A 112577-nucleotide genomic window follows, 5' to 3' on the forward strand; every position below is an offset into this window, starting at 1 on the left:
TATCACGACTCTCCAAGATTAGTGTGTGATACCCTGATTTTGTTTTGTTTTCTCTATTTTGGCAAACCAAAGTCTATCATGGACACACCTAGATTACTGATCACTACCTTGATCTTTTCTTTTTTTTAAAATATTTTTTTTGACTTTGTGAGATTTAAGCACTATTTGAGATTGATTTTTGGAATGATGCTGAAGGTGGTCCCCTGAGGATTTTATAGTTCTTCTGTTCATTGCATGTTGAGCTCTAGATACATAAATACTATGCTACTGTTGGTATAATACATGTTATGTACAGTACCACATACATGTCTACCAGGTGGATGTCATATGAATAATGATGATACATTGATACCAGGTGGAACTGACTGATGAAACACAGTGTGACATATCTTATGATGAGTTGTGATAAGAAAGTGACTGGGCTTACAGATGTAGTGACAGATGATAAGCTGTCAGTTTAACTTACAATACCTATGGTGTATGTGTCAGTCTACATGAGATGTATAGAGACAGATGAATCTGTCTGCAAACTTACAATACCTTTATACATCAAACTCAGACTAATCAAAAATGGTGTTGCCACGCAGATAGTGGTGGGATGTAGACACATAGAGTACACTGCAAAGAAAATGTCTCAAGACACAACACATTGTATATAAAATGTCTCAAGACACATGCTGATAAAACATTTGGTGAATACATTATCCATGAAGTCTGTGTGAATGCTAATCAAAATATAGTAGTTTGACATTTCAAATGAAATCAATCTTTGACACCATCATAGACTTTGATACAATGCCCATGTGACATACATTTTGTGATACTTAGAGTTGCAATTGTACTCCCAGTAACACCTTTCACCCATATGCAAATTGAAGACTTTGGAAAGCAGATTGATTGACAGCTGGCAGTGAATAAATGGCTACTTGGAGTTACAATTCTATCGATCTCTAGTTAATAACACTGCATTATGGTTCCCCAAAGACTTTGGTTCACTCTTTGGCAATCTGTGCAAGCTAACATGTTATGGAACTGACTTTAAAATATTGTAAATATGAGAATTAAGCCTACTTCTGTATCAGATATTCATCAAACTGGGACCCCTATATCTGACTTGCCATGTAACATTTATCTTCATGCAAACTTTGATTGGCAACTAAACTATAGTGAATTATTACTAATTGTCAACTTCCCTGTCAATCATCTTACTAGAATGTTACAATTTCAAATCAACCTTTCACATTTATGTAAATTGGCAGACACTCATTAGCATTTTGATTGGCCTTGGAACCGGGAAGATTGTTACAACTCCCTAGTCTATCACCTGGCGACCTTTAACCTTTCTTTGGTTAGTATATTGATTGCCTCTAGAAATGTAAAGAATCTTGTTATTTCTTGCAAACTCATCGAAGACCCTGAAATTTTATTGAGTTTTATTGTGTCATTAAGGTTACCCTGTATTATATATATATATTTGGAGGGCATTCACAGATTAGGTTTATTTCCCGATTTTTCTTTTGTTGACCTTTGACCTTTACTAGATACTCCAGGAAATTAAACAATTAAATTGTAATTGGTTTATTTATAATTTAAATACATATTCCAAATTCCATCTGTTTTGAACAGGACGAAATACATATCTGGAAAAGAATCATTTGAATCAGAATTTAATATCTACTCTGTAGTCAGGAAAAATATGTATCGTACACAAGATAAGATAAAACAACTATTTTGAATGACAAATGTATTTTGACTGTAATCCAAGCAGATTATACCATGCACAAGCCAAGTTATTGCCTTTGGACAGAAAATATGGATTATATACCTTGGTCATTCTACATCATGACAACTCGTGTCTACGTCACTGGTTTTGTGGTGCTTTTAAAATATGCATTCCAAATTGCTATATTTTTTTCTGGAATTTCATAAATGATGTTATTCCCCAATCTTTCTCTTCATTCAGCCAGAAAATACTTGTGACCTAAGGATTTGTCACTACTCGTCTAGCAACTCGTAGTGACAAGGCATCCTTAGGTCTGCACCAATATTTTCCTTAGCTGAACGAAGAAAAATATCGGGGAACAATGTCTAATAATTTGTAATGCTAAAGTTGAAAATGTCAAAAAACATCACTTCATACATTTAACACACGATATAGTCATATTTAAAGCAAATAACAAAAATAGATTTTACACAAGACAGAGGGTAGGTATGAGGTATGTGTGTTTTTATGTATTATGTACATTCTATAACAGCCTGCTATTTACTTATTTAGTGAGATGAAATCTGATAAATGGAAACCAAATTAATTACTATGGCAACACTAATTAATTACTATGGCAACACTGGTAATAGAAAATGGTATTTGAGTATCAGTGTTTACATTAGATATTACTATTGGTATCATTTCATGTCAAACAATACTGTCTTCCGTGCGGTTCTTTTAACATCAAGGATATTTTCAAGAGCAAAGTAAATTCCACTGCTTGCTTTGCCTCAGGCTGTCTATGTCCCTATAGACTGCAAATATTTCCAGACAAGTGGATTCCTGGATGAGACTGTACCAATGCATTACCATAATAATACTATATCTATCAATGATTTACCAGATTGTATCAAATTATTGATGAATAAAGAAATTATTCTGATAAAACGATTCCTGTGTTTACCATAAGGTTGCCATCTACTGCATGGTGTCCACATTCTCGCAAACCAGAGTTATCATTTCTACCACTACACTTCGAAATAAAAGTAGGGACCGGCTTGTTAAGAACAGTGCCATAAAACGGTCGTGGTTTGCGACGATGAGTGTCCAGGGTTAATTTTTTAATACAGAAATCATTTTAATAAACCATCCGTTGTAAAGCTTTCTAGATATGGTATATATCACAACCTAGACATAATTCCAATATTTATTTTCATTTTAAATTTTAATTCAGTGTTATTACTCAGGTCATGACAGTTAAATGTTTTTAATTATTGTAATATTAATTTATTTGTATATCATAGTCTCATTTTACTATCATATCCTAATTATGCTGTGATGTAATTTTTTGTCACAAATTATGTAAGGCCTAACAAAATAAAATTGTGTGGTTCTGATCACGCTCGATTTTTGAAAGGTGGGGTAGGTAGATTTTTTATTTTATTTTTAATATATAATTTTTTTTTCATGTGTGAGTGTCTAGTTCAGGTAGTTATGTTTTTCGTTGTTTTCCATATGGTCTCTGTGTTATTGGTTTCTTCCTATCAGATGTACAGCCATTACAGATTGGAAGAACAGTTTTATATTGTCTTTTCAAATGATATCAGTTTCCACATCAACTATTTCTTGCAAGACTTCACGATTTTATTATTTTTTGAAAAAGAATAATACTTTTGGCCTGAACGGCTTGCCATAAACTGGAACCAAACAATTTTTTTTAAGGCCTTATTTTCATATTTTTATTCTCATAACAGTTAAATATCTATAATCATTGTAATATTAATATATTTGTATACATGTATTATAGTCTCATTATTATCCTATTATGCCTTTTGTAATATTTTGTAATAAATTATGCTAATATTTTCATATTTTTATTCTCTATTGTTGTCTTTTATTACACCATGATGTAAAATATTATTAATTGTCTGGTGTTAAAGATGACCTGTCTATTTGTATGGTCAATAAAATACATTTATAACTATTATCATATGAAATATTACTATTGCTAGATCTTAGTCAATACAAGGCACTAAGGTATATATTGTGAAATTTATCAAATTTCAAACGTAAGTAGATGATATATATGACATGAAATTGGCCAAATTCATGATATTGCTCCCAGCAATTGCCTTTCTATGGAGCTGAATACACACACATAACCACAACCACACTTTCTACAGATTGGAGCTATTTGATGCAGGGCTGTAGCATGACGGTTGAAGGAGTGACACATGGTTGAGTGATACAGCCTTAGTACCTGTCCAGTTTCTTATTTTCTTTTATGTAGATGAATACACATACTTTCTACAGAATTCTATCAGGTTTGTGACTACATGATAAGGCTATGTTGCATGCTTCATATCGCATCACTGTTGAACTGTCAAGGCTTTCCCAGTCAGTCCACAGGCTATACTGGCGTCACCCACACCTGGCAACATATAGCACCTGCAGGCTCTGTTGGAAATCATCTCCAACTGTTTGAGTCATTATACTCCAATAGTGCCCCTCACAATTTGCACTCATCTTGTGCATGAGACATGATTGAGTGATAATCCTACCCATTAAGTCTGTAGAACACTCACTTTAGGTTTGGGTGGTTACAGAAAAATCCCTTCATCAGTGTCACTGTCAGATTTGAAACCATAACCTCCAGACTGCTGGTTCTGAGCTCTAACCACTACCAGTAAGCTACGAGGAGCAAATTGCTGATTAATTCAAACCTAACATAGATTTGTTTCAATGCAAGGGATGGTTGATTCTAGATTAAAATATTGTCTAATTAAATGTAGTGAGTATACAGCACATATTGTCTATCTGTCCCTCATCCAAGTATACACTGGTCTGCAGTCCACCCCAGTACACACTGCAATTTAGTGACCCCTGGATCTCCTAGTAGAACCGTTTAGAGTGACCACTAGAACAACTTTCTCCCCCCCCCCCCAATTCTATACTAGCTGGAAGGGGGGGGGGGGCACTTTTTCCTGCCAGACTAGTTTTGGTATCATTATAACTACATTTTGTACATACCATAATAAAACCATGGTAATGTTGCATCTACCAGGTATGGGTAGAATCAATACCAACCAACCATTCATCTAACAAATAAACTGGATACTATTCCACAACACAGCTATTGGACAAGATCCAAAACATAATTCTATGACAGTATAAGAAATATGAAAACTATTCATATCACTGTTTTGAAGACATAGATCTTTATGTGTTTTTCAATATTAAAATGCCATGCATTGTTGAAAAAGAACATCCCATAGAGAAAAATTGCAGTAAGTATAGATTAGAATACTTGGAACTATTGACCCAAATATGGACAAGTTATAAAGTTGTCAAACAATATTGTGGGTTCATACTATGTTGAAACTGTAACAAGTTTGACATTTCAGAGTTAAGGTACAGACTTGAATGATATTTTGGATCATGGTGATTTCACAGTCTGAATACACAGAACTCTGACTTTCTGTGTAGTACATGCCCAGGTTTAGTAAAAGTTCTTTGGCCTAAGGGCTGTATTGTATAGATCTAGGAATCATGCTGTGGTGAAACTGAGTACCATACCACATCAAGTGTGTATGAATGAATGATTCAGAGTTATGTAGAAATCATCAAATTTCATGAAATATGAGATGTATCTGTCATATCAATCATATCAAACTATGAAGTATTAAGTATGACAGTCTCAGAAGACATACCATTACTAGACTTGTACCGGTATGTGTATTGTGCATCAATTGCTTATATACAAGATGTAGACTTTTATATGTCACCTGTCACCAATCTCGCATTCTGATTGGTCAAGAGCACTGTAGGGTTATTTTTCACCAACTGCCATATTGTTGTATCACATTTTTACTGCAATAATATCACTTGTAAGCAAACCTCAAAAAGAAACAGAAATCCAGCATTTTTAATGCAGTATATAGGGTACACCATTCAAAACATCATTGTTGTATATATTGTAACAACTTTTTGAACTTTATGTTTGTGTTACAAGGAAACTGTCAAAATTCAACCACAGAATGGCAAAAAAGTGCTCACAGTGGTCATGTGATATTATAAACACGAATTCCTAAATCTGGTAAAGTTATCAAAATTATCACCACAGAGGATGAAATTTTTGCTTAACTAGAACAAATCATATTATGTACATTTCTATCCTTTTAATGAAATGCTATACTTAACAAGGACACAGTGAAAATGAGTGCTACGCAAATATCAAACATTATGTCATTACTACAGAATAAATATGCACCCTGATTGGATGATAAATTCTCTGCTGAAATGTAGATAACCGCATTGCAGTCGTCTAAGAGATGTATGATATTAGGCTCAACAGTATAACACAAAAGTTGATTTCATTTTGAAATGAAACTATTTTGGGGCATTCACTAATATTATTTTGTAGTCACAGGTGGTGTATAGGTATATTATTTACCAAATTCTGTTCCACATCTTGCTACTTGATTTAGATTTTTCTGGTATAACGGTTCGCCATTATTATCACAGAAATTACTGTTTGCAGTTAGATATGGAACGTATGTGGCAAATAACATATAAGTATTCTATACAGAACTATGTATGTGAATCAATTATTTGTATACAAGATATACTGTATATTATATAGACAATGAATAGACTTGAAGCTAGACCAAACTATGAGAGACTATAGATTTTCAAGTCCATTATATGACTCTGAGTAATCTTTCCACAATAAATGAAGGGATTTAATATCATAGACATATAGTATTTCTACTTGTGTTTCAAAGTGATTATAAAGTACAAGAGACAGTTTTATAGTCAACCATGGAGATGTCAGCTAAGTGAAAGTTACTGATCTATTAAACTGTCTGATGACTTGTACCTACAAATTGATGGATAATTGGTGAGTCTTAGTTGTATGAGGTAGTACATAATCAATGTCATTTATCAACTCTGTAACTAGTAATGATTTATGGTCCAATGATATCAATTTATGTCATTCAAGGATAACAAAAAAAAAACAGTGCAAATAATATTACAGTACAAATATAGTGGGATATGATCATTTTCTCTTGAGCACTTTTCCATCAAAACATCAATTTTTTACCCAAAATTCATATTTTTAGACACCATTGCATACCACAATGGTATTGTATTTAAACATCATCTTGACTTGAATAACTAGACAGAGAGAATAGATTGTTCATGGTTCAAAATAACACATACACACATATATGTACAAGCATGCACCAATGCACGCATGTGCACACACACACACACACACACACACACACACACATACACACACACACGCACACGCACACGCACATACATGTATGCCACACACACACATCATATCACACACATTGTATAGACTGTAAAATACAAGCACACACACATGCACAAATGCACACACACACACACATCACATCACACATACACACACACACACACATACACACACACACACACACACACACACACACACACACACACACACACACACACATCACATCACACACAATACATAGACTGCAAGATACATTTGTGTTGTTCAGCCCTATCAAGCTTCTGTGAGTGCTGGCTGATAGCATGGCATGAATGTCTTAACTTACAGGCTAATGTTGCTATGACTGCCAAGCACTACAATACAGAACCTCAATTTCAGTTGTGCCAAAATATAGATACATTGAAAAGGCGGTTTAGATGTCAAGATATGACTCATACCAAGTAATTAAAACACAAAATATGTTCTTGTCATTAACAAATAAAATAAATCATAACTGATACATGTAGCTTAATGTCACTATACAAAGAAAGACATGCATGAGTCACTGGGGTAGTCTATCTATTTATGCTGTACACAGTTCAAGTACAGGTAAGTACCAATTCATTAAAACTATAAATGTTGTAGACATCTAATAGGGAACTTGCAAACCAGACTGAGCATGCTCAGATGCAAAGGATTATGGGATTATCTGTGGTTATCGTAATACCTAATCTGGAGCTACCAATAAAATAAACCTCCCACAATGGTCAGGGTGACTATGAATTGATTATTTATGGTTAAAAACAATGTAACATTATTGTTTATAATACTATTTGATTAGTATTTATTATCACATTTCCCATGATGCAACATTCAACATGGCGAGTTTGCAAGTTTCCTATTATCACTATAAGGAATAAATTATCAGCAACCAAATTGCAATGGATTTGTGATAACACAGGTATTGGTCAGGTACAATTATAGCAACTGTAATATGAAAATCATAAAGTACAAAAATGAAAATAGAAATTCAAATAGTAAACATTTTACAGTGTATCTAAAAATGTCACTTACGTATCATTTACACATCAAATATTCTGTTTTTCATACACAAAAGATACTGCCAATGGTAATGAGCACAACTGAAATCCAATGTCTAACATAACCATATGATAACACCCCCTACATGATAATGGAACATCTCATGGACTTTAGCCAAGTGATTATGTAACATTATAAAACCATACCATACCCATAGACGTCCACTATAAAGGACTGACTATTTTGATGGAAAATCATTCTTCTGGGCATAACTTGAAAACCACTGATCGGATCACTTTCATTTGAACAATTTTTCATCCTAGCAGATACGTACACCCAGAGTAATGTCTCCATCAAATCTCAAGGAAATCGGTCAGGCGTTTTTTTTGACTTTAAGTATTTTACACAAACATACACATACAACCACGCACACACACAAATACATACATACACATACACACACACACACATACAAACAACAACAGCCCTCCCCCCCCCACACACACACACACATTTTGTAAGGGCTATAGCCTGAATGAATTAAGTATTCAGTTTTGCTAACAAGTTTTTTTACAAAACTAACAAAGAAACTTTAAAACGAAAAAACTAATAAATTATCATCTCATTCATATAAATCTCTAGAAACCCATTGCAATTGAGTAATGTTCACATGATAAATATCTAGGGAGATGGCTGTCAGGAATATTAACGCAGGAATGATTTCAATACCCCAATTTGTCTTAATAAATAATTGTGATTTATGGAATCTATTACAAGTATAATACATCTAATATCCTAACATTTATCATTGTATTCTGAGCACAACATATATGTAAATATCTGTATGCAAAGCATCTTTGCTAGATAACTATACTTGTTCTGATTGGTTGTCATCAGTCATGTGATTTTCAACTAAGCAAAAAAAATGGAAATGTCTGTTTTGATTGGTTATATTCAGTCACCTGGTAAAGTAGGATATCTTTATTTCTGTCAAGGTTCATGAAAAGTTCAAAATATGTATGGTTCTAGAACTATTATTCTAGGTTACATCAGGACATATGTACAGGAGTGTCCCTCTATTGTAGGTGATGCAAATCAGATCTAGACTAGGGAGTCTAACCCCCATTTCTATTCCTAACCAAACCCTAAACTTAACTCCCTAGTTTGAATATATTGTGCATTGTATAGTCAGTCTACTTTTGTAATTCTTGTCATAGCAAGTCATTTAAGGATTAACATGCCAAGACAAATTAACAACATTGCTGTCCACAAAAGATAAAGATGACACATCAGTTTGATACATTGCTGCCCATAAAAAGTATCAGATGATACATCAGTTTGATAGCAATAGTGAGGGTATGAAAAATTCAAATATACCATATAGACATTCTCACAGGCTACAAGATTTGTGATCATTTCAATGTGATGAGGTAATTTCAGCAAGGCAGGATACTAAATAGTTAAAGATAAAAACTGCAGGCTGACATGAGAGATTGCATACAATGAATGATGGAGCAACAGAGGAGTCATAAACAGACTTCAGCTATGCTATTACTTGTTGCAATATCTGAGTCTTCATCTACCTTGCCTTCAAGAACATGTTGTTGATGACTGCATAGGCAATACATTACAATAAATAATGAAGGCATGTATCTCATAAACTAGTCTTACTAGAGTCAAGTCACATCTCATCATGATCTAGCTGAGATACACAACACTACTTTTATTTGGTGAAATGTTGACAACTTAGATCACATACGGCTGATGATGTATCAATGTCATATTTCATTTGACAAGTCATGTCCAATACGGCTATTTTATTTGACAAGTCGTGTCCTACAGGGTTAAGGATGTATCATTGACATCATATTTCACTTGTCATTATATGGCACATGAAGTATTGATGCATACATACATTTACAAGTACATGTAGAAGGTTGGGGTCTTGATACATCAGTCTGCCTTCACAAACTCCCATGTGTGAAAGGGTGATATACTAGCCTATCATAAAGAATTCCTAGGTGTAATTGTACTAATGGGAGGGCTGGTGATTGATACATCAGCCTTTCACGAAAAAAACAACAACTATTGGATGTACCTGCACTAAAGGGATGATGGGTACTTGATACATCAGCCATTCATAAATCTTTAAGAACTCAGGTGTGCTTATACTAGGGGGGATGGGTGCTTAATAAAACAGCTTAAGAATACCCAGGTGTGCCTGTACCATTGGGTGGATGGGTGCTTTGATACACCAACCTCCCATTTACAATTCCCAGGTGTGCCTATACTAGTAGGTGGATGGGTGCAATACATCTGCCTACCATCAAGCACTCCCAGTGTATTAGTGGGAGGGTGGGGGCTTGATGCATTAGCCTCTTTAACATAACACCTGGTGAACTGAAAGTGATTGGTTGGTAAAATATAATAATTATCTAGTGATGCAGTGTTCCAACGCAGCCAAGTTTTACACTTTATATTGTGCATCGACCATGTATGTACCACGAATGCATGTAATTATGTAATCAGTAACAACGCCATAACCATTATTACCTTCTGCTGTCTTCTCCATTCATTCATAGGCTTGGAGTTTGACCGATGTCATCAGTCATGGGTGACTCTCTTCAGATGGTCTCTAGAGGGCACTACATACATCCCATGTTGATTTTTCCTTGGCACTGAACATACATAGCTCATCAGTGTATCTGATAATCTAATGCCTGCAATAATCTAACAATAGCAGGAATTATCAACAGCAGTACTAGTTTATCTGATAATCTAATGCCTGCAATCTATTCTAACAATAGTATGAATTATCAACAGTAGTACTAGGGCCTATAGTAAATTCTAACATAAAAATACCACAATTTTAATAGCAGTAATAAGTAGTCATGATAAACAATGTTCCAGGTCAATCTGTCATTATAGAACCTGTCTGACCTGTTTTTCAACTCTTGCTGTTGATCACGTGCATACACACCCACCCACATACATACATACATACATACATACATACATACATACATACATACATACATACATACACACACACACACACACACACACACACACATACATACATACATACATACATACATACATACATACATACACACACACATAACTGCACACACTATACTGACAGACAGACAGACAGACAGACAGACTGACAGACACATACACACACACATCATGCAATAAACAATAATCAATACTGATGGGCTAGTGTAGTTTGGTGAATATTTATTTGGCAGAGGCATATCAATAGTATGATTGGAGCTTGTATTTGACATTTTATTCCATGAAGACAAAAATCACAAAAACAGTTCAAATTCCCCAAAGAGTCCATGGTCATTGTGTTCATCAACTGACTTATTTTTACTACCTATTAAGACCTACTTAATTAATGTAATAATTCTAGACTTGAGAGTATGTGTTATATTAATGTCTGCCACTAACAAAATAGTTGTGATATTAACATCTCCTTTATATTTTACAGATACAATGAATGACGTAAATACAATGTCATTGTCTTGCTACTGAGTATAAACTCACAAATACCCCAAAACATTATGCTTACCTTGTACCTATACTTGAGGATTGCTAACTAAGCAGTCATCTGACAATCTTGTATTCATGTAACTGCTGTCAAACACTATTTGATACATAACCAGCATTGTTGAGACTGTATGTCTTATCTGGTAGAATTCACTAACAGCATTGTTGGGACTGTATGTCTTATCTGGTAGAATTCACTAACAGTGTGGCTAAAGTGGCTAAATAGGTGAGAAATGGATATTTATTTTTGATTTTATTTCATAAAACAACCTTACTATGTGTTTCTACTTGAAATTAAACAATGTGAAACAACATATACCAAGTCTGTGTTTGTGACTCACTGTATGTACTTGCCAAAAAAACTAGGAAGAAGGTGAAACAAGTTTGTTATTCTACATAATTTCTAAACAAACTGGGGAAACAAAAGTGATCACTTCTATTCACATTTAATAAATACAAGTATTCCGACTATTTATGTACGATGAATGTTGCAATATATGTGGAAGCTACAGACACATGCACAGATTGGATGTCACATAGTGATTTGATCTATGTTGTTTCACATTGGGGGTTTTTCAAGTAGAAAAATACAGTACAGTTGATTTATTAATCAAAATTCCACAATAGATACCAATCTCTCATCCATATGGCTACTATAACACTAAGATTAAGACATCAATGGTATGATGTTGTTATTTACTCAAACTCCAACACAGTCAACAAATTCATGAAAATAAAGCTCTACTATAATACATGAATAATAAATCTACAAGAACAAGGCAAAAAATGTACAATCGTATCATCATATTTCTATTCACATAATATAGAAATTAAATTCTGAATAAAGATGACATAAAGCTATCCATTATATTACATTAAACTTATAACTGACCCTATTTGACCTTTGACTTATGACCTGATCTTTGACACAGACTTGGAAATTTCCTACTGATCATTTCAATACACCATATTCTGGTTATCACAAAGACAAACAATTGTCTAGTTTCACCACATGCTTTGAATCACAAGTGAGGGCAAATGTTAGCTGAATACTATTAGTACATTGAATAGATTATATTTTCCTGTTTTTCATGGCAAAGGTTGACTGCATGCTTAATCAGTGAAAACATTCCACCACTTCTGTGGCAAATCATAATTTTTAGGAGCTCAAAAGAATTGTTTAAGCTGCAGCTTGTTGACTGCTTCATTTACTACCATGTGATTTAGCCTTCATTTGAAATCATGTGGGGCACCCTCTAGTGATATATCTTTCAAGAATGGTGGGTAACAGAAATATGGTGTATTATAATAATACAGTAACTTACACTTCAATGCTATAGTCATGGTGTAGTATGTGGCTGTCTTAGTATGAGTGTGTGTGGTCGGTATGGGTGTGTATGTGGGTATGGGTGTGTATGTATGTGTGTGTGTCTCGATCTATGTGTGTGTCTGTGTCCATCAGTCTATCTATCTGTCTGTGATGTCTAAAATCCCTTCTGATATCAGTAAATCCAATGCTTGGCACTAATAACCTATATATACCCATGTTTTATCTAAATTCTTGGCAACTTTGGTAAATGACAACAATTTGACAGAAAATTACTTTTCTACATAGGTGACAGTGTTTTACTGATGTTACACAGAAACCTGGTGGTTTTACTACATAGACATATTTTGGCATTCTTTTGGTGTACATCCTTAGTCATTCTTTGGTTGGCTTAAAACAAATAAACTATGCACTTTGGACATACATATAAGCAAATTTGACTTTAAATTCAGGTTTGCACCATTCACATGATAGTGTAGAACACTGTAAACTCAATTCTTTTGACAGGACAGAAATTGTCTTCCATACCTTAACTTATATAAATTGTGGAACACTGTGAAACTTAAAATTATTTTTTCTGCTACGGAAACAACAGAAGGATATCTGATAAAATTTATATCATTACCAACTTGATCATCTTGAATAATCAAGACATTACGACTACCGGGTATAATATACATCTCTCTGTCATCTATCTGCCTTGAAGGAAACTCATTGAAATTTGTATATGTTAGATCGCCCTCAAACAGTCAACATGAGCCATTCTCCAGCAGCAAACAGATCACTCACAGAGTTCCTGTTGTACTCTCAATGATGACGGGCTTGTCCAACAACACGCTGTCTCTGTCACTGATTTTAAATTCACAGTTGTTGAAAAGTGCTTTGACATAAGACATTTGCACATCTTCAAAAGCAAAGCATTCATAACATTCTCAGTGGAGAGGACTTGTTCGTGATAAGCCCTATACTACAAAGATACGTCCAACTGGGCTTTGAGTTGTTGATGGCAGACATTCAGGGTAACTGTTTGAGGGCGATCTAACATATACTGCCTCATACTGGAGGGTCAAAATAGAACAAGATTGACTATTTTCAGTACCTGTAATAGTATTTCACTTCATGCTGAAGGGTGAAAAGAGAATAAGAAGGTTGACTTATTCTTACATGCACCTATAGTAATGCATTGTATCAAGACTTGAAGTCTGGATGTCAACTAAGAATAAAAGATCAAATTATTTTTATTTTATGATAAATCATTACAATAGCAAAATTCTATTTCAGGTAAGGATAGTTTTAATGACAGTGTGTATATCAGCTGTTCCAAAACACAATCAATCCCCTTGCATTTACAAAGTCTGACAAACAAACTGTAAATATACTACTAACAAGGCAAAACTGTAAGAACTTAAAATATACACATATCTTCACAAAATTGACAACCAAATAAAGAATTGGGATTTATTTTTAATTCACAAAAAAAACAACACTGGAGATGCCCAAAATTTATGTCACAAAAAACTACCAGTACTCATACAGATGGCCAAATTAAAATATTGGATGTGTTACAAGAAGTGATCTACAAGAAGTGACAACTAATCTGGTTGTTTTGACTGTTTACACTATAACATTTTCTGAATTACAAAGTTGACATTCTGTGTAGTCTTATAGAACTGAAAGTGTGCATATATTGAACAATGTGATTTATACATATTAACTGCATTGTAATTTTATAAGTCCTTGTATGTGTTGTATATAGTAATGACTCCACATCTTCAAAAACAATTCCTGTTTGCTTCAATCTGAACACTGAACTAGTGGTGGACACATGGTGCCAACATTTCTACAACTTACTAGTCAAACTCAGTTGTACCTATAGAAGCATACAAAAATGAAGGTGCGTAATGGTTGAAATGACCATGTCATAGGAATGGATATTGACATATGAATTCTTTCCTGGGCTATGAAGCCATAAAATAATGTTTACATGTAATTGGCAGGTACTAGTATAGCTTCAATTTTGAAGCTCTATTCATTAAACCCAAAAACTTGATATTGTGTCACAGCTGGTTGTCACATATTGTTTGGTGGAATGTTTGTATCAAAAACAAATCAATTCACTGTATATTTACTGCAAAGCCATTCCAAGCAGCCACGACATATTTCAAATCAGGAACAGTATATTCTATGGTCATATATATATGCTAGACTTAACAATATCTTGTACAATGTGCAATGCAATTTATAAAGTTAGATTAGTGATTTTGCTATTAATGGGTGGTATGTAGGTAATATGGTTCCCGTGTCATTTTACCTGGGTTCCCAAACAAAATTACCACAGACTTTATGGGAAACACTGCCATTTTTTACCCCTTTCTCCCTTTCTGTTACCAGGTTCCCAAACCTTAGCAAAAACACGGGTGATAAATAGTCTTAACTTTCAAATGTTCAAAAAAATAAATGGAAATTGTTAACATGTCATGCAATGGATGTATTCAATTGCTTTTTAAATGTTTTGCCTTAAAATGAAAGAAACATTGAATCTGCTTCCCCCTTACAACATAAAATATTTGACATCAAGTAATTTGCATTGATGTAACTATATCATGTACTGACATGACATTAGAATCAATTGAGATGTTGAATAGTCTGTAAGGTACGGCATGACAGGGCACCCTCATACATCAGTCAACCCCTCTCAGAGAGAGAGGAGGCCAGTGAGGGCGGAGACACGATGTATCTTACAGTCTACACTAGGCTTAGTATGTAAGGTATGCTATGACAGGGTGCCCTCACACATCAGTCAACCCGCTGTGAGAGGAGGCCAGTGAGGGCGGCGTGACACGATGTATCTTACGGTCTAGAAGTTGGTGGGAAGGTAATAGTTACTGCATAGCTGACTCAGAACTAAAAGTTTACAATTGATTGACATCTAAAACAGTATATATACTCAGTAAATACATATTTATACATAGTGTATATAGTCATGGATAGTAGAGTAGTGGTTTTTGATTTGAAAGACTCAATCTACCGTTAGCACCATATTAACAGATTCAAAAAATTCATGCCAGAATACAGCTTTAGTCTTGCTGTATTTCTAACAGTTTGATACTATGAACATTCCCATTATCAACTTTATTCAATTTGATACATTGAACATTCACTCTATTAATGTGGTTTAATTTGATACTATGAACATTCCCTTTTATCAAGGTAACTGAATTTTATACTGTGAATTTTCTCTTATCATTATATTATTATAAGGTGTAAACATAGTACATGACCACTGTATTTGTAGGGGTCTTTGAAAAGTGTAGTGATGAATTCATAGCAATATATTGGAACCAGTTAATACTGGGTTCTTATATCCAGAAGATGCATTCAGACGTGAATCAGTGGTAAGTTTCATACATTCAGAAATTGAATCGTTTTTGGAATACTTGAGTTGGTAAGTTGTATATTAAGTCTAGAGGTTCGATGTACATGAACCAATAAAAAGGGTATTATATATGTTATTGAGGAGGATCTGATGTAGGCTCCACAACTTCATAACATGGATCCATCAAAGGTCCAAATATTTACAAGATGGATGAGTTAGAGGGCCCATGTTTTCAGAAGATTGCTCACTTAGAGGGTTCACATGTTCAGAACTTGGATCAGTTAAAGCTGCACTAGCTGCAACAGGAACATTTCACTGAAAATATTTTGTTAGGTACAATAACTTACTCACAATATCGTACACTGTGAACAGTATTGCATCAAATGTGTTAGGTACAATAACTTACTCACAATATCGTACACTGTGAACAGTATTGCATCACCTGTGTTAGGTACAATAACTTACTCACAATATCGTACACTGTGAACAGTATTGCATCACCTGTGTTAGGTACAATAACTTACTCACAATATCGTACACTGTGAACAGTATTGCATCACCTGTGTTAGGTACAATAACTTACTCACAATATCGTACATTGTGAACAATAATGCATCTCTGTAGCTGTAGACACAATAAAACAAATCAAATTGATTTTTGGGTCCACACCCCAAAATCAGCACCCTCAACGATGATCACATTTTCAACCTGTTTCTGTACTGCTTATGGATAATATCAACCACTGATTAACATGTACAATGTCTAATTATTGGTATTTTGACAATTTTCATTGACTATACACATGGTTGTCTAATCAAAAAATGACACTTCAGTTACAGGTAGTACAATTTTAACAGATTCAAAACCGAGCTTTTGCTCAAGATTTAAACTTGCCACTACACTATCTACAGATAATGTTGACCACTAATTATCAGATTCAATGTCTCTCTATAAGCAATTGACCAATTATGAGTCAATATATCTTTGGTTATTTGATGAAAGAAAATGTCCAAGTTGCAGCTAGTGCAGGTTGAATGAGTACGCATGTTCAGAAGTTGGGTTGGGTTGGTTAGACAGTTGACAAGTTCAGAAGTTGGATCTCATAGTCATAGACCAACTATGTAAAAGTTCAGAAGTTGGATCTCATAGACCATTTATGTCAAGACGCAAATGAAGCTGTTTGATGGCCCAAGGAGTTCAGAAGATGAACCTGTTTGACGGTACGTTGAAACCACCAGTTCCTGAACCACCACAACTACCCGGTGGTCCCTGGTTGTCATCATCATCATCAAACTGCCTGGGTTTGTAACTGGCACTACTGCTAACTCTAGCAGTACGTAAATGTAGAGTACGAGCTTCTAGCTCCTGTTCCTGTTGAGTCAAGAAAATAGTACTCCAGTCATCAAGTTTACAGTATTGCACAATGCAAAGCTAAAAAGGATTTTGTTGCAACTCTCCTGTCAAAAATTGTAACTTTTCATCGTGTTTGGTAATAAAATGAGGTAAATGTGACAACTGTTTGGCTAAACAAATATTGTAGTGAACACATGACACTATTACAAGATACTATCACTAGAGGGCAGTCTTTATACTGATGACAACACACGAAAGTCTAGCTAATTGGTCAATATGTAATAAAATAACTTTCCATCACACATTACATCATGTTTGGGGTTGTTTCACATTGATACGTTGCCTCAAAGGGTTTTACAGCTAATTCAAATTCAGTGATTTCATTTTCAGACTTAATTTTTCTTTTTTTGGAAAATATTTCATCAAAATAAAAATATGCATATATACAATCGAATCAACAATATGTGTTTCCTGTAGTGAAATTTATACCATGACCTGTTAAAAGTCAATTAAGATAAAACACAATGCAATGTGTAATAGAGAGAGCATTGTATTGTAGTTTTCAGTTTATAGACTGTGATGTCAATTTTCCAATGTAATGGCCATTCTACATGTATACACCCACTTTATACCATGCACAAGCCATTTAGAACAAAAATATGGAATATATACTCTGGTCGTTCTACATCATGAAAATGTGCGTCTATGTCATGATAACGCATGTCTATGTCACTGGTTCTGCTCTGTTCGTAATATCAGTCAAAACATTCAAAACTACCATTACTTTCCCCAATTTTTCTATGATATTACTGGCACTGGTATAATTATGTTATTCTCCTCATTCAGCCAGAAAGTACTTGTGACCTAAGGGTTGTCACTACTCATCTAGCAAGACGTACTGACAAGGCCCCATAGGTCACTCATTTTTCCTTGGCTGAACAAAGAAAATAATTGAGGAATAACATCTAACTACTAGTATATCACACTTCCATTGAGTAAATAGGAAATGACATTCATTTCAAAGACAGAAAATAAAACATTTTCCTTTTGGGTGAATGCAAAATCATAGTCTCTTTTCAACTATGAAATTCCACAGGATGAAGTCAGACAACCTAAGTTACTGGAGATTGATAATATTTGGTCTGTTGCTAGGAAGTGTTTCCAGAGTAATAGCAAAAGTCTTACCTGTAAATACAATTGGTTGTCCCGAGTGACGGCACTCAGTAGTTCTCGTCCCAGTGGAGGGTCCACTGGTTCTCCTTCCATTCCATAGTAGTCACTTGTACGATCTGCTATTCTCTTGTAAAATAACACATATGCTGTGTCCTTGGAGAACAGCTTGGTGACATTGCTGAATGAGTTATAGGATGAATAGGACACTCTGCTGTCATTGAAGAGGTACCATTGATGTGGAAGATAGTCAGGGTCATCCCTGTCAACGTCAAGGTTGACTGGTGTGGTGTGTCTAGCATAGCAGTAGTAATGCCCACTTTCTGAGGACGTGCCAGAATGCACTATGACTGATGTCAATGCATAACGTTTAAAGTTTCTGTCATCGTACTCCGAGAAATCTTCACTGCTCTCACTAGAATGACATCGTCTCTTTACAGACGGGGATTGAGTTGTCATGTTACTGTCTTCACGATCAGACACAGTCAGTTGACTCAGTGAGTGCTCTTTCCTGCGATGTTTTCCTTTGAGAGGCAGGTGCAGTACTTTGGGATATTTGACATCTGTAAGGAGTTTGGATCGAGTGTGATGTTTGACATCATAAGAGAAACGTAATAATGTTAGTATGAGGAACTGAGGTGCATAGTTGATTTCAAGGAATCGTTCTGCATCTTGCAGACTTTCACATTTCTCACAGTAATATTGGTTTTCACCCTCCAATACTTCAGGTGCCAAGAAATGATCAATTAAATCATCAAGTTTAGCTGTTTCTTTCTGTCCACTTGTACCAGCAGTGTCCATATTCACTGTTTCTTCCTGAGACTTAGTACTATCCCCACTTCCTTCAGATGTAATGCCCTCCATGGCAGTATCCTCCTCTTTCTGTGTCTCCTTGCTCCCATCCTTAACAGTGGCATCATCATGCCCACCTTTCATACAGTTGTTCTCATTGGCATTGGGTTTGGGTTTTTCAGGAAAGGCTAGTGGCAGATCAGTGAATGTTTCTTTTCTGGTAGACACTGAATCACATTTGAAACAACGAGTAACAGCCACAGAGTTGCCACCAAAGTAGTGTTCTACTAAGCTTGTAATCTTGTTTTCCGGCTGATTACTGGACCCCACAACTTGGTGTGTAGTGTTTTCGACCTGATCACCTGATCCCATCATACCTTGGTGTGTTGTGGTAGTATCACTGTCACCAATACAGGGTACAACAGCATCCATGTCTTTGTTATCTGTATTACCAGACAATTGTGGCACCACCTGGTCATCACATACTTCTAACCTACCTTGCTTTACTCTCTGAAGTCTTTCTTTGGCTCGAGTTAGTTTCTCTTCAAACTTAGTATTTTCTGTATCTTCATCACCTACCCTATCTAATAAATACTTCAGGAACTCTGAGCAGTCTTGCTGGGCTCCAGGAGCAAACCAAGGTGGTCTTGATACTTGTAAGAAATCTGATGGGGCATACGCTGGTCTCTGTATATATATATAATAAATAGCATACATTTTACCAAGATACACGTCATTTCCTTACATTTGTCAGTGTTAAAGGCCAGGGTTTCAATTGGCCTTTCCAAAATTTGCCATGGTGTCGCTCTACTTCCTGTCTGCGTGTACCTTGGGGGTATACATGTTATAGGTTACTCAGTTAATCATAGAGCACTGCTGCTTTCCTTGATATCTGATCAATACAATAAACATTCCTGATTTACACTTCTACAGAATACCAAGGGACAAAGCTCTTAACAAATGGTACTATGAGGTGATGATACCCCCAATTTGAGTGAGGGCACTGTATTCTCAATTTCCTGTTTGGAGTCTGGAATGGCCTATACAGGGTCATCGTATTAGTTTTATCTTATCAGTGGAGCCATAAACATTACATAGGATTATTCTTTTGTTCTGGACCAACTTTTTCCCTGGCTGTGCCAGAAAATTGATTTTGACACCTACATTTTAATCATTATCCAAACTGGGCCTTTAAGAACATAGAGGGACTTGTCAGTGTAAGTCTGAGACTGCATGACAAAACATGATTATCTTATGACAACCAGAGACCATCAAACATGCGTTAGTGTTTGTAGAGAGAGATGTTTATATAACTATCAACTGTTATTCATTACTTCACACTTGATAAAATAAAATTTTATATTTTAAATTTAATTCCAATTTATAAATAGTTTACACTAACCTGTGTGTGAGCCAGAAAAGCAAAGAGGGACTGAAGTCTGGGTATGACACTCTGCTGAACTTTCCCACAGTGATTCAATAACTCGCGTCGAAATCTAGAAATAAAGACAAAGAACACACTATCAGATTGGTAGTTATGGTCAGGACATATTACATCTATCTACAGTGCAGATATGACAAGCATGGCTACATCGGTGAAAAACTTTTTCTGTGTATACTTTCAGACTTGCAGAAATAAAGATACTTTCATGTTCCAAGTTCTGTGACTTTCTTACTATATGCAACCACTGTGATAGGTGGAAGAAAGTAAGCTGTGCAGGAACAAAAGTCAGAACAGGTACAATTATCATGTGTCTGACTCTTGCAAGGGAGATTTATACACATTGTAATTCAATTGCTGAATGTGACTGCATGTTATAATCAGTATGTAGTATAGACTCATGATATGATTTTTTTGTCTGTCAAATTTATGACAGAGATGTGAACAGTCGTTTGTATACTTTTTGTTTAGTAAATCACCCTCTGTATAAGACAGACACAAAGAACAATTGTATTAAAATGTACATGAATCACCCTCTGCATAAGACAGACACAATTAACAATTGTACCTCTTCTGACTTTTGTTCCTGCACAGCTAAAATTCTTCTGCTGTATATATAACCAAAGATACTTACCCATCTGCCATAAACAATGCCTGTATAACACTATTGACATAGCATGTGTTACCAAGATTAGTAAGGCCTGTCTTGCCAGTCTCAGATTTAGGACTAAACTTTGGATTATAACTAAACAAGGCACTTCCATGTGATGTCCATGCATTTAATTTCAGTTTTTGTTTGATTACTTCTTCACTAGGTCTAGGATAGTCCTGGAACCAAATTATAGCAAATAAGTGGAATCAGTCTATGAATGGATGACACACATACAAGCTCTTATACTGGAGACTATAATGAATAACACTTTCAAAACCATACTTCATTGTACGGAAAAGAGAAAATGTCTCATCAGTTTTGAAATAACAGTTAAACTAGACAAAGTGTTCAAAGTAAACATATAATACCTTTATATCAACTTAAGGATATCTAGAATGGGTTTAAAGAGATCTGGGTATCAAAATAACTCACTTTCATGATATCTAGAATGGGAGAATGGGTTCATGAAGATCTGGGTACCAAAATAACTCACCTTCATGATATCTAGAATGGGTTCATAAAGATCTGGGTACCAAAATAACTCACCTTCATGATATCTAGAATGGGTTCATAAAGATCTGGGTACCAAAATAACTCACCTTCATATCTAGAATGGGTTCATAAAGATCTGGGTACCAAAATAACCCACCTTCATGATATCTAGAATGGGTTCGTAAAGATCTGGGTACCAAAATAACTCGCCTTCATATCTAGAATGGGTTCATAAAGATCTGGGTACCAAAATAACTCACCTTCATGATATCTAGAATGGGTTCATAAAGATCTGGATAGCCTGCATGCTGATGTATCTGGACATAGATCAGTTCAGAGAGTTTACTCAGACAGTCTTGACTTGACATGGAATCTTCTTTCATTAGTAACCTGACCAGATCTGGAGTATGGTTTACAACCTAGTGTATAAGAAGTAAATAATGTGATGATTAGGGGGCATGGTTTCAACCTAGCATTGTCCTGATCAACAACAATGTACATACCAATACTTACTACTGCACACTACCACAATACTGCAATGCCTCATGACATTTCTATTACTGTACACTGCAACCACACCTAGTATAACATTTCTATTACTACAACACATGCAATAGTGTATTGCTGACTTACCTTATGGAAGGCTTCTGGTGAATGTTGGAAACTGAGTAACATATGTGTTAACACGGCTAAAGCACTATTCCTGGCAATAGGATAACACAGCCTAGAAAACACCTGAAAATACAAAGAGGTACACAATGGCAACAATCAGATACACCTAGAATAAGTGAGCATTGCTATAAAAAAAAAAAAAATCAAAAGAACACATTGTAGACAAATTTTTGTAACCATATTATGCAACAAAATCTAACCATTACCACTTACTAAGATTTTCAATCTATATTTCCACATGCTGTTTTATTGTCTGCCCTCTGAGTTCAGAATACTAATTATACAACGGGGAAACTCTACATTGCACATTTTTACTAAATATAAATGTATAAGAGATCTCTTGGGACACAGTACACGAACCTGAATGTGCTGACAATATGAACAATGATGAACAGTTTTGTAAAGAGTATTTCTGTATGGAATGTATAATAACACTCTATTCCATTTAGTTTGAATTGACGCATCCTTGTGATCTAGTTTTGCCATATAATTAAACTATATATTTCTAGTATTATGCACTCCATCTAGTTCACCAGTTAATCCTGTTATGCTCAACTTGTGGTTATTTGTGTACAAACATAATTATATGTATGTATGTATGTATGTATATATGTATGTATGCATGTATGTATGTATGTATGTATGTATGTATGTATGTATGTATGTATGTATGTATGTATGTATGTATGTATGTATGTATGTATGTATGTATGTATGTATGTATGTATGCATGCATGCATGCATGTATGTATGTATGTATGTTACATGCTTTTAACTATGTACTGTAAATAAGTCTCTTTTTTGTCTTTTTTCTATGTTTTTGTGAAATTTTTTAGTGTATGAGCTAGTTCTCGAAATAAATTATTATATTTATATAAACAAATACCCCCCAACCCCAACCCCTTGCCTTCCCTCCCCTCCCCTCCCCACCATAATCACATGTAGTTGAAGTGTTCTGGTGATGTACAGGTTTACCATACACATTTCTAGTGTATCCTTACACATGTTTAGCAGGTTGGTAAAGAACCCTTGGTCATGGTACAAGAATGTATAATTACTGTGTCTACTATGTTTGTATGATCTATTTGATAGTACTACTGCATCCCATGAATTAGAAGAACTTAATTACATTTTGTACTTCCACTATCTCTAATATATCATTCTTACAGTGCTGGTACTTACAGGTAATCACATGGTTAAAGTATACCATGTTAAATGACTAAAATTATGAATACACTGTCAAATTAATAGCCCTCATCAGTGTGCCCTCTAAGCCAATTTGATGTACCACTGACGCACACAATTTCTAGTGACGAACCAAAATTTAGTGTTCCCTATCTCTTACTATGTGGTGACTCACAAGGAATGCCAATTTTTCCCATTTTGACTCACAACAATAAAATTTGGCTATCATTAAAGGGCACACTGACCCTCATCATTCCAGAGTTGTAAACTATAATGGGAAATCTTATGAAAGATTTGCCAAGTTTGAAATAAAGGACTTTGAGTGTATTTTCAGCCTTTCTCATTGCATGATCTATTTTCAAAAAAATTGTTAGTCAAACATAAAGATATACAAAGTACACATATCTTTTTTAATTGTATTAAAGGGTAAAATTAAATGATGTGATGGAAGGTCTGTTGTTGTATAAAACCTACCTTTTCTACTGTAGCTACAGTTACGTTGATGAGTATTGTAAATTTCTGGACAGATGCAAGACTTCTGAGGAAGGCAATAATCCATCGGTCAATGTTCTTGACTGCCGGCCATGATAACCAGTCTATCATTCTCGTCAAAGCTACTGTCATATTGATATCTACGACAGATGGATCAGACGCAGCATTCGTAGTCACCAGTGCTATCATTTCTACTGGAACGTGTTGTGCCAGACATCCTAGCGCCACTGATGGTTCAGCTGACTTTTCCCTTGGTAGGGTCACTGTCGTCAATACTGTGAAGATTTCCTGAAGACTAGGAAGGATGGTGTTGACATGGGAATGCCATACTTTATGCAGCAATGCACCAACAGCATTAACATCTATAAATCGTGTCTTCAAAGCCTCTTCACTGTTTGGGAACTCTACACCACTGACTGCTTGAATGAGCGTCACAGCAAAGACAACGGCAAAGTCTCCCACTGGAATACAGTCTGGAAATTCTACCATAAGTCTGCACAAAGCAGCACACACATCAAGGTGTGGGCATTCTCGTGTCAGACTTATTGCTCTTGTCTGGATCACTTTGCAAACTGCTGTTTTATCATGAAGTAACTTGACACAGTCATGAATAAATTCAACAGTTGGTTTGGGATTCAAGATGGCACCAGAGATGACGTTGACAAGGTAGCTGTGATGAAAGAATTCTTCAAAGGTGGTTAGATTCTGTTTTGCCCATGCCTGGAACACAACTTTTCCCATTTCTTGGATGAACTGAGATTCTCCTTCACGAATGAGATCAGCAGATATGGTCAGGATTGAATGACAGACGGCTGGATTGACAGGCTTGCTGGCTGCTGCAGCAAACTTGTAGAAAAGTGCATGCTTCACATTTTCAGGATGTTTGGAAGCAGCAATGCCCTCTAATATCTTATCCATTCTCTGTAAGTAAAGTTGACATAGTAAATAAATAAAGATTACTGGTAATTATAGACGAGTATCTGATATATCAGATATAATAATGATGATAAATTCTTATCAGCACTTTACACAACAGCCTCAATTCGCTTCACAAACTCAGAGAATATAAAGCATCTATGGTTGGGGTAAAAACAGTATAAATATCCAAGATATATTATTCTAAAAAGAGCTTACTGATACAATACAGCTCAGGAATCTCTTTCCAATTGGATTATCATTAAATTACACTGGTCGAATGCTAACAATGAATGGGTCAGTACGATGTCAATTCTGGGTTGGCACTAACACCCCACCAGCATATGTTAGCAACTAGAGAAGGGTTAATGCCAACACCAGCTCAATGTTAACACCAGACTAGCTGAGTGCTAACACCATGCTGGCACTAACACCTCACCAGCATGTTCACAATTGGTAGGGTAACGCCTACACCAGCCCTGTGTTAACATCAGTTCAGAGCTAACACCAGGCTGGCACTAACACCTCACCAGCATGTGGTAGCAACTGGAAGGTTGACACTGAAAACACCTGTCTAGCCTGATGTTATTGAACTGGTGCAGGTTAGCCAAGTGACAACATCACATGATCAGACTAGCCAATCACAAAGGGATTCTTTAGCTGTACTATACCAGTGACAGGTTTTCTTTCATGCACTACTCACCACCACAGTGTCATACATATTGATTTTATACTGCAAATACTCTCTGTAGCTCTTACTAAGTGAACTCTCTACGATTAGACTACCAGTAGTAACAGTTTTTAGGTGTAACCAAAAACCATGACAGCAGCATTCATTATAAGTAAATCAAGTCAGTGATTCTACACAATCACTTCAATTAGATAATATCATTACCTTCAGGAATCAGAGTACAATAATGGATATAATATTTCGCTGGTTTGCATCATATGATACTACTATAGTTATATCACTATTGTTATATCACTATTGTTTTATTGTTTAAGCCATTTCCTAATGGCAATTTGTCTACTTTCTTTCCTCTATCTCACAATTGTTGCAGGAAACAGTGAGATATACAGTGACATCTAGTGTCTCCTTACTATAGAAAGCATTACTACACTTGTCTATTCTGACAGAGTACATCGGAAATATGTCAAATTATGACATCCATATCCTTGCATATTATGAATTGTAGAAATTAATGCTGAAATATGGATAATCTCAATCTAGAATTTCGGTTATCAATTGTGTAGCTTTTCCACCAAATCACGTGTTTCACTATTTGCAAAACATCTTGACACAACAAGGTAACTGTTATTTAGTGTTTTGTAAGTACAATCTATCTGCGTTCCCAAAATCTTAAGGCAGAATCCCCTGCCAAATATGGAACATTTGTACGGAACACCCTATAAGAGTTTATAAATTGTTCTTTCTTTGTTACAAAGGGTCAGAAACTTCAATAAAGACTCCTTTTGTGTACTACTTGACTGATCTTGGGTTTCTTTCTTCTGTTCTCCCTGCCTTCCCTCCCTCCCTTAAAGGATGGGATAATCTTTTTGTTTAGGACTAAGTTTTTCTAAAGCTGTTTCCAACCTTTTTTCACTCAAAGTTTAATCTTAGTTTGTACGTACAATATCAATGATTTTACACATTTAATAATCTTTTGCAATGTATTGAGTTACAAACAAGGACTTGGCATATTCTGTTTCACATTGATTTTTTAAAGTATAACGTCAAGATAAAATTGTTTTATAAATTAAAAATCCAAAATAGACACCAAATCCTCATCAATATGGTCACCTTAATTAGTGGTCAATATTATATGTAGGTAGTGTAGTGACAAGTTCAAATCTTGAGTGAAAGCTTGGTTTTGAATCAACTACCATGTTAGTAAGATACAATTACACTAGTTGTTAATGTAGTATCATTTTTCGATAAGACAACCACAATCTATTCACTGAAAATTGTTAAAATACCAATAAGTAGACATTGTACATGTTATTGTTAATCAGTTGTCTATCTTATCCATAAGTAGTACAGTAACAGGTTCAAATCATAATCAACACTGTGGTGTTGATTTTTGGGTGCGGACCCAAAATAAATTTGACTGTTGTAGAATATGATGTATATCCCTACAAAAAATATCACTCACAGATTATTCAATGCTGTTAAGGATGTACGAGATTACGCATAAGTTTTTGTATCTAATGAAATCTTCCAGTTGCAGCTTTAGTTACCTGCAATATAGTTGTAAGTTTATTTTGTTTGATTTGTTTTGTTTTAAATATATTTTTTTATATGACGTTTGGGTCGTAAGACAAGATAATGATTAGACTCAACGAACACTAAGGTTAATGCTACGTACAAGAGTGTTCGTAAATACATGTAATCACTAAAACCGATGTCCACAAATCGTAGAGTGCACACCACGGGGTCAGTCTCTGCTAAAACGCAATGCCTGGAACTTCAAGTGTTCGCGAGGAAACAAAACGGTCATTTCTGCGTCATTTCATTAAAATTCATTACTAAACGCCCATGAGTCACAAAACCACAATGCACTTTGATTACATTGTTTTGATTTTATAGTATGGTATGGTTCTTTTTTTCCAAACTGTCTAAAATTACAACATAACATGTCACGCCTGTCACAAGGGGGAAATACACGAACGACACACTGCATGCAGTGTGCGGCATGTTCAGACTACACAGCTGTACACAGCACACACCATAAACAATTGTTCAAAAGGTGCTCGTTTCGTTGGTGGCAACATTAAAAGATGCATTTTTACATATTACTGAATATTTATAAATTATATTTACATACTTATTTCTGCGCGTTAACCAAACAAATGGCGAATAAATGTTGAAATTGGACTGAACACATCTTCGCAATTATCCTCACTCCAGTGTCGCCATTTTTGAAGTTTGTATGTTCGTATCGCTTTCCTCGTGAATCGCGTTCGTCTCGCCAGCTAGCTGTACTTCATAACTAATAGATATCGGCGCGGAGATAGGGAATAGAAATGCGCATAGTACAAAATTTGTATGTACGAAATTTTGATTGTAATAAGTAAGATAATAATAAAATAACCAGTATGTTATGATTGACAAAGAAATACGAAAAAAATATATCTTTTGAAGGTAGACAGGGGATTATTTTTGAGTGCAAACCCTGAAAAAGTAGAAAGCTATAAAGAAACAAAGACCATCTCTAGATCTCGAGGTATTTTTTTTCCAGAATTAAGCTTACATTTTTTCATTCAGTATATGTCCCATACGCAGCATACGGGCCATCATATATGTATCACTTTCTCAAATACGATAATTACACAGTTATAACTAAAAACGAACTGTAGAGAATCCAAATTGCTAAGAATAATGTCCTGTCCACTTTCTAAGGTTTATCTACACATGGAATTTACAAATTAAGTTAACGAAGAAATTGGAACTTTTGTTGCCATGACACTAGACGCATTTTACGCAGACATGATTTCTAGTATTGAAGAGTTAGAATGAGACTACGTATATATGCCTATGCATTCAGATATTATCCCAGTGTTTACCTACCCTTTGGCTGGCACTCTCGACTCTTCCAAAATTTGATGATTCGGGTTGGACATCGTCATAATTATGTGATCGTATTCAGTTGAGAATCCGTCGCATTTAATGGCTAAGTTATTTTCTAATATATTAAAACTTCAATAAAGGGATTAGAAATAAGGGTAATTGTCGAATTTGAAATTAAAATATTTAATTCATTGAAGGATGGAAATCAAATTTGGAGCTTATCCTTATTTCTAATTCCTTTATTGAAGTTTATATTAGAAAATAACTTAGTCACTAAATGCGACGGATTGTTGAGGCTTAAAACTTCGAAATGTTGTTTTGCATTTTTTCGACTGAATCTGTGTCGACCTCAATCAGCACTCTATTGCATATCTGGCGCAATTTCTTTTTATTACTATTTTAATATGCATGTTGGGGATTTATCTGCATAAACTTTTTCATAACCGGGTCTAAGAAGTTTAGAAATGCAAGACATTTTGGTAGAAGCTTTGGAATGTGAAAATAATTTATTTTGTTCACTAGAGGGAGCTGTTTATTGAGTAAAAATTTATAACAAATAACGATACGTTTATGATCGTTTTTGCAAGCTTGGCCAAATCATGGAGGTAGGAAGGACTAATACGTGAAACAAGCGGAACATAACTGTATTGAGATAATTTTATTTGAGTGGTAGTACGTACTACACTTGATTTAGATGATATGCCAAACTTTATGATTTCAGATGTGGATAATCTATTATGGTGAGCCTCAGTGGACACTGATTAAAATCTTCATTTACCAAAGCCATTTCCATCTCTGAAAGTGTCGTTTGTTTCAACATTTGTTGTTCCGGGTGATCGCCGCCTTCCAACGTGGGAAGGCGGCGATCACTCCCAGAACAACAAAACGAAAAAACAAAAATAAACGAAGAAAATAGAGCCAGACCGGTAAATAAAGAAATTTAATCGTATTTACCGTTTCAGATTATAATCAGTTTGGGTGAGCATCTAGCTGCAATAATTTTAGGTTTTTGTTCGTTCCGATGTTTAACTGGTTCGTGTTCCTGTTAAACATCTGAACGAAAAAAGGCTAAAAACAGAGAAAACAACAACTCAAAAACCACAACGGATGTTTCAATTATTGCAGTTAGTGAGCATAATAGGTGTTTATATTAAAACGAAGATTAGATGTTTCTTTACAAACCTATGTTTTGAGGCGTCTTTTTACCATAATAATTAAAACAACTAGTAAATTCCAGTCCCTACTTTTACAAAACAGACAACTACTAAACTAAGGAATTGAGAGAGAGAGAGAGAGAGAGAGAGAGAGAGAGAGAGAGAGAGAGAGAGAGAGAGAGAGAGAGAGAGAGAGAGAGAGAGAGAGAGAGAGAGAGAGAGACAGACAGACAGACAGACAGACAGAGAGACAGACAGACAGACAGACAGACAGACAGACAGACAGACAGACAGACAGACAGACAGACAAAGACAGAATGAGAGACAGAGACGGCGACGAACAGACAGAGTGAGACAGAGAGAAACACAAAGAGACAGAATGTGATAGAGAGACAGAGAGACAGACAGAGAGAGACAGAGACAGATAGAGTAGCCATGATTACATTTAATTTATTGAACTTCACTCACAATGCTGGCAGAAGGCAAAGGGTTGTAGATTGGTGAAGTCATCACCTGATATAAATGACATACAAAATATAGGTTTATTACTGGTTTATATTGCTAATATAACTATATTGAATATTCTCTATATAAACAGAAAATGTAATTATAGTCAGAATATACAAGCAAGTTTCTTACACAGTTTCCTATGAATGTGACAACATATGTGATTGTTCCCAGCAGGTATTCAAAGCTAAAATTAAACATGTAATATTGATATTTGATGGATATCATACAATCCATATATTGACACATTATGTGAAGAGTTTCATGTCAAACTGATGTACATCAGCATGTTTATTGCTCTTTTGGATTCAAGTCTATACTGAATAGTGTCGCTTCAGTGATCGCCCTTTATAGCTTCTTTGAGATAGCCACAGTTTGTAACTGATCGAAGTCCCATTTTCAGCTAGTCAATCTACAAAATACAATACACAAATAACTGCAGCAACTGGGCCTCAATATAGTGTAATTTAGGTGGTTGAAAATGCACAGAGGGACTTCATAACCAGGACTGTGTTTTGCAGATTATTTCTTTGTTCAGCCAAGGAAAATATGAATGACCTAAGGGGGCTTTTGTCACTTCCGAGTCGCCATGGGTATTTTCCAGCTGAATGAAGAAAAATATTAGAGAATAACATAATTATACCAGCGCCAGTAATATCAAAGAAAATAGCGCCAATGGCATTGTAGTACAAGTGTATTTGGCTGTTGCTATGGGTATGGTCTTGTTGCTAGGCATATTGGCTTACATTTTTTGAATGTTTACTTGCTTTCCTATTAATCCCTGTTCCTGTTATCTTTGCAATATAAACCACAATTTTGCTGTTGCTATGGGCGTGGTCTGTTGCTAGGCATATTTGCATACATTTTTAGAATCTTTACTCACTTGCCTACCTTTCCCAGTTTTCATCTTTGCAATATAACCATCATTTGGCTGTTGCTATGGGCATGGTCTTGTTGCTAGGCATATTTGCATACATTAAAAAAATCGTTGGTCACTTACATCTCATCCTTGTTATTCTGCGTAATGTGCATCATCATTTCTCTGTTACTAAGGGCATTTTCATGGTTGCTAGGGCCTGTTTGGTCAAAATCTTTTGAACAACTGCAGAACAATATTAAATGTTAATATAAATGTTGGTTTTTTATATACTAGTAGCGCTTTCCCACCCAGTCTGGGTGCTCAAAGCACTTACAATTATTACCCTGGCTCAGATCTAAAGCAGCACAACGGCCCTTTATACTAACTCAACTCCCTGGGGAGCATACAATCCATTGCAGCCTTTACAAGTGCATAGGATTAAAGCATACACATTGCAACCTCTATCCTACCAGGTCCTCAAGTATACAGCTAGGTTGATTGTGTGATTTGGGTAAAAAATGCAATATACACCCAAATGACAGAATAACCCTCAGAAACACCCCCACCAAAATTCAGCCCCATTCACCATGCAGTTTTCAAGATAACATTATTTTACCAAATTGAGATTTTTAAACCTAATTTGCATATCACTGATGGGATCATCATGTCAGGAACCATTCTTAATCAACCGCCCCTAAGAATATTCCCACCATATTTCAGACTGATCTGCTCATTAGTTTTGGAATTTTTACACAAATCACACATTTGAACAATTTCCCAACTAGACACCCAAGGTAATATACCCACCAAATATTACGGCAATCGGTCTAGCGGTTTTTGACTTTAAGTTGTTTACACACATACATACACATACACACACACACACACACACACACACACACACACACACACACACACACACACACACACACACACACACACACACCAGACACAGACCCAGACACAGACAGACAGACAGACAGACACACAGACACACACACAGACACACCAGACACAGACAGACAGACAGACAGACAGACAGACAGACACACACACAGACACACACATACACACACACACACACACACACACACACACACACACACACACACACACACACACACACACACTTTGCCATGCCTATAGCACTACTGAACTGTAACAGTTCAGTTGTGCTAAAAATCAGGGAAAGTAATGGTAACTTTGAATATTTTGACCCATATTTCCAACACAGCAGAACTAGTGATATAGGCACACATTGTATAAATTCCATATTTGTGGTTGTGCATGGTATAATAATTTATATATTAAGACACAAGCATTGCTTTCATTTGTTGCTTAAAATATCCTGAAGTAAGTATACAGCCTTAATCAATCAATAAGGAGAATGCCACTTGTACAAGTCACTATAAGCCTTGAACCCATGACATCATTATACTGTACATACTCTACATGTTGGCAGTTATTCATTCCTCAGTTCAAATATCCATCTCTGCAGAGCAAGTATTTGAGTGCCCACAACAACAAATCTATTTGTCAAGCCACAATCATACATTCTTAGGCTAAAAGAGAAGTGTGTATGCCAGGTGTGTATGTGTGCATGTGGAGGTGTGGGTGGAGGGTGTGTGTATGTGTATGTGTATGTGTATGAAGAAAGCAAAAAGAGTATAACAACCTGCCACCACAATAAGTATTTTCATTGACACAACCAAACTTAAGTAACTTTAGAGTTTCAAATTGGCAGCTTGAATCTTCCTTGTCTCATTCCATGGTGATGTTGATTTAATTTTGCTCACACCTAGATGAAATGTATCGTTTTACATCCATGGGTACAATCAGACAACACAGTTTGTTATGAATTATACAAAAAAATTGAGACACTGCTCGAGTGCATGCACATAAAATGTAAAAGTTTTGTGTTTGAATCTTTCTTGTCCCATCAGACAGTGATACTGACTTTTGTTCAAATTTAGATAAAATGTATTATTAGTAGTAATAATGTATCTCACGCTATCAAACACTAAAAGACATGTCCACACCATGGTTTCCATTTTGGTACAAAATACATTGTAAAAGTTTATTTCCAAAGTACAAGAAAAAAGTTATCAAAACACTATAAAGAAATAACTGATGCTTATAAACATGATATCCCATTAAGTTGGGATGATGAGTGTCTAGTTCAGGATACCATGGCAACTACAAAGGCCATAGTAGGACCATGGCAACTATACAAAGGAAGTACCAATAGTACCTGGTTTAAGCTCAAACTGAGCTAAACAAGCATATCTTTGCCCAGTTCGTTTGATGCATACATGTGTTATGCAACACACATTAAATGTCGAGCACAGTGATGGTAAAAACTTTGCAAAAATTTGGTATGTTAACCTGCCACAGTAATATCACAACTACCAGACTAGCAGACAGCAGATGTTAGTAGACAGATCAGAAGAGTTGCACATATATCAATAGAAAACACAGCTTTGTTTTGAACTTGTCAATGGAATGATATGGGGAAAGAATGACTCCATATAGCAACTTACAATGTACAAACAATCATAGCTTCTATAAAGGATGTACAAAGAACATCATTTTACTTTCCACATCTACAGATACTTTGCCAGTGTTCTAGTCTAGTAAGACTGAGTTTGAGCTTCTTGGAAGAGTACATTCAACTAAAAATGTCAAAATGAAATGAGAATTTGAAGATGTCTTGACCCTGGTGACTATAGCTGTGTCATTTTTGACTCTGGTGAATAGTGCACATTTTCAAAGTAGAAAGTTCCCATAATGATATTGATATTCGGACACAACCTGTATGCTTTCCAAATGATGATGAAAGCATGGCTGACATGTTGCAATATGGTAGAGGAAAAGAAAAGAATTATTCTAAAAAGCAAGAGCTTCATTCGTTGTGTGATGGAGCTTTATGTGGTCTTTGTTTTATGGTGATCAAATCAACCAAAAACATTTCAATGTGGTCCTGGTCAGTAATTATCATATACTTTCATAAATTTGAATAATCATTTGAACAAGATACCACACATGTGATTTGTGTATATATATATATCTATATAAAACAAGAATTTCATTACAACCAGGAAATCAGCTAGTAGTTGCCTATCCTTTGCGATGCTTTCATTGAAATGCATAACATACTTTCATTGGAAGTATTATATTTGGACTTTCACTGGAAAATTGCAATTTTATAAAACGGAATAAGTTATCAGTGAAAACAAAGTACACTTGCATTTTAAATTTCAGTATCAAAGTTGTAGTGGTTAACTATATAATGCAATATTGTATGCAGTCAGTGACTAGATGATATAAGATTGGATGAAAAGGAAAACAACATACACAAATATGAAATGCCATGTATGTTCTATTCATAATGAGCAACCATGCTTAGATAGAGTGTTCTTTTGCCATCCTATCAGACACCACTTCACTTCAAAGAGAAGTCTGATTAGGGTTGAACAGTCTAAAGTCCATCATTTCTTACATTTTCATAAATTTAGATATTAATGGATTTTTTTAATAGAATATATCATCTTATTTCTGTTGTACTGACGAAACTGGCAGTTCAGGAATAGTGTCTACCACTCATTTTCTTAACAATGTGTTGTTGTAGTACTTAGCCATGTTATTTTTGGTCGGAATAATAAACAAGAACTTACTCAGTACAATTTCATCCAATCTTTCACACAACTATAGGAAAAAGCTATTGAGAATAAAGAACTGGTTAAAAATTAGCAAGAAAATGTACAATGCTAAAACAAAATTATACATGTCTTGTGATAAAGATAAAGACATATACAGAGCTTCATCTCAGTTGTGCTTTATCCTGTCAGTGTTGACGCTATCCTATAGTTCATTATCATAAAATATGCAAATTTATGTGCTGATTAAAATGTAAACCACGCCTCCTGAACTTGATGGACATTTGTGTTAGTATTGCCAAATACAGTATCTACAAGGACTAAAAAACATTATGCAGTCTTGCTGAGACTTTGTGTGATTTGCTAAAATCAATATTTCATTTATGGCAATGGTAAAATCTTAAAAACTTTCAGCTCTAAATTTCATGCTGAAAAATATCACTCTTAGCATCATAAAAATTGGTCAGACCATTGTGAGATATCAACATACAGACAGACAGACAGACACACATGTACATACATACATACATACATACATACAGACTGACTAACATCGCCACAAGATAATGCCTCATTTAGTGCCTTGAGCACACAGAGTAGATATAATTAAAACAGACGATTGTGGCATTGGGTAGGTAACTTATTGTAAATTCATAATACACAAAAAATAACATAATACTCTAGTCTGTACACTAAATAATTAATTATATATCAGAATTAAAGTAAATCACATGCCAAAAAAATAAAGACATAAAATATTGTATGATTATTTCACATGAAAATAGAGTAATTAATGGTCACATAATATAATGCTATCAAAAATAAAAAATATCATCTTTGTGGCATATTACTTATACCACTACTATTACTTTTCTTATTTAAAAATGCCAATAATAGCAAATGTCATCCACTAATATACTTCCAAAAAAATTTCATCTATTAATTATCATCAGTTTTTTTTTTCACTTGGATAAAAAAAGGTGTGGTTCATCATTGGTCAACACTATTCTGTTTGTATATTCATATTTGTACTGAAGCTGTGGTTCCATGTACTAATGCACACATTAATAAAAATACAGTGGTTGCTATGGTAACACAAATCTGACTCCATCTATTGACCCGTGTCTACATCATTTTACCAAACAAAAGAGAATGAATTCCTGTTTCAAGTCATTTCACAATTGCAATGTGTTTTTTTGTGTGTCAGTTAATTTCAAAGTACACATGCAGTGACAATGACTTATTGCAAGCTAGCAAAATTATGGCAGCATTTGGTAAAGGTCATTTCTAGAAAAGAAACAGTAGAAACTTGTCTGACTCTAGTTATATTACAAGAGAATTCCCTGTTTGACCATTCTCACATAAGATACGAGAACAAGCAATGTCACAGCATACAAATTCAGTCACAACTGAGAGATTTTGGTTGAGTGCATAAAACGGTCGTTTGACCTGAACAGTATGGAGAAGAAGACAACATATCACAGACACATACTGACTGTGAGAAGGCAGGCATTCATCATACAAAGTTACCATGGTAATTACAATGTCATATTCACCAGTGATTGATAACGAGAGTTACAACTCATTCAACCACTAGGGAAAATTCATTACACAGTATGCACACTATATACAGCAATCCACAAAGACACAGCATACGAACAGATACATACTCTATTTGTACATTCACACACAATAGATTTTAGAGTGAATTGAACAACAACTTTCAGAAAAACGCATGAACTGTGCTAGTATAGTACTGCCTGTATTATCACAGAATGTGGGAAACCTGGCCACATGGACAGTCAAAACTGGTCAATTCATTCACAGAGCAATCAATCAATTCTAGTACATAAAATATGTAATTATTTTTGGAATGTCAGAGTATGTTTGCCTTATAGTGATACTAACTAGCCGACTATCTACCTTGTTTTTCACATCAAATTTATTCACTTGAATAATCAAATACCCATCTAAAAATATCAACGATATTTGAATGGTATGTGATGTATTGCAAAATAGAGGTTGCTGATTTCATACAACAGTAACATTCACACTGACAAATTGCGTTTTTCCTAATTTGCATTATTCAAGCGTCTTTCACAGAATTTACTGCAGAGGTTAGTACAGATGACAAGCTGAAATAAAGCTGAATTGATCACGGCTACTAACAATTCACATTTAACTTGAAGATCCTACTTGGTATTAAAATGTAACTTGAATTCATTTCAGCTTTGTTTTGTTTGTTTGTTTAAAATTTATTTCCAATCTTGTGACTTGGGAAACGAAAGAAAAATCAAACAAACAAACAAACAAACACACCAACAATCCTATTTAGTACCTTTTTACCTAAATAATGGAATGCAAGCCAATAAAGTAATAGTTTTCAACATATCATGATAATTATCTTTCCTACCAGAATGACCTCTTTACTATAAATTTTCACAAATTTGTCGACAAACATCAAATATTTTCCCCAACTAATACTTTATATGGGCATGATTGGAATGCTGGATGTTGTCGTCCTTGTCTGATGACGACAAACAACTACAAATTTGCTGAAAATAACATTTACGACCTTTCTCACGAAGCAGAACGTATTACTCATAACATTTTTACACAATAACAGTGATGATGCACAAGGAAAACAAAAAGCCACTTTCCACATGACGTACAACAATTGCGTAAAAATATATATAACTGGCTCCCATGGGGTATAGTCTGAGATGTTGCCAAGTATACTCATGTACATATTTTGATATTCTGATGTTGCATGCTACTCTAGCCAATGAATTCATGAAAAAGAAAACAAATGATTTCTAGAAGGCGTGTGTTTAAAAGTTTAACCAATAGCCAGAGAGATTACATCTGCCAGTTATGAAATATTAGCCAATAACAATAGAGATTACATCTGCCAGTTATGAAATATTAGCCAATAACAATAGAGATTACATCTGCCAGTTATGAAATATTAGCCAATAGCCAAAGAGATTACATCTGCCAGTTATGAAATATTAGCCAATAGCCAAAGAGATTACATCTGCCAGTTATGAAATATTAGCCAATAGCCAAAGAGATTACATGTCAGTTATGAAATATTAGCCAATAGCGAAAGAGATTACATCTGCCAGTTATGAAATATTAGCCAATAGCCACAGAGATTACATCTGCCAGTGTTAATTATAAAATATTAGCCAACCATCATACAGATTACATTTGCATGTTATGAAATATTACCAATAGCCACGGAGATAACATCTGCCCGGGGTTAATGAACAAAATATTAGCCAATAAGTATAGAGATTACATCAGCAAATCTTGATTGTATTAAATCAGACTGACTTGAATTCTTTTATACCATGGCAGGTACTTTTGTACTAGCCATGCTAATAAATGTCATATATAGATTGATATAATATCAAAATCATTTAGGCGTGACTTGATTTCTGAAACTTCAGAAAAAATTGACAAGAACGTTATTTGTTTCTTAATTTGTAAAAAAAAATGATCAATGTCGCACACCAATCAAATTAATGTCAACAACATGGATAAATACAATTTTACAAATATTATCACTCTGATAAAAAATGCGTTATTAATTTCTGATGATTGTTCACTCACATTGTGTAAGTTTGTCTTTTCTGAAATATAACACCAAATATCACTCATTTATTTCTGAGCCATAGTAATTTTATGATTAAAATCTCACGAGACTCATAACCCCCTAGGTTGTCATCCAATATTCCGTATTCATTGTGTAAGGCTAATTACAATTTCCTTGTATAAGGTATAGAAATAATCTCCTCTCTTCCTACAAATGTATGGTCTGTCATTTTCTACTGGAATTTAGATGTACCTTATATTTTGATTTTTTACCTGGACAATGAAGTAAAAACCTACAAAAAATAGTAAAGAAAGAAACTGTGACCCATACCAGGTATTTAAATGAGATAGTGACATACATAGGATTCATTTCACTACATTCCAACATCAATAAAATCAATAAAATCATAATCTATTGACAAATTTCTCAATAAAATGATAGAGAGAGAGAGAGAGACAGAGAGAGAGAGAGAGAGAGAGAGAGAGAGAGAGAGAGAGAGAGAGAGAGACAGAGAGAGAGAGAGAGAGAGAGACAGAGAGAGAGAGAGAGAGAGAGAGAGAGAGTGTGTGTGTGTGTGTGTGTGTGTGTATGTGTGTGTGTGTGTGTGTGTGTGTGTGTGTGTGTGTGTGAACATGCTCTGAACATGGAGGTAGTTAAGGGCTCCTGCCATGGTCTGAATGAAAGACCTATATGTGTATTAGGTGAGGCCTCCTTTTACCACATACATAGCTATTTCCTGCATGTAGAAGGTAAATATAGAAAACAATAATAAGGCAGACAGCTCAGACTTTCTGTATGGATTACTCATCTGTACAAGGCTACACTGACTTCCTGCGGTAAAAAATACACAAGGTAGATACACAAAAACTACAGCCAGGAAGAGTGGTTGTATTTATATGTGACTTGCTAACTATCTTATACTAGACTGTTGCACATGTAAAACTTATAATTCGTGATAAGTTACAAATGCCTTTGTAGCTGCAGATGTCTGGATTTATATTTCTTGTAAGTGAGCACAGATGATGTTCCAACACCTGAAAGGTGTACTTTGAATTTACAGGTGTACATAGACTCAACACGCATATTGAACTTGATTGGAAGGTATAGGTGTACACAGCCTGACATGCAAATTGCAAATGATATTGGAAGGCATTCTATGAATGCACCTGTGGAGGTGTACAGAGCCAAACATGGATATTGATAGGAAAGTGTTGGACTGGAGAGTGGTTTTTGAATATATGACAACAAAATTGACTGGAAGTCGATTCTGAATGTACATAGACTGATATGGAAATTGACAGAAAAATGAACAAACACAGCCAGACACACACATAAATACACACACACACACACACACACACACACACACACACACACACACACACACACACACACACACACTGATAGATTTGTATACAGACATACGACAGATATTAGAAAGTCACCATACTCTATCTCTACACAAGTACAGTCATCTTTGATAACCCTTGACATTCAAAAAGATAACAAAAGAAGCCCTAAGTTAATGGTAGATAATAGTTATGGAACCACTAGCTTCAGTATAAAAAATTAATAATATTTGGTCCAATGCATATAAAATTTGTTTGACATTGACAGGAAGAACAATTCTGGGTATAAAAATGAAAACTAAATTAAACCTATGGTGAAATATACAAAAAAAACAAGTTACTCTCACTTACATGTATACAACATTTTTCATACATCTTATATATTTACAAAATTTATGATTTAGTTTGTAACTTTTATGAGCTGTGGTAAAAAGACATACAGGAGGGTAAACATTACCCCAGTATATAATAACAGGTTCCATCCTTGCATTTCTTTGAAATAAAAGTCTAGACGTAATATATTATAAAATGAGACCTGCCATATATTTGTTGAGTCACCTGGTTGCTGTTTACGCAGACAGCTTGTTGAGTATTTCATCCCAGTCTGAATTGTTAAGGGTATCTAGTATATCCGAATCACTTACTAAAGCTGTATTTGCCAATAAATCTGCATCAAGTCCAAATTCTGGCTGCATTGCTGTACTAGCTGATGAAAATGTTGGATTTGTACTACCTACTACATTGGAAACTCTATGTTGTACCACTTGTCTGTTTACCGTTTGTCTCTGGTTTAGTTGTCCCTGTAACCCATAACTTAACTGACTCTGTTGTTGTGCTCCCAAGTTGGGGGGCACCACACCTGATTGTTTTTTGATTGTTTGATTGTGAAAACTTGTGTTGTTTATTCTTGCATTGCCATAGTTACTGCCTGGTCGAATTGCAATGTTGCTTTGTGGTGTATTTGTCCTTTGTTGGCTTGTAGTGGTAAATGGTGATGGTTGGCGTTGGTTCCAGCCAGGTCCTCCAGCATTCAGTTGTTGTGCAACAGTTTGGTTTGGATACATACTACTGTTCGGAACATTTCTAGTGCCAGTACTCATGGCTAATGCTGCATTCAGAGCTCTTTCTCTCTGCAATGCATCACCATTGTAATGACCACTTAGTCCTAGGCCATTACTTTGAGCTGCATCAAGTGATGGGTTTTGTCCAGCCCTAACAACTGTTGGGTTTTGACTGTTGACAAGGCCTGTACTCTGTCCACTAACCATGGCTACACGTTGTCCAGTGGGTAAATTAGCACTTTGTCGCATCATTGCCTGTTGAGTTTGGATGTGTGGATGAGTCTGCTGCTGCTGTTGTTGTTGCTGCTGTTGTTGTTGTTGTTGTTGTTGTTGTTGTTGCTGTTGTTGTTGTTGTTGTTGTTGTTGTTGTGCTGTTCTAACACTCATTCCTGAGTATGCTGCTGGGCCAGCTACAGTTGTACTTGCATGAGGTTGACCACCTGTTCTTGCTTGCGTTGGGTTATTTCCAGGCAGTTGATTGGTTGTTAAAGATGCAAGTGTCCTAGATTGTGGTGGGTTACTTCCAGGGAGTTGATTGGTTGGTACAGCTGAATGTGTCAATTGTGATTGGTTGTTTCCAGGTAACTGACTGTTGGGTAAAGCTGAATGTGTCCTTGGTTGTGATTGCAGGGTACTACCTGATAACTGACTACTTGGTAAAGCTGAATGTGGTCTCGGAAGATTTGTATTTGGAGGATGTTGTACTGGGAGTGCAAGATGTTGTCTACTGTTACTTTGATATGCTACAGCACCTGCATTTGGATTTGGAGTCATTGGGAAATGGCGATTAGCACTACCTTGTCTAGGATTGGAGTTGATAACTTGTGACATCGTATTTGGTCTGTTGATTGCAAAGGGTGGCTGCTGTTGCTGCTGCTGCTGTTGTTGTTGTTGTTGTTGCTGCTGTTGTTGTTGTTGTTGTTGTTGTTGTTGAAGTTGTGAAGTTTGCTGTTGAAGTTGTGAAGTTTGTTGTTGATGCTGTACTTGAGTTGTTTGCTGTGCCAATGATGGTTGTGTTGTTGGTCTGGTGGTGTACTGTGGAGGGGGACGATTCCAATATCTTTTGAGCTGTTCTTGTTGTAATCTATCATCTCTCAATTGTTGTTGTTCCTGTTTATGTTGTTCTAGTATCTGTCTATGTTGTTCCTGAAGTTTCCGTTCATTTTGTAATCGAAGTTGTTCTTGCTGTTTTAGCATGAGTTGCTGACGGAGGTACTCTTGTTTCTGACGTTTGCGACCCTCTTCTACCGATATCGGTATACGCTGTTGTTCTGACGAATGTGATGGCAGAGCCACAAATTGATTTCTTGGAATTAGCCTATTCTGTTGCCCCACTTGATGAGCATTGTTAGGAAAGGTTTGTGTAGCATATGCAACAGATGCATCAGGTTCCCGTTTAAAGGTTGCAAAGACTGGTCTGTTACCTTGCACATTTTGTGCTGTTGGCATATTATCTTGGAACTGTGGAGGCAGATCTAGGGCATCTGGCATGTGAGATAATGGTTTAGTTTTACCGTAAGTCAGACTGGGATCATTGCCAGCTGGGTTCAACATACCACCTGGTTTTTGATCTTGCATCTTGGGATGCATTTGCTGTACCTGCTGCAGTCTTTTCATATCTTCTTGTTGCTGCTGCATCTGATGAACTGCAGACAGAGATGCCTGCGTTGCTACTCCGTATGGAACTTCACTTTTAATGGCACTGGAAGTAGACACGGGGTAATGGAAAGTCATATTCTGTTGCTGTTGTTGCTGTTGCTGTTGTTGTTGATGTTGTTGTTGTTGTCGTTGATGTTGGTGCAATAGTTGGTATTTCTGAGCTGCCATTTGTTTCAACTGTTCAGAATGGCTTAGTCCTGTACTGGTAGTGTCTTGCATAGAGAAATCCATATGAGGGTGCTGGGTGGTATCACCAGTTAGGTTTTGTGGTGGACAACCACTAGGATTCAGCATATTCTCTAGAGTGTTTGTTGGTTTGCTACCAGGCATATTCACATTAGGTGAATTTACTGGTTCTTGTTTCATACCCACATTAGCTTGTTCATCTAGTTGACGTAGTTTTTCAAGCAACTCTGTCTCCTCTTCTTTCAGATCTCTTTCTAACTTTCCGAGCGCTTCAGGATCATTAGCCATGAGATTATTGAGGAAATCTTGAATCATGTTTTCATTCATTGGTGATCCCGTCAATATAGCCTCAATATCAGGCATACCATCTTGTTTGCTTGGATCAAGTAAGGCTTGTTCAGCACAAGAGTTATGACTCATAGGTTCGCGTTTACACAGTGGCTTTTCCAAATGTAACGACTCCTGACTTGGTGGTTGGCACTGACTGTCATTTCTCATCATATCTGGATGGAGGCCATTTTGTGATGGTTGCATTGATTGACTACTGACAGTAGATCGAACTGTTACATCAACATTGGTCTGAATGGTTTCACTTCCTGTTTGTTGTACAATGGAAACAGATAAACTTGGTACAGTGTCCATGCCATGACCTGATGATGCTTGTGTACAAGGTCTCTTTGGGGAAGGGTTGCCTTCATGACCATTTGGTAATGAAACATTCTCTCCATTAGATAACTTAGCATTGGGTGATCCACCAGTCTCCAATTTCCTCTTTATTTTTTGCTGCAAGATAAAATAATTCAAACATTAATTAGTCTTTATTCAATATAGTTCTTCTTATTAATTCTTTGCCAAATCTTTTAACTTTTTATTTTTTTCCCATTGCAAGATTTGTGGAATGGGGTGTCAGTCATCCAGTCAGTCAGCCATGCAGTCAGTCAGTAAGCCAGCCAGTCAGTCAGCCAGTCAGTCAGTCAGTCAGTCAGTCAGTCAGTCAGTCAGTCAGTCAGTCAGTCAGCCAGCCAGCCAGCCAGTCAGTCAGTCAGTCAGTCAGTCAGTCAGTCAGTCAGTCAGTCAGTCAGTCAGTCAGTCAGTCAGTCAGCCATGCAGTCAGTCAGTCAGTCAGTCAGTCAGCCAGCAGTCAGTCAGTCAGTCAGTCAATCAATCAATCAGCCAGTCAGACAGACAGTCAGTCAGTCAGTCAGTCAGTCAGCCAGTCAGTCATGCAGTCAGTCAGTCAGTCAGTCAGTCAGTCAGTCAGTCAGTCAGTCAGTCAGCCAGTCAGTCAGTCAGTCAGTCAGCCAGTCAGTCAGTCAGCCAGCAGTCAGTCAGTCAGTCAGTCAATCAATCAATCAGCCAGTCAGACAGTCAGTCAGTCAGTCAGTCAGTCAGCCTGTCAGTCAGTCAGCCCTGAAGCAGAGGATAACTGTAAAACTATTAAGTGGTAGCATAGAACTGAATTAACATGACAATTGAGTTCAATCAATTTATAAGGTTCTCTTTGATCAACGATTCTCTGCAATATAGAGTGACAAATTAAGGTTTACAATTCTTTCCAGATATCACTTCTGAGCTAAAAATTCTTGGTTTAGTAATTAACTAATTCCAACAATACCAATATTATTTTTATTTGAAACAGTATCAGACAAACCTTATCAATATGGGTCAAAGTGAAACTGCAGTCACTAAAGGCCACAGTTGACATTGGAATTTGAGGCAAAGTTGATGATACAGTGAGTAATGATACAGTGAGTTACGCAGGGTTAAAGTTGACATACAGTTACTAAGGGTCAAAGTTGACTGCAGTTACTTAGGGTCAAAAGTGACATAGTCAGTGAGCCAGTCAGTCTTACTGACTAAGGGTCATGGTTGACATATAAATACTAAGGGTCAAAGTTGACTGTACAGTTACTAAGGGTCGATGTTGGCATACAGTTACGAAGTGTTTAAGTTGTTCATTCAGTTTCAAAAAGATCACCCACTTTGGTGATACAGTGTTGTACATGTAGCAATGCCAGTTTACACTGTCTGTGACTTCCTAATACATTCCATCCATACCTACATGTAAATCATCCTTCTTGTACAACTTGTGAAAGGCTGACTGATAAACAGGATCACTGTACATGACGTACTTCCTGACTTCCTGAGGTGTATGACATGAACAACAAAGAGACTGCTGTAGATACTTACTGGCCTGACATGAACAACAAAGACACTGCTATAGGTATTCATTGGCTTTCACCTGGCCTACATATAACTACAATTAGCTGTTATCACAACATCTGAAATCACTGAGTTGACACGAACTATTTCACCAACTCAGTAATCGTTCATCTTTGTATGACCATCCACTAAAACTTGACAATAGTTTGCTAAAGTTTTCAAACCCTCATAAGTTATGGATATTCACTACAGTTTGAAAACTGTCTGCTAACATTTTAAAACCATGGTATAGAGATAGGAAATTTTTTACGCTTTCCCTGTCATATTCTTCCAAGTATAATTTTCATGCGAAACCACTTTATGATATGTTGGGATCTCTCATTTAATTTATCCATTTACCATTTTCAAAAAAAAAACAAGACTTGACATGATAATTCAATGTTTACATAATATATACATGAACATGAATATAAACAAAGAGATATTATGAGTAATTGTTTTTATTCTGCATGAAAAGTACGGTAAGATTCATTACAGATTCTCTTTGCTTAAATGTAAACAAAATTATCAAGATTTTGTCAGAATTCCACCTTAGGGAATGAATGTTGCCCTGGACAGCTATACAAAGACAAACTGAATGCATAATAATGTACAATTTACATCTATCACTCATTAAACTCCATTGATACATTGGTACATAAAAAGAAATACAGTTTAAATAAATTCGGACAAAACACTATCAAACCTATTCCTGAAGTTGACTCTTTAAAATAGAACATTTTCCCTAATTAAATTTGAACATATGTTGAGATGTATAAATAATTACAGAAAAAGAGGAAATTTTCACTGCAGAGGTCCTGGTACTAGCATGTAAGTATTAACTATTACTATACACAACCTATATCTATAAACACACATAATGCTACAGTGTATACAAAGAATGTGTTCATTATACTAGTGTACTGACCTTTGATGGCTAGATTTGTTACAATGTATACATTATACAACCACATATCTGCATAGGGCCACCCTTTTTAATTTTATGTTTCTCACATAACACCACCATATAATCAAATAATGTGTTGGTCTCAATCTGTTTAAAAAAGTAAGTGCATGTATGTATGTGTGTGTGTGCATGTGCTGTGTGTGTGCTTATGTGTGTGTAGGTGTGTACATGTTGGTGGTTTTCAATTTGTAATAATATATTTAACTGGATGACTTAGAAAAGACAAATCCAGTGCATTTTGAATTCAAAATTTCAGCCATAAAGGATCATTTTCACCCCATATACACAAGTGTGGCACTGCCACATCAGTGATGATGTCCAACCTTTTTCTAATCTGACTATTGATGACAATTTTTTTTCTATTTTGCAGAGAGGGAAAACATGGTCAGTTGGCACACGAGAAACATAAAAATAATATGGGTTGTCCACATAAACTGATCATGATGACTGAGTTTTTGTTACAATACAACCAGATTTCTGATTTACATGAAACTGACACAAACTATATGTGCTGTGGTAAGACAGGAAGTTTTCAAATGACTCAACACTGCACATTTTTTATGATGATAATTTATTTGAGTGGTAACCAAGAAAGACTTGTAAGTAACATACTAACAATCACAAAATGTCACAGAAGCTCAATAAACAAACTGTGTTCATTTAGGTGGGAGGAGGTCTGGCATCAATGCGATTGCTGAACTTCATTTTTGAACTAAACCAAATTTCAAATACTTTCACGCCTTCAATGATAACAGCATCAGTATTTACCACTCACATGTTGATAAGTTAATTAAAATTTACTTCTAAAGTGAATTGAAATGCTGGGTTTCCAGTAAATTAGTGTGTCTACCATCATGTTTTTTTACACTGCATGGATCGTAGTGGTGTGACCACTACAATTTTATCATGGTTAACATCATATATAAACGTGCCGATGTTGCACTTATGAATGTTCATTTAGGGGGAGGGGAGGAGGTTTGTCCTAATCAAACAAAGTTCATTTATTGAGCTTGTGTGACATTGTGTGATCACCCCTAAGATACTACCGGTATCTATTCATTTTTTTCCATCAAAATAAGATCCTAATGAAAGTACTATTACTGCATTTTTAATTAATCACATAAAGACCAAAAAAGACCAAAAAAAAATAGCCAACTACGTATTTCTAGAAAACTGACATCCTGTGAGTGAATCAGTATTCAATATTCTGAGAACACATATCTAACTGTTAGAATTAGTGTTCATGGATTCATAGCTCATAGTTTCTACTCACAAAGTCAAAACAGTTCTTGAAATTAAATCCTAATTTTTCGCAGACATCTCATTAGCATCGTCAGAGCAAGATATATTTTGAGTGTGGGTAGAAATTATCATTTAATAACATATCTAACTGATATATTACTAACTATATACTATAGTGTACCAAACTTTTATTTTCACTTTTATATCAAATAAAATCAGAAGTTAACACACAATTTTGCATGTTTATTCTTCCTGTCTAAATCCTACGAATCAAAGAAACTAAAACAGGTAAAACAGAGAAGAATTATTTGTACCAAATATATATTATCTTGAATATATAATACTTTCAACTTTCCTTTCCTTAATTTAATTTAAACTTGAAATTGAAATAATCCCGACTACTATAACTCACTACACAAACCTATTTCGTTAGTACATGTACATATATACCAATGTCCACTGTCACAAAGTTTTCTCACGAATTAATATTTCTGAGATTTACTGAGATTAAAATAGCTGCGAGTTGCCACCCATGGCAAACACACATGATATGTACACTGTCAATATCACTAGTCAACTTATACATGTACATCGGAAAATTGTCTTGTATCCATAGAAACGCAGTTGAATACAATAGAGTATATGTAGACTGTTACAGTTTTGGAAATGACAAGGTAACATCAAAATTCCTTTAAAGGGAATTGTGTCAATGTTCAATTGTTCTAATTTTTCTTGTCTCATTTCAGAAATCACACAACTTGGAAGATCAAAGCTGGTCTCATACATATTCCAGTGAATAAAACATAATACAGATGTGAAAACTTAGATTCACAATTCGCATCCCTTTAACTCCTTCACTATTAGTAGGCATAGCTTAATAAAACATCAATATCTATATTACTAACCTGTTTGTATTTGATTTGTTCATATTTTATACATGATTCATATTATTGAGATTTCTGGGATTAATTCATTACAAACAGTGATTGTAACAACTTAAGTCAAAAATATATTTGAGATAGAATATTGAGAAGAAAATGAAATTTGCATATAAATAATGCTGGTATATTATTACAGGTTACATATACATCCAGGAGTGTCCTATATTTAACAACACATAGCTATGTTCCTTGGGATATATACAATAAGGTGTATATATTTCAGGTAAAAGAGTTTAGACGGGTGTCCAATTACATCAAGTCATCCCTGTACCAGTCTGTACAATGGTACAAAACTTCAATGTTTACTATTCAACACTACAAACCAGTCATATGACTTGTGACACCAAATAATGTAACATTTCTGTCAAAGACATAATACAACTTACATTCAACTAAACTACCATTAAGTTACCACACCACACCATACCCTACGTACCTTTCATATTTGGTGATAGCAATCATATATACTACTGCAAAACATTGTACAAAAGTGTTTTGGAAGAATGTTTTACTTTTGATCTTTGAAAAACAACATAAAATCAAGTTTTCATTTGTCTCGAAAGCTTATTTTATTTTCCATATCTAAGGATTAATTGATTATATTATGACTATGGATATTATTTCAGATAGTTTAAATATGTAACAAATAAGTCCACAAGTTGCATGGTCAAACTATGATGGCAAACATCTAAATTACATTGACACATTACAAAGGAAGAAATCTGTGTTCTAGGTTGTCAAGTAAAATCAAAAACCAGAATCCTTCTGTAATACTAACACAAAAAATACCTACCTACCTACCTACCTACCTACCGACTACTTATCTTTGGATTGGCATTGTCTGAACCTCTATTAATGGGACCTTAGTCTAACCCTGAGTTCAAGTCCTTAGACTAACTTAGTCTAACCTTGCATTCAAGGCCTTAGTTTGATTTGGTCTAACCCTGTGTCCTTACATTGACTTAGTCTAACCAGTATTAATGGGACCTTAGTCTAACCCTGAGTTCAAGTCCTTAGACTGACTTGGTCTAACCCTGTGTTCAAGTCCTTCGTTTGACTTAGTCTAACCAGTGTTCAAGTCCTTAGATCAACCTGGTCTAACCCTGTGTCAAGTGCTTAGATTGACTTGGTCTAACCAGTGTTCAAGTCCTTAGATCAACCTGGTCTACCCCTCTGTTCAAGTACTTAGATCGACCTTGTCTAACCTGTGTTCAAGTCCTTATATTGACCTAGACTAACCTGACGTGTTTAAATAAGGGAGCAATGAGAAGCCTGCCCTAGTGTTTAGATGTAGAGTGCATGATATGTCCTTGGAATGGTCTCTACTTGTTAATAGTCAAAGTCTATTATAGCATATCATTGTCTGAGATGCCATATGGTGAACAAAATAATGCAAATAAAACTCTAAGGTCAGAAATGTCATTTTGTTTGCTAACTCTCCTTATGGAACCTTTGGGCTACAGCCATGAGGTGTACATGATAAACAAATAAACCAACGTTTTCCCAAAGTCAAATATTCAAATGTTGGCCTGCAGGCCACTGTTTTCTGGAAATGCCATTCTTAGAGACAAAATATGACTTTTCTAAATTTGGCATAATGCCTTTCATTCCAATATGCATATACATGCAGTCATAGATTCTATCCATCCACAACAAACATGTATGCAAACACTCCTTCTTTCTCATTTACACAAATACTTGCATAGTACTACAGATACAGGACTATACTCATAATCAAAGATAGAAGCTCAGAATCACAGAGGAACTGGCTCTAAGAGAATGTATTTATTCAGTCTACACTTTGCCTGTATGATATATGTCACGCTGCCCTATATCTATGTGTTGGCTGACATGTCATGATAACTTATAGACAACCTGACAATGAGTTTACCATATGCAAGATTCAATATGACTGAACCTCCTCATCAAGGTGTAGAAATTCACTTTCTTTGCTCATGTAAATGTCATCAGTCATTTTTGCCTAGTGTCTTAGTTCAACAATGATAAATACTGACAGACAACACCAGATATGTTCTTGACATATCTTTTAGAATCCATGAAAAAATAAACATCCATCATAGCTTGAGCCACCTCAGAAACAAATTATCTTAAGTGTAGTGCATTGGATTTGAATCTGAATTTGAATCTGAAGTTGTCTTTAGAGATGATTGAATACCACTTGGCATCCAAACTACACGAATGTAGGTTGTAACTGTACACATTTTTGCTACTACTGGTAAACCAAGTATACATGCACAGGATTCTCTCAGCAATATGGATTTGCACCTGTAAAGTTGATAAGTCTTATTAACAAAATTGAAAATCACAAACTGCCCTGTAAAATCTGTAAAAATTACCGCGATACATAACTACTTTGATTATGGGATTCTTCCTCAATACTCCATTTTCAATGATTTACATATTCATAACAGCATTTTGTTATGCAAATGTGGAAATCCTGAGCACAACTGATTGGTTGATTGATCAATTTGAATTTTTTTAACTGGTTTAATCTAATGAGGTATTACTGCACCTGATTGTGGTATTGTCGTACACCAAACAATGCAAGCAGTAACAACAATAGAGCAGTGAAGGCTTGACCTTGTCAAGTTGTCAATATACCAAGCAGAGTGTTACATGGAAATCTATAGCATCAGAACTGGTTTGTTGTGTCATGTCCACAGCTCATAAATTTAACTGTGTTTGCTATGACCTGACTCTAGTACTGAATACAAATGTGCATTGCAGTCATGTGACCACACTCATTTACAGGGGTCATATTACCCTGCCATGATTTCATATTTGGCCTTTGACCTAAACTGTATCCATGATAAAATATTGTCAAATACTTATGTGATAGCATCATAATCAAATACTATGAAAGGTAAACTCATAATTGATACAATTATTTCTGTTATTTTTACTTGTGTACTTTTCGTGCTAAAATAAATAGAGTGCCAATGAAATACTTTATAAATGACATACTCATAGATAGAGTACTAAATTGGCAAAAATTTGTTTGTACTACAATATTTGTAAACGTGATCCCAAATCTAGTTCTTAAAGTTACACTAGATATTGACCTGAAAATTTTGCATGGATCCTTGTCAATGCTAATGATGAACAAATGGAATGATACAACATGTCACTTATCAAAGGTCAAAGGATTTTACCCTATCTACGTTTCTTCTGTGATCCTAAACTTTTTATGTAAAATCAGGAAAATGACAGGAAAATCAAAAATGCTGATAAAATCGACAAAACAAACATATTATGACTCATAAAAATATTTTAAAAGTTAACACTCAAGCTGACCCTACCTATTTTCATAATGACACAATGTTTTTCTTAGCCTAAGTACTCCATCAGATGTGTACAATTAATGTTAAAGTTCTCTGGTTTTAACCAACACCACCTCCGACATGCACTTGCAGCCACTGGGAAGAGTTAGCAACAACAAGGCCTTACAAGTACATCATACAAGCAATCCTACAGCTCAGTGACTTGTCATTTTGTTGTCTGCTATCAAAATTTATATCCAGAAAAGTGTGAGGGTTAAGAATGTGGTGATGTCAAGTACCATGGCAGGCCAAATGGATTGTATTCCCCAATATTTCCTGTCATTCAGTGAAGGGAAATATAAGTGACATAGGGGGCCCTCTCAGGAGAATGGCAAAAGATAGTAAACAAGATCTTGGTATAATAATTAGACGTTTAAATGAAGATTAACATTACTAAGGGTTAATAAAATCATAAAATACACTAGCATTTCTAAAATTCAAATAAATGGTTTGTTTATGACTTCAACATTCCTGATTTTATTTCTGGTGCAACTAAACCTACGATGTAAAACTGTTGTTGCTGAGTTTAGTTTTGGTGCTATAGAGCTGATGTTCAGATGTATGCTATCTAAACCAGAGACAAGGTACTGGAGTTTCCGTGTCAATGGTTCAACTTAACCTCTCTATTAAGTTGTATTCAATTGTAAGTTTTTACTCACCAAAATACATCGCACTAGACGTATGAATCATTAGAAATACAACATCCTGTAATGCTGTGACTAGTGAGATTTATATGTAGAAAAACATGTATAGCAGAATTCACACATAAAATACTATCGTATACGTGGGACTAAGTTTACTACATCTTTCAATCTGAATTTGTTTGTTGCATTTTAATTTATTTTCACTTGCATTTTAATGTACATTTTGCATCTTTGCACATTAAAATGGACTGCATTGAAAATATTGTTTAACTGGCCAGAGACATTCAGGCAAGCTTTTTGTCAAAAACAAATCAATCAAGCCCAAGGAATGGGATCTACTCGCTGTCTGTTAGTATTGACCCCATAAAAGGGAAATATTACACTTAATTGTCAAAGAAAAAAAAATTATTGAAAATATAAAATGTCTCATTCAAAATATAAAATGTCTCTATAGAATATCATTTCACTTTATTTTCTCATAAACCAAACAAAATTTAATTCACCAAAAGTCATCACTATCAATATTTTGTAAAATAATCTGACTGCCCTTTGACCTGTGACCTATGACATGTACAGGAGGTGCTAACACAAAGTGATTATATATCTGTTTTTAGGAGATTTGGACAGGAGTCAATTGACTTGAGTGGTTGTCATGGAAACATTGGCACATGTCACACTGGTATGAGCTGAATGTACACAACTGGCAATATTTACTGCCTTGCAAAATTCTTTTCATTAAAATCCAGGTTTCCTTTCCTGATGTCATGAAGCCACGACTTACCACAAATAAATTATTAATATGAACATTATATTGCCTTGATGCAACTTAGCAGTCTAAAAATACATACATATATAATAAAATGTTTCTCTTGTGAAAGTAATTACAGCTGGTCGGCAGGGGCAAGGAAAAAAAGACATCAATGCTAGTATAATATGATTGTGTTACTATCACATTAGTTAACATAGACAGCCAGTCTGACTAGTACATGGTTCTCTTTAGTCTAGGAGTTCTGTACTAAAACAGCCCTAAGGCTATAACCCCCACTATTGCTAAAATGTGTCAGTCTATGTGTTAAAAATGTACATCTTAGAACATATCTTGTGTTCCATGGAAAGAAAGGGGACCCCCAGGACAGCCCATCCATCTACACTCTACTAAATATTATAATTGAGTTCTGACAATACCTAGACTCAGATCTCGCATATTTGGAATACTTTCAAATACAAGTCATTCAGGCAAAATACCAAATATGACACAATGGCTGCCTGAATATCACAATATCACAATCTAACTGTACTCAGTCCAAGGGAAGTGTCACAGACATTTTTGTTTCCTTTTTTTTTCGATTTCTAATGGATGGTTTTTTATTGTTTGCAAGTCAAACAACTGTTTTTCATCTGCATATTGTAGCTTTTAATCCAATTAGAACATGAAACAGAGATCATGGGATAATACTGAAAATCAAAATCTCTGATGTTCTGTTTGCTCACTTTATTGTAATTAACTGGAATTTGTGTGTGCTTGAAACAAGATAATATCTGATGTATAGTACACACAAATTCACCAAAATAAGAACTCAGAAAGGTCATAGTATTTTCAGATCAACATACAGAATGCTACCAAAGTACATGATATTTTCAAGCTCACTAGAACCAATTTCTATGTAGGTCTCCTTGAAGGACTGTGATGAATGGTTGTATATCACGTTCATTTCCTGTTGAAATTTGCTAGTTCTCTCATTCAAGGGCATTCATTATTATGCCACTAGAAACTCTCATAACGGCATTTCTTTGCATTTTCATGAATTTCATTACCGTCAACTACTGACTGCAAGTGTTCGATACCACAAACATGTTCCTGTCAGATAATGAGACCCCTTCATATCAAAACTCCATCACTTCTGAAGAGTCTATGAATCTCTATAGGGCACATCTTATATTGCCGCCACACACAAAAGTCTATGATGAATGTACAAGAAGTGTTTAATTGGTTGACCAGATTTTTTTTTCTGCACAGCATATGGCAATTTTTCATTAAAACTAGTATTGTAAACTGTTAGTGAATTTAAAGTCGGGCACATGGTTTACTTAGAGTGGATACATTTCATGTATTCATATCATGGGATTATGACAGATGAGTGAATATTGTATTATTATTTCATATCCACCATAACTATACATTGATACTTGTAATCTGATTGTTGGTCATATCCTAAATCATACTATTAGATATCTACCACTTTCAACAAAAATTGGAATAAAACAAATTGTGATCATGGAATTAATCATTTTGATATAATATCCCAATATCCATGAAATGTTAATTTTGATTGTTTTTATGAAATTATGTGAATTTATAGTATCTCAATATCCATGAATCGTTAATTTTGATTGTTTTATGAAATTATGTGAATTTATAGTTTCCTGAATTGTTTTTTCCTACATGTCACATACATCTAAATGTCTTAACTTAAAAACAAAATCACAATTCACATATTTCCTACTTCAAAAACAAGAATAATATGAATTTCTGAATATATATATCAATATGTTGTGTATGTCATATCATAGCAATGATGATTTTAAAAATCATAAAGCCGATATAATCCCTACAGGTCTTCATAATAACATGGCATTTCCACATTAAATCTAATTTTCTCAATAATTTCATTTGTATCAACTTACTGGAAAATATTAGCTTAGTAGCCAAACTGAAATACCAACAAATGCATTTCAGTTTTTACACTGAAATTTACTTGGGGGAAAAACAGGAAAAAAACCCATAAATCTGGCATTTATTAATTGAAAGATATGTGTTTATTTCACCAATAGTCTAGTTTGACTGAATATTATATTGTGATGACAATATCATTGCTACATTAGGCCAGACCTCATCAACATTACTTCATAGTAATTGGCAAATGGCTTATTGTAGAGGTGCCCCGGTGTGTCCCTCTAGCTCTACCCTACAAATTTCCAAGGGTTGTTTTTGTTACAACATTTTAACAGTGTATAGTGTGTACGTGTGTAGTGACAGTGTGAACTGGCGATCAGAGTCTGTTTTCGTCAATCAAATCAAATCACTCCTAAATAAAGCTAATTACAACGAGCTGTTGAAAAACTACCCCAGCAAACCTGTTGTTTTCGTTGTATGAGTACCCTGCAGTCTTGTACAGGTACAATTTCTAAGCCAAAACTTCATAAATTGATTAATCTGAGACACAAGTCATACAATCGAATGACGCCGCTGAATGGACTTAACGCCTGGTAATTTACCGATTAATCAGCTCCTAGGATAATCAGTTTGCCCTGCGATTTAGTAACTACTCCATTGCTACGTATACCTTCTCTACAACTCCGTTAGGACCTCAAATTCCGGGCTTGACGTCTGCGAGCAGACTGGGGTTTAGAAACCTATGTAATGCGAGCCATGATTTTAATACGGACAAAGGTAGCGACATTATTGTAATTGTTAATAGAGCAGCGCCGATTTCCACATATAACACGCATTGATCACTTCCTTTAATCGGCCTCCACAACTTACGAGGTATTTCCGATCGCTTCACGCCAAACCAACTGACAACACCACCACCAACATTAACTTTTCATAGAGACTTTGTTTTCCATTTGGTGGGGTAAATGTGAAGTATGAAACAGAACACAGGGCAGAATGACAATAAAGGGCCCGCGTATAATAGACAGACATTAATACCAGCTCTTACCGTGAGAAGTTGATTCCGTAAATGACTATTAGCCTCACTTCCCGAGCTAGCACTATTGTTACCACCATCGCATCGTGAACTACCCTTGTGTTGGTTACCTTCCTGCTTCAAACTCTTCGTCTGTTTCTTGGCCCGTGATTCCAAAACCCGCTGATGAAGGAGAATTGTCTCATGAGCATCTTGGTCGAATCGGGTAGCCTGGGTACGGTCATAACGGGCCTGGCAGATGTTATGGTGTCTTCGGCATAACTCAATACGCTTTCGAAGACGATCAACTATGGCTCTTCGTTTGGGGGATACGAAATCCCCCATATTATCCTGTAGTATGACTATGGTGATAGCCTTCGGGCTTAGCCCCAGCAAGGGCAGAAAAAGAGAAGAAATTGCCCGGAATGTGATGTGCTATATACGTCTGTGATTAGCGTAGCTGTAGTGTGCCAGTGACTGGCGTTCACACAATGACTTCTCAATGTGTTGTTGTTTAATATGCATAAACCAAAGACGACCTGGTCACGCATTCTCTGCTGACTCCTATTTCCGTTGTGTAGCAAACGAAAACTTTTCTGGAAACATCATGCGTCCGATGTTTATCTCAACAAACAGTTAAAACACGTAAAAAGTAGACATGCTTTTATGTGGACATATTGCTTACATTCAATAATAATTTAATAACTTCAATATGAACAGCAAAGCTTCGTTTATGTGGTAATCATGAAGCCATGCATTGAAGGAACTCAATGCCAGACTAAACCATTCACTGATGGGTAATTCAATTTAAAAATACCTTTGCGACTTCAAAAATTATTGCATCAACAAGCACTAATTATTCATATCACCTTAGAAGATAGGTTTACAAAGTTATTTTTGATAAACAATTGTTATAGTTGAGTGCTTAATTCTTAGTCCCTTCCCAAATTCTTTTGTAGCGCCCCTAGAGGCGAGTGGATGACCCTCACAGTACAACCGGTTAACCGAACAATGACTCGTACAAATTATACGTACAACAGTCAACACTTAGCATTTTACCGTCTGATGCCGAGATATTATTTCGAAATATAAATATAAGTTAATTCGTCAATTTTTAGTGGTGTATTAATTTATTTTATCAAGATTTAGGTTTCTGTTGATATTCTGAATTGTGTGCTACTCGGCTCCACTAAGGAAAAAAAACACGTTACGTTCTTAAAATCTGCAAATATATTTAATTTCGATATTTTTTTTCTATATTTACAAGACATACATAACATGTCAAAGAAAGAACTTTGTATTTAACGCAAAATGTTATAATGTGCTGAGGTGTGTTTGTTTGCTGCGCAACGAGCGAGCTGGCCTCGCCGACCTTCTTCAAGGCTGTTGAGGTCAGTCAATATCGAGGTCAAATTTACGTAGTCAATCACAACTGTTCACGACCTTCCTTGGTCACACACAAAACAACACGTACTGTTGATGGCATTGACTACACTACACCACACCAGGTAATAGAACGTAAACGGGAGAAGGCAGCGAGTACATTAGTACCTCAATGGTACAACGGGATGGCACACTATGGAAGAGTTTCTGTATCGCTATCGGTCGTTTAGAAACGTATGAATGTACGCAAATCGGAATGTACAATTATAACAGTGTCTGACGCCATATATTATTAGAATTGTTCGAAATTGGTCTTGAGACTTAAGGTCGGAAATTAAACAAGCTTTCTACTGAATAATCGAGCAAGATCTAGATGCATTTGCCATATTTGAACAAATACCGCGCAGTGACGTCAGACCGAGTTCTCTGACGTCACATCGGCTAGTTGACACCACAAAGTTTGTCGGTGTGAACGTCGTCATTTGCTTCCGGTCTCCATGACGATTAATAACCTAGTAAACAGTGAGATGGTACGACTTGAAACATGTAATACGTGGACATACATCATCCGATAATACTAAAATTAAAATATTCTTTATTTGATGCTCAAGGTACCATCATTTTACCAGTCAAACAGAAACGCAAACTACGAAGAGAATCGAGTCGCCGGCCATAACCTGGTTTGAGTATCAAAACTCGTATATTGATATAACATTCGCCTATTTCATTGCAATATTCTTTAATATCCTTATTACACTTATGTACCCAAATAAAATTGTCAATTTTCTAATAAAGTTAGATCTAATATATTAAATCTAATCTGATCTAATCTATAGTTTTAGTTTGGTAATTTCATCCCATTAGTTATTTGACAAAATCGATATAGATTTGATTTCAGTTATATGATCCTGCTTGTAACGTAGTTACATCATTGTGTTCATATATTTGATAGACTTGGTAAATGATACTTGTTAGTTTTTATTTATTTATTTATTTATTTATTTATTTATTTATTTATTTTGTTTATTTGTTTGTTTGTTTGTTTGTTTGTTTGTTTGTTTGTTTGTTTGTTTGTTTGTTTGTTTGAGTTATGTGTTGTTGTAATTGTGGGTTTACTATAATTTATCCTATACTATCATATTTGACCAACGATATAACAATTTTACAAGAACACAATATAAACGTGATAAAATTAATACTATTTTGACAGCGTGGTCTGTTTGAGGACTGTTTTCTCGTTGGCAATGTATTTACATTACACTGTATTTGACATGTTTAATATTAAAAATGTGTGTACCATTACTCTCTTATTGGCTTTCGTTATGTTTACATGTTGATTAGAATTTCACAAGCTGTCAGAACGACACTCTTCTTTCAGTGGATTACCACAGCTCGATATGACTGGTTGTTTTGCAAATTGTTGTTCGCCATGGATTCATTGGTATTTCATACTATATCTAGGTCGTGTCCCCCGGTCGTGTCCCAGCTGTGCATACGTCTGACTTATGAACAAGAGCATATCTGATATGTTAAGACAGGTATCATGGACTTGGTACAATCACACACTGCGGTGTAGTGTACATACATAGCTGGTGTACAACGGATAGAAGTTTATGTTACAAACTACTGAAAGTTCACACACCAAATGACCCAAACAGGTCTCTCGAGAAATATTGAACATACTTTGCTAAGAATCTTAGTAAGATCACAACTTGACCTGTAACCCTTTCAAGAGGGCAGACTCGACTAGTTGCTGGACAACTTATTTTCGTCTCCCCTTACCACAATTAAGTGTCATGACATGTGATATACATACATCATGTACATGGCAGCGAAAGCTTGATAATACCACAGACAAGTGACCTTGTCTGTGATAATATAATACATTTTAACAGTATCATTGTGCCCGGATTAACTACCAAATTATTGGGAGGGGCTTTGCTTCCGCTCGACCGAGGCTCTGGCCTGGGGTTCCAGCAACTTATTCTATAGTAACATTCTCGTCGTGACCCTAAGATCATTATATAAATAGTTGCATGTCCTGCTGAACGAGGCAAAACATTACGGGGAGGGGGAGGGGTGAGCGAGGGGGAGGGGGGGGGGTTATTTCGGCTCAGACCACTCTTTAAAAGTCTGGTCGTTTATCACAATATCACAGTGTAGATCATTGACTACAGCATCAATCATTTATTACTGCCGCACATGTTAATGTTTGCAGTGATGACACTTTCTTTGTGAGACAGGTGAAGAATTTCAGAGAGCTATAATTAAAACCTGTTGAATAAGAGTTAGAATATGCCAAGCTATGTTTGAACTCGATTTGAAAAAAAAACCCAATGTCTATCAGATAAACTAAGGACTGTGATTTTTTGTCGATGCCATTATTTTTATCTTTTTTATTGGCTAATTGTTTTTTCATCAATTGTCTTGTCTTGTTCTGACATTTGCTGTTTTATATTTGCCAGGTAAGGGAGCGTTCAGTTTTACAGCTACAGGGGCGGCAAATCATGGGAACTCATCTTAATTTAGTGGTCAAAGTAGTGAGTCGTTGAGTCAAGGGAGGGGTCGTCTTATTTTAGATGTTGAGTTGTGGCTCTCCGAATTAAAATATCCCACAAGAGCAGTCTTTAATGTTGTAAATTTGCGAATTCAACTTTCTTGCAGTTTTGCCATAATAAACTACTTTTTACATCAGCCCTACTGACTTAGTATCTCCAAATATAGCTAAACGTGAGATTTCAGACTTCTCCTTACAAAGCCAACATCTAGTAGTAAAGAAATCTCTAATGGATTCTGAAGTCGACTATCAATGTTATCAATGTGTACCATACGTTACCCTATAGAACACAGCACTAATTGACTAGATGAATACTTAAGAATGGTGCGTTTTGTGTCGCCAAAGGATCGGGGAGGGGAATTATCGTAGTTTTTTCATTTGTTGAGAAGTGGGCTGATTTGTTTCGAGAAGGTTCACAGGGGGTCAGTCTATTTTCAGTACAACAAACACAAAAAAAACTATCGGCCCACCCTGGCCAGAAAAACTGAACGCTCCCTAATCTGGAGTAAAACTTGTTGACTTAGTATCTCTAGATCTCAAGTACCTTGTATCCTTTTTAGAGAGCGATACACCCCGGGGTACACCCAGCTGGTACATGCAACATTTCTGTAACCCGACTTACCTAATCGACTCTTGCACAAGCTCGGATGGGATAGGGAAATATGTCTGGCATATATTGGTTCTCCAGAATACCACAATCCACTCCACTCGTTCATGAAAAATGTTCGGAAATGCGACATGCGAATATAAAACCTATACATGGTGGTTCGCCAAGATCTTAACAATGAATGTACATGTATTACAATACGTGGACGTATGGTTATGAAGTCTAAAATAACCCCTGTCTATACGTACTGATATAGTAGTACCTTATATCTAATGATCTATAAAGAATGTACACAATACAATGATCTACTAATCATTCTTTATTGACATGCAAATAACTGCAACCTTAAAAACTTATTTGTATTTTGTCATAATTCTAAGGATTCTTTAGCGTGTGACAAGGTTCTATCAAATTTGCATTGGTAACGTTTTTAAAAAGAAACTTTTGGTCGTCAAAATTCAATAATTTAAAAGCAATATACGTGGACTAAATATATGTATTTGAAAATAACATCCCGACTTTTTTTTCTTTGCTTTGCGATGTGTTTCTTGTACTGCAGAAGGGCAGTTATCTCACACAGAGACCCCTTGGATATGAACAGAGTATGTACATCTCACATAGAGATGTATTCACTGAAAGTTATAAACCACTCATGTTAATTTGTTGTGGATCTTATACGTAATATGTGCAGCAACAAGTTTAAGTCTTGAGGAAAAACTTGGTTTTGAATCCGACACCATGTTAGTTTGATTAGCATCGATACCTACCCTACACATTTGTATATCATGATAGTGTTAATCAAATATTAAATATCTAGATCATACACTTTCGGCATTAGACAGTCTGGATGCCAACGTGGTCTCTAACCTAAACCACGTGTGAGTGGAGGTGTAAGTCGAATTAAACGATACCGTATAGGAACTAAACTATTTCAGCAAGATTGGAGAGTGTTCTGGTCGATAGATGCACCGTCATGATTTTAGGGCCATGTCGTAAAATACAAATTCATTGTTTTCTTACCTTAAGTTTACCTGTAGATGATTCAATTTATCACGTGGTGTCAATATTGAGACGTAAGTAATTATATCCAACACAGTTACAGGTACTGTAGTTTTCAATAATAGACCTGTTGCCGGTTCCAAGATGCATTGCGCGTCTCTCCATACAATACCATGAATTCTGTACGCGCGGAGGGGTTTGCACGCGCTACTCAGGGAGGATGGTTGTCACATGACGGTACCCTGGGTTTAACCGTAAAATCCCACTCTGTCACCGATGGGGTTCAGTCGTTGTTCTATAAAATCACCCAAAGTTAAAGAGGTCAACATGTCTTACCATCAGTTCCTGATGAAAATGTTATTTCAAATGTAATAAAGACAAAACAAGACTAAATCTAACAACATAAGCGACGTCCTCTCGCGCAATGCATCTTGGAACCTGAACATCGACTATTGACACTTTCCTTAATCCATGTTGTAGTTCAAGTTTTGAATATATGTTTGAATATATATATATAACTCGGTGAGTTTCAATCTGCTAAGACAGTGCTCTATACCGCAGTGGCAGAGCGTAATAGTTTTGCTATTATATATATATATATATATATATATATATATATATATATATATATATATAAATATATATATATATATATATATATATATATATATATATATATATATATATATATATATATATATATATATATATATATATATATATATATATATATATATATATATATATATATATATATACTGTAAGCTTACATTCAAAAATTCCAAACTCTCCGTAAAGTAATGTAACATCAAGGTTCTTTGCAAAAGCTATAACATGAAAACCATATATAGAGTCAGAATATTGTCAACTCAGCAATATATTATCTCATTTGACTGTTACTATCCGATGAATTTGTTGAAAGACATCTCATATCACCACAGCCATGTCATGTACGTTATCAGCATTCCGCAAACTAGCATTGATTTTTCTTCTGTGATACATCGAACGATGCCTTAAAGAGGCTGTGGTTTGCTGTGGTTTACGACGATCGATGGCTATCGGTTGATTTATGTCACACATCGTAAACAATGTATATGTTAGTGTATACCGGTCTACACGTGGTGCAGAAATAATTTTCTTCGCGATGACAGTGAAAAAACTTGTAGCCTAACAGTTGATTGCAAGGCTCAAAGTAAATATATACTGTGTATTACATTTCACAAAGTCTGTATTAACTATATATATAAATAATACAATCACAAACCAATAATTTCTAACCTAAATATTTCGAGACAGGCAGAATCTAGCTCAGTGTAAAATAACAAACACCAGGCATACAAAATTGTACTACATGTATACCAATAAGGTAAGTTCTGTGTTCATAGGGTTTCATGTAGCCAGGAAAACGGTGGAAGTGTGTAGGTAGGGTGGTAATATCCATTGCCATCATTAGACCAGTGATTCGTTAGTCTTTCTTACTGTTGGTTTGGATTGATTCAGATAATGGTACAATGCCAAAAAATGTTTTATGTCTTTTGAATTGGTCGGATTTTCGGAACATCGCATCTGTTCCATGTAACCAGTCCAACAAACCAAACGTTCCATAGTTGACGCTGAACCTGTGTGAATAACACAAAATAAGTTAAGTTGAATATTAGAGTGAGTACCGAAAAGGTTTCACTAATGTTTTTTGGCTGAACAGTGCTGAATTATTGTTTAAAGCCATACTCCTAGCCTGTTAACAAATTTACATGAATACTCTTCCAATATTATTTTTGAATAGTGTTTTTAAAATTAATGGATCTAGAGACAATTAGACTACTGTACAGTCTTTTGCAAACAGCATATACAAATTTGCATTCAAAATTTAAAAAAAATACATGTAAACTTTTAAAATAGGGCAACTCTGCCCTTTAAGCCAAACACTGACAGTCTTGTATGTATTCCAAGCAAATAAATACACACCATGGTAGCTATGATGCAGATCCATGGAAATAACAGGTAAAATGGTGGCCATTATTGTATATAATGTTTCAGTTTACAACAATTCTTTTGTAATTGAAGGGTTTCGACAACAATCTTATTTGTAACTATGTATTTGTATTAGTATCGAACCTGTTGATCCACCACCACCACCACCACCACCACCAACCAAATATCAGTGACAGCCTGACAGGCTATTTAAACTCATTTCACATTTATCAAAATGTGCCTTCAGATGCAGAGCTTGATGTCATTTGCTCAAAACTTTCAATAATCAATCAGGTACAAATGGATAACAAATAATTAAGGGATGGTGCAAATTTAACTTTTAAACGATTAAACTATTTAATTTTTACAAAATTTATTTATATTTATACATTTTTTATTTACCAGTTTACATTCATTTTACAAATATAAATTGTGATAAATGTCACAAGTACTTTCTGCCTGAAATCATAAAGGATTTTATATACATGTTTTTTTGGAAGAGTTTTATTTATCATTGTTATTTATTCATTTATCTATTTATTTATGTAGTTCAAGATAGTTCAAAACGTTTATTTAAAAGATTAAAAAATTCACTTCAGGACAGTTCAACGTGCCATCAGCCGATGTCGAGTATGATAAATAGTGCAATGCTTTGAAATTGTCCATAGACTATGTCATACTCATTTTGCAGTGATTCTGGGCTATCTATATTGTGCAGTCTCTTCCTGTGCTCATTTTACAGTTGGTGTAATAGTTGTGATCAACAATGGGCGATAAGCAACTCAACACACACTTATAAAGTTATTAAAAAGACATTGGGTATCTCAAAATGTGTTTTCATCATTATTATATGTGAAAAATATTTTTAGGCCCCCCCCCCAAAAAAAACATCAACAATTTTCAAGTCCCCCCCCCCTCCACCATCCTCCAAATTTTCAAGTCCACCCCCGCAATTCCTCGGCCCCCCTCCCATTATTTGTGAATGCAGCCTTACCATCGTGTAACTTACTTGTAGTGGTGATAGTCATGTTGTTCGTTAGATTTTATCAAAGGAAAATGGTATCCACAATGGGCAATACTAGTTGAGTAAATTGCAATCACAAACCATATCAAATGAACAACCAAATGAGAACCCATCAGAAGAGGGCCGGCAATCACGGTCGTGATGTTTGAGGTCATAAATTCAATTGGATGGGCATAGATGCAGGATAGGCCGATAGGACTAGTCCATTCGTGGTGGACTTTGTGGACGTGCTTGTATAAAAGCGGATGATGAAGCAGCCTGTGAATGAAAAATAATCGAAACTGAGGTTTTACGGTGAAGTGATGGTACATGCATTGGTATCTTTCATCATGAATCGACTGAGCAGAGCATTATATAGTTCCGTTATAATAGCCTGACTAATACGGAGCCAGAGTTCGACGCTGATAAGGCAATGTAATCATTCACATTGCATTTCCTTGTTGGTTGTATGGATCAGTTTATCTCAGTATTACTGAAATCAAAAAGAACGACATAACATGTATACAAATACAAACTGGCACACATTGTTTAATTAAAGATAGTGGCGGGATTAGCAAAGATGTTTTACACAGAATGGGAAAGACTAACATAAATAGGGAAAATGTGGAGGCACACTAACTAATAACGAATAAGCTTGCTGTTTGCGGTATCGCTTAGTGTACTGGACATATATGGTTTGACTGCTTTTTTTATACTCGGTCTGGTAGATTGATCTAGTCCTTTAAAACGTATTAGAGCCTCTCATAGTGAAAATTGTACCAACCTCCCCTAGTACCATAATTGGTCAATTGGTGTAATACAAAGGGCTGGAGTTACTGTATATTTTGAAAGCATGGTTAAACCGTAGCTGGCTCACTCTAACCTTGACGTTCAGCATACCCAGGGCATCAAACTGATAAGTACCTACACGTATGTGTAATCTGGGCTCCATAGAAAAGCTGGACCGTATAATTCTTTTATTTTTTTTTTGGGGGGGGGGGTGATTTGGGATTTCTTTTCGAGAGTTTTGGTAAGAACAGAAAAATAGGACGAACACGAATAATCAAAGTGACATTGGATTAGAGCAGAGCAGAGGGTTTTGCAGCAGTTTTGGTTGAGAAAATATTTTGGTTGAGAAAATGTGCTTGTCGGTAGAGGAATTTGATTAACCCTTGAATATATTGAACTCTGATAGACTTTGGTCAAGATTGAGTCCAATGTATTTGACAGATTTGCTGACTTATTTCTTCCGCGACACCTGTGAAATAACGAGATTGACGTAATTTTGGACGGCGCCGTAAAAGAGGCTGTGGTTTGCGACGATGCCTTTGTGTGAGATAAGGCACTGTCATCAGCATAGAGTAGGAGTTTACATTTGATTTAAATTTCCATATCATTCACATAGCACAGAATCAGCAGTGGCCTCAGAATACTTCCTTGATAAACAACACAGTGACTATCCATAGAAAGTGAATTCGTTTGTTTGTATGTATGTATGTATGTATGTATGTATGTATGTATGTATGTATGTATGTATGTATGTATGTATGTATGTATGTATGTATGTATGTATGTATGTATGTATGTATGTATGTTTGTTTGTTTGTTTGTTTGTTTGTTTGTTTGGTTGGTTGGTTGGTTGGTTGGTTGGTTGGTTGGTTGGTTGGTTGGTTGGTTGGTTGGTTGATTGATTGGTTGGTTGGTTGGTCGATTGATTGATTGATTGATTGATTGATTGATTGATTGATTGATTGATTGATTGATTGATTGATTGATTGATTGATTGATTGATTGATTGATTGATTGATTGATTGATTGATTGATTGATTGATTGACATTATCATTAAATAATGGCAGAAGTTCTTGTCAAAGCCACAACGAAGAAATTATGAAGATTGGAGAACTTTTACAACGAGTTCACTTGACTTTAAATAAAGATTATGTCGCTAAACCACAGTCAAAATACGACACAGTAATACACACCTATGGGAATAATAGAAAGTTGGCTCGACTACACAAGCAGAGCAAATCAAGTCGAAAAATATCTTTCCCAAGCTTGGTAAATCATCTCCAGCACTGCAACCACGCCACCTAGCGATCACGTAATATGGATACATTACTGCACCGCCCATGAGGAGCTGGTTAAACAGGATGGTTTTAAAGAGTTTGCGCAGACGTGGCTCTTCCAGCTGGAATTGATAAAAGTATGTATGATAATAATTAACAAAACAAAGTGTGCAATACAACAAGACCAAAGACAGTTCGTGTGCATGTATATTGCTCTGGAATTATATACGCCACGGGGTTTCGACACGTCTTCGAGTCCCCCTTCTTTCTGTAGGGGAGAAGACCCGTAGCGTATATTTTCAGAGCTAGTGCATGTATTGTCAGTACATCAACACATTACAGCGCTCCTTTCAACTCATAATGAACACGATTTCTGCAGTGTTAAAAAAAATTAAACTCTCACGTCTGTTGTATAAAATTCAATTTTATGTTCAAGGTAGCAAGGTGATTGTCAGGCATATATACACAGGGGCGTGTAATATTTCATAGATTGTTGTTTTCCAGGTCTACAGACTAAATATAACAACCTTTTGATTAATATATATTCCTACATGTAAAGGGAAGAATATTTCTTAGTAGTATAGAGATTGATACATTTGTAGCAGCAAGATTCGTACGATATTTTCCTAAGAAAACGGCATTCTAAGCAATAAGAAAACAACAATCTATGAAATATTACACACCCCTGTGCATATATAGTGTAACAATGCTTCACTCCCTGCTTCACTCCATAAATATCAGAGAAGCCGCCTAACATCGTGGTAGCTCCATAAACATAGCATAGTATCTTCTAGCTGCAATAATTGTAGCGTCTTGTTGCGGTTTTGTGGTTTTTTTCGTCTGTTTTGGTGACTTTTTAAGTTTTTGTGTTTAACCCGCACCTAACGGTTAGGTGCGGGTTAAACACAAAAACTTAAAAAGTCACCAAAACAGACGAAAAAAACCACAAAACCGCAACAAGACGCTACAATTATTGCAGCTAAGTATCTTCATATTTTCATTATTGTGATAAGCCCATAAACCCCATGGTAACTTCATAAACATTGTGGTAACCCCATACACCATATGTAACTTCATAAACAGTATCAGTCGCTTCGAGTCTCTCTAACGACGGTGTGGGTGAACAGAGATTTTGAGATTCTAAGCTACGCGTCGACTCCAGAGTAGATAACCCCACAACACCATGCATAGTAACTTTATAGACATTGTGATAACCCCAACACCACGGTAACGCCATAAAAGATATACCTTACCTTCATTGCTTTGTCCTTTTGTATCTTATACCGATAGAGGAATTTGGGTCTTCCAGTCAAATCCAAGTAAAACAATGGTAGGTTTACAACCCAGAAAGTCAAAACAAATGCTAACCATGGACCTATGTATACAGAAATAGTATATGCACTCTTCTTGTTATTTCGATTTTCAGTCCGTTGTGCGATAGGGCGAGTGTCAAGTACGCTTATGTTTTCAACAGTATTGCTAATATAAATTTAATTCAATATAAAATTGAGCTGTAACTTTGAGAAATTTACTGCTTTGGAAAGCAAGCTATAGGCAAACTAAACTATTGCTGCAATGGTAACTTATACCGTAGACATTAGAGACAGAAGTAAATAATAGCATTACCTTGGTGATGTGAATTTACCGTGAATTTACATGGGGTGGGAAGCAAATTAGGCTTAAAGAACTGTGTCCTCTTGTTGAAGTAGATACTTTGAAAAAAACAACTGGGTGAACGAGAGTATGTCCATGGAAAAGTTTATACACTTCCAGCAAATCTGCTCTGATCCGTCTGGTTTCTAAAGTTGGCAGTTTCAATATGTGTAACCTATCCTCATAATTCAAGCCACCAAGCGGAATCATCCTGGTGATGAACCGACGCTGTACTTTTTCCAATAATACAATATCTCTACTCGCATGTGGGGAACCATAGTCAAGGTGTGCACGAACTAGAGATTTATAGAGTGGCAATATGCAGTTTCGATTTCAGTGAGTTATGTATCAAAATCCCTAGATCTGTTTCTGATTCTACAGATGCCAATCTACTACCATTCATGGTGTACGGATAGTTGGGATTGTTGTAACTACAGACAAGTAACAAGTAACAAGATGCCACCACTTTCACATGACTTCAGGAAAATTTGTTATCAGAGACGCACAGTGTTTGTGTCAATACATGATTGTCCATTCATAGCTTACATGTATATCAACTCGTTACGTCACTAGGTTTTAGTTTGTGCCTGTCTTAGTTTGCCGACAGCTTGGTTTCCGTATATTTTTATATGTAAAGCTAGCTATAACTGTTTTAACCAGTGTTGTTGTTTTTACCCAATCGTAGAGCTGTGAATATTTGTAATTATGTCAACCAGACACACTTACGCATTAACAAGATGTTAATAAGTCTTACTGCTAGACGTACGGGCTTTCTTTCGATACTCTAAGCGAACGAAGTTCGCAGTGAGGGCTTGCCCGAACATGGATGTTCGGTCGTGTGTCGTATTTTATCGGAAGAACATCTGAGGTCTAGCAGATAGACTAGATGTTAATCAGATTGTAAATTCATCTGACGATACCACTGTGTTTTACATTAATTATCAATGCGGACTAATGAGTAAATTATTCTTTGTTTAGACCATCATTACTGCTTTAGGTAGATCTTTACAGCTGGCTTTAATATTCTGACTGTCATATGTGTACTATTTTGACTGTCGCCGGGTGTGTCATTTTTTGACTGTCACTGTGTCTTTTTGACCGTGTTGACTACCATACAATCACTGTTAAAACAACATGCATGTGATCTATAAAGTTAATAGTTATTACGTCAAAAACTAGTTTACTGAAAACGTCTGTAATCATTAACAAACAAACAAACAAACAAACAAGGAAGTATTCATTTTTGTATAGGGGGGTGCACCGTTGACTGTCACCGGGCAGTTTAACTATCTTGAAAGATGATGCATTAATGCCTAATAATGGAGAGCAAACCCCAGACAACTGAAACAGTGGCAAATACTTTAGAGTGGTATAAGTTAGGTTTATAAGCTGTTTGACTCAGAAAAAAAAACGAATAAAAATACTTACAACAGACCACAATTAAACTATAAAACTAGTCTAGTCAAATCTTAATGTCGATACATTGCTAGCATACTTGAAGTTTCCTCGACATTTGTGTATACGTATATGCAATCGAATCGTATGTAATATTCCTGAATACTAGGTTGAAGTTCCAAAAAAAAATTGTCAATTATATGCAAGCTTTAAAAAAATACTCAGTAATTAGAATACTCGAGTTTTAATCTACAACAAACCTCATGCCTTAAAAAAATCGAGCATGCGCCCTTGAATTATGGCGAGGTCCAGCTTGTGTCCCTTTAATTCATTATGGCGAGGTCATTTCATTTCAACATTAGAATAGGTGGGGATTTCAATATTGTTATTCCGTCTGGCTAGGAAACGGGACTTTTACTATTATAATGTCAAATGTAATGGAAGGACTGTCTCTGAGATTTAAGGAAAAATGGCAAAGCCTTTCTTTGTAATGACGTAGGTAAAGTAGAACATCGCGATGGCCCACACTAATTTCAGTAAACGTTTACTTTTCGGGCATAAACCATTCCCAGTATAAATATTTGTCAATGTCAATGGGAAAGTAGTTTATAGTAAACTAAACAAGCTAGAATTAGAACTGTGTCCAAATTCGAATCGAATCGAATCGCCTATTCAAATCACATTATACGTATTTGTTTTCACACTTCATGATATCAATCTTCGAGAGGGAGTAAAGGTAAACAAATTGAAGAGGACCACCACTCAAGGAAATACAGATTATCGAGAGTGATTTCATTATTTCGTATCACGATAATTTCCTTCCATTGCCAATAAAACATCAAATATTTGAAACTCCCTCTTTTCACATCTATTGGTCTTTTAGCGGAACACCATCAATGCTTCATGGTGCAAGCAGACATGAATATTTACTATGTATTAGATTCAGACTATTTTCTGAAGGAAATAGACACTTACGAGTCATGAATATGCATTGGGCATCTAATGAATATTCATGTCTACTAAGACCCATGATGCAACGGTGTTCCACTGAAAGAACGATAGAGGCAAAAATGAGTTCCAATTGGTGTTTGTTGACAACCGAGCGAAAACATTATGTGGTGTAAATCATGAATTCAAATGACTCCAGAACCAAAAGTTGAATAAAATACCTTTATTTCCTGGAATGGCGTTCCCCTTATGGCTTTTTACCCAAGGAAATTACTCAGGACTGTTCTTTTTTTTACTATTTTTTTAAAAATTCTACTTTTACATCACTATTCTTATTCTGATACTAGCAGCAGTTATACACTGTTATTATCAAAAGACTTTCTAAGGCCCACCCAACATAAAAATGAAACGTTCCTTAGAGCCCATGTTTTTCTCACTTAAGCCGATGACATCGGATATAGGCCAATTTCATTTATGCTAACATCAATATTTACAGTCACAAATACACGGTGTCCAACTTCGTCTTCTATTGCTTTTTCATAAAAAATAACCTCACTTCCATAACCATTTGATTCAGAATCTCCATGGTAACATTTATGACATGGTATAGCTATGGAGGTAGATGATAAAGGCTTTTAATATGACAGTACATGCTTACCAAAACAAAACATGACGGCATCACTCTCTCCACACAGTCGATATATAACGTTCCAATAGGAAGTAACGGTGGGCGCCATAGGTCTCAACGTATCGTTCCTCTCCATCATCATCACCTCTTTCTGTTACCGTACTGGGGAACACGTAGAGCAGCTCCAAAATGTCAGAAATATCGCGCCAAGTCAGCAAGTCGTTATCAGAGGAGAGCTGCAACTGAAGTGTGTCGACACACACACACGATACAGAAACATAGTATGAACACTAGTTCCAAAGTGCATATTACAAAATACACATACTCAAAGTTTATTTACCTGACCTATCGTTTCTCGTTTTAGTGTTTTAGGGGGTGGTCATTTTTAAATATCAGGGGTGTTGTTTTCAGAGTTCATATCAGCTACTGATATTGATAACTACAAATCCCACATCATATTGCTATTAAACCACGAAATGATTCCCATGGAGGAGGAATCAATCTTTCAAGCTAATCCCCCTTTTTTAATTCATTCCTTTGGTTTATTTATGCATATATATTATATATAAATTACATGTGCTGCAAGAGTACATGACGTCAGAAAGGAGAGAGAGAGAGAGAGAGGGGGGAGGGAGGGAGAGAGAGGGGGAGGGGAGAGAGAGAGCGAGAGAGAGAGAGAGACTCTAAAAGGTGACTAAATAACAACTTGATACTCCGTCTGCCCTAGAACAAACATGATAGCACAAGTAAGTGATGCACTACTTTGAGGATGTACCTGTTGCAATGACATTTGAGTTACTGTATACTTTGTTTAGGTCGGGGCCAGAATTTCCGACAGGGGGCCTGAGGAGAAATTGGGGAGGCCGTGAAAAAAATTGAGAGGTCAAGGGGGGGGGGCATAAAAATCCTGATGGTCTGGAAGGGGGTCCCAAAATATTTTGCTGATGATTTGAACCAAATTCAACCAGTAGCAGATTAAACATTTATCACGGCTTCGCCACAATAACAATATATTCAGTGATGAGGTGGGTGACAGCCATGCGAATGTACTTGTGTATATGCCTTCTGTCTGTCTGTCTGTCTGTCTGTCTGTCTGTCTGTCTGTCTGTCTGTCTGTCTGTCTGTCTGTCTGTCTGTCTGTCTGTCTGTCTGTCTGTCTGTCTGTCCGTCCGTCCGTCTGTATGTCTGTCTCCCTGTCTCCCTGTCTGTCTGTCTGTCTGTCTGTCTGTCTGTCTGTCTGTCTGTCTGTCTGTCTGTCTGTCTGTCTATCTGCATCTCTCTCTCTGAAGTTGGGAGGAGGGGTAGTGTATAATTACACATATTAAAATGAATGTAGGGGGGGCCTCGAAAATCTTGGGTTCATTTCGGGGGATGCATGAAATATTTTGAGAGCGCGAAAGGGGGAAGGGCTGCAAAAAAGATTTTGACCAAAATATTTTCTCCCCAGCACACCCCTGCCGTAAATTCTGACCCTAGCCTTAATGTTTACTGGTACCCAGTGTGTTGTTCGCATTCCATGACTGAGCTAGACCACTGACTGATATCGTCACGAGTTATTTATTAATAGATCTATGAAACAAGGGCAAGGACTTCACCACGCTTAGATACCATATCGTTAAATAGCTGGTTGTCCCAGGGTGATGATACATGATGCATTGCACTGATACCGTTTCTAACGTGATGAAAGTACACTATATATCTACACATGAATACCGTAAGATGTATTTCAACTATTTGAATTCAATAATAGTGTAATAGAGCCTCATCGTGTTTTTGTTGGATGTTATGAATATAACTCTACAGATTTTCCTGCAATATATAATATTCTTGTTTGATTTGTTATTAGGTTACAGTAACGTACATTATATCTATGAACTCACCTAGTCATCAGTTTTACGTCTCATCATACCTACGGTACGGTGCAACATAACCCACAGGATTGACTACAAGTATGTGGCTTGAAACTGTCTTTCACCACAGCCTGACACTGGTCACAAGCTGGCTTTCTGTGGAATGATTTTTATGCAAATTAGACTTTCAGAAGTGGTTATTCATCCCGATACCATGAACAATACGCGACCTTTACGTACCTTTCTAAATATAAGCTATTATGGCCACAACATATACGGTTTGCACAGCTTGTATGTATATATTCTACTATTACACGCATGAGTATTCATATTGTAAATCTGGACTATTACATGGCTCCCTTGATATGCAAGTAATTGTTCGCGTTTGACCTTTGACCTAGTGTATGAGGTTGAGTTCATTTGAGGATAGTGAATGGAAAGTTTATCCGTTATCATGATAGTTGTATAGAGTACATTCTAGTTTTGCTTTACTTGCCTTCAGTCATTACTTACATATTTATTTCTAAACCTAGCAATATGCTTCGTTTACAATTCCACAATTGGAGGTACTATGGAAGCCCGGAATCCGGAATCCAGATCCCGGAATAAATAAGCTGAATGATGTATTTGTTTCTGCATTTGAATAGGTGCTCACAGTATTCTACTTATGTACACTTAACCATCACTTGCATTTTACTGAACCAAAGGCTCGTACTAGGATATATAATTTATAAATTATCCAATGACATAATTTATTATACATATCAAAAAATGTACAGGAAACCTCTACTATGCAATCAACAGTTCTACAAATGGCAGAACACGAACTGTGACGTCATAGAAGGTATGCATCGTTATTAACATTAGTAAATTGAAGGTTTTGTAAGTATTTTCACGTAAGCATATAAACTTGGCTTGTGCCACTTTAATAATCATGTAGTAGTAAATAGACAGACACTAGAACTATTCCTTACTTTCATATTTATAACTTAGTTATTTACTTAGATTATGAACTTTATTTCTTTTAAATACCAAATTAGAAATATCTTATCTTATCTTATCTTATCTTATCTTATCTTATCTTATCTTATCATGTTACACTCACACAACAATACCAAGTGTGATATTCCGTTATAGAAAACAAACCCCCGTGCGTTTCAGTAATGCTAACATAATGTTACTGTAACCATACACCATTCGATTTAACTACAGCATTGTTGGATCACGGTCTGGTAAGGAATCAATTATTATTTACGACGGGGGAGGGAGCTGTAATATTCCACAAACATAGGATGGGTCACGGGGAAAAACCGAGATAATCAGACTGGGTGAGAGAAGAATGATGATGTATATCGCCCCATATTACCAGTGTCGATAGAAGGAGGTCGAGATGAAGAAAAGTCTATCAAGTTGTAGGAAGCCGTGATGCATAGTTTCAGAGTTCTTGCCCTGGTATGACACTTAATGAGAGATAGAAGGGAGAGAGAGAGAGAGAGAGAGAGAGAGAGAGAGAGAGAGAGAGAGAGAGAGAGAGAGAGAGAGATAGAGAGAGAGAGAGAGAGAGAGAGAGAGAGAGAGAGAGAGAGATAAGAAAATAAGAACGAGTAAATGAAGAAGCCAAAAGACCTGTGTTTCTACCATAATCTCTTTTGTCATGACAAATACAAGAGCAAATGTGGCGAAACGTGAATGTGGTAAATATAATGTCACCACCAGAAGTTTCCCATACACCCTTGCAGGAAATCACAAATAGTCGCACACATGTCAAGTACAGCAGGGCTTATTTACAAGATTCAAAATTTGAATAAGTTACCAGACCTTTGAGGTGGTTTTATCATCCAAAATCATAGCCGTAATCAGTACAACTTGGATGTATCCTTCCATGGATGTACTAACGACACCAGCATAGCTACATACACGAACTAGTATTTTGTGACGTTGATTCAATCTCAAGTCACGTGATTCTCGCAACGTGTTATAAATACATAGAGCAGCCTAAAAACAGAAATTGTAAATCCACCTACCACATGTACCTTTAAACATGGACTGGACAAATTCCGGCAACTTTAGGAATCAGTAAATCGGTAATAACACATAGCTTACGAAGAAGACATGTCACACAAAAACAATAACGATATACTAAGCATAGAGGCTAAGGCTGCATTCACAAACACCTGGGGGGGGGGAGGGTCATCAAAATCTCAATCTTTAGTTTGGTTTTGTTGTTGTTTACCCAGTGTTGATAGTATATTTAGGCATAGCTATTCCATATTTTCAGACAATAAAGATATCAAAAGTTTATTTTAGTTCATTTTTGGTCAGTGCAAAATGCAACATAAATGACATATATACTTAATACTGTTGATTTGTATGGGCTGATTTACGTCATAAACAATCAAGAATGGTTGCCATCTAATAGCAATGCTATCATTTTCTTGCAGGGGAAATTTGTTTATGATATATTTTTGTCATTATCTTTATAAATTAGTCAAGTTCAGGTTCAAGAAGTTAATCAACTTAGCAAAATATAATATTTTTTCCAACGAAAGAATTCGTTATATTTCCAAGCACCCCTCCGAGTCCTAATCACAATTTTTGAAGGTACCCCTGAGATATACTGAAAGTACTCCCCCCGGAGATGTTTGTGACTGCAGCCTAGGTGAGAAATAAACAAAAATGTTACGTAAAGGCATAGTTCTTGGAGCTCCAAAATCAATGGTAAAGGATATTGGTGTGCGTCTACAAATAAAAGACATTGTCTTGGGCTTAATGTAACAAAGAACTTGACTGTGTAAAGGTCAAGCTGATTGGATAGCATTGTAACTATACCTTCTTATGTAATAATTAACTAGCTATCACTGTCAGGTATCATTCCCCCCCCCCCCCCCATTGCTTTCATAAAATGAACCTTATGAAGATATTTCTTGTTTATTTGCCATAGAAAGAATGAATTAGTCACAGTATGCCAAACATATACAGAAATTGACAAACTAGAGAAATTGCACAACACATCTGTATAGAACACAATTGAGAGTTCTATGGCCGGAAAACCACAGGGACGTGTAATATTTCATAGATTGTTGTTTTCCAGGTCTACAGACTAAATATAACAACCTTTTGAATATATATTCCTACCTGTACAGGTATATTTATAGTATACGTGTAGTACTATAGAGATTGATACATTTGTAGCAGCAAGATTCGTATGATATTTTCCTAAGAAAACGGAAATCTAAGCAATAATACACGCCCCTGTGCGGAAAACAGGGAAAAGCTAAAATGTAGCTTGTAAAAATCTGTTTCCCGAGTTTGGTACTTTACAATGGTGGGCGGTCATCATTCGTCCCAAAACCAACTGGTCCCAAACTAACTCGTTCCAATATAAAGTTGTTCCAGGGCCATCTCGTCCCACTGCCATCTCGTCCCATTCAAAGAATTCCTGTATGGTTCATAATATTAACTGCAAATAGGCATAACGCATGTAGCGTCATAGTCCTGCTTGCCGACGGTGCACGGGTCTACACTGTCTTGATCTTGAGGATCAAAGGGATGACTATTAAACCCAAACAGGACTAGTGGCGTCATAGATCGTACGTCAATTGAAATTTCTGTCATCGTATTTTTCATATCAAAGTTCGAAAACATAACTATAAAGTAATTGTTTGTAATTGAAAAAACTTTCGACAGATGAAAAGTCGTGTTGCCTTCTCGACAGAATCTGCCAAAGCTGCGTCATTTCAAGTTTGTGTTTTGTGTTCTGAACGTGTAGCGTTTTGGGACGACTTAGTCGTGGAACGAGATGGCGATGGGACGAATTCGTTCGGGACGAGTTCATTTTGGGACCATTTTGCAACCCTTTACAATTCGTAGTACAATGAGAAATAATGAGGGCTTTCTAAAAGAAGAATGTAAAATTTCAATACAATTGTTATACAGTAACTATGAAGTACGAAATAATTACAAAATACTGTATCTTCTTGTTATCACAGACCAAGACTCTTTTTAGTGGTGGTCTGAGTCACAGACAAGGAAAAAAGCTATGGTGTCTTCGTGTGTCGTATTTCAGAACTCTGATTAGACTTATGCACGATTTTTTGTAATTCAAGAACAGATGGGTGTTGATATTTTCATGGATGTATCAGTCTCCCTTAATATAGCCATGTCATGACATTTTGGATACCATAGTCAGGAGCAATCACACAGTGGAAGTCTACATATCTCAGTGCCCCCCCCCCTCCATTCAACAGTGAGGTTGGACTCGACTAGTAACCGTCGGTTATACTTCCATGGACTCGTCAAGGAAGTTTAAGAGAATCCCCTGAACTTCATGAACCCGTATATGTATCTTGGCAATACAATAAATTCGTTGTCGGTGGTGCTTCTATGTTATCATAGGGCACCTTGTCTGTGGGTAAGGGATCATGAAAACCTTAGATCACTAAATACAAATACATAGTTACAAATAAGATTGTTGTTGAGACCCTTCATAGGGCTAATAACCACACAGACTAATAGTCTTTGCAAATTAGGCTCATCTAAAATGTCTAGAGATGCAGAGCTCATTGTGTAGTACTATTGAGTGAAACTTTCTCCTATCCAAAAAAAACAACAATGCAATATATGAAATGTTACACGAAAACAGCAAACTGAGAAGCCATATGAAAGTTACGACTGGGGTCACTTGGTAAGGAGTGGAGCTATTGTCGAACTAAAAGTGAAAGAACTTTGTAAATATTTAGCAAAACACAACATTCTCATAGCACCAGGAATGATAAAAGCTGACAAGATAGAAGCTATTAGATCCCACTTCTACCACCAACAGAACATAAGTGATTCTTCAAACAGCTCTGATACTTACAGTTATTCTGACAGCGACAATGATTCATCTTACTCAGATATAGTGGAAAGGGAGTTTGGGTCACCTGAAGTCAGTGAGAGTGAAATTTATATGTATACAAGATCAGGCCGGAGAGCAACAACATGGAAGACCAGAAGAATTGATGAATAGTTGTACAAAGAGACAGTCAATTACAAAAGAATTATTGCAAACTGAAACATTATATACAATAATGGTCACCATTTTACCTGTTATTTCCATGGATCTGCATCATAGCTACTAAAGGACAGAGTTGCCCTATTTTAAAAGTTTACATGTATTTTTTTTTATTTTGAATGCAAATTTGTATATGCTGTTTGCAAAAGACTGTACAGTAGTCTAATTGTCTCTAGATCCATTAATTTTAAAAAACACTATGCAAAAATAATATTGGAAAGTATTCATGTAAATTTGTTAACAGGGTAGGAGTATGGCTTTAAAAAATAATTCAGAACTGTTCAGCCAAAAATAATTAGTGAAACTGGAGAACTAAAAATCGTGTCAAAATTTGACAGCCTTTTAACAAAAAAAGGTGCAAAACATGTATATACACAAGTTCCTGTATAAAAAACAACTAACATTAATTACCCTGTGTTCAGCTTCAATATACACTCAAGTAATGTTAAAGTCTGTGCAAATGAGTAAAATCTGGAGATTCCAAATGTAAACATGTCCATGCAATTACATTATAGACAATGTATGTATGTATGTACATGTATGTATGTATGTATGTATGTATGTATGTATGTATGTATGTATGTATGTATGTATGTATGTATGTATGTATATGTATGTATGCATGTATGTATGTATGTATGTATGCATGCATGCATGTATGTATGTATGTATGTATGTATGTATGTATGTATGTATGTATGTATGTATGTATGTATGTATGCATGTATGTATGTATGTATGTATGTATGTATGTAGGTAGGTATGTAGGTAGGTATGTATGTAGGTATATGTATGTATGTGTGTACACATGTGTATGTGTGTGGCTATATATACGTTATAAAAATAAATGTGTGTGGGGGGGGAGGCTTGAAAATTTCTGACCATGTGGAGGGGGGGGTCTGAATTTGTTTGGGTTATAAAGGGGGGGGGGGGCTTGAAAAAAAAATTTTTGTCATGATTCCTCCGACCCCCTGCCCATTATTTGTGGATGCAGCCTTAATATCCCAAGACATTATATGCAGTACAATATATGACACAGTTGAAACATCAGAAGAAAGTGTTTATTGTAAGATATACTGGTACGTCGTGTTGTTCAGCTCTACATGTATCAGGCTGAGTGCTGGCTGATAGCGTGGCAGGAATGTCTGTATCTTACAGACTAGTACAGTACTAGTAATTGCATAGCTCTCATGGTAGAGCGAGAATTGCACAATTTACATAGGACGGTTAGCTAGTCTCTACGACACCAAATTATCATGTTCATGATGTTGGTGCTATAATATTTGTAATCGATACTTAGCACATACGGCCTATAAGAATTCTTTAGATACAAACTGATAAATCAAATTAACTCCAGTGACTTTCAATTCGTTTGTAAAAGATCATTATTGAATGGCTATCAAAACCATAATATTTAATAAAAGAAAAATTGAAATATGTAAATGATGTTATATGTAATTGCCGATGAGGATTGTTGTGAAAATAGACCGAAGAAGTGTATTGGTAGCATCATATATATACATGTTTATCTAACGTACATATAAAAAACATGAATTCTAAATTGTTTTAGTCTTTCTTCTTCAAAGTGGTGTACTCCCTGTACAAAGAATCAGTTCCGTGTATTCTGTCCAAGATACCAAACACACCATAACAATAGTTGAATCTGTGATACAGATAAACAAAAGAAAAGTAATCATAGATTCATAAATTCATAGATTGTATACGTGGTCAATACAGAAAACTTTAATTAAATTCTCCATCATTTGCGTCTTTCATTAATCCCGGCCCCTCCATAGCACTGCCACCCAAACCATTCCCTCCATAACACTGCCAACCAAACCATTCCCTTCATAACACTGCCACCCAAACCATTCCCTCCATAACACTGCCACCCAACCCATTCCCTCCATAACACTGCCAACCAAACCATTCCCTCCATAGCACTGCCAACCAAACCATTCCCTCCATAACACTGCCAACCAAACTATCACATTCATAACGCTGTCAACCCAAACACCCCATTCATAATCATGTCAACCCATTCTATTGGAATTGGAAGGACTGGTAATCTGAATTTTGATCAGCTGAGTCAGTTGAAACTGTCAGCAATAAGATGCGGTCTGAGTAACTATAGCAACAAGCGTTTCGTTTCAATGAATATTCATAAATAAACACAAATTTGTTCCATATGTTGGTAATTACTAATATACAAATAATGATTAATTTGTAAATATAAGTGTATTTGCACATCGATATTTTACAAGAAATTACAAATCCTTACTTTAAATGATGGAAATCGTGGAACTCCGTAGTGTGGCGAAGAGGACCTGGAAAACTATATCCAGAGTGGTGGACACAGGTTCCAACCAAACCAAAGAATAACCACAGCCATGACGTCATCATATGTGATCCCATGAGTAAAGGACCAGTAAGTGTTACTATGACACCAGATGTGAAGTATTCTATGGGATGTGAATACACTGCTACGATACCTATAGGAGCTGTCCATTCGTGGTGTAACTTATGAATTCTCTTGTATAATACCGGGTGATGTAATAATCTGCCAACGAAAGAAACAACTAACTTGTTGTATGAAAATACATTTTATACATGAAAAGAGAGAGAGGAATGGGCACGTATTCACAAATTTGGTGAGTTGACGTCTGTCTGAAACGTTAAGTCTACTTTTTCTTTGGAAGCTCTTAATATGAAATCTACTGTCGAATCATCATTTTCCCGGTTTTTTTATATTAGCCCTTCGTAACATCAACAAGTATTTCGTTGATAAAATTAGTCGGTAATACACAAAATCACGAAGACTATTTATAATGAAAATAGTAGATGTAGATCTCATTAGAACAAACATACCGATGTGTATAAAAGAAACCAATTTCTTCAACGACAAGATATATCACTAGATCACGAAATATCTGCCAAAAAGTTGGTACGTCATATCCACAACTGCAACCACGCCATCTAGCGACGTAATACCAAACGACGAAGGACGGAAAAGATACCAGCATTGAATTCACTGTGATCACCCGCATAGCTTTCCATAATTTCCCAAAATCTAACTATAAAAGAGAGAGAGAAAAAATATATACATACATACATACATACACACACACACACACACACACACACACACACACTCACACACACACACACACATACATACATACATACATACATACATACATACATACATACATACATACATACATACATACATACATACATACATACATACATACATACATATAGTCTAACAGGGTAATGACGTAATTCCTACCGGTTTATCTGGTTGTATTTTATATTTGTACAGTAGTTTGGGTTTCTTGGTGATGTCCAGAAGTAACAAGATTGAGTTAGTGCCCCAGAATCCCGCTGAAGTGACGATAATGGTTCCTTTAAAATAGAAAGACTTCCAAATCAATAAAGAATGTAATACTATGCACATTTGTTAATCATTTACAATTTTTTGAGTTATAAACAAGGACTTGGCATATGCTGTTTAACATTGATTTTTCAAGCAGGAAGCCATGATAAAATTGTTTTATGAACTAAAATTCCAAAATAAATATCAAATCCTCACTCCATATGGCCACTTTAATGATTTATTTATTGATTGATTGATTGATTGATTGATTGATTGGTTGATTGGTTGATTGATTGATTGATTGATTGATTGATTGATTGATTGATTGATTGATTGATTGATTGATTGATTGATTGATTGATTGATTGATTGATTGATTGATTGATTGATTGATTGATTGATTGATTGATTGATTGATTGATTGATTGATTGATTGATTGATTGATTGAATAAATTATAAGTGTAAATTGTACATTCCTTCAGGTGCTATGACACTCACATGTAGCAGTTTGGCTCACAATTCAATGATCATGACAACGATGAACTCTCTATACTCTGTTTGGAATTTGCTGTTTGGACCCAGAGCTTTGTGTTGTCTGCGGTCACTCCTATACTCTGACCTAATTTCTAACTGCAGATATAGCAAACGAAGCTGTTCGTGCAGAAAACATTCGTAACCGATTTACCAGTAGAAGTGCAAAATTTTACAATCATCCGAGGAAGGAGGAAAATAAGATTCGTTGGTGGAAGGGCAGAATGTGTTGTCAGTGCTCCTACCTACCCAACGTTTCTTTTTTTAAAACATTACACGCTATCTATGTCTCTGAAGATGTTTCGGTAAAATGATTCATTGGTTTCGCCCAATTAAATCATTTAAAACATTTACAAGTCGTCAATTCAATAGCCATACACAAATTGGACGATGTTTTAGTATACAGTTTATATCGTGTTATTTTAATTTCTTTATTTCTTACCATGATCAATACAGCGTGTACTCGGTGTTCACGTAACCCTTAAAGTTTACACATCGTGAACGGACGGTGTGCAAGTTGAAGGTTTGTATTTATCCCATAATGCACCATGTGTGTCTTATCTTACACTGTTACAACAACATTAATACGCATTGTGAATGAAGGGCATACCTGAACCCCACTTGTCACTACAAGTCCTACTTACACGTAACCACTATCCCTACACTGAAACTTACCTAGGAAAAACGTTAGGAAATCATCTTCTCCAAAGGCTTTGTAAATCGGACTCCAACATTGTAATATATAGTCATTTTCAACTCGATGCAGGCTAACATTTTCAGGGTTTGACATCTTGAACGACAACCTGTTGTCTGTTATACATCAACACTGTGATCAATACCTGCCTTATCAGTTAGACCCCCTAACTTACACAACCTAAGTTAGCAGTAATGATTACCCGTCGACGTGATACTTACATCGTGTGATTTTTCTTTTATGAAGTAGCTTAAATAGTATACTAGTATATTGATAGTAACAAACCTATAATTGTCTTCATAAGCTTTTGTCTTGACAATTATTTCAATTTGGAGAAGGAATATCCTGCTAATACTTTCATCTGATAATTGTATTTTATACATACACACATTTTAATTTACATGTTGGTTCATCTTTTTAAACAATGCAGGACAAAGTCTAGACGATGATGTTGACTAGTAGTTCATTACGGTATAGTCTATTTGTATTGGAGGACGATTAGGGCTAAAAATAATTGTTTGGTTCCAGTTACCTGACCCCACCTAGTTTTTTTACGCCGACCCTAAACTTTTTGTACGTATTCGAGAAAAAATAATAAAATCGCGAACATCGTTACTGTTATTAATTATGATTTACTTTTACATTGTTTATTATAATCTTATATGTTATCATCCGATATATATGTTTTGTTTAGTTGTTATACAAATAATATTCAGATTTATAGGTTTTTCAATACATTCTTGCTGAGTGTAATATTATTCACTTAAAACTGTATTGAGGTATAATGTTTAATCAAATAGCGGGGCAAGGTGTCTTATTAGCTCTCTTAGAGCTATTTGTCATGTCATTCACTATTGTAACTTTAGTAAGTGTACATTTATTATTGAATTTCATACATTAGTGGAAATAAAGCAATACAATACGATACAATACAATACAATACAATACAATGCAGTACAGTACAGTACAATACAATACAATACGATACAATACAATACAATACAATACAATACAATACAATACAATACAATACAATACAATACAATACAATACAATACAATACAATACAATACAATACAATACAATACAATACAATACAATACAATGCAATACAATGCAATACATCCTAATTCGAGCCAATGCAGTACAATGCAATGCAATGCAATGCAATGCAATACATCCAGAGTAAAGTGAATAAGTCTTCAGAACAAATGAGTTTGTATGGTTGGCAATACCACAGTGATTTCCAATCGTACCCGAATAGTTCTTCAAAATTACCCAAATTACTTGTACAATGTATAAAGCAATATTCGCTCAAGACTCGCTCTGTATCCAGTGAACAGATAAAAACAATTTGCATGAATTAAAAATTATTTTAGTCTTTTTTCTTCGAAGTGGTGAACTCTCTGAACAAAGAATCAGTTCCATGTATTCTGTCCATTATACCAAACACACCATAACAATAGTTGAATATGTGATACAGATAAACAAAAGAAAAGAAACCATGGTAGAAAATTTATAGATTGTATACGTGGTCAAATGATATACGTGACACGGCGTAAAAATATGGCTCATTAACGTTTGCTGTTATTGAAGTATAATGTATCATAATGGTTAATGAACTGTCCTCTTGGAAAAAGAATAACAATCTGAAGTTTGATCAGCTGGTCAGTCCAAACTGTAAGCAAGAAGATGCGATCCAAGTAACTATAGCAACAGACGTTTCATTTCAATGAATATTCATAAATAAACACAAGCACATAGTTTCATTTGTTGGTACTTAACAAATATACGAACAACGATGACCACTATATGCATTGAATAATTTTTGAATTTAGAAAAATAGATAATATGTGAAGTGTTTTATCTCCACATCGTACTTGAAACTCTGGCTTCAATTTCCACAAAATTCACAACTTACTTTAAATGATGGAAGTCATGAAACTCGGTAGTGTGGCGAAGAGGACCTGGAAAATTATATCCAGAGTGGTGGACACAGATTCCAACCAAACTGAAGAATAACCACAGCCATGACGTCATCAGATGTGATCCCATGAGTAAAGGACCAGAAATCCCAACCAGAATACCAGATGTGAAGTATTCTATGGGATGCGAATACACTGCTACGATACTTATTGGAGCTGTCCATTCGTGGTGTAACTTGTGAATTCTCTTGTATAATACCGGGTGATGTAATAACCTGACAACAGAAGAAATTATTATAATACATTGTGGTATCATACAGCCATAAAGATAGGACTGGACACGGATGTAATTCATTGCCAAGTTTATTGTCACCACGTCACAAACAAAAATATGAAACTATGGGGTCCTCCTTTTATCAGAAAACAGGGTAAGCCTAATTTTGCCAAGAAAACATATTTGACTGTCTCCTCTACTTTCTTCAATGTAGACAATACATGTCTGTTTACTATGCTGGGAAAATTTAAACATGAAATATAATATTGAATCATGCATATGGTAGTATAGTTTTCCTTTTTAAAATTAGATTTGCCGTTTATAAACTCCCTGACTGATATGTTTTATTTCTCGAAGGAAGTATTACTCTCAGTATTTTGATAATCAATACTCTGTAATACACTTATTATAAAATGAAAATAGTAGATTTTATTAGAAAAAAAGTATGAACAGTACCGATGTGTATAAAAGAAACCAATTTCTTCAACGACAAGACATATCACCAGATCACGAAATATCTGCCAAGGAGTTGGTACGTCATATCCGCAACTGCAACCACGCCATCTAGCGACGTAATACCAACCAACGAAGGATGGAAAAGATACCAGAAATGTATTGAGCGTGATCAATTGTATGGCTTTCCAAAGTTTACTCAAATCCAGCTATAACAGAGAAAAGTGTATATGTATGTATATATGTATGGCACATACACATACATAAATACATATGAAAAGAGTGGAGGGTCTCAATAAAACTAAACTCAAAGGGTTTCCCAAAAATTCTGACTAGTTTTTGCCCTGTTGACACAGTATCATCATGTTAGCAAATTCAGACAGACAGACAAATATACAGACAGACAGACAGACAGACACAGACAGACAGACATACATACATACATACATACATACATACATACATACATACATACATACATACATACATACATACATACATACAGACATACAGACAGACAGACAGACAGACAGACAGGGAGACAGACAGACAGATAGACAGACAGACAAATAGACAGATAGACAGACAGACAGACATATAGATAGACAGATAGACAGACAGACAGACAGACAGAAAGACAGACAGACAGACACACACATATACACATGGGTAATGACGTCATGCCTACCGGTTTATCTGGTTGTATTTTATATTTATAAAGTGCTTTAGGTTTCTTGGTGATATCTAGGAGTAAGAAGGTTGAGTTGGTGCCCAACAAAATCACGGAAGTGACGATAACGGTTCCTGTGAATTACAAATGAGGAAATGTAAATTACTTATAAACTTTAATAATATTATTATGATATACATTACAGGTGTATACTGAACATCCTTTCAGATAAACATGGAAGCCTGCTATTACATCTATGGTAGTATAGTAGGCATGGCAACAATGAACTCTATTACTACACTGTGACGTAGTCATATTTTGTTTATTTATTTTATGGTCTTGTATGTGTTTAACTTTACTCACCACTAACATACATGTACTAAGTGAGCCCTGATTCAAAGGGGATCCAAAAAATAAATAAATAAATAAATAAATAAATAAATAAATAAATATATATCCCCGTTCGGAATTTGTTGGTTGTATTTATCCCTTTTCACCACATTTTACAATTTACCCAAACAATGCTACTTTTCAGCTTTAATGTACTCTGTTACCTTCCCTAGTACTTGGTCTGTTGTGAACTAGGGCATAGCTAAACATCAACACCTCACTAGAAGTCGTTATGATACATATACTAAATTCCTCACACAAAAACCTACCAAGGAAAAACGTTAGGAAATCATTTTCTCCGAAGGCTTTGTAAATCGGACTCCAACATTGTAGTATATAGTCATTTTCAACTGGATGCAGGCTAACATTTTCAGGGTTTGACATCTTGAATGGTTACCCGTGTTGTCTGTTATACATCAACACTATGATCAATACCTGCCTTATCAGTTAGACCCCCTAACTTACACAACCTAAGTAAGCAGTAATGTATTAAATGGGATCCTTATATTACCACTATACACGTCATTTATGGATACGTGAATAATTGAAATTGCGACTAGTAACGACGCAACGTTTTACTTCATACTTCTGAAAAGTTGTTTCGATTTTAGGTTAAGGAGTATTCTGAAGAAAACTTTCATCCCATTCCATACTAGTATTTTTATATTTTACATGTCGGTTAATCTTATCAAATAATTCAGGGTAAAGTCTGTAGGTTACTAGTATGTTGTTGTCTAGTGCTCCACTTCATCACCTAATCATTGCAGTATGGATGTCCACATTTTACACAGTCTGATTATGACCTGGTGGTTTCTCTCTGGAATCAACTTTAACTTTCTTTTGACGACGTTGATTACATATTATTTATTATTGATGAGTTATACTCTAAATTGTGAGAATAGGATGTGGATGGAGTAAAATCGGCCGTACTACAAACAAACAAACAAACAAACAAACAAACAAACAAACAAACAAACAAACAAACAAACAAAAATTACGAAGATCGTAACAAAATGTCGATTTTGGAATTTGGTAAAATATTTCTTCCTCTACTAGTTTATTGACCTCTTATTACCTTCATCTGTGTACCCCGTGCAGGCTCTGCGTTCATCTGATCAAACAATGCAGGACAAAGTCTAAAGGTTATGTTGTTTTTTCAGTACTTCATTCGGCCACCGAATCGTTGCAGTATGGATGTCCACTCATATTCTCCGTCTAATTCTACACAGTCTGGTGTGTTGGCTTCTCTCTGGGGTCAACTTTACCGTTATTTTGACGAAGACGATTACATGATATTTCTTACCGGTAAGTTGTCACATCCCAGGAAAAAACCTTACTATCCGTAGAAAGCAGGCCAGACCTTAAAAGTAACATACGATAGGCCTATGCACTGCTTTATAAAAACCATAAGCTGTCACTCCACTTTATGAAGAACAATAGTACCTTTTGAAAGAGTTCTTATTGTCCGACAGACAGATTATATAGTTCTGACTCAGTGAACACAGTGACTCAGCATTATACTATATAGGTTTCGGCAAAACTTCCGCTAATTCCAGACATATATGTACTGTGGGCTTCACATGATATATGGACTGGAATTGTGCTCTCAGGTCATAAATTTATCCCTATATCTGGCAAAGGAATTGATCATTTACTGCATGAATTTGATCGCCTTGTGCTACTTCTGTATTTGTTACCTAACAAATCCAGAAATATCCCATCGATCAGACAGAGGGAAAAGAAATTGTCTAGAGTTTACATGTTACTGGACAACGCATGAAGACAATTCTGACAGACAGTACAGGCAGTCAGCCATACATACATACATACATACATACATACATACATACATACATACATGCATGCAGGCAGGCAGGCAGGCAGGCAGGCAGACAGACAGACAGACAGACAGACAGACAGACAGACAGACAGACAGACAGACAGACAGACAGACAGACATATAAATGTTTTCAAAAAGAAAGAGAGAAAGAAATGGTAATAATATAGTTAATGATGACTTTTTCTTGTTCTGTCTGCAGCAACTGGTATCATTTCATTTGCCACCTTTTGGGGAATGTGTTTTCTATTCCTGTATGTTGACATCACCGGCAAACCGGCATTTCTGGCTAAATACAAGATACAACCGAAAGAGAAGGTAAATGGTATCCGGGAAGTGGTATACATCGGGAGGGAAGGAGGGGGTGGGTTACCCAATGTAAATGATGATTTTAGGTAGTGATACCTTTTAGGGTATGCATTTTCAGGGGTTGCATCTGGTATCGATGGAACAATCACAAAATTACAACTTAGTCTGACATGGTAGGGGTATTTTTTGTATTGTCTAAATGGGGCCAGAGATTTTAGTACAGAACGGAACACCTCTACCAAACCAATGGGCACTTACTGGAGTAAATAGTATGGGGCCAGAGATTTAGCACCAGAGCGGAACACCCCTACCAAACGAATGGGCACTTACTGTGGTAAATAGTATGGTTTGATTCAAGATCTTCAACTTCGTTTGGCTGCACCTGACAATAAACCGTACATAGAATACAATAAAGGGTTCTGTCAAGTAGTAAAAGGAACGAAACTGAAACTGACAAACTATATGAATTTAGAAATTTTCCAAGTCACATTCTACATTTATATTGCTCCAAAGGTTTTACCCATTAAAACTGTTCATAAATTCCAGTGCCGTGTCTAGGTATAATGGTTATGAAGTATATATAAATTATCACTGGGCGTCGATCTGTAAATAAATACATTGCTAATTTGTATGAAGAATTCCAGCACTGGGTGGTAGCGCATGCTCAGACAAGTATAAAGTTTAAGAAGGATACGCAATATATACACAATGGCTAGAGTGTCATCTATCGCCTTAATTTTAAATAATTGGCCGAGTTACTTTCCATGTATAAAGACATCAGACCATCATGAATGTGTGTCTCTGCATTGGAAAGTTCTCTTCATCTATAAACCAGCTTGTCTTTTTCTGAGTCTCTCTAGTTATACCTCAGACTATTATAGAGCTATAGACTATTATAGAGTTGTATAGTGGTGGTCTGAGGTTATATTTACACAACATCATCATTGGGACCCGGATGATACATCGATATGTACCCATTCCTAACCCTAAATATTCATTGTATTGTTTACAGTTGGATTTAAAACAACTTTATCGAGCCATGCCGATTATTATGTTTAATCAACTCGGCCTATCCATTCCATCATTCTTCGCTTGGTATTACATCGCTAGATGGCGTGGTTGCAGTTTCGGTTATGACGTACCTTCACTGTGGGAAATCACACGTGACGTAGCAGTGGCACAGCTGATTCAGGAAATCGGTTTTTATTACTCACACAGGTAATAGTGAAAACTACAATAATCAGACTGGGAATACCGAATCTGAATATCATGATAACATCTGAATTTGAACTCAACTCAATATGAACGAAAACAAATATATCGTAAGAACAAATTACTGTCAAAGACTCACTTTGAGGTGAAAATCTAGGTGTCAGAATTGGTACAGTACAAATTTAAAGAATAATCCCGTGTAATTCTTATCAAAACAACACTAACGTGATGACCAGGGATTGAAACATGGCCCTTTAACCAGTACATATAGTGTCTGGTATACGACAATGATTTAGCCTTTAAAGGGTAGAAATAGATGTCAACGCATAATTTGCAACCCGATAGTCATTGATATTTTACGTGAACAAACAACGTCATACACGAACTGAAGCTTGAATAGCACTAACGAAGTGAATTATTATTTTTTGTGATTATATACAAAATGCGAGTAAACAAACAAACAAGCAAACAAACAAACAAACAAAGAAAGAAACAAAGAAAGAAAGAAAATTTGATGAGCTGAAACTATTATCATGGCTATTTCATGGTTTAATAGACTACGCCACAGACAATGTCAAGTTGTAATTATTGTACAGTTCAGACCATAGGGGCGTGTAGTATTTCTTTAGATTGTTGTTTTCCTTTGTCTAGAGTCTCGATCTGACAACGTGTTGACTTGAGTACATTTCCCCAACCTCTACCGGGGGGAGGGAGAGCCTCTACGGAAAGAACATCTTATTGTATAGAGCATAAATTGATACATTTGTAGTAGCATGATTCGTGTGATGTTTTCTTAGGAAATCAGCAATCTAAGTAATATAATATGTGCCCCTTTGTTTCAGGATAACATAGAAAATAAGGCAGCAGTCATTATTTACGCTGGGGGGGGGTTAGGTACAAATGAATGGCTGCAAAACGTTCAAAGTTTGAGAGTTTGAGCACTCTCAGCCTTTCCTCATCGTGTTTGAGGAATTTTCTAGTGAACCCCCCCCCCATTCCTCCGACCCCCCCCCCCCCCACTTCCGTCGTAACTAAGTCATATATGGTATGTACTCATTATACAGGTTATGGCACCACCCATGGTTCTATAAACGGATTCACAAATTGCACCATGAGTGGACGGCCCCAGTTGGACCAATAGCTGTATATCTTCACCCTATCGAGTACTTCATCTCTGGAATTGTGGTGGCACAGGCAGGGCCAATTTTAATGAAGTCTCACCTAGTGACGACATTGGTATGGTTAACTCTCGCGTTAGTAGTGACGACAACACACCATTCTGGATACCATTTCCCTTTACTGCCCTCATCGGAATTTCATGATTTTCATCATCTCAAGTAAGTTACCATGTCTGGTATATTGATGTTGCTATGGTTACTTTAAACTTGTAGTTCGTCACAAACACATTCATAACCATGTTAAGTCAGTTTGACGTATGAAGTCTCATATTCTAATACCCCGCTCATCTGACACAGAAATCTAAACGACAAACAACATTAGACAATGCTGTGTTATGTTAAACAATACATAAACACGGTGTTAGATGGGGGAAGGTTGGCATTTTTCTGTGTAAGGCAGTTTTTCAACAATTCAATTCTTCCAACTCCACCCCCTGTCATATAATGACCGTTCCCTTAAACCGAAATCCGCGCTAAACTTTTGGAGTATTACTGATCTATTACCTTCACATTTGCTTGTGTTGAATGTGTTCACGCTGACACGATTGTGGGGGTCGCACCCCCAACATAAATAATGACAGCTCCCTTAATTTCTATTTTATCCTGAAATTTACAATAATCACAATGAAGGCGGTGAAGACCAAATTTAAACTCAACCATGTATATAAATAAAGGGATAATTCAAGCAAAGACGAATGATACCCTATATCGGATTTTAATCATGCATACTTGGACTATTATGACAGGATGTATATTCACACATGCCATTACCCATTAGTATTTTGAGTAAAAAATTTGACTCGTTGTGTGTCCTATATTAACAATATCCATTGATCTCTTGCAGATTCAACACCTGCTTTGGCATTATTGGTCTTTGTGATTGGCTACATGGAACCGATAAACTATTTCGGCAAAGTTCGGTTTATGATCGACACAAGGTCCTACTAGGGGTAACACCTTTATCCCAATCCATACCCGATCACAAGAAACTGTGAACGTATTGTGTAAACAACGGTGCTCGAAACTTTGCCTAAACATAGAATCAAGTCATGTGGTTATTGTCGTCATTGCCATTCCATACAAAAATCTCCAACGTGACTGGATTCTAGGTTCTGGTTAAAAGTTATCAGATCTTGCCAATACCATAATACAATGCAACCACCTTCATTCTTGTGGGCATTGGCAGATTCTCGTGTCCCGGAATTAAGAATTACAGTATACAGGGATTCGTGCAAAGAACCTGAGCTCGAGCTTCGTCAAGCGTACCAATTGGATATATATTGTCACTGTGTCATTTACATGATTGTACGTACCACATCAATGCCATAAGGATCTTTAATGTGTAAACTGAACATGATTTACTTAGCCAGAACAATTCAAAATATGAGAAATTCTGTTTTGAAATTCATTTATTAATATCCACGCACATTAGAATGAGGTAAACATTTACAATGTAATACTGTAATAGACCGTAAGAACATAATAATTATCAGTGAATTTGTTGTAAGAACATGAATAATTATCAGTGAATTTGTTGTTCCAGGCTTCTTAATAGGTCTGACACCCTAATGGTGTCAATGTTCCTAGCTCGTTGATTAACCTTGAATGAAATCTAAAACAATTGATGACGTCATCGGTCAGGGCTTAAATGGAGCGATCACCAGAAGTCTTTACGTAACATATACAATTACATTTACATTCGAAACCGATTATTTCACAAGTCGAAGTTGTTTTAAAATGTAAATTGATTTGTAATAACATTTTTACTGAACAAAGTAGGTTTGTTTGTCAGCATAGTCGTGTATGGACTAAGATTCAATTCAAGGATGGTCCTAGGACAACATATTCACGTCATATATGTATGTACCAAGATTTATAAAACATCGTCACCGATCACTGTTTTAATATATGGTGAGGGTGGCCGGTGACGATGCTTTGAGAGTATTAATGAATGCATGATGCGAATATCTTATGCGCCAGCAATGAAATGCTCACAGCGTGTACAGTAACTTTGCCTTGTTCTTTACTTTTGCAATTTAAAGTAGCACAAGCTGATTTTATCAATTTCTTTAATACTCAAGTGAAAAATATTTACGTACATGGTTGTAGTGTAATCTTAATAATAGATCCGAGTTCAGTGCAAGAGCAACTACATGACAGAATACTGCGAGTACCTTTCAAATACTCAGCTTGGGCCCTTTATTTAATCTTAATTAAATTCCTCCCGAACTGTCAACATTGATTTTGTACATCGTTTATACGAATTACGTAATGGTTATTGTTGTAGCTGTAATCTTACATAACAATCACGTGACATAACAATATTGTAAATATAAACAGAACCTCGAAGTTAGTGTGTGCTAGGGGGTCTTTGGTCACATGAGTAGCTGTGGTAGTCACATGTCGTAAACTGTATCATGTTCGCTGATTTTGTATGCGCCAGTCGATGTTTTGTCAGTTGGGCCAAACGATTACAATAAAGTCCAGAGAGCTCATACTCTGATTGTGTGGAAACTGAAAGGTGCAGTCATCCCTGGGCATTTATCCTTTGTGGAAACAGTCTTGTTTTTTATTGTTTCGTGTTTCATGTGTTTATTTCGTGTTCATCTTACACAATTAAAAAAGTACAGCGAGCTAGGGGGACTAAAGTTGGGTGACGGCTCGCTCGCCCAAGAAAGCGATATATTTTTGGTTGTCAACGACGCTAGTATGTAACATTTGACAGCTCTTACCATATACCAAGAAGAACAAGACTCACAAAGGTAATTTATGCAAATATCTCCTTTATTTTAACTATACAGAATTAGAATATGTTTTCATTCAGTCAAGATCGCCCGGCGAATATTTGTCATTATTTGAGGTCAGACAAGATCAAACATGACGTAGATTCGTTGAGTGTAGTGTACAAAACACAACTGTACTGTCACGTACACACACAATGTCAGCTATAAGAAAACTCCCGGCTAGACAAGTAGTGATTTTTGCAGCAAACGAGTGTTTTCCGTACAATACTTTATCGTGTTTGTTTTTGTCATGTGAAGGTTATCACAGTTATATTGTAATTAGGGAGCCTTCAGTAATTTCAAAGATGGGAGAGAGCCAGAGGAAATCAACCCCGGTCTGTGGCAAAGTATGACACTCCCTCGGCCGCGGCCCCGGCCCCGGGCCTAGTTCGTTGTGCAAAACGACCCCACCCCAATTTCCTTTCCCTCAAATATGACCCTCCCCCTGTTCAAATATTTAAATGAAAAACATTTTTAACACTGCCTCCCTGTGGCATAGTTGTTTAGAGCCCAGGAGGTCCTGGGTTCCAATGTCACTAGAGACTCTAGTAGAGATATGGGAGACAGGGAATTTGTCTGTAGAAAAGATCCCACCTGCCCACATTGATAGTTTTTAAATGCATTTGTTTCGAAGTATTTAGTGAAAGTTTTTGTAAATTAAGCTGCTCCTACCCAAAATGAATAATGCAAATCCCCCCCCCCCCCCGCACTGCTGAAACAGAGTGCCCCCTCAACCTCACCATGAACCTTTTCTAGCTGTATTGATTAATACAAGTAACCTCTAAACTAGTTGTCAAATCACCACTGTGTCATGTAATGACACACAGGCACTTGTGACCTAAGATGCTTTTCAATATAATAAAATATCGCTAATATTATGGGCACTTTTGGATGATAATATTACGCAGTGTGCATGTGTAGAAATAGAAACCCATGTTATTTAGCACTCTCACATATTATCCACCAAATATTGTAATGTTATCAATATTTTATTGTATTCTGAAACTGTCTCGGGTCACAAGTGTCTGTGCACAAGCAACATAACAATGTGACAGTGTATAAAACAATGACCACTTTATTTCATTTCATTCTTTATGCGTCATTAAACAAAACAATAGTATTTAAAAACTGAATGTATAAATTAATTAGTAATATTGATTGAATTGTAACAATTGTACTAGAATTATTTCTACATAATATTATTTTGCATAAATTATTCCATGTTTTATAAACCCTACAGATAAAATGGAGGGTAAACAAGTACTGTGTACACCAAGCTGTAGACCTGCACCAGCTGTTCAACCTAGTTCTGAACCACAGGTAAGTAAGCAAAGCTTTATCATTACGTGACAACATCAGTATGTACTAACAATAGAATTAGAATGGCATCTATATGACCATGTTAGGTGAGAACCATTTGATTTCGGGGGGGGGGGGGGAGTGGGTATGGCAGCAATTTTTTTTCCCATCACTGTGACAGCATTTTTTTCTCCATTGTCAGTCCTGCATCAATTATTTTGTCCATATGCAGAAGCAATGCAAATTTTTTTTTCTCGGTTTCAATTTTGTAACATGCGGTTCATAACTATACCTACATGTCACTGGTTCACAACTAATTTGTTATAGCATGTAAATAGCAAGAAGTAGCAGTTTACAATCCATGCTTCTGCTATTTAAATTTTATGTACAAGAGATAGCTGGTAAAAATTCCATGAGGAACTGACTGATCTGGGGAGTGCTGTACTCCTGACCCCTCCGAGTTGCTTTCCTTTAAGCTGTCATAATAGTACCAGGAGCCGGAAGAAAATATCTTGTATGTGTAGTGAAAATATCTTGTATGTGTATCTTGCATCTTGTGAAAGCAGTCTTATATCATAAATGCTGGGAAAAAAACGTAGGGGTTGCTCACAAATATTGAAAATATAAACGTGCCGCCAGAGAAAATGAGAGAATCAGATTCCCAAATTTTGCTGATTTCAGCACATTGCAACTTTTTTTTTTACTCCTGTCTGTTGGAACAATTTTGTTTTCTCAGGCCATTACGGGATCAAATTCTTTTCTGTTTCTCCTTCACCTGCCAACAAATTTTTAACCCAACAATTCCTCCAACCCCCACCCCCCACCCCCGAAATCAAATGGTTCACCTCTAGTTAGTCAGTCTTAATCATATCGCTATGTTTCTAATGATCACTGCAACACGAGATGTTTACTGTAAGACAGATGGACTTGAGCCAGTTGCCACCAAGTGAATGATATGTATACCATTGTTGCAACTAAGTTTGCAGAGAACCACACTTTAACTTCACATTGTGACTATGAGTATTCTCTCCACTGTGACTTGGCAATACAGTCACCAATATGTTATGTTGGTAAAAAATAGCAATCACTTTAAAATCAATCAGGTGATGAGAAAAGTTGAAACAAACTGGAGTGAAGGATATAGAATGCTAATACCTAACAAAGGTAATGATGTATTTTTAATTGGTCATTCACATATTCTGACTCCCGATCACTGTGATAGAAATTTTGTCACTGACTGGAGAATACATCAGTGATGATTCCAGGAGCATAACCTCCTGTGTGCACTGTCTCTGAATAGTAGGGCGCCCCCACACAGCAGGATTCGGAGAGCATATAGATTTGACATGCAATTCATTGGTTAGTGCAAAAACAAACATGGTGACTAAATATTTTCTTTTTGTGCACAATAATTCCATGGTAAAATCTCCATGATATTTCTTTTTCATAAAATTGACATAATGAGAAAAATTCCAAAATTCAGGTGACTATCCTTGTGGAAAGTATCCAGGAAATTTAGATTTGTATTGAAATTCCATTTTTCTTACATAGCAAAGATATTAGGCAAGGAAAGAAACTATCAATAGTGCAAATGAACATTAATTTCATTAAAGTTATATTTTTATTGAAATAACATAAATATTCTTTGTTAATCACATGAATTATAAAGCTGAGAAGGTATGTCTTGCAAGTCATCAAGTCATACTCAGCTTCCAATATATATTCACTACAATGATCCGTGACATACCTGCATTTTAGTCATTTCATTTCTGATCTCATCATTTAATTAACATATGTACACAAAGCCTTGAAGTCAATGACATCATGTCATATGATATATGGCATGGGACAGTGTATATATATAAATATTATGTTAATTTACCCCGGATCTAGATTTCAATATTAAAGTTTGTGTAAATGTTTAACAAAAGGGAATGATCAGATTCTTAGAAATACACAATGTGTTGTATGATGGTCAATGGTGTAATTTCCTTTAAATATCAGCAGTTATAAACCAGCATTTCCTGGAAAGTTGACAAATGAACATTGACCTGCAGGATGTCAGATTTCTATTTATAACACTACAGATAGAAAGTGTCCCACCCTATAATAAGAACTAGGTATCTGTTTGTATTACTTTACTACTACTACTACTACTACACTGTCTAACAGGACAGTATGAATTACAGACTAATTCTAGGCAGATGTCAGAAAATAGTAAGTATATGTATTATAGTGTAGAACAAGACATTATGAAATACAAACTACAACCAGCAACAGGCAAGCATTGACAAGTAGGACGTGTTATAAACAGGAAAAGTAAACAAATGATAGCACCGCATGTTGAAAGTACAGAAACTTTCTCTGGTCTGGGTTTATAGCAACATAAAAATGTGTACACTTGGTGTAAAACAACTTTTCGGAAATGTAATATTATATTTTTGTTGATGTTTCCTCTGTGTTACCATATGGATTATTGTACTTCTGTTTTGTTTGTTTGATTTTCTTTTTAGGCCGATAGACTGACCCAGTCTTTTGACTCAATAAAGAAGTATTTATTTGTGACTGGTACAGCTATCTGTGTGTTTGCTGCAGCTCGTAATTCTATTACATGGCACATACAGCAATGCTGGGGTGCTTCGGGGGATTTTTGGCAGTATGGATGGCTTCAAATCTTTAATGCTTTTGGGGGTGACCCATGGATACTGTGTGTTGTCGGTAAGTTTTGATACATTGAACAGAAATAATGAACAGATTAATATATTTAACATATTTGTAATGCTGTAAGTTTTCATTCTCCCCCCCCCCCCCCCACCCACCATTGCTGTAATTATTAAAGGAAGTGTTAAAGCCTTGTCACAGTGTTGGTTAGACAAAGCAAATAGAGTTTGTAATGTGTACCTAATTTGCAGTTGCTCCAAAAATATGTAATTTTATAATGATGTGTTATGACAAAAGATCGTCATTGTGACATTAATCAATGGTGAGGGAACATGATTCGGTTAGGAGTCCACTAGAATTTAGGTAGCTTTGATATGACATGTAATGAGTTGATGTGACTACCACCTACTGCCAGCTAGTGGCCAGCTTTTGAAATGAAATGTAATCAGCTGTGTGACTGCCTCCTTGTGGCAAATTTTTGACATGAAATGTAATCAGCTAGTGTGACTGCCAGCTAGTGGCCAGCTTTTGACATGATATACAATCAGCTGGTGCTACTGCCACCAAATGGCCAGCAGTAATGAGTATGTCAGTCATTCAACTATCAAAAGAAGGACCATTAAACACAACATACATAGACAAGTTGATCATGATACTTTTACTAAAGTTGACCTGTTTGTAGTTGTGTGGTTTTCATATGTGCAAGCTTGTACTCCTTGCACATCCCTATCCCATAAACATGTTGCCCATCATTCCCTATGATTATACAGACAATCTTGTTTTGTTGTTTTCTGACATCTCTATGGTAACATGTCATTGCAGGAACCATCACCGTGACAGGCATATCCTATTGGTTATTTGCATCATTATTTTTATTTGTTGATGTCACTGGAAAGCCAGCCTTCATGTTGCGTTACAAAGTACAGCCTGAAAAGAATATACGGGTGAGTGTCTTTAATCATAGATTCTGTAATGATAACAATGATTAATATAAGACATATGTTTTAACCACAATATTAAGAACAAACACAGCCTTACCATAGAAACCATACTGTTCTGCTAATGCAATGAAGCTCATCATGGTAGATTTTGAATGGTACGTGCTGTATAGAGGTCTGTGGTTATATAATGATGGGAAACATAAAACTTGAGCATACACTGGTTTAAATGATAACAAAATCCTATGATTTAATACTGTAAGTTCACAGGTTGATAGACACAGTTTGACCAAGGCAGTGCTAAATGTTCTATAATTCACAGGTAGCTCAGCTCAGGTTAACTAAGGTTGTATTACTAGTAACTGTTCTATGCTGTACATAGACGGGTAGATCAACTCTGATTGATCAAGGCAGTACTAACTGTACCATGCTGTAATTAAATTCATAGGTAGATAGAATCAGGTTGACCAAGGCAGTACTAACAGTACTGTTCAATCAGACGTTTGCCACCATCCCTGTTATTATGCTCTTCTACCACTTATTTGTATGGAGAGGTGTTGAATTTGGCCCAGAACTGCCAACATTCCAATGGGTACTGGTTGAACTGATTGTCTTTTCTCTGGTAGAAGAAGTTGGCTTTTACTATTTCCACAGGTAAATTGTAGATATTTATTCAGTAACATGTTACCATGATCACTTTATAAATGATTTACTCAGGAATAGTAAGTTTGTAGGATTACAAACCTTTTATAGCTAGGACATTACAAAACATGACATTTTCACTGAATTAACTATTTATTGTTACACTTCTCCACAAAATGTGTTTCATGTAGTGAAGGTTTACTTGAATAAGAAAGACATTGATGAAAATAATGAATTGAAATTCAACCATCATTACTTCTGCATTGCTTGTATTTATATGAAGACAGTTACCATGGTTACCTGTTATGTCTAATTTGTGTATTTTGTTCTCTAGATTGTTACATTATCCAGCATTATACAAGTATATACATAAAGTTCACCATGAATGGACAGCTCCTATCAGTATTGTTTCTCTGTATGCACACCCAGTAGAACATGTCATGTCCAACATCCTACCACCACTAGTTGGACCATTACTGACGGGTTCTCACATTGCTACCATATGGTTATGGTTTATCATAGCTTTGTTTTCTAGTATCATTGCCCACTGTGGATATCACGTACCATTCCTACCCTCACCCGAAGCACACGACTTTCACCACCGGAAGTAAGTCGTATAGTCAATACGTTGTTGTAAAACTAAAGTATGATGAAAGAGTAAATTTGAAATCAGCCTTATAATACTATGAGTGTTCTCTTGGGATTTGGAGATCTATACTGCAGTACTGTGCATGCATGTGCATGTGGGTGTGGGGGGAGTGTAGAGTGTATGTATGTGCTTATACATTGTATTTGTGTCACAAATTGTGTGTGCATGCATGTTAGTCTGTGTGTGTGTGTGTGTGTGTGTGTGTGTGTGTTTGTGTATATTTGCACCTCAGTGTTTGTGTCAATGCATGTATGTGTATGCACATGTATGTATGGTGATGTGTATGTCTGCATGCACGTGTGCTGTTTTGCTTTAACATAATGATATTAGAACCCTATAACATATGGTTACCAGTGTGTGGGTACTTGTTAGTATTTGCTCACAAGCTTGTGGTGTTCTCTACCATACTTTCACTCATGAATTACAACACCAGAGAACACCCCAAACACGAAAAGACCTCAAGTATGCCACATTAGCACTGGCACATTATGGAGTTCTCTGTTTTTACAGTATGAAGATTATGAATTAATTTACTTGCATATTATTTATAGGTTTGTCAACAACTATGGTGTGCTTGGAGTACTAGATCGTCTACATGGTACCGATAATCTATTCCGTGCCAGTAAAGCCTACCAACGTCACTTCATGTTGTTGTGTTGGACACCAGTGTTACAGCAAGTACCAGATGATCCAAAGTTGAAATCTAAGTAATGGATAGCAGCTGTTTCTATTTTGACCCAAAATTATCATACTTGCTTGAGTTGAAATGTTAGTCATTACACCATTTATGTAGTCTAGTCATTATTACTCGATAGATTATTAATTATTAATATTAATAGCATAATCCTTTGTGAAAGGGACCTTGTAAGTGACAGGACCATGTGACATTAAAATCAACAAATGACAGCAGAACTCAGAGAAAAAGTGAATACTGGTAATTTTGCTTAGTTCTTTGTAGCAAGATAATGAATAGGGCAGCCAATCATATCTTCAAATAGTTGGTGTGGATTTCAGCCTTTGGACCATGTGTAAAGTATCATCAGTTAGTGTTGACTTATACAAAGAGACTTGGCACAGTCATAATAATAAGACAATGTATAATATGTTTGGGTTACCTTCATGTTTACAAATTATGAAGTCATCTATATATTTACACTGTAATGATGAACAGTCACCATATTTGTTGATTTTACTCACAGCTATATATAGCTATCACAAGGATTAATTCACAATGCATATGTGAATTTAGTGAATGTAATAATTATTGAAATTATTTGTGTTTATGTTATGGCCAACTTTGTGTGTGTGTGTGTGTGTGTGTGTGTGTGTGTGTGTGTGTGTGTGTGTGTGTGTGTGAGTGTGTGTGTGGGCACTGTTACATTGTAATGTACATGTGTGTGTGTGTGTGTGTGTGTGCATGACTGCATGTGTGTGTGTGTGTGTGTGATATGGACACTGTGAGTGTGTGTGTGTATCCATGATTATGGGTACACACATACATGCGCATACATACATACATACATACATACATACATACATACATACATACATACATACATACATACATACATACATACATACCTACCTACCTACCTACCTACATACATACATACATACATACATACATACATGCATACATGCATGCATGTGTTACACAATGTGTCCTTTGATTAATCATCTAGCTCCCCTGACATTTACTGAACTAAATCTTGCAGCTGAAACATTATGTTAATTTAAATTTATTTGCAGCTTTATATTATTGTGGTATGTTTTCATAATTCTATTTATTTATTTATTACAACATACCTCTCATGAAACATTCATCGTCTCAGGTTGGATGTTCAAACTGTGTTTTTGTAATACAGCTATGTTTTGTTTTGTTTTGAATTAGTTTTGAATATTTAGGGACAATATTGTTCCAAATTTATGAAAGTGTGGGAAATAACGTAATATTCCTTAGGAGGCAGTTTTACAGAGATAATGATAATGTGGTGGTATTTTATTGTGAAGTTTGAGATTTTAAACACAATAACATGTTCACATTGTGATGTTATTTTATTGTGAAGGTTTATAATGATAGCACTACCAATGCAAAGTTTTAGAGTGTCAACTGAAATCTAGGATCTGATTTTACTCATCATGATGAACTTTTAGACTGTGGTCAGAATTTACCTTGGGAGAAATCATTTTAAACAAATATTATTTTCCTAGAGTACCCCCTCACTTCTATCTGCCCAAGTTTCCGAGGCTTTCCAAGGACAAACATTTCAAGTCCTTCCCCTACAACTTGTTATGCAGGAATCACAAGAATTGAAATTTTATGATCACAAACCACGGGAATTAATCCCCTTCTTCAGCCCTCTGAAAAGATGCAACCCAATGCCTTGCTTTTACGATTGTTTTCAAGTTAATCTCTCCCCATAGCATCAATTGTAACAATATTTTACACAGATATGTATGGCAACTCTTGTTAAGTTTTCAGTGAATTGTTGTTGTCAAATTGAGAGTAATAAATCATATATGAAAAAACTGGAAGTGATAGTGTATACTGTTTTGTGAAGTGACTTGTCACTAGTAGTTATGTAACATGAAAATAAAACACACTTGTTACGCAAAAATAACAACACCTAAAAACGAAACTTCAACCAAATTTCAGAGTGATATAAATGTTATAAACACTGGATAAGAAGAAGAATGTAGAAATGGTATATATCCCCCTGTATAACATCCTTCTTAGTAATATTAGATGTGGATGTTTCTAAGTTATTGAAAGTATTCAAGGTATGATGTACTTGTCCATGGTAGGAAATTTAGGTCTGAACTAAACTTTTGGTCAGAGTTGAAGTGAAAAAACTACACAATGCCATTCACTTTAAGGAGATGAACCTCTTCAATGTACAGCCTGACTCATCATTTCTAGTACTTCCAACTTCAAAAATTACAAAATAATTTTGAATGAATTAACAATAACTAAAAAACCTCTGTACACAAAGTTTGCCCAGTTGGCAATCAGTCGTCACCGTAGAGGGCGTTGTAAGGATCTGTCGAACATTTGAAATTCGTACCAAGCAAGCTGTACCTATGTACACGACTCCGAATCCGAGGCTAGGTACACTCTGTACAAACTTATACCAGCTGGAGTTGAACTCGCCCCTCCCACCGATATGTCCGTTCAAAGTTTATTATAAGGTAAGACATAATTTTACATAAATGTATCAAAACAATGGCGTGAAATTTGGATGGAATGCTACGTAGCAGGTGTATGAACATCTTGTAATGTAAGACACATCCTCACTGAGGTGTCTGTCTTCCGTATTACACATTGTAATATTATTTGTATAGTCCGGATCGGAAGAGATGATTATTATTATTTCATTGGTCAAAAATTAGCAATTTACTTTTTCATATTTTGTTTATTATTTCAAATAGTAAATCAAATTAACTCTTTTATTGTCTGAAAAACTGTGATTTGTTGAAAAATACACGTAATAAAAAATGTGAGATTGAGTACAAAAGTCATTTCAGAATTTGTTGTTGTTCGTAGTCGTTCGGGTCAGTAACATCACATGTAAAAACAACAACAAAACACACCTGTCTACCACCTGTTCTTTACTTAAATGACAAATTGAACATATAAAATACATAGTATACCGTAATAAAGCTTACATGTAGAAAGATTTACTGTATGGTACCATTATTGAATGTGAAGTTCATGAATTTGTACAACCAGTAGACTTTGGACACCTGTATACCTAATTACATGGGCGGGCGTGCTATTAATTATGGCTCCGGTCACAGAATATATTTAAGATTCTACCGTAGACTCGCCTGGAACTGCCACATTTTTATGTAACAGGAACCAATTGAAAAACAGGTTCTTCATCCATTGACTGTTTTATTAAAGTTTAATATTTGACAAAAAAACGTACTCAATGGATATATTGTTTCTGAGTGAGTAAATTAATTACTATACCCTGCCTGACCTGTGATGCTGAGTTTGTACATTTTGAGTCGTAATGTTTCCAGCATATTCAAAAGATACTCACAGTATTCTGTTTCAATAGTGAGTCATACTTAAGCATCACTGTGAAATTGCTTGAAGTTGAACTCAACCTTAGGATTAAGCATATGACTTATAAATAATCCTATGATGTAATTTATTGAATATATGTAAAAACTGTGAGCAATGCCTACGAAATCCCTACTATGAAGTCAACAGTTGATGCACCAAATGTATATACTTTTGAGAGACGTTTAGATAGACACTGGGAAGGACTTGTAAATGAAATATAAATTGCTGACTATGCAAGCATACGCACCGATAAGACTATCGTTAATTCAGATCTGATGTCAGAGGCCTAAAATCAGAATTGTACCTGTATACCTGTATACCTGTAACAGTTCTAATGCCAGAAGATAATGGTATGTTATAGAAGGCATGCATCAAAATTAAAACTATACTAGAATAGTTTAACAGAAGATTCATGTAAGTACTAGTATTTTCTCTTGATCGAAAAGTTTATAAACACAGGTTATGGCACTTTAGTAAACTTTCTTGTTATGCAAAGACAGTTCATGACCCAATCTCTTGATCCATAGATCTAACACTTTTCTATACCAGAAGATATAAAAGTACTACCTACATAGAAATACTAGGACAACCAAGCATGCACTATGGAATTCAATGAAAATGGTAATGCACTAAATATCAATTCTGACCTCCATGGAGTTGGCAATAACTCTGACTTTGGAGATGACCATGACTTTGACCTTGGAGAAGGACAAAATAATGTACAGTATGGTATGAATAATAAAGATGAGACAGAGATGAACTCATATGTGGAGGACCTCTTTGTAGCAGATGATGAGACAATGGAAAAACAATTACAGTTTTATGATCCACCTTATGTCCAGACGAGAGATGATATTGCAAGTGACACAACAAAATTACAGTAAGTTGTGTTTACAGGACAGATGATGGGAGGATAAATTCATAGATTAATAGCAGACAGATTAATAGTAAGGTCAACTGTATAATAGGAGGTATTTTGTGCATTGAATGTTAACTTAGGGGTGATTCATGATGCATGCTGAGCTTGTGTTTAGCTTAAACCTAAATCCAGATACCAAATACAGAATGATGGAGGGATTTAATTTCTTTGCAAAATGATTTTCATAACATGATTTCAGTGTTTTTGCTAAGGATGGTAAGTAGGTAAAATCTACCTGGGTTCCCATGTCATATTTACCTGGTTCCCAAACAACATTACCCGGTATAGACTCTATAGGGAAACACTGCCAGTTTTACCACTTTCCCCCTTTCTGTTACTGGGGTACATTCACCAACCTTAGCATAAACACTGTGATATTTAGCCCCCAATGAACATCGCCCTGAGAAGGCTTCTACATTGGGTTCCATCAGTTGGTCCATTCATCTATCCTTTGTGTGCATTCACCCTCATATATCTCTGGCATGCACCAACTAATTTCAACCAAACATGGCACAAATGTAAGATACTCATTATGTGAGACATAGACACACATTTGTTATATGAACGTTAGACTATGTAATTTTCATGCAATTAGCCAAGTGTTGTCAGTGGCAACCATCAGGAGGATATATCCAAGAGATGCTAGAGGTTTAATTTGTAAACGGATGTAAGCAATGTTGTACAAGTAGCTAGGACACCAAACAGGAACTAGACTAGTAAAATAAACACATACAATTACAGAAGCCAGAACACAATAATTATTTTGAAACCTTAGGACATTATTATGTACCTGGTAGGATGTAACATTCAAATATTACTTAATTGTGATGCAGGTTTTGATGTGTATGTTGTTGCTGAATGTGTCATTTGTCTTTCTGACACCAATATGTTACTGACTGTTAGTTTATTATCATTGTACAGGAAAGCAAGGTGGCGCATCAAGATAATTACAGAATCTTTGCACATGAGGTAAGTGCAGATGAACTGATTCAACATTGGCAGGTTTGTCTTTGTAGTAAAAATAGGAATTTAGCATTTACTGCAAAGAGTATGTGATGTAATATTTTCCTTAGTGGAAGTTTTGCCGGTAAATAGTAAATAATGACATACCAGGACTTACTGTGACTTTACTGTTAGTACTACTAGTGTTATCATGTCTTTCGTTCCCCCTAGATTGTGCGGTATTGTGTTGGTCTTCATAGATATCACCCTTGTTATATGTGATCTAGCCTGGGATCCCAAACCAAGCAGTGCACAGAAGTTCTTTGAAGTTACATCCTTACTTGTGATGATGTACTTCATTGTTGAAGTCTCTCTCAGAATATTTGCCAATGGGTAAGTTTTATCAAAATGTACTTTTATTTATTGTTGAATCTTCCTGTTTGTGCTCAATGCCCAATTGGTTACAGTGTGTACCCCATCTCTACATCAAAGTTTTGTCTTGTTTCTTTTTTGCAGGAAGACATTTTTCATCACTTGGTACATGGTATTGGATCTGTGTGTTACAACTGTTTGTGCATTGGTCACCATTGCGTATATTGTATTTGAGGAACTCCAAGAACACAAATATGGAAAGTAAGTCAATCACCACTGTAATGTCTTCTACCTGCTGTCTTGTCAATCATTGACATGTGTTAACAGTTATCATGTCATGCATATAGTATAATGCAAAGTGGCAACAGTGTAAGTCAGGAATATGCGGTTAGTTCCATCAAATAGTAAAAAAAGATTCTTGTCAAACATATTTCCATACATCCTCAAGATTTATAACATAACTAAGAAGCTTGACATTTGACCACATTTATTAAGGTCTTTGAGAAGTAACAAATGTGGATTAATATAATATATAAGCTGGATTAGTAAATTTCAAAATATTGCTTAAAATCATGATAATTTAATTTTTTGTCATAATAGATCATCATTACATTGAACAGAATACAAATGTTAACTGAAAGACTACTATATGAAAATATAAAATTGTCTTCCACATTGTCTTTTGTAAAAGTGACATGCTAGCTGATTTTGAAGTTTACCTCATATTGCAATTATCTGCCATGATATCTTAATTCCATTCCAGGTCAAAGTTCACCATTGTAGATCTTCAAACCTAAGTGCTGTAAAACATCATTCTCACTGTCATTGTGTGTTTCATATCTGTCATCAGTAAGTTTATCATTCTCTATCAGTGTGGTATGGCTAATTTTAATTATTTTATAATATTTGCTTGTTAAGGTGTATTATTAAGGTTCCATTGAAACAAAATCTTACATTGATTACATGGGGATCGAATATTTCATTGAAAGTGAGGTGAGGTTATGTGGGGGTTGAAGATTCCATTTACAGTGAGGGTAGAAAAATGCAAATTGAGAAATTCCATTTTAAAACAAAGGTTAAGTTGGAAGATTTCATTTAAATGCTTTGATTATATTTACATGTAATGTTAGTATTTTAACTCTGATTGTGATGATTTTCATTCTTTGTGTTTATTGTGATTATTTATTTCAGATTAGTGGCAGCTATTCGATTCATCCGAGTGTTATTCTTTGTTCGGTTTTTAGTTGAGAGATATCAGCAAAAGAAGCAGAAAAGGCATTTTGTAAGGAGTTACTTATTGCATATTACTTTACAATTCATTCACCAAATGATGTCATATACTCATTTTACATGTATAGCGCCCTCTGTGGTGACACTTTTGTTTTTCCTGCCTATGTTGTTTATAAAGTGGTTCCAAGTAACCAAATGATCATACACACCTAAATTCAAGCTAAATTCTTTTATTTAGAAAAATGGCCTTTGTAAGATAAGACAGTCTCACACACAAAAAGAAGTGTTTGTATGGAAACATAGCTGCAGACACAATAATTCAGTATATTTCCAATTGAATTTACTTCCTGAATCATTAATTTATAAAAATCTGTGTTTCAGTGACCTGGTCCAAACCATGTTAATTTCCACATTTTGATGACATTAATTTTGTAATCATCGATTTACTCTGTAGGAAAGTTTCAAATTTCATGAAACCTGATATTTAATTTTAAGTGATGCCATATAAAGTAATTATGAATAAAGCTGGACAAATCACAGTTAGTTTTGTAGAATATTAATTCCTCAATATCAGTGTTTGAAATAATGTATGGAAACTATTTTAATGATGTCTTCTGTTTAATGCACTATACTAGGTGGAGTCCAGCAAAGGTGGATATGAAGACCATATGTATGAGATAGATCTTACTATTATTACAGGTAACGGCATCTCATATATTAATCATCTGTTTTTGTTATAATTGCACTGATACACATATGAGATACATATGTTATCACAGATACAGACAGCATCACAGTACAACTATTATAGGTATACTAGAACACTGATAGAATAGAAGTGTTGGCTGTACGACTTTAGAATCTAACACATAAAGTGCCATCTCAAATATAAACATTAGAAAACATACCTTGTCATAGTTGATGTAATGAATGGTATTACCTTACAGAGGGAGTAATGGTGATGTCATTTCCCTCAAGTTATGGAAGATATAACCCTATAGTAGAAGTAGCTGATACTCTGAACACTAGGTACCCTGGATCTTACAGAGTTTATAATTTATGTAGTAAGTACTTTTTAACTTTACATCAAACTTTCTCTAGAACTTGCAGTGAAAGTAGAGATATGTCATCAATTTGAGAATATGATAAATCCTATTACCGGTAACAGTATTCACTCATATTTGTCTCTGGTATTATTCACCAGTGAAGAAATTCCAGTAAAAAAGAATGAACATGAAAGAAAGTTTGGGTGATAATTTGATACACACTGTCAATTATTGTTGATCTAGTTACTGTAGTAATAGTTGTTAGTGGATAGATAGAATCAGAGATTGTGTAGTCCAGTAGATCTAAGTTTGATAATGAATTTTCAAGATGCAGCTGAGCTTGTTCTGGAACATGAGAACCCTTTGATTAGTTTACTGTGATTTGTCTGATGACTGAAGTAAGTAATAAAAATAAAGTTGATATGCAGTCCTTTGATATAATGACTGATTTCTCTTTGTTTACAGGTGAAGGTGGTTATGATGAGTCTTACTTTAATTTGAAAGTACAACGAGTCAACATAGAGGACCAGAATGTACCAGCATTAAGGTATGTACTAATCTTTTAATTTCAAAGTGCAACACGCCAACATAGAAAACCAGAATGTACCAGCATTAAGGTATGTACCAGCATTAAGGTGTGTACCAGCATTAAGGTATGTACTAGTCATAAATGAAAATATTTTACTGTAGCAGTGAATTGTTGAAATAATCACTCAGAGGGACTGTGCACTCATGCAGGATGGCAAAGATTGGTGACCATTTCTTTTTTTTTTATTCTGAATTGCAGACTCAGTGTCTTGTACAGTCACATACTTCTGATAATGTCCTATCACTTACCTCTGATAATGTTGTGCATGAATGATATTACTGTGTCACATCACAAAGAGTGTCACATGCTGTGATGTAATATTATGCTGTGTTCCCTTTCATTGATGTCATGTTATGTTCTCTTTCAGTTATGTCATGGTACATATTCTCTTCCGCTAACATCATGCTATGCTATGTTCTCTTCCAGTGATGTGATGTCTTTCTGTAAAGATGTCCAGTATTGGTTGTCTCTCAGTGAAGACAATGTAGTTGTAGCACACTGCAAAGGTGGCAAAGGTCAGTATCTAGTGCCCTCATAATAATATGCTACTACCGGTTAGTAATAATAATAATAATAATAATAATTTATTCCCACGTACAAAATGTGATACAGAACAGAACTAAATATCCTTATGTATATACATAAACGTGTTATTCGGGAAAAGGGTGTGGAAGTAGTTGTTACACAACTAATCAAGTCCTCCCCTCACAAAACATATGACACTCATCATTTAATTTTGCCCTGTTTCAATCAAGACTATTTAACGTGGTAGATGATACATGGAAATACACTAAAATTACAAAATAAATTAAACATGAGCTCTAGATCCCGAAACAACCAGACTGTAGACATTTTTTAAATTCCCACTTAAACTCTGACCTGCATTGTATAGTCCTAATATGCACTGGTATTTTATTCCATAGTTTCGCACCTGCATATTTTATGCTGAATTGGCCCGACCTATGTTTTGTTCTTGGAATATTCAAATCGTTTCTCCTGCTTTGCCGTGTTGAATAAGAATGGCTAATTGTAGTGAAGTAATCGTGGAAGATGCTTGGTAGTCTTTTATTTAAAACATCATGGACAAACATCGCTAATTGTAGGCTGTGTTGTTGAAAAATGTTTAGAATACCGAGCTTTTGAAATAATGGTTCTGAAGGTACATTCCATTTGCTAAAAGTCATAATACGAATTAATCGTTTTTGTACAATAAATAATTCATTAAGGTATTAAAGTCGGGTACGTACTCCCCCATACTTCCAGTCCATATGTGATGTGTGGGAGAACAGTGGAGTTATAAAGCATGATAAGTATATGTTGAGGCACAACTTTGCAAATATGTAGGAATATGCCTGTAAGTTTGCTTATTTTAGAATTTACAGCAGTTATTTGTGGCTTCCAGGACATACACTGATCAATTGGCACTCCAACAAATGATGCAGTATCAGTTTCTTGCAGTATTGTGTCTTTTATGCGCATAGATCCAGTGTTATCCACTGTTTTCCTTTTGCTTTTCAGAATTAAGTAATTCGTTTTAGCTAGATTTATCGTTAGCTTATTCGCATCACACCAATTTGTGATATTTGTTAAGTCATAGCTCATTGATGTCATATCAATAATATTACTTCTATCAGTAAAAGTATGGAATAAATTTGAATCATCGGCATACAATCTAAAGTCAAATAAATCGGAAGATAGTGGTATATCATTAATATATACAAGAAAAAGTGTAGGTCCTAGAATTGTAATGTTTCTTGTATTTACAATCTTCGGTAAAGTCTTCAGTGTTCACAATGGTTTCAATAGTATAGACTCAGATCATGATTTTTTTGCGAACTGAGACTATTCTCAGGTCAACGTTGTTTTGCCTTCTAAGACTGGCAAACTGAGACTGGTCTCAGATGACTATTTTTTGCAAACTGAGACTCTCAGTTCATGGTCTCATATTAACAATGCTTTAGGTACCCTTACATACCACATGTCTGTCTCTATCAGTCTGTCTGTCTCCCCTCTGTTTGTCTGTCTTCCTGTGAATCAAAGCATTCATCCACTCATTCATCTAGACAGTCGTGATTGAGGGACTGTGATCTAGACCTTATCAATACCAATCTATCAATACCAGAATTTATTTTGTATCTGAGTTGCCTAAATATTATCAGTACATATGAAGCCAGTGTCGATATTTTGTCTGTCTTTATTTCACCAGGGAGAACTGGAATGATGTTGTCAGCTTTCTTAGTACATTGTGATATGTATGAACAAGCTAAGGTAAGTCCTGGAATGAAAAGCATTCACATTGGGGAGCCAAGGTATGGTTTGTATATATTTCTATGTCTGTTGTTGTTTTTGTTCATTCTACACACTTCAGGCGGAAGAATAGCAACGCCAACAAGACTAATTAATTAGACTAATTAATTAGACTGTACCAGTAGTTTAAACGACAATGCCATGCCCGGAAATAAATCTATTTTCATAAATTTTAGTTCCTGGAGAATCTGAAGTGCTTAATACCTTCAGATAAATAGTCATGAATATGCATTGTTCATCTAATACACATTCATGTATGCAGAGACCCATGATGCAACAGTGTCATACTGTGCTAGAAAAATAGAGTAGAGTTTCAATTTGGTTTTGGCAAGCTAGTAGCAATCTAGTGAAATTTATGTGATGGGAAATCATGAATTAATACTTCACAACAACAAAATTTATGAAAATACCTGTATTTCCTGGAGTGATGTTGTCTTCTAATGGGCACGGTTTTATTTGCCTAGAAATCACTCAATCAGTATTCTTTCTTTTTCTTTGGAAATACCAAAATTGATACAAAAAAATATGCAGACAACATGAATTGTGTTTGCAGTGATTAATGGTTTGTTACAGTTCACTCACAGCACCAACTGTATGCCCAATGTTTGTATACACAACATGACGACACAGCCTGAAAATAGCACTTGTTTGACATGTGGTTGATATCATTTTTCAGGGTAGTTTATTAAACTTCATTGGAAATGCCACTCAGAATAGATGTATGAAATATCCAGCAGTAGAAACACCAAGTCAGGTAACACACCTTTGCTTGTATGAAATGTGTTTTGGTATGAAACACCAAGTCAGGTAACACGCCTTTGCTTGTATTAAATATCAGTTATGTGTTTTGGTATGAAACACCAAGTCAGGTAACACACCTTTGCTTGTATGAAATATTAGTTATGTGTTTTGGTATATGAAACACCAAGTCAGGTAACACACCTTTGCTTGTATGAAATGTGTTTTGGTATGAAACACCAAGTGAGGTAACACACCTTTGCTTGTATGAAATATTAGTCAATGTGTTTTGGTATGAAACACCAAGTCAGGTAACACACCTTTGCTTGTATTAAATATCAGTTATGTGTTTTGGTATGA

General features: G+C 35.6%; 9 protein-coding genes across 9 annotated transcripts in view; 3 read left to right on the plus strand and 6 right to left on the minus strand.

Annotated features, from left to right (window-relative positions):
• The window catches only part of LOC144438494 (uncharacterized), a 60250-nt gene extending 49666 nt beyond the window's left edge, over nucleotides 1-10584 (minus strand). The window contains exon 1 of the mRNA XM_078127540.1: nucleotides 10566-10584. The gene's annotated coding sequence lies outside the window, so the exon portion shown is untranslated. The remainder of the gene's footprint in view (nucleotides 1-10565) is intronic.
• Nucleotides 10585-17224: 6640 nt separating this feature from the next.
• Nucleotides 17225-28353, minus strand: LOC144438969 (ubiquitin carboxyl-terminal hydrolase 38-like). Its single transcript, XM_078128200.1, has 8 exons — nucleotides 28263-28353; nucleotides 24505-25443; nucleotides 22807-22908; nucleotides 22434-22592; nucleotides 21664-21857; nucleotides 20991-21084; nucleotides 18812-20275; nucleotides 17225-17644 (listed from the first exon to the last, which is right to left on the minus strand). The coding sequence occupies exons 2-8, from the start codon at nucleotides 25438-25440 to the stop codon at nucleotides 17471-17473; spliced, it is 3123 nt and encodes a 1040-aa protein (XP_077984326.1). The 5' UTR covers nucleotides 25441-25443; nucleotides 28263-28353; the 3' UTR covers nucleotides 17225-17470.
• An 11807-nt stretch (nucleotides 28354-40160) lies between these two features.
• On the minus strand, nucleotides 40161-56564 carry LOC144438408 (uncharacterized). The gene is made up of 2 exons (XM_078127425.1): nucleotides 56097-56564; nucleotides 40161-43820 (listed from the first exon to the last, which is right to left on the minus strand). The coding sequence occupies exons 1-2, from the start codon at nucleotides 56406-56408 to the stop codon at nucleotides 40701-40703; spliced, it is 3432 nt and encodes a 1143-aa protein (XP_077983551.1). The 5' UTR covers nucleotides 56409-56564; the 3' UTR covers nucleotides 40161-40700.
• Nucleotides 56565-62952: 6388 nt separating this feature from the next.
• On the minus strand, nucleotides 62953-75190 carry LOC144439471 (fatty acid hydroxylase domain-containing protein 2-like). The gene is made up of 6 exons (XM_078128759.1): nucleotides 75149-75190; nucleotides 71305-71516; nucleotides 67904-68025; nucleotides 66567-66772; nucleotides 64590-64862; nucleotides 62953-63228 (listed from the first exon to the last, which is right to left on the minus strand). The coding sequence occupies exons 2-6, from the start codon at nucleotides 71414-71416 to the stop codon at nucleotides 63075-63077; spliced, it is 867 nt and encodes a 288-aa protein (XP_077984885.1). The 5' UTR covers nucleotides 71417-71516; nucleotides 75149-75190; the 3' UTR covers nucleotides 62953-63074.
• Nucleotides 75191-79743: 4553 nt separating this feature from the next.
• LOC144439406 (fatty acid hydroxylase domain-containing protein 2-like) lies at nucleotides 79744-82878 on the minus strand. Its single transcript, XM_078128693.1, has 5 exons — nucleotides 82764-82878; nucleotides 81470-81585; nucleotides 81046-81251; nucleotides 80459-80737; nucleotides 79744-79840 (listed from the first exon to the last, which is right to left on the minus strand). The coding sequence occupies exons 1-5, from the start codon at nucleotides 82876-82878 to the stop codon at nucleotides 79744-79746; spliced, it is 813 nt and encodes a 270-aa protein (XP_077984819.1).
• A 1821-nt stretch (nucleotides 82879-84699) lies between these two features.
• LOC144439407 (fatty acid hydroxylase domain-containing protein 2-like) lies at nucleotides 84700-86878 on the minus strand. The gene is made up of 4 exons (XM_078128694.1): nucleotides 86764-86878; nucleotides 86123-86238; nucleotides 85438-85643; nucleotides 84700-84982 (listed from the first exon to the last, which is right to left on the minus strand). Exons 1-4 carry the CDS (start codon nucleotides 86876-86878, stop codon nucleotides 84700-84702), a joined length of 720 nt encoding a protein of 239 aa, XP_077984820.1.
• A 790-nt stretch (nucleotides 86879-87668) lies between these two features.
• Nucleotides 87669-93527, plus strand: LOC144439013 (fatty acid hydroxylase domain-containing protein 2-like). Its single transcript, XM_078128253.1, has 5 exons — nucleotides 87669-87799; nucleotides 88534-88649; nucleotides 89653-89858; nucleotides 90917-91189; nucleotides 91875-93527. The coding sequence occupies exons 1-5, from the start codon at nucleotides 87685-87687 to the stop codon at nucleotides 92023-92025; spliced, it is 861 nt and encodes a 286-aa protein (XP_077984379.1). The 5' UTR covers nucleotides 87669-87684; the 3' UTR covers nucleotides 92026-93527.
• Nucleotides 93528-93677: 150 nt separating this feature from the next.
• Nucleotides 93678-101289, plus strand: LOC144439025 (fatty acid hydroxylase domain-containing protein 2-like). The gene is made up of 7 exons (XM_078128267.1): nucleotides 93678-93792; nucleotides 95054-95133; nucleotides 97626-97830; nucleotides 98596-98717; nucleotides 99160-99365; nucleotides 99688-99960; nucleotides 100554-101289. Exons 2-7 carry the CDS (start codon nucleotides 95059-95061, stop codon nucleotides 100711-100713), a joined length of 1041 nt encoding a protein of 346 aa, XP_077984393.1. The 5' UTR covers nucleotides 93678-93792; nucleotides 95054-95058; the 3' UTR covers nucleotides 100714-101289.
• Nucleotides 101290-104676: 3387 nt separating this feature from the next.
• LOC144439408 (phosphatidylinositol 3,4,5-trisphosphate 3-phosphatase TPTE2-like) overlaps nucleotides 104677-112577 on the plus strand; it is a 10224-nt gene continuing 2323 nt past the window's right edge. The window contains exons 1-11 of the mRNA XM_078128695.1: nucleotides 104677-104954; nucleotides 105915-105962; nucleotides 106167-106328; nucleotides 106452-106568; nucleotides 107499-107589; nucleotides 108173-108236; nucleotides 108485-108601; nucleotides 109049-109130; nucleotides 109599-109687; nucleotides 111379-111440; nucleotides 112156-112233. Coding sequence (XP_077984821.1) covers nucleotides 104677-104954; nucleotides 105915-105962; nucleotides 106167-106328; nucleotides 106452-106568; nucleotides 107499-107589; nucleotides 108173-108236; nucleotides 108485-108601; nucleotides 109049-109130; nucleotides 109599-109687; nucleotides 111379-111440; nucleotides 112156-112233 — 1188 coding nt within the window. The remainder of the gene's footprint in view (nucleotides 104955-105914; nucleotides 105963-106166; nucleotides 106329-106451; nucleotides 106569-107498; nucleotides 107590-108172; nucleotides 108237-108484; nucleotides 108602-109048; nucleotides 109131-109598; nucleotides 109688-111378; nucleotides 111441-112155; nucleotides 112234-112577) is intronic.

The sequence above is a fragment of the Glandiceps talaboti genome, chromosome 8 (genome assembly GCF_964340395.1).
Source record: "Glandiceps talaboti chromosome 8, keGlaTala1.1, whole genome shotgun sequence".
Lineage (NCBI taxonomy): Eukaryota > Metazoa > Hemichordata > Enteropneusta > Spengelidae > Glandiceps > Glandiceps talaboti.

Excerpts from the sequence above, each read along its gene's own strand:
- LOC144438408 (XM_078127425.1), bottom strand. The coding sequence starts at position 56,408 with ATGGGGGATTTCGTATCCCCCAAACGAAGAGCCATAGTTGATCGTCTT. Across the intron at positions 43,821-56,096 it reads TACGGAATCAACTTCTCACG|CAAAAAATAAAGAGGAAATT; the intron begins GTAAGAGCTGGT and ends TTTATCTTGCAG.
- LOC144439025 (XM_078128267.1), top strand. The coding sequence starts at position 95,059 with ATGGAGGGTAAACAAGTACTGTGTACACCAAGCTGTAGACCTGCACCA. Across the intron at positions 95,134-97,625 it reads AACCTAGTTCTGAACCACAG|GCCGATAGACTGACCCAGTC; the intron begins GTAAGTAAGCAA and ends TTTTCTTTTTAG. Across the intron at positions 98,718-99,159 it reads AGCCTGAAAAGAATATACGG|GTAGATAGAATCAGGTTGAC; the intron begins GTGAGTGTCTTT and ends TTAAATTCATAG.
- LOC144439407 (XM_078128694.1), bottom strand. The coding sequence starts at position 86,878 with ATGTCAAACCCTGAAAATGTTAGCCTGCATCCAGTTGAAAATGACTAT. Across the intron at positions 86,239-86,763 it reads TTTCCTAACGTTTTTCCTTG|GAACCGTTATCGTCACTTCC; the intron begins GTAGGTTTTTGT and ends TGTAATTCACAG. Across the intron at positions 85,644-86,122 it reads AAATACAACCAGATAAACCG|CTGGATTTGAGTAAACTTTG; the intron begins GTAGGCATGACG and ends TCTCTGTTATAG.
- LOC144439013 (XM_078128253.1), top strand. The coding sequence starts at position 87,685 with ATGGATGTCCACTCATATTCTCCGTCTAATTCTACACAGTCTGGTGTG. Across the intron at positions 87,800-88,533 it reads TTACATGATATTTCTTACCG|CAACTGGTATCATTTCATTT; the intron begins GTAAGTTGTCAC and ends TTCTGTCTGCAG. Across the intron at positions 89,859-90,916 it reads GGTTTTTATTACTCACACAG|GTTATGGCACCACCCATGGT; the intron begins GTAATAGTGAAA and ends CTCATTATACAG.
- LOC144439406 (XM_078128693.1), bottom strand. The coding sequence starts at position 82,878 with ATGTCAAACCCTGAAAATGTTAGCCTGCATCGAGTTGAAAATGACTAT. Across the intron at positions 81,252-81,469 it reads AAATACAACCAGATAAACCG|TTAGATTTTGGGAAATTATG; the intron begins GTAGGAATTACG and ends TCTCTTTTATAG. Across the intron at positions 80,738-81,045 it reads GGTTTCTTTTATACACATCG|ATTATTACATCACCCGGTAT; the intron begins GTATGTTTGTTC and ends TTTCGTTGGCAG.
- LOC144439471 (XM_078128759.1), bottom strand. The coding sequence starts at position 71,416 with ATGATGATGGAGAGGAACGATACGTTGAGACCTATGGCGCCCACCGTT. Across the intron at positions 66,773-67,903 it reads AAAAGGACAAAGCAATGAAG|CTGGAAGAGCCACGTCTGCG; the intron begins GTAAGGTATATC and ends TATCAATTCCAG. Across the intron at positions 63,229-64,589 it reads CATGACTATCACCACTACAA|GTTCAGCGTCAACTATGGAA; the intron begins GTAAGTTACACG and ends TTATTCACACAG.
- LOC144438969 (XM_078128200.1), bottom strand. The coding sequence starts at position 25,440 with ATGGATAAGATATTAGAGGGCATTGCTGCTTCCAAACATCCTGAAAAT. Across the intron at positions 22,593-22,806 it reads CACCAGAAGCCTTCCATAAG|GTTGTAAACCATACTCCAGA; the intron begins GTAAGTCAGCAA and ends CTTATACACTAG. Across the intron at positions 17,645-18,811 it reads ACAACCAATTGTATTTACAG|GAACAGGAGCTAGAAGCTCG; the intron begins GTAAGACTTTTG and ends TTGACTCAACAG.